This window comes from Molothrus aeneus, chromosome 4 (assembly GCF_037042795.1).
Source record: "Molothrus aeneus isolate 106 chromosome 4, BPBGC_Maene_1.0, whole genome shotgun sequence".
NCBI classification, from domain to species: domain Eukaryota; kingdom Metazoa; phylum Chordata; class Aves; order Passeriformes; family Icteridae; genus Molothrus; species Molothrus aeneus.
In genome coordinates this window covers 58,411,499-58,530,696 of record NC_089649.1, presented here as the reverse complement: position 1 = coordinate 58,530,696, position 119,198 = coordinate 58,411,499, and the positions used below count along the sequence as shown (strand labels likewise).

Here is a 119,198-nt window from a genome sequence, read left to right as displayed (position 1 = left end):
AGGACTACATTTCTTGATGGAAAAATAGGTGAAGTTCAGGCAAGGCCATGCACATTGGTCTTATGGCTTATTTCCCCAAAGGAAAATCGTGCTGCAACACATTTCTCTTTCCCCCTATCTTTATGGTTTTTATTGTAACAGGTTTCTGCTGTTACAAGCAAATAAAGTATTCAACATCCTCAGGTAGGATGAGAGCGCCTGTGCAGGGTGTGATGCAATATCCTGTTTCAGCTATCCCAGTCCCTCCCAGGTGTGCCAATACCTTCCCCCTCCCCCTTGCCCCCTTGCTAAGTGCTGTCTGTCAATCTTAACATTCCAGCAAGGGCATCTCTGATTGGCAAAAGTTCAGAAGATGCTTCTCAATCCTGGTGTCATTGGCCATCCAGGTGTCACTTGTCCCCTGAGCCTTCCTCCCTCCTACCTGGTTGGTGGCTCAGCTGTCCCTTCCCTCTCCCTCTCCCTGGGGCTTAAAAGACACGGGACCATGTAGTCAGGGATTTTGTTGGAGCTGTTACAAGAGTCAGAAACCTGTGACCCTGGAATAAAGCTCTGGATTAACCTTCCGGCAGAATCCGTCTCCTTTTCCCTTCGCCATCGCCTGAAGCCTTTCCACCAGAGGTAAAACTGAGTTCCTGCATGCCTGGGCCTGTTCCAAGTGCCAGCTGCAGCATCCAGCCAGCCAAAGGTGTCTCTGAGGTGAAACACCACAGCTGCCACCTTTGGTCCAGCAGCAAGGGTCAGAGGAGCCCAGGCACGTCCCACCCGGCAATATTGGGATCATATTCCAATAGCAGGGCTGCTGGTGAGCTGAGCCCATGTAACCTGTCCATTGCCTTCTGCAACACTGCTCGGCATAACCATTGCTGTTGCTCTGCTGCTGCTCATTATTTCCCATCTCATTCCTCTCCCAGGTCTTGCTCCTGCTGATCCAGAGCACCAACACTTTGCCCTGTTAGGGTACTCTGTACTGCTGCTGGAAACTAAGCACAGCAAATATTTGGTTACACGCAGTCAAACACGTCCCTCATGTCCTGAGGAACTTTCTTCATTAACAGATGCTAGAGAATGAAAGAGCAGTGAATAACTGTAGGCTTTTGACTAAACTGAACACTTAGGTGTGACTGAATATTTCATTATATATTTGGTTCACCTCTTCCTATGAATGGCCATTAAGCGAAATGTCTAGCACCAGGTACCACTGCTTGATTCTATTGTTATGCTATTACTGCTCTTTGATTTTTCCAAAAACTGGGGTGAAGGCCAATATTTCCAATATTTTATATGTACAAATTTGTGATAACTGTGGTGTATTCCAACAGCATTTAACTGGAATTCTCATCTTCTGTGCAGTGGAAGCACAAGTAAAGTTCGGCTGTAAGGTGTATGAAAGGGATCGACGTCTCTGGACCTTCCTTGGAATGTGGGGTTTTGCCTCCAAGGCAGGATGAATACTGCAGAGCTATCAGTGTAGTCTAGAAATCCAAAGAAACAGGGAGGTCAAGAACGTTATTTCTTGCAAGATACAGATTTCAGTAATTTAAATGTGGATGTAGAAGATATGAAACTTTTTAAATTGTGCAGAAAATTGTAGTTTTTGCACGAGCATTTTAAAAGTCAGCACACAGTGGTGACTGCGATCATTGGCTTATTTCATTTGTTGCATCCATTGGTCATGGATTTTGAGATGCTGACCACAAAAGAGTCACATGAATTTCCCAGTGAAATTTTTCCAAACTGAACTTTACCTACCAGTAATGGTATCTTCATCAGACAGACTTCACTTCCTATTAGCCTCACAGTGAGACATCTCCTTAAATCTCAGTAAAGCAAACTTGATTCTGGAAAGAGCAAAGAAAGCATTGCTCTTGTTGCCAGACAGATGCATGTCCAACGTGCAATAAATCAACTGGGCAAGAAAGGAGCATTGGTAATTGTTTTTCTACAATGATTTTCAAAAGAGATTTCATTATAACTCCAGTCTGGAGCCCCTGAAGCTCCTGAGTGGTCGGCCCTGTGATGCACTGCCCAGATTGTGCCTGTTATTTGTTGTTTTCTGTGCACCAGCAGTATGTCTGTTTGGTGATTTAGTACCATATGACTCAACAGAAAGAGAGCTAAACAGCCTCCATCAGAGCTCTGAAGCATAATACAGCTCCCTCCAACTCATCATCTGATGGATCAAACCCAGAGACTCCCAGATTTCATGAAAATATCTTTTCTTATGGCATTAAGAGTTCAGAGGTCAAGTTTTAGGGCATGTTGGTAGAATTCTGAGAACCAGAGGCATTTGGAAACACCACCACTCCAAACAAAGGAGAGAAAATAGACCATGAACTGGGCTAGTCTCAAAGATGTTTCTTACAAACATCAGACATGGTGTGGTCTCTTGCACACGTGCGATTGGTGGATGAAATCTGAGGTGACTGTGATGAGCAGTAACTTGTCATAGTTGGTTGCAGTAACAAGAACATTTAAACTAGTGAGAACATGCCTAAAGAAAGCAAATACTTCAAGTGTTGCTGCAAACAGTGAAGTTTGTTTCCTCCTCTATTTAAATTAGGAGGAATACTGTGACAGCAGCCACTGGATTAAACTACTGCTCACTGCCAGTGATCAGCTGAACTTTGGGCTGCAAGAGAGTTACACCCTTAAGAACACCCTGTGGCTGCAGCTCTCTTCACAGAGAGCAGCAGGCACAACTTCACAAGCAGTGAGAAAGCTCAGAGAAGAAGAAAAACTATTCTTATCTTCACTTACTGCATCGGTTGTTTGGCACATGAGGAATGTGTTATGAAAATTGTTTACCAAAAGGTAATTTCTTAATTAAGCACTGGTGATAGGTATTTTAGATTGATTGACCAATTAAGTCAAAACTGTATCGTGACTGTCTGAAAAGGTCACAGGTTTTTCTTTAGTATTAGTATAGTATAGTATGTATTACAATACAGTATAGCTTAATAAAACTTTTGTTCAGCCTTCTGAAATCATAGAGTCAAAGCCCTTTATTCCCCATTTGGGGTTCACCCTGCATCAATAATGTCCCATCGTCAGGAAACATCATGAGCCCCCAGCCTAAGAGTGGGAATAACACTCCACAATAGCTGGGTGTCCCAGTCACAAAACCAGCCAGAATGATCACTTTTGGATCCTTTTAGGCAGTCAATGGTTCCCTGTCCATCAGGTCAAGTACAGTACCTCTAGTGGGGTCATATGGGCTGGAGTGTGTGCTGAGCTCCTGCAGCAGCTGTGTCTTGTATTCATGAAGAAGCCTAAAAGACATGGCCTAAAATACGTGACACAGGAGAGTGTGAAAAGAGAGCTGTTGAGAGATAGACACTGATTGTGCCTCTGCTATTTTCTCCTTTAATCCTATTTTTAATTTCTCAATTAATTCTATTTGCAAGCACCTAATTATTTGGCCTCCTCTGACTTACTCATCCATAGTAAATTACAGTACTATTTCAAAAGATAAAATTAATTCTGATGATAGCCAAAGTTACTTCTGAGCTGTGCTTATGCAAGTCCAGAGGAGCTTCCTCAGCACTGAATAGACAAATGCCCTTGCAAACAGTGCTCTGGTAAATGGGTGGAGCTCAGCAGGAAAACACAAGGCCACTCAAGGAATACAAATGCAAAGAGAAATCAAACTCAGCATTCAGGAGATAGGAAGGGTGATATGTACACTGGTGCTATAAGGAAAGCAAGAGAGTTTTAATCTCCAGATACCTTTCTGTGCTTCCAGAGGGTGAAGCCAACACACAATGGAAATGTCAGCTGTACTCTTGCCAGACCTACAGGAGCAAGTATGGGGCAAATTCAGATGAGCCATGCAGGTGGGATCACAAACTCCTACATTTCCTACATTGGCAATCTCTGCTTTCTGTGAATTACACTTTTATTCTACTAAGAATCACCCCCACAGAATCTCATGTGATCATTTCTTAACATTTCTTTTGCAGGTACATTTTTGCTCCTTTATTTTGAAAAAGTCAACTTTACAAATGTCTACTAATTCTGTAATTTCTAGTAATACTGTTCACATTTGATTGCCTGGTATCTCTCTCCTCACAGTGTAAAGCCCTCAGAAGTGGTGGATCACCCTTATGAGATTAGGTTAGACAGCAATTTTTAAGGTAATAATAAATAGGAGGCTCTTTGTATTTGGAATTTGGCTTTTGAACTGCTAGCGCAGACTCAATTTATGTTTTTAAGCCTTACTGACACTGTGGGGGTAAAGATATTCACATTTTCATAGGATTCTGTGGATTGTAGTATAAATGAAACTTTTATATGAAAGAACGTTCAAGATAAAACCACTGGATAAGAAAACTATGTTTCTAATTGGTAATATTTAACCTGCCTCTCTGAAAACAACAATTTTTCTGCTCTTGTTTTTAAACCATCACTTTTAATTTTTTTTAATATCTTCTCTGTAAATAACTGTTGAAAATTGCCTTAATTACTGATCCTCCTTCAGACCTGGGGGACTTCTAAATATTCTCCCAGTCCCCTGCCTATGTGAGATCAGCCACACCAGAGCACTGACAGAGCACAAAGCAGTTTCAGACAGTGAAGGAAGCTGCATCTGACTGAAATTCTGAGAAGAGCTTGGGCAGCACAGTGTAATTCCTCTCTGGACCTTGGCTGGAGTCCTCCCTTGCAGTGAGAGTGGCCTGGCAGCTCTGGAGACCCTGCACAAGCAGCAGCAGCTGATCCCTAACCCAGCTGGGGGCTGTGCACCCCAACACCCCTTCTGCACCAGCACGTGCAGCCCAAGTGTCACTGTTTCTTTGGAGACAAAATTTCCTCTGGAATTGCACAATATCCAGCTTCCCAAGTGTTCCAACTGCTGTCTGTCCCTGAGCTTACTCCTTAGCTCTCTTCTGTGCCATTTGCACGTGTAAGTGAGGAATATTCTGCATTTCTGAGTTTAACACTTACCTGGAGTCCTCCCTGCCAGACACTGGGGACTGCAGGCTTTGAGCAAGCAGTGGGAACAGAGCTGCCATGGCATGCACACCTGTAGGAATTCAGCTGCTGTGGAATAGCCCAAAAGCAGTGCAAGATCTTTCAGGGAACCACACCACCTCTAGAGTGACTCTAGAGACCACAGCACCTTCAGGCAAAAGATGTAAAGGTAATTTAAATTATTTAAATAATATTCTATTATCTAAGCACACCTATTACATATAATTAGTGCACATATTATGGATGTACAGAACACATTGCTGTTACAGATAATATTGTAATTCTTTCATTTTAAGACTAATTTTAACATCAAAGGCTCTGGCTGGCTGGAACAACTCTCTTCCTTGGCATACACAAAACACCACAGAGTACTTGTATGTGCACACTGGTGGATGGTTTGAACATGTCACAGGCTCCCATTATATAACAAAGTCCCTTTGATGTGTCTGTTTGTTGCCTGGAAATCAGTGTGAGACTTACACATTCCACTGGCAGCTTTGGGTTAATTAAGTTTATCATTTCCATGTGGGGCCTGGTATGACCTGGGGCCAAGGCAGGCAGGTAACTTTGGCTTGATGGGAGCATTTCACTGTTCTTCCACTTACTCTCTATCACTTTAAAAACCAGGTATTTCCAGGGGGGTTGATGAGCAAGTTTGGAAGAAACTCTGGTGGCTAAATAAAGCACATAGTTTACATGGATAAAAGTATGTTTCCAAAGAAATCCCTTATGTATAAATCCTTGTTAAAGAGATAAACTGGGCCCTAATACATCCTTTCCTGCTACAAAGCTCTGCAAACAGGTAAAAGCTGTATGACATGGCCAGTCTCCTCTCTTTATCTGTGACCATCTATTGTCTCTCTGTAGTAACAGCAGTGGAAGGAGCAGGAGAGACACACGGGTACAGTCTGAGCCCTCCAGGTGTCCAGTGTCTGATAACCCTAACCCTCCTAGGAGCCTTGCATTCTGCCTTCTCCTCTCTGGCTCTGTGAAGAGAAGGGATGACTGCAGCCAGGGTTCAGAGTTCCCCTGCTCGGTCGAGGAGGGAGCAGAAAGAAGCTCCAGGATGTTAGAACACAGAAATGCCCTAGGATTTGCAGCATTTATGGTGATAACAGGCAGAGGACATGTATGCTCCTGTCAGGAGCATCATCCAAGTGACAAGACTGCAAGGAACGCCTGCAGGCTGGAACCTGCTGAATTTCCCATCCTTGAAGCTGGATTTTCCCTTTAATCAGTTCCTGTTATGGTATCATTGTTGGAATAGCCTGGAGGAACACCCTATATAAAATATTGAATTGGAATGCAAACCCAGCAAAGGCACGAGTGAGGTGCAGCAGCAGCCAACAAGTGTTGAGCTGCCTTGCTCAAGGCAGCATCATAAAAAAACAAGGCAAAAGTGGAAAAGGGAGGGGAATTTATTATCCAGGTTCAGCTCTGTCTGCACAGGGAGCATGGCAGTGTGAAATGTGTCTTGTCTGAGCACAGTCTCCACTAGGGTTGGCCAGGTCCAGGTGAGGCGAGATCAGGTGGAAATACCCATTGGCCCCCTGGGGGAAGAGGAGGGTGGGGAACTCCTGGAAGCAGGAAGGCTGAGTCACTCAGTTCCATTCTCCTTTAAGCAGTCAAGCAGCTTTGGAGATCAGATACACAATCTGTCCTGTTGCCAAAGTGGTAAATGAATAAAGGAGCTTGCAAAAGGATCGGAAACTCATTCCAATGAAATCTTGTATGAAAGTGGGCATAAAATACACTGCAGTAAATAGTAATGAATAAAACTTTGAAGGAGCTGTAATTTTACAATTTCTTAAGTAATGCCAGAGCTATTTTCTTGGCATTAGCAATGTCTTCCCATTTCCTAGTGAATACAAAAAAATATATAACTTTTTCCAGATAAAACCATCATATGTTAGGAGATAACTATTGGAAAAATTCCAAATTTGCCTCTTCTCTTTTTAAAATAAAATTGATCTTTTGACTCTCCTAAGTTTGAGGAGAGTTTAAGAATTTGCAGGAGTATGTGGGGGTTGGGTCTATCTAAAAAGATCATGCATCATCTAGAAGGGAAATTCCCTGAAGCTCCATCTCTGAAGTTAAAGTGAGTTTCCTCTCTTCAAAAGCTCTATCTTTCTTCCCAAGTAAATATTCAAATTATAACACCCAGGGTTGTCTGGAAAACAAACTATATTGCAGAGAAAGTAATCTAATTTTTCACCAAGATACTCCTAATGACTTTAAAATGCCTAGAAGTTAGCTGGATATCGTCAAGAACAAATCCATGCAGTTCTTTTGCAGAAAGGTCTAATCATGAGGCATGGGAGAAGGAAACCACAGGAACTCCAGACCTCTGTCTGGTAGCTGATCCAGCCTCTGATATTCTTCCCATGATTGTCAAGGTCATCCAGCCTTCCTGTACTTCGTTTCCCCAGGTGTGAAATAGGGATGATTTTTCCATGACTCACATTAACATAAGAAGGCTGAGACTGTAGGTTTTCAATGTGAGGACTTGGACCACGCACTCAGAATTCAAACCCATTCATTATTCTCCTTCCCTGCAGTCCTGCCTGCCCTGCTAGAAAAGGTGTTAGAAAAGTCACTACCACCAAGTCCTTCAAACATGAAGTTCTGACACGAGGACAACTGGTGCACCTGGGACAAAGAGTCAGAGAATTGAGCTCAGCTGTGAACTTTTTCATAACAAGCAGAGGTCCTAAGGTGAACAATACCAGGAAATGTTTTATTGATGTTAACTGGCTTGACTCCACAATCTCCAAAGTCATACTGATTTCAGTGACTCTCTAAATGCCCCAAAGAAAGACTCATATGTGATTGCTGTCAAGTGATTGCCTTGTGGATGTTGGCTGAAAAAACACAGGGCTTGGAGGGTGCAATGAGACCTCAGACCCTCTTAGCCAAAGAGTTGGGATCAGTACAATTATAGAACAGGCTGTAATGAAGTTAGACTCCAGATATATTTGCCTCAGACCCTGCTATTCTGAAATGCACCCTTCTGAAAAACACTCAAAACTACACTCTCATTGAGGCAAAAAATTCCATACTGAGACAGTTTTGAGATGTTCACTCTCACAATAGCCCACCTTCTGAGGAAAAAGGCTGCACAGAGATCTCCTTTTTCTGCTGGTGCTCCACACTGTCCTTGCACAACTGCTGGAAGGTTTCATTGAAGGTGAAATGCACCCATGAACTGCTGAGAATGAGCATGATGTTTTCCTCCTGCAAAGAGCTGCACGTGGAGATAAAAGTCAGCCCTGAATGGAATCAAGAAGATGAGGCAGAAGAAATGTAACGCATCCCTGGGGAGGAACGTGCAACTCCAGCACGTGGCTCCAGGTGCTGACAGTCCTGCACACGGAGATGGAGCTCACAGCTCTGGAATCCCTGGCTGGAATTTGCTCTGGGATATGTCAGTGGCCCAGTGTGCCTGGCTGGCTGGCAGCCACAGGGAGAGCAACCCAGAGCAGAGTGATCTGCTTCAGAAAACAAAGTCCTCACCTCAGTGCTCCCCAGAGTAACAGAAGCTAAGGGGAGGTAGGATTGGATGTTTTCCAAAATAGCTGGAGCAAGTAAGCCTCTTAAGTCAGGCCTGCCCAGTGCTCTGGTTATAATCTGGAACTAATAGAAAGGTGTCTGTATACCACAGTAGACATTAATAATTAATTACTGTAGTGTCTGATTGCTTGGGCCAAATAAAGCTCTAATACTTCCTCTGCATTTTTGACTTTCTAATCTCAATCATCTCCTCATGTGAAGGCACAAAGTGTCTAGCAGCTGCAATTTGCCTGCCCTTTCAGCATTTATGTAGCTCCCTTAGTCATAAAGAGCTGGTAGCTGTTTTCACACCCTACTTGGCACCGAAATGGATGTGTCTTCCAGCCTCACAGGTATTAGTGTTGATGCCCCTTTTTACTGGAATTGTGCTCTGCCGTGGGCACCAGTCCAACCAAATTTATCCTGCATGGCCTGGTAACAGCCAGTGTTTCCACAGGGCACGCAGAGACTACAACTTCAGTAAGAAGAATCTCTTTTTTTTGCCATTTTTACTTGGTGAAATACATCTGAATCCTTCTCAAACACACTTTGACTGACTAATGGCAGCATCCCACATTCAACTCCTAGCTACCCATCTTAAAAATATTCTAGCAATGACATATTAACAGAAGGAAACAGGCTATATTTTCTCAAGAGATAGAAATACTAGTCTAATTTGCTAGACATTATCAGGGAAACTGTTTTTCATTAAATTTCAAGTTTTCTCAAGTGGATCACTAGCAGAAGACCATACTTCTGTGCTCAGATCCACAAGAAAAGTGTAAGCTGTATTTAAGAAAAGTGTAAGTTGTATTCTACAGTTCTTCCAGCTGAATTTTCAAAAATTAGCAAAGATCAGTTGTCATTATTTAGCTTTACATTTTCCAAAATCTTTGTTCTTGGAATTTTGCGAGGGGTTTTTATGTTGTGGGTTTTTGTTTGTGTTTTTTAACACAGATGAAATTTAATGAACAGAAAAATATTAGTATCCTCCATACAGAAAAATAAAAGAATGTGGAATTTCAAAAAATCCTGCAGGCAGTGTTGAATATGAGTTCTTTATTTGTTGAGTAAGGGATCCAGTCCTGGGCCTGTGTACAAACCTGTATAACTCATTCTAGCCCTGTGTCTCTGTTTACCTACCAGAAAGTTGGCACAATGTGTTTCAGACTGCAGGAAAAAAGAGGAATTGGTATTGTCAAAGCGTTTTGACATCCTTTGGTGGGATTAAAAACTGCAGATTTGCAGACTTATTGACAAATCAGAAAATTTTGTTGCCCTTCATAACTACAGTGATGAAAACCTAATGATAATGTAGCTCACTATCAAAAGCTGAAGTCTGCAAAGCTGCAGAAGTATTTTTAAAACTACTTCATAAACAACACTTCACCTAGATATTGTGGAAGATTCTCCTTTGACTAAGATACATTTCACTTATAGACAAACCTAGTAAAACACAGAGAGAGAAAATACTTTTAATGTATTTTGAAGTTTATTTTTCTTAACAATTTTTAGGTCAAAAGCATGGTACATAACCAAGAAGTGCATGGCACTGAATTCATCACTTTGGCTAGCACAGCTCAAAGAGGGCCAAGGAGATGACTGATACACTTCTGCACAGAATATGTAACATCCACTGGTAACACATCCATTGGGAAGCAATCTGTGGGCACATAGCATCTAGAACATCTTCAAATGTGTTAGTCTGTTGTGTATATACAAAATCAGAAAAATATATTCCTTCTTGCTTATATACACTATAAAACATGAGAATAAAATCTGGAATGGTTTGCAGTAACTTAAAAGAGACCAGGCTTTCATGATTCAGAGCTTTAGAAACACCTCCTCAGCATCGTTTGTCTTGGACCATTGTGATAAAGAAGTTGCAGAAGGAAAGCAAACCTTCTGGACAGTATTCCTCAGCCACCTTTTTCTGGTCAATGTAATCTACATCTTCCACACAGTCTTGAGGACTTTGTTCTAGCCTTTTTTCAGTCACAGAGGCATCTGCTGGAGTCTGAACAACTTCTTTTGTGTGAGGCATTGTGTTCTCTTTGGCAGGACCCTCTGCTGTTAGTAGGCTTGAGTGAGTCAACCTGAGGTGAGCACTTTGTGGGCCTTTCCTGCATAATTTAGATTTTAGTACACTTTTGGGGTCTTGACAAATCTGCTTCTGCTTCTTTAGAGATCTGGAGACTTGCTTCCAGTAGGATTTCTGGTTTGCTGCATACTGTGCACAGCTGGAAGGGTCTCCAGAGAACTCACACCAGAACTCACTGTCCCCTTGCTTGCACTGCACGTGCACAGTAACAGCATTTGTGTCCATCACTGACCAGGTGCACTCAGCATTTTCCTTGGTTTCAAACTTGCCTTTAGGAGATGATTTTCCTCCTTTTGACTTCTGCCCCTTTTCATTTCCTTGTTTAAATTCCTTTTGTTTTTTCCCACCATGTTCTATGCCTTGTCTTCCCTTTTTTCTCTCCTTCTGTCTCTCACAGTTGGCTAGGAGCATCTGGGAGACCAGCATCAACACACAAAGGAGTCCAAAGCTCTTGATCCTCATGGTCTCTGTCCTGCTTGGTATCTGCCTTCAAAAAGAAACAAAACAATAAAAAACCTTTTCACTTAATGCTGTGTTACATTTGACAGTTAAAGTTTTTCAGACATGGCATCGTACTGCACTTTGGTACCTACTAAAGTGATGTTCTCAGCAAAATGATCTGTCCTTTGTGTGAATAATTCCTGGTCTAAATACCATTATGAATTACCCTTGTAAGAGGTTGTGGAGTAACTTTCAGTTACTTTGTTATCTATGCAATGAGGAACAGAAGAATCACTGCCCGGACACGTTACTGCCCAGTGATTGAATTACCTTAATTAAAATCTCTCCTGCAGTCAGAGAAGAAATTTAGACCTTGGATTTGTCAATCTCAGATGGAGATCTTAAATTATAACAATAAAGCAGTTCCCACAATCTCCCATTTTGTAAAATGACTCATAAGCATTTTTGACTCCAACCTCCGGCTATTCTTCAAAAATATGCCAGACAGAAAGGAAACTGTTTGGTTCAAGTTGAGGAAAAGTATTTCGTAGACATCCTGAAAATCCTTGTAATTCACTGGTTATGGCAATATTTCAAATTTGCTCTGAAACAAATGGTTGTCTTTGTTGGTAATGGTTGTCTTTCCAGACAGCAAAAACTATTAATGCATTCTTTTCCACCTTGACTGCTAGACAAACAGAACTGCCTTTTTGATGTTGAAGATAACCTGCAGTGTACTGTGCTGTGTTTAAAGCCACTAAATTCCAGGGATAAATGTGCAACTTCAGTTCTGAAATGCAGCTAGATAGCCAATTATTATCAAGGTGATCCCTGCACCTGCACAGAGCATGCTTATTTCTGTAGGTGGTTGCCTTTATAAAGCTGCTTTCAGGATCAAAGAGGGGTTTAAACCTGGCATTTTGATGGTTAAAACCCTAAATGTATTTTTTAGATGTTTCCATCATAGTTATCGCTGTAGGCAAGTTTTTGTGTTAGAAAGCAGAAATGAATGTGCAGCCAGGCTTATAAAGAATCTATTTCAACATTCAGTTATCTGCAAATATCTAAATAATCTAAATTCATGTAAATGAAATTAGAAAGTAGAACACACAGGTAGCAGCTTCTATGAGCAGGCTGTGTACTTAGTCCTTACTAAACTTGCTCCATGCCTTGTACTATGCACAAATCTTCATTCCATGAACCCCTCTTTAGGAAACCTCACGTGGCATTCACAGTTCTGTTGCAAGCATAGCAAACAACAACATTAGAACGGATAAGGATTTCACAGTAACCTTCTGCTGCAAGGGGGACAGTGCAAAAGGAAGATAAGCGAAGGGCATACCTGGCAGAGGGCTGGGGACACCCAAACACAGCTCCTGGTGCAATTCCCTCCTCCAGAAGAGCCGGAGCTCCTGCAAGAGCAGCGCGGTGTTTATAAAGGCAGGGACACGCCTTCGGGGCTCCAGAAAGATTGTTACAACACAATAGGACACTTCAGGGCCGTGTTCACCTACCTCTGACACACCTTCCTGGAGAAGTGCCAGTTCTCATTCCCAGCACAAAAAAAGTGCCTGGCTATGGGGGTGGCAAGGTGAGCTTGCGTAATTTGGGTGTTCCTTTAGCCAAGTTCTTCCCTGTCTTGAACAATGATAAGAACTTTATCAGATCATGAGCTTCTCTAAAATGTCTTTTACCAGCTATTGAGGGATGCATCCTGCAATGCCCTCAACATGTTGCACTATCATTGTGTTTAGCAGAATTTGAGAATGATAATGAAAACAATTCCACCAAGGATTTCAAAGTTACCTTTTGAACTTCTTGTTGCCCTGTATCACAAAAAATGGTAGCGAAGAACTTCAAACACCCAAAATAAGGAACTATTTGAGTAGCAAGGAATACCAGTCCAAAGGAGGGCCACTAAGTTTATCAGAGGGCCCCTCTCCTGTGAGTATAGGCTGAGGCAGGAGAGTCAGCCTGGAGAAGGGAAGGCTCCAGTGAGATTTTCCAGCAGCCCTTCAGTGCTTAGAGGGGGTCTACAAGAGAGCCAGAGAGGGACTTTGCATAGAGCATGCAATAATAGGACAAGGGGTGATGGCTTTAAACTGAAAGAGATTAGGATTAGAGAAAATAGGAGGAAGGAAGCTTTTTATAAGGGTGGTAAGCAACTGGATAGGTTAACCTAAGAGTTTGTAGACTTCCCATCCCTGGGAATGTTCAAGGCCAGGCTGGAGGGGGCTCTGAGCAAACTGGTCTAGTGGAAGGTTCCCTGTCCGTAGCAGAGGGTTGGAGCTAGATGGTATTTAAAGGTCCCTTCCAATCCAAACCATTCTAGGCTTCTCTGATTATATGACTGCATTTAGGACAGTGTCCCTAAGTGCTGTCTTATTTATCAAGAGTTCTATTATCTTTATAGTGCAAGGATTCCATATCACCAGAGTTTCATACCTCCTCAATGTTTCTCACAGGCAGCTCCTCTAAGCACTGACTGTTCCTGGTCCTTGTAGCAGCCATCTGACTCCAGAGCCCACCAATCCACTCTTTTATACCACTGTTCTTATTGGCTACAGGTGTGGCCTGTTAACATCAGGCCTGCTCCTAATCTTTAGTAATTGGTGCAGCTGCCACTCTTTAGGGGATAAGATTACATTCTATACCACCTTCATTTATACCCATACTGTATCCCCCAACACATAAGCATGAAACTCAGAAACAAATTCAAGCTCCTGCAGAATTAGTGACAGAGAGGTCTAAGGTTCAGCTGCACTGCAATGATCTATGTTCCCCCCTCCCTGCCAACTTTTGTATGTGTAAAAGTGTGGGTTACATCATTATGGGACCAGATTGAAAGAAAAAGCATTAGATAAATCTAAAGACACATTCAGAGCTGGGATAGGCATCGCTCTTTGTAGCTTCGTTGCTTCAGGTGGTTTTACTGAAGAAATGTGAGGCATTTGTTGTACGTGCTTGGGGAACATCAGAATAAAAGAAGGATGCAAGAAGAGAGAAAAGCAGAAACTGGTGTAAGATATAGACAGGTATTCCTCTTTGGTTCTTTCCCTTCCACTGTAAATGGAATGATATGGAGGGACAGAGCAAGGCTAGACATAGCCTGTAGGCAAGGCTTGCCTATGGGCAAGGCATTGTCTAGACTGGTTTGGCAATGAGGAGACTGTTAGCTTTCTTTTAAAAAATCACAAACAAAACTTAGGAAGAAAAAGTGCAATTCTGCAACTTGTGCAGGACAAAAATGCAGAGAATGGGATGCATTTACTTGAAATCCCAAGGGTTTGATCTGTATATCAGGACTATCTCCCAAGATATGTCTGCTTTTTGATTGAGTTCAGCCATCAGATGTGCCCTGTGCACTTTTGATTGGCATGAGTATGTATGAAACTACTTGCAAGAGTCCACTAAATGTGAAAGATTTGTAGTTAAACTGGCATGGGATGATGAATTAGGGGCAGGGATGACTCAGGGATCAGAAAATAAATAATAATGTGTAGTGGAATGGAGTCAGAGAAGTAGGACAATGCAAGAGGCAAGTAAGGCAGAATTGTCATGCCCAGGAATCCTAAACTAATATAAATATATATAAATATAAATACTGTGACATAGTAGTCACAGTACCATCTGAAGCATTTAGTGTTTAGTGGGATCCTCAAAGCTGTGCAGCTGCATTAGTGTGGCTGTGTGCTGTAGCTAATGAGCCTCTCATCAGGGTTAATTACTCTGGGGACAACATAAAATCAAAGGGCCATGCTAACCTCCTGTTCTGGTACTAATTTAGGTACAGTTTTAACATGCCTGATTACTTGGGTAAACATACTATAAATTGAAATATTTTGACAGATGAGGGTATAGGTTCAGCTATGAGAACTTTGAGCAAGTTGCTGTTTTGGCAAGGAACTGCTGAAGCTAAAAACCTCACCAAATTGCCAAAGCCAAAAAACTCAGCAAGCCAAAAACCTCACCAAACCACCTTCCTACTGCAGCTAAACTGTGTGTCCAGACAGGTAAGAGAGGAAGGTTACAAGTATTGAAGAACATGGGAAATGTGACCAAGCACTGATTTACAGGAAGGAGCTATGGGTTCCTGTTCCAGCTCTGTCACATACTTTCTCAGAGATATTCACTAGGAGATGCCAGATATTCTTTACCTGAAAGGAAATTTTCTTGTAGATGGTGTTGCAACATTTTTTTGTCTGCATTTACAAAATGCCATTTATTGGTGAAACTAGCCACAAGGTATTGAAAATATTTAAGCACTCCACCATTTATCACTTTCAAAATTCCCTGTTTTGATGGCTTTGACAAGCAAAATAAGTTTCAATGTCAGTGTTAGTTCAGCTGCTCCATTGTCAATAGGACATATCAGCCAACTTCACAAAAATGGGGGAGGACAGGCAGAGAAAAGGCTGCAAAAGTGAAAATCTGCTTTCTGCTCCTTTGGTTCTCCCTCCCCGAGGTTGTGGCAAGCTGGACATGTCAGCTCTTCCTGTCTGTAGGGTGCAGAAGCCTCTGTAGAGTTCTGCAGTCAGGTGTTTGTTGGCATGGGCACTGTCATCTTTGAGACAATCTGTCTTGAGCCAGCTGGAGCTCTTGCCTGACCTGCTTAGATGATTTCAAAATCTCAGTAAACCAAGATTTACATATTTAGGTGCATAAAAACCAGCCTCAGCCTATGGAGCTTGGTCTGGACATCAGGGAGTTTCATTGCTATGCCCTCAGAATATCTTTTTGGTTTGTTTGGTTATTATTAGATATGAACTGCTGTTTTGTGGATGTCTCCTGCCTACTTGGGCATATGGTACATATTCATCCTGTACCTCAGAAATCCTTCTGGGAGCTGTGCTATCAGGTGACCAGAACAGTCACTTCCTTCAATTTTCATCTTTAAAAGAAAGTACAGAAAATTAAAGTATGAGCTCAATTTCAATAAGCATCAATAAGTATGATGCTTAATTAGTACCTAATTGCCAACAAAAAAGTTGATGCAAAAAGCTGTTTATAATATCATTTCCAAAAAAGCATTTTTTCCTTTCTGTCATGCACATTTTGAAATACACCTTAGTTGTGCCCTTTGCTGAGCTGAAATGCTGTTTTCTTGTAAACTGCATGCACAGATTTGCCCCAGAACAAACAGTGCAGACAATTCATCAAAACACAATTTGATCTATGCAACAAATGGCAAACCTGAACAGCTAATTTGGCAAGGTAAAACTTATGGAGAGCTGTTTAGTTATTAAAATAAAAAGGCATAGAAAAAAATTGGCAACACTAGCAAATAAATGTAGTCATTGAGAATTACAAACATAGATACCCAAATCCCAATGTAAATTCCGTATGGAAAATCTCAGACCAGAGATACTCCTGTGCCTTTTGTCTCAAACTTCAGACAGGTAATTAGCATCTTTAGTTTTTCATCAGAACTGTTACAATTAAATCAATAATTAAATTCTGCTGTTTAATCAAAGAGAAGAAGAGCTTTTATGCTTATTCCTAGCTATGATTCATTGGTGTGGAAGAAGCATAGTATTTTGTCAGTTAGTTCTTATTGCTGCTTAAATCTTATTCACATATATTTTTTTAATATAGGAAATTATTATTATTTATACTATTAGTTGCAGTGGTGCATTATTTGCAAACTGCAGTTTCTTGTGGTGTTGTCTCTGTGACATCAAGAGGCTCCTGTTCATTCATAGCTTTTTCCACACAGAATAAAAACTAAGTTTTATATACAAACAAACAGTAAAACTTTAATTTAATTTGTGAATAGTAAGTGGTAGATTGAACTCCTTTGACCACCTAAAAATAAAGTTCCATAGAATATCAGCCATTTGTCAGTCATAAGTGTGGCAACAAGATGTTTTTCTCTGTGCAAATGCTCAGGCAGAGTGAATTGAAACAGACCCAGCATCAGTGATGTGAAGAGCTTCTTACATTTCATATTAAGGTCCATCAGTACTGTCCTGCAGCATTCAAGCAATTTGAGGTGCATAGGCACACACATCACCAACATGGAATTCTTGCTGTAATTAAAACCAAGTAGCCAGTTCTGGTGCTGTTCACTGACCAAATACAACGAGGCCCAGGCTGTAGGTGCCATCATTTCTCTGGGAACACCTGCTGAAGGACCAAGTGTGTTCATGAGCAGAAGTGGCAGCCCCAGCTCTGCCTCCCAGTGCAGTCACCTTTGCAGGGACTGTGGGCTGTTCTCTGGCACAGCATTCCCATCCCTGGGTAAACAAGCTTCAGGCAAGGAACTGGAACTCGATTTCCTGCTTGATTGTGTGAGTTGAGGATTAACAAAAGGCAGTAAGCTAACAGCCCTGAGTGCTGCAGCCCTTTTACACAGCAATAAAATACTTGTCTCACAGGCAGTGACACCTTCACCAGCTCTTCTGCATCTCCCTGCCTGTGCCCAACACTTCAGAAAATTATTCCCTAGCCTACTGGCCTTTCTCTGGAAGTGGCTGTTTAATTTAAAATGTAGTGATAGTTTCAGTGCACTGAGCTCTGCTAATTAATTATTCTACACGGAGGCACAATTACTTGAAAGTGGAAGCAAACTCATCAGTTAACAATTTTCAGTTACTTCTGAGCTGGGATTAAATTCATATTAGTTAAATAAATATGAAGAAAGGCATCATTGAAATGCCTCTCTTCACTGAGACTTTAACACTATCCAATTATTTCACAAGCTGGCCAAAACTGACAATTGAATTTGGCAGAACAGCACCCAAATGAAAACTAATATCATGAAACCCAAATAAAAAGAAACAAACACTAGTTAATTCAAACAAGTATTAACTGTAAGTTAATCAAAGAACAACAGAAATCAAATGACTGCTTTATATTTTAAGCTAATTAAAAAAGAGCAATTTACAAGCTTAAATAGTAAGGTTATTTTATAGCAAACCCCAGTTCATGAAGAGGTTCACATTTACATTTAAGAACTAAATTCCTCCAATATTAGTAAATTGAGTGAAAGCTGCTGCTTCATATAGTGGTTTATCTCTATGTGAAACTAGCAGCTTAATAATTTTTTCCATCATTTTTAAGTCTAGTATTACTGTTTACCTTCTTCATCTATGAAGTCAGTAGCTTTTACTTGTGGTGTTTCTCTATTTCTGTGATGCATTATTCTGGCAACATTCTGATTAAAAGGTCCTGACATTCATTTACCACCAAGGTCCTGCCCAGCAGAGCCCTCCTGGCTCCCAGCTCCTGTGTGGCAGTCAGCAGTGGTTGATCTGTCACTGAGCTGCTCTCTGCCCACGCTGCCATGGGCAGCTGGAGCAGGCAGAGCTCACTCCCAGACCTGCAGAGCACTGCTCTGTCTCTGTAGGCAAGGACAGCAGGGTTTCCACTAAAACACAACTGGTTTTGACTAATTCAAGCAGATCCAACCCTTGATGGAGCATGGTCATTAGGAATGTTCCTGAAATAGTGAGGAAATTCCTCTTGTTTAATGAGATAATACTGAGAAAAACCTTGCATATTAAACAGAAGACCCAAAATTTTGATGCTAAATGGAGTTTACAAAGGGTTTTGTCTTGGCAGGAGGAGGCCTTCTGAATTCAAACAAGGGAAATTTGAGATGTCTTCTCTCCCTTAATTTTATTGTGGAAGTATGTCAGACCGACCTTAAAGAAAGTTTGCCTTGATGTTGAAACAATTCAAAGAGGTATAAATATTTGCCATTAAATAAACATGATTATCCTCTTCTATACAGGACCTTAAATGCTGATGCCATGATAAGAATGATTGTTGGTATACAAGACACAAGAGTTGGTGGTAAATATATCCAAATCTAAGCAGACCCCAAGAATTTGATTGTTTCTGGTAATGCTGCAGTATCACCAAATAAGAGATGGTATTTGATAGATAAAAACCTCACAGCTGTTTTTTCTTCTTCTGCAGGATTTATCTTTCACAGAATACAGGGGATACAATTTATACAGAAAGAAAAAAAATCTCAGAATAAAAAAACCATGAAATCAAGGGCTACTAGACTGAAATGTGTTTCATAGTGATCTTTCCAATATCCTGAAGAACTTATCCTCAAAACCTGAATTTGTATATTTTCATTTACTTTTGGCTCTAATACAAGTTAATCACTTCTCAACCTTAAGCAGAGCTGAAGATACTCCAGGAACAGTCATTTCAAAGCCTGTGGATTTATTTGAGCAGGCTGGCTGCTAGATACATTAGCACAGATTCATGATATTCAGGACAGGCTCAAGTTGGTTTGGCAGTCAGGGAAAAAGCTATTGACTGATTGCTGTCTTGGTCTGCTAAGAGTTCCACAGCTTAGAGCAATGCAAGAGCCTCTCTGTCTGACCAGAAAAACTTCAGAAATACAATCAGACAAAGGATGGGTCTCTTACAGAGAGATAAAGTGAGTAAAATGGCAAAAAGATGCCATTGTAAATTACTGACTGACTTTAGTCCGCTTGGTCATGTAATCATGAGAAGGCAGAAACGGACACATTGCATGAAATCATCAGACAGTATCAGTAGAGCACAAGGGATTGTCCTGCTTGCCATAAGCCCTGAGCCTGGTGCTGCAAGGCTTTATTTCAGTGGTCATGAATGCCTGAGCTCTCTGCAAAGCACTGCAGTGGAAAGGTATCCATATGCTTCCAGCTGAAAAGCAGAAAAACATTTTTGCATTAAGGCAATACTTGCAGAGTTACTTCAGGAGGATGAAGGTAAGAAATGAGATTCATTCCTCTTCTAGTTATAATCCAGCTTCTCATAAAGGTAAGATCTATTTTTCTTAGTGGGATTTTTAGATTACTTAGGTATTTGTTTTAGGATTTTTTGATGCACGCACTGGTCAGTACTGAATTACTTTGTGTAGACACGGTAGGAATACGAATTGATCCTGCCTAGGTGAAGGGAACCAAGATCAGCAAAGGAAGTATGGAGCATTTCAAATACTGACTAGATCAGTGGTGAAATTCTTCCACCCTGTGAAGTTGTTGCAAAGTGACACAAGGATCAACGTAAATGGAGATGAAGACAGAGTGTGTACAGGCCAAGATGTGGTAAAATAGAGAGACATTCTTCCCTACTGCTGACAACTTCTTCTGAGGTTGTGTCTGATCTCTAAACCACATGTGATCTGAACCTTTTACTTTCAGAAATCAAAGACACTTGGATTTCCTTTCTAGTTTTTCTCTAATGCAGTCCTGGTCAGAATACATGGACTTTCAAAAGTCTGGTAATTATATCAATGATAACTCTGGTCTTCATCTACTCTCATGACCCTTTCTATAAAGCTTAAGTCTGTAAATAAATTAAGCTGTGCCAATAAATATATATGTGCACATATACATAGAATATAACATAATATAACCTAATATAATGTAATATAACATAACAACATAACACAATATAACATAACATAATGTATATGCATTGAATAATTTCTTTCCTTCTGTTATGGTCATTAATATTAGTGGTTTTATTTGTATATTCATTGAAAAGACTGCTGCATATTCTGTGTGGAGAGAGAAGAATGGATGGTTCCACCATGACTAAGAAACCATACTGCATAAAATCTCTTGAGTTCATCACTGCTTTATCATTTTAGCATTGGTTCCAAGCACAGCAAGATGTTTCTAGCACTTGCTATGGAATAAACATTCATGCACACTTTTTAAGTACAGTGGGAAAATGGAAACAGGAATCAAGAAATTGTTCCAGGAAAAGGAAACCAGGAAAGAGGAAAGGAAAACCAGGGACTTTGTGGTGTGGTGGAGACTGTGCTGGGTCTGGCTGGGATGGATGTAGCTTTTTATAGCAGCCCATATGTGCTGTGATTCGATTTGTGACTAGAGCAGTGCTAGCAACATGCCCATGTTTTAGCTGACACTGAGCAGCACAAGGGCCTCCTCTGTGTCTCACTGTGCCCCCTTCCAGCAAGGGGGTGTGCCAGGGACAGGGGAGCTGACCCCGGGGATATTCCATGCTGCAGGACACTGCCCACAGCAGTAAAACTGGGGCTTGTCCTTCTAGAGTAACCCAGCTTGGAGACCCAGTGGGCACCAGCCTGCTTGGGGGAGGTGTAAAGAAAATGTCTTTGCCTCACTTGCTGTTGTTTCTCCCCTTTTCCCTTCACTTATTATAATGTATTTATCTCCACCCACATTCCTCCCTCTCTATTTCTCTCCCAGTTCTCTCCTCTATCCCACTGGAGAGAGAGAGTGAGTGGCTGTAGGAGGCTTCACTGATGCCTGGGGTCAGCCATCACACAGACATAAATCCTGCAAATAAATAACAGGAATTTTTATTTCAGTGGATTCCAGGTGAAAAGGAACCAACACAGTGTTCACTCCTGGAGCTTTTCTGTCACTAAAACTGCTGATGTCCAAGCTGCATTGACACTACCTTGGCTCCTAAACAACAACATTATCCCAGCAAAGACAACAGGAAGGTGCAGTCACAGTTGTGACAACTCTTTGACTGAGTTAGATTATTCTTTTGAAGAAGCTATTTCAGCTAAAAGTGGCCTTGGGCTAACACAAGCTCTGCCTCCCCAAGGCATGTCAGCCCCAAAATGTGACCTGACCACTGGCAGGATTAGCCATAAAGTTTATCCTCCATGATCCCTGGGTTATCCTTGAAACACAGGATAGGCTGTAAGGCTCCAGAGCTCACATCTGGAAGGGGCTCTGAAAACTCCTGCTGAAAGCTCAGCAAGGCAGAATAATGACCACAGAGTCTGCATTTCCCAGCTGCTGTGTGGGCTGGCAGCTCTCAGCACTTCCACATCTGACACAACCCTCTGAGAGCACAAAGAAAGGACAAGGAAATGGGAAAATCTTATTTGCCATTCTCATTTTAGTGATCTCAGCAGGTTCGGGTATGTAGTGAATAGAAGCCAAAGAAAAAAAGTAAATAAGTTTCCCAATCCATCTTTCTGAGTTTTAGTGCAACTTGCTATGGTCAGCAAAAGCTGAAAGGATGCACATACCTCAACATTTATGATAGATCTGGGGGTTGCTCAGTTAACCTAGAGAAGACATGACATCTCTGAAGTGTTTTTTCTTGGATCATTTCTAACTCTGCAGCTCCTCCACGTGGAGACCATCAACAAAGAAGAAATTATAATCCTAAACATTAGGTATTAATACATTTTTAATGATTTTGCAGAGAGGTAGCAATATTCTAAACATTTAGGACTTTTTTTAGAATAATTCAGTCCTTTTCAGCCAGAACTTTTTTGAAAATGGGTAAAAAGCAGTGCATCAGAATATCACTGCTGAAGGTGCAGCATTACAATTCCAATTCCAGTTCAAATTACCACTTTCCCCTCTGATATCATATGAATGCACCAAGTATCCTTTTACTCATTTTTAATTCTATTTGTTCCTCTGTGCCCGTAGAGGAATCTCACATCTATGTCCTACTTCATGCCATCAGGGAATTCAGGGACTTTTCTCCTGTATGTGGGTAAAGAGGATCTAAATCCTTGTCAACAAACCTGCTGGTTGGGAACAGGGCTGAAAGCTGCATCTGTTAAAGAACAGCCTTCCCATAACCACTTCCCACTTTGCCCATCCACAGCCTTCAGAACCTGAGTCCTAGACTGTTTAAAACAATCTTTCATTACTCCATAGTGAGTATTATATGTGTGCTATTGATGACACAGCCCAAATGACTTCAGGTTCTGCAGAGGGATCTGGACAGGCTGGATCAGGGGGCTGAGTCAAATTTTATGGGGTTCAATAAGGCCAAATGCCAGGTCCTGCACTTGGGTCACAACAACCCCAGGCAGTGCTACAGGTTGGGGCAGAGTGGCTGGAAAGCAGCCTGGTGGAAAAGGATCTGGGGGTGCTGGTGACAGTGACTGAACCAGCCACACTGAGCCAGCTGTGCCCAGGTGGCCAAGAAGGCCAGTGGCACCTGGTTTGTTTCAGAAATAGTCTGGCCAACAGGACCAGGGCAGGGACTGTCCCCCTGTGCTGGGCACTGGTGAGGCCACACCTCGAGTCCTGTGTTCAGTCTTGGGCCCCTCACTACAAGGAAGGCACTGAGGTGCTGAAGCCTGTCCAGAGATGAGCAGTGGAGCTGGGGAAGGGTCTGGAGCAGAAGTTCCATGAGGAGCAGCTGGGGAAGGTGGGAGTGTTTAGTCTGGAGGAAAAGGAGGCTCAGGGGAGACCTTATCACTCTTTAGAACTATCTGAAAGGAGGTGGTAGCCAGGTGAGGGTGGCCTCTGCTTCCAGGTAACAAGACAGAACAGGAGGTCATAGCCACAAATTCTGCCAGAGGTTTAGGTTGGATATTAGGAAAAATTTCTTCACTGAAAGGTTGGTCAGGTACAGGTACAGACTGTACAGGTACAGACTGCCCAGGGAAGTGGGGGAATCCCCACCCCTGGAAGTGTTCAAAAGCCATGTGGATGTGGCACTTGGGGATATGGTTTAGTGGTGAACAGTGGTGCTAGGTCAGGATTTGACCCCAGATCTGAAAATAAATGGAGCTACCCTATTCCCTTTGACAATGGTATTTTACAGTGTATTTGAGCTTAGCAAAGTACTTAGACCTGTCTCATTTCAGCACCACTAAAAGTCTAAAACTGCTCCAAACTAGGACAAGCTGCTGACTGAAGTGCTCTGTATAGCTATGGTCTACACCAGAACAGGGCTCAATGGCTGACCCACTGCTGTGTGAGATGGGGTACACCAGACAGGATCAAGAATAAAAACTGCAACATTTGCACAGCTTCTGAAAAGACAAAAAGACATTTTTGAAGGTCAACAAAACTCATGAAATTATCTCACAAAATAATTTAAACCGTAATTTATTTAAGCATTACATAAAGGGCAAAAGCCACTTTATTCATTGCTGTCTTCTTGCCATATAGACATTTGTAAATTTTAGTTTTGGAATAATCAGTGAAATCTTGGCATCATCAAAGGCCCTTTCCTGTTAACCCATCAATGTGTTCTCTGTTGAGCCAGCTACTCCAGACTAGCTGCTTAGCATTTGTACAAAGCTTTTTTAAAATATAAACCCACTACGTTTTAAATATTATTTTTGTTCCTCTCCTTATCAGCTTTTTGTTCCTTCTCCAAATCATTATATTCAAGGTAATGAACAGAAAGAAGTGAAGAGTAATGGTTTTAATTAAGTATAAGCTTAACTAAACCAGAGAAACACTGCTGCATTCAGATGGGAGATTTGTATTAAAGCCATTGTAAATCTCTGGAGTATCAGAAACAGGGAGTCATCCCAGCACCTTGCTGAGAGCACCCACGTTGGAGTGGAGTGAGAGGGGAGGATGGGGGCAGCACTCCTGCCCTCCTGCTGGGCTGTTTGGCAGAGGAAATGGAGAGGTCAGAGCTTGAATTTTGCTCACTATTTCCTTCATTGTGGAGCTTCTAGCCTAGTCCCTAGGCACATTCTTCACTTCATTACAGCCCCATTTGTTGGAGTGCCCTCATGTTACACCAGTAAGACAAATAAAGGGGCAACCAATGTCAGCACCAGCACATTAATTTTTACGGGCCACAGCAGCAGTGACAGAGCAATGGCAGGGTTTTTACATCTGCAGCCAGCAGAATCTACAAGGACACCTCTGTTTCCCTTCCTGACTACAGCCATTGTGAGCCCTGGGGCAGCAGGAGCCACCCTGGGAGGGGGCCTGTGGTGAGCAGGGGTTACACAAACAGTTCCATAACCTGCTGAGGAGGGCAGGGAGGGGAACACCAACTTCTGCTCCACATCACACATCTGCCTAATTTTATTCTTGCTCTGCACATACAGCAGCATAGCTGCTCTGGAAATCCAGACCTGGCCTCCTGCCTGTCATTCAAGCAGTTTAATTTGTATTCAAGATGGGAAAGTAAACAACATATCTGTGAGATAACATCAATGTCCTGTCATTTACTGACTGCACCTCCTCCACTCTGAGTTCTTACTCCTGTTCTTGTATATACCACTTCTATGTATGCACCACATACTTTTTGTCACTATGAAATGGTCTGTGAAGTTTGATTAGAACAATTCTTATTTGTAAGAGGAAAAGCAGGGAACTCCAAAAAAATTTCCTGTGATGTGACTGACTCCTTTTCCAAGAAGAAAGCAGAGACTGGGAAAAGCAACAGCAAGAGAAACAGAAGAGACAAACACAAAGCTTCTACAGAAGTAGGAACAGCAGTGGGAAACTTTGGGGAAATTTTAATTTTTCCTTTGTCCTTTTGTGAGAGGTATTTGTCCCTAAAATCCATGCTATATTTACTATGACATCTACTGAAAAATCAAGAACGCAAAACGTAATGCTGCATAAAATGCAAGAATGACCAGAGAACACATCTAAACAATGCTCTCAGAAAACACCAGAGTGCACTACTGCATAGCTGTCATCAACTCAGAGTATGCTGCTTTGAACTTCAGCCAGTTGGTCTTGAAAAGCTCCACAGATGGAGATTCCAGAGCAGCTCTGAGGAATCCATTCCTGCATTTATCCTCCTTATGTTGTCCCTTTCACTTAATCAGAACCTCACCTCTAAGAATTTTTGACTGGCATCTCATATGGATTGAGGGTTGGCTATTAAGTTCCTCCCCAAGTCTTCAGGCTGAACAAAACCCATTCCCTTGGCCTTTTCTCACAGGAGGGTGCTCCAGTCCTGACCATCTTGACAGTTCTCCATTAGACTCACCCCAGTCTTTTTTGGATCTTAACTAAGTGTGTCAAATACACATCCTTTGATACACAGGTTCTCCAAATGCTTGACTTTGCTATTTTTTTGGAGGCCTCCATTATCAAAGTAGCAAGTACATGGGATGCTTCCCTGGAAACCTAAACATGAGGATTCTGAGGCAGGTGGATACCTCACACTGCACTGAATTAACAGCAGAAATAGCAGGCCTGGGTATCAATGGTGTCCCCGCCTGCAGGAATCCAGACAAACTTTTTTGCCTGCTGCTCCTCTGTCAGGAAAATAAAGGCAAATTCCACCTCTACTTGGATGGATTTCCTGAGGTACTTACATATACAGGACTAACTAGTTCACCTAAAAGGAATGAAATAGAAGTTTCATTCTTTCATGAGGTACCCAAAGATTGCACTAAACTCACCACAAACACTTTTCAATTCATCCTTTCATTAATGAATAGAACTTTCATACTCAGAAGGCAACTGAAACGTCATGACTGTACATTTCTGGTGCTAAACACAATTACATGGTAATGTAGACAATACAGTCACAGTGCTGTTACACTGAAGTGGGGTATTTCAGTTAACATCCAATTTTTAAACATTTTGAAACAAGATCATTATATTTAAATGACTTGCTGAGGGTTGCATAGTGTTGCCTAATGAAATGCAATCCATGGCATGCATCACCTTCACCTCTTTCTAAAATGTGGTGCTTAACCACGGTGCTGAGTATGTTACAAAAAGCATTTGTTAAAGGGGGGCCTTTGGTGCAAGACTTGAATTTCTGCTTTCAACAGTGAAATTTCAGGTGGTCATTCCAGGCAGCACAGTACAGGAGCCCTTTGCAGCAGAGCCCTGCTGTACTGAAATGAGACACAAGCTCCCTGGGAAACGGCGTGCTGGTGTGTGACGTTGTCCTCTGCTGAGCACAATTAGTGATGGCCACAAATTTTAGATTATATCAACAGTTCTACAAAGTGACAGACAACTCTGCTGCCTCCTGAGCTCACTGTGTACAGAAAGAGAAGATGGCACGAAGGGGAAAATGTTCTTTTAGTGAACAGATGAACCCTCTTCTTTTCTCCCACTAACAGTATGGGTGACCAATTGTCCCAGATTTCTCCCAATGCAAGTCACTCTCTCATTTATGAGATCATTAGTGCTGTGGATACTACTGCAAAATACTCACTCTACAGAGTGGATTTTACATCATATGTAACAGGAGTTTAAAAATATTTAAAAGCACACCTCAAGAAAACCCTCAACCTCCCCTTAACATTGCAAACATTTCCCTAATATCACTTTGATGCACCGTGCATGTTTGCAAATCAGACAATTACTTAATTTCTATGACAGAATTAGGTGAGTAGGTGCACTACTACATTTTTTACTCACAGCACAACAGCCTGGCAATAGTAATTGAGATCACAAAAGAAAATGAACCACATTGCATTCATGGCAGAGAAAAATACAGCTTGCACATTTTATCTGCATTCAAATGCTATTTCTGCCTTGTAAATACATCTTCCTGCTCTGATCCTGTGTTCATGACTTGATAAATATGGAAAAGAATAGCAAGAGGTTAGGCAAAAAAAAATTATTTCAAGTTTTTGGTACAAGGCATAAAGTTTAATGATGACAATCATGATCTGGAATTATGTAATGAAAATTACAAACCTGTGAGTAAAGCTGCAGAAGGTACTTCAGTCAACAATACCTTGCAGAAACATTGCAAGGCAAACACAGAGAACTATTAAATTCTACAGTACAAAGAATTTCCAGTTACACCCCTGCTGTGAAACTCACTTGGGAACAAAAGGGATCATTGTTAAATAATAATCTGAACATGACTGTGTTGTAATATGACAACAGGCCATTAGATCTTGTTTTGTTTTTTGAGGAGATTTAGACAAGTGCCCAAGCTGCCAGGTAAGTTACTTTTCAGAATATCTACTGAAGCCAAACATTAATAGTACCACTAACAGATCCTGGTAACACTGAACCTGCAGATTCATCACTGGTGAACACTTTTCATCTGCTATGTTCAAAAATATATTCTTACATTACTCTCTTATTTCTACAGGTCTTTTTTCCTGCTGGCTGAAACTCATTATTGTAATATAAGCCTCATAACATTGAAAGTATTAATATTCATGCAAACTTGTTCACAGTGGGAAAGCAGTGACTCAGACCCCTAATTTCTCTTACACATTCTACCAACAATCTCCTAAGAAATTCTGTCAAATACTGTGACTTTATACAAACAGCTCCAGTTAAAATTTCAAGAAAGCACACCAAGTACCGTTTCAAAAAAATCTTATTTTTATTTTTTGCAGTAACTGTATCATCATTAACAGCTTTCATCTCTAACAAACTGAAGCAAGTCAGTACACACAAAAATCTATGCAAGGTCCTAAATTGTAGAACAAGTTACAGAAATGCAGTACATCTAGGTGTGTAACAAGCCTAAGGGTAGTTAGTTCACCCTAACACTTTAGGCACAGTCACTCAAGTTTTGTGAATTTTTCAGAACTGCTAAAAAGTTTTATATTTTCTTTAAAAAGGAAACAGCTAAAAGATTTATAGAAATTACTGATTTTTAACCAAAATTCTTATGTCTAAATTATTACAATGCAGCGAGGACCCTTCTTCAGCTGTAATACCACTGCTCTGCAAAACAAAACAAAAAAAAAAAGAAAATTAGTCACTTTGCTGTATTAGGCATAAATTATCATTAGCAGCCTAAACACTTGCCAGCTCACACTGCATATATTCCCATTTCTTTCAAGTTTGCCAAGTCCACTTATCAACTCCTGGCTTTCTCTCTGAGCTGGAACAGAAGTGGATATAAAACCAATCACTTCTGCAATAAAGGGCTTTGCCTTTTTAAATGCTGGCTGAAAACCTGAGACTTACCAAACAAGAGCCTGCATGTGATCCCCTATTGCTCTACAGTAACAGAGTCACAAACCAAGACAGTCCACTTGGGTTTTCTGCAAGGGATTTATGAACTAATTTTTTAGATTAAAATATTTCATTATTAATCAGCAGTTTTGATGAATAAGCTTTATTCCCTCAGTCTCTGAATGCAGTTTGTTCTAACTGATGCATTTGGCTGGATCTGATGCATTTGTTATTTATTGTACTTTCCTGGTGTAAATCCAGAAGGCAGCACAAGAGGAAAGGAGTGACAGAAGGCAAAAATTAGCCCAATTCAGTTAGAACTGAAGTACCATAGGATTAACAACAGATAGGGCAAACATCTCAGTATGTACTAAAGACCTCACAGGAGGCTGTACAGGAGTCCTGAACTAATATGGATCACTGGAAATTTAAGCTGCCCAGCCCCTCAAAAGCCTTGTCATGTTGGATTTTAGCAAGAAAGCTTAGCACCTCCCTGTCCACATCCTGGAGACCCTCAAAATAAGAAAAATTGTAGAAGAGAATTACTCTTAGGTATATTCTGCTGTGCTTCCAGATTAGTTTTACCTGAAGCAAATCCTTAACCCCTAAGGATGCCAATGATGTAGGAGCAGACACCATGCAGAGATTCCCAGCAGTGTTCCCGTGCCAGTTTCATTGCTTCTGTTTCATTTTCAGACCCTTGACCATGTTGGGTTGGGTCAGAGTTTTGCCCCTCTTCTCTCAGAGGAATGGCAGCTTTCTGGACCGATTTTTCCTGGTTTGCTAGATCTTCTGCCTCCATACCAGCAGCTATTTGCCTCATGAGAGCCTCTGGGGGAGCCTTTTGGCACATGGTGGTCTTCAACACTTCCATGGATTCGCAAGCATGCGAGACCTTTCTGAGCTCTGCAGCGATCTGATTCCAGTAAATCTTTGGGTTATTTCTGAAAGCACGACAGACTGATGGCTTGCCAGTGAATTCACACCAGTAGGACAAACCTTGGCTTTTGCATTCAATTCTAAGTTTCATATCCTCGTCATCGCCACTTGTGGTTATTGTGCAAACATCTTTGGTTTTAGTTCGAAATTTGATTTCTTCACCATTGCTTCTCTTCTTTGGCTTCAGCTTCTGTGCCAGTCCTCCCATGCCACAGATCACAACTAGGAAAAGGAGAGCAAAACTCTTCATGATGAGAGGAGTGAACCAAGATCCTTGAACAACACAATCCAAAGAAGTAAAAGCAGTGAGTAAATGGCTGCTCACAATTTAAAGTCTTGGGGCACAAAGAAGCTTCTTTCCAGCTAAACACGAGATGTAAGGGTTGGGCATTTTTATGAAAATAATAAATCACACTTCAGTAGGCAAATGCCCATAATTTATGGCCTGAGGGAGTGTCAAATTATCTTGGGAGTGTGAAGTCCCAAGAAGATAACAAGACAAGTCTTGTAAATGCAGTTAAAATACAGAACAACAGTTGTATAACAGAGAAGCACATTCCTATCCAGGATGAACATGTCATATTTGATCTTTAACACATATTTTCCATTCTCCAGCTGCTTTATAGCTCTATCTTCATGCTAGAGCTTGTAAGATGATATCAAAGTAAAAAAAGATAGAATTACCAAAGCAATCTCTGCATCTGGATGATTATAAATGTCCTGGTAGTATAAGTGTCCTGATAAAAAGCTGATTTATGGAATGGGCTTTCTGTGGATTTTCACCGTAAGGATGCAACTTTAGCTCTTCCTTTTTTCCACACATGACATGCACTGGGGATGCATGGAAGGATCAACTGTACATTCTTTGAGCCATGTGTGTACACAAGAAATAAAGCTTAAGCAAAATAAGGTATTACAGATCCAAAAACATACCAAACATCTGGACGTTTTATCATCATTTTCACATCACCAGTCACTTTCAGCCAACAGAGCAAGACAGTAGAACTAACTTATCACAGTTCTCAGCAGCAGGTAACAGACCACAGAGCATGTCAGACAGGTATTTGCACTTCACCACTTTCTTTTTTAAATAGATATTTTCCTGTTTGTATCAAGTGAGCTGTAAAAATGCCATAAAACAAAGGCAGGAGAACAGAAATATTGTAGTGCTGAATCCTGTCCTAGCAGTTTCTGCTACACTAACTAAAAACAGAGCTAAGGAAAAAACACTGTAACTTCCTTAGCATTCAGAAGGACATGAGGATAAATCCCTCCCCTGCTGTGGCAATCCACAGCACTTTTCTGGGTAGTGAGACCCTCACCAGGCACTTCTTCCAAAGACATCTCTGCTACAGCCAGCCTGACCTGAGCAGCTCCTGGAAAGGGCTATTGGATTGTTTAGGTATGCTGCAGTAACTGTGGGGTGATGGAAACCCTGGGTTTAAGACTGGCCATACCTAATGGAACAGAACAGCAGTTTGTGTATTTAGTCACTCACTAGGTAGTGCTAAACAAAATACTAAGGCAAACCCATTCCTTTTAACACAGATGGCAAAGCAAAACATCATCAACAGCAACATAAGCTTCATTAATAGAAGAGGGACAAGAGTCCCTTGCTGCTGTGGCAGCCCAGATAACCTGAAAGCTGCCTGCTTGAAGAAGCAGCCACCTGAACAGCCATTCTGGGTATCCTAACCTTGTTCTTCCAGTGTGCCATCAGGTTCCCATGACTAAATACCATTTGACAGAGAGAACAACCTTGTCCTCTTTTCATTTGCTCTCCACGGCTATTTTAATAACATTTTTAGCAGAAACCTCACCTCTAGCTTCTTTCCATTAGTTCCTCCTCTCTCTTTCTAGGCACAGTGTGTGGCTCCAGCTAAGTCTTAGGACAATAATGGCATAAGCCTACTTAAGACTCATCATTCACTCTTCCATTGTTTTCTGGGGAGTCTTCTCATCCTACAGCCAGCCAGAAGAATCTTGTTGCCCACCTCAAATCCCTACTGCAAGCACTTGAATACCTCCTAATATTTGACAAAAAAATGTATTGTTCACACTTTGTTATGCACAACAGCACCGAGAATTTTTATATTTGCTGATGAGTTCAAAGCAATTCAAAAGTTAATTTATACCAGTTTCAGATCTCTTGTTCTCAAAGTTTTTCAAGCATAATAATGAAAACAAATAAACCACAAGGATAAGGAGAAATATCAAAGCTTGGACTCAAATATATTTATGTGTTACAGCTGCTATGTTCCCATCAAGTGTTTGGCTCATTCTAATCTGACATTTCAGTCCTGTCTGCCTGTGCTTCAGATTAAACAGTTTGTGGTCTCTTGTATCAGTAGAAAATAATTGTCCTTTTACAAGGTAAGCTAGGATGCCAGCAGTGAACTGTGGGAGCTGAGGAACTAGCAAATATTTAATTCTGCTGCCAGTGCCATACAGAAACAGGTACCCTGCACAGCTCATAGCTTGAATCCTACCATCTTTGCATAGTTCACATTCTTGGTAGAAGTTGGAAGCTCCCACACCCAGAGTCAAAGTCCTTTCAGTCCTCCCTGCTGCAAAAGTAAAAGTCAGATGTAGCAAAGATTTTTAATCAGGGTAAAGAAATTCACTCTGTGCAGCTCTTCTGAGAGATGTCTCTGCAACAAAACAAGGGAGAACCAAACATAAGGTAGTTAAGCAAGATCTTTTTTATTTAAATGAACTGGGAATATTTTCTCAAATTAAAAATAGAAACTTTTAAAAATCTGCAATTCTGAACATTACATATACACATATGCTACATACTGTCAATTAGACATAAAAATGAAAAATTTAAGGTTATTCCGGATTAGAGACTGGTATCATTTTTCAGCATTTCTTTAAAATTATAATAATGATGTACAGGATTATCACTACTTCAAGACAATGAACCCTGTTTGAAACTAAGTTAACAATACTGATAGATGAAGAGATACTATTTTAGATTGAAATATTGACTACTTCACCTGCCAGAAGGTTTTATACTGGTAACAGTTTTGGCCTTGTTGATAAAGTCTACTGTTAACTAATTCAGCAATTCAACCATATGCCTAAATTCAGTGAAATAACTCTAACAGTACAAATGTTAACTCCAATTGCTAAACAGATTTGAATTTCAATGTTGTAAATCACAGCATAGTATTATTTAGCAAAAATACTACCACTGCCTCCAAAAGAGCCACAGTCATACTATTAAGGACATTACAGAAATGGGTGTGAAAGAAGAAAAGGAAGATAGAGAATGTAAAGCATTCCAAAAATCGCCAACATAGGACATCCCTCATGCTCTTTTTGAGTACTACTGAACTCTAGAAAGCTTAGCTTTTTCACTATATTATGCATCCCACACATCCCCAACCCTCCCACCCAAAGTTTAAAATCAAACTTCTCCAAAAAGTCCCTCCTTTCAGGTCTATACAGCAAAACCCACTAAATATTAAATAATTAAGAAAAGAAAAAAAAAAGAAAAGAGAGAGAAAACAAAACTGACAAAACTGTAACTGAGCTTTTCAGACACACAAAGAGACACTGTGGACCCCATTACAATCCAAATTTAGTCCAATGTAGTCATTCAAGAGCACCAAATAGCAACACTGATCATGCTGGTAAATTCATTTGTGAAGACTATTATACAATATTAAAATCTTAACTAAACACTTAGAAGTTTTAAGAAAAATGTATATACAAAAGTCTCTGGTATACAAAATGTATTTTTATGTAAACGTGTATGTACTGTATTTAACACAAATCAACAATTTAAGATAAGAACTTGAACAATTTTAAGAGAATTGCTAGGCAAAGGCTGTTAATCTAATTAATTTATATACTGTGATGTAAGGTAGAAAGCCCAGTGTAAAAAAGTAAAAAACCAAAAAAACGTTTTAATCCAAGCCTTGAACAGTGGTATTTGAGAGGCAGTGCCCTGATCACAAAATAGTCTGTACAGTAGTTTATGGCATAACATTCAATAGTACATTTGGGATTTACAGTACAGCTGACATAAAACAAGTGGCTCAGGATCTGTCAGATGAATGGAAACACCAACACCCTTGGAAGAACAATGATGTACTACTCCCATAGAAGAGTCTTGAGCCTCATTTATATAGCCTGGAAATAATAACAAAAAAAACAATTCAGGAAAAAATGTATAAAGACTGAATTTCTAACTAATTTAAACACAATGAAGGGATAGATTTTAATACAAACATCAATATGACTGAATAACTTTTCTTGGTTTTAGACCTCACAGCATACTCCTGTTGCAGCAATCAGAGCAGCCTTCCTAAAATAGTAAAGTAGTACTAGGTCTAGAATTGAGTTTATTACTTACCCCTCAACATTTCCAGTATGTGTTACCACTGTTCCACAGAGCTACACGAGAAAAAGAAGAAAAAAAAGCATAAAATAAACCCATTATTTTGTTTTGTCCACAAATGCAACAGAAATACTGTGTCTAACTTAGGTGAGACCAGCTCAGTTGGCCTAAGATAGTCTCAATGTTTTACTCATTTAATCAAGTATTTTTCAAACAAGAGGAAACAGATTCATGGTTTTGTCCACCAACCTTTCAGGTTATTTTTGTTTCATTGTAGAAATAAATACTTGGATTGCCTATTCAACACCCCTCTTTTGTGAATTTAATCCAGCCCCACATTTTGCTCTCACAAAAATGGTGGCCGCATTTGAGGTTATTTGTGTCTTTGACATGTGTATAAAAATACCTGTGTGAGACACATATACCTCATGTAGCTCTTACTTGTACTTAGATATCTTACTGTTATAAAAATATTTGCATCTCTTTTCAGCAAAATTATCCAGCTAATTTTGAAGGATCAAAAAGCCCAAGCCCAACCCTATGGCATTCCTTAAACCTGCAAAAGTATAGGTGGTGTACAGAGATCTAATCAAAGTAATGTCTTTCAAAGTATATCCAAAAATAATTTGTAGGAAATGAGAAAAATCAAGGATAGCATAAAAGCAAAGAGTATGCTCAAATTTGATTTTATTCATATGGGAATGCCACGCTGAGAAATTCAAAGCATGTATGCCATAATTAGGAGTTTTTCAAATTACCTCAAATTAGCACATCAGAAGACAGCACTGCGTCAAACTAAATCTTTAAATTTTATCATTTTATCAAAATAAGTCAGGACTGAACTAGTGGATCTTTGTGTAAAAGATTATTTTATGCTAGTAATTTTTAGGTTGTTCAGCAACGCTGAATTAAACTATTTATCAAGGACTGAAATATTGTAAGAAAACATGCTATGAACCTCAAGAATATTAAAAGTCATATTAAAGATTGAAAGATCAGAAAAGGAATTCTAAGGCCTGGGAAATTATTAATTTTTTCTTGTGTAAAATCCTCAAAGTCCTTAAAACTGAGAGTCCTTAGAAATGCCAGTGGAGAGTTTTTTGGACTTAAAACTCCTCATCAGTTAATCTGGGGAGTAAGAATCCTTAAGCTGCAGAACAGACCACAACAATTGTGATCATAAATATCAATAAAAATATCGTTATAGAAAGACTTCTTTCAGAAGGAGACATGAATGAAGATTTGGTCAGTAAGTAATTATTGTAAAATACACTCCTAAATAATAATAATAATAGCCATCCTCATTATCATAATCATCATTAGATGTAACCATGAACTCTGTCAAGACCCAAACTTCGAGCTCTCTCTATTCACCTGTTATTTAAAGCATAGTGGTATCTTCTCTATAAATACTCAACCTATACATTCAGTCATGAAGTTGCAAAGGCAGGCACAGTGAGCTACAGATTTCAATCATAAATTTAAACTGTTCTTAAGCAACTTGCAAATTTTGCAAAACCAAATAAGGAAGTTGTGGGATATAGAGTATTACCCCCTGGAAACTGAGTCTTACAACTAGCTCATGTTTTACAGCACAGAAGCTGCAGAGGCAGAAAATAACCCCAACATCCTCCTTTTTTTGAACATAACCTGAGCTTCTTCTACATTCTAGTCCTATCCATGCACAAACACCCATTTTCTATGTTCATGCTTCCTGCATACCTGGAACACTTGCCTTTTACACAGGAAATCTCACCATTTAAAAATAAAACTACTCAGGATGCATTTCCATCCTATCACTTTCATATGCTATCAGAGCATTTTAATAGGTTTGTCAATTTAGGACCAACCACTGTGCTGACTAAATACCTGATTACATGGATTTTAAGATCAAATTTACCAATTACTTCGTTAAATTGCAGGAAAGTACTTCTATACCTGGTGTTATGTAAAGAATATTTGAGAAATATACATTATACAGCATTTGCTATAGTGAAAAATCATGCAAAAAAAACCCCAGAGAATTAAGAGATTCACTTTAAAGCATGGAGAAAATTGGAAATGTGATTAAAAGAGAAACTGAAGTAAGGAGAAACTGAAGTAAGGACACACGAAGGCATGCAGTTTCAGACTTGGTTTACCTTGTAAAAACAGGATTGTGTATACCATATAAATGCTCTTTATGATAACCATTTTTACCATTTTCCGTACTGTAATAAAATAAATACACCAAGAAAGACCATGTTAACTATAAGATGCACTATGTACAATATGGCTTCTGAGACATGTACATGGATGATGGTATTATATGCAAAGATAAACTGTGTCTGTACAATAGAATATAACTTTTTCTTTGTAACATTCAATAGTTGTGGTATTATTATAACTTTAGAGTTTATAGTATTTTTATATTCTCCAAAAATCAATTAATAATTTTTCTATTCTTGTTGAGTGCGAGACTCTAATATAATCTATCAAGTCTGGAGAAACAGAACACGTTACCTCTTTTGAAGTAACAAGTTACATTAAAAATATAAACCCTCCCATATTAATAAAATAATTTCAATAAATATCAGCAAAAGTCTTACATTTTCATGGGTATATTTTTGAAACTAAAAAACACAGAAAAGGAGGAGTAATTAACTAGACTCTAATAAGTGAGTAATTTCAGCTGTACATGCCTGTTTTCTGCTCTACTGACTCGTGAATGTGCAATGAAAAACAACCACTGTGAAATGGGAGAAATGCAGTGCACAGGCTAACTGAACAATGAGCAAAACAAGGAGTAGAAAAGAAAACAGTAAAAAAACTGACAGGAAAATACGTAAGAATAGTTATCATAAAGTAAAATGCCAAGTCCCTGAGACAGAGGAACTGCAATTGAAAAAGGAAAGACTGGTTAGGAATAACTAAGACAGCAAGAAAGCAAATAATTAATTAAAGGAGACTACAAATCAGGCACAATTCACTTTAACAGGTTACTTAGCAAAGCTAATAACTTGCATGTTTGGAACTTATTTATATAAATGCTGCTCAGAAAGCTCTAAAGACCCCATTCTGGCATAAGATTCTCAAAGTCAGAGCCAGCACTATCTGCATTCATGGCAAGTCAAGGCTACCAAAGGCCACCTGCAGGAAGCACTTTGCAGGCACTGACCCAAACCTGCAGCATCACACATGAACGTGCAGTTCTAATCTGGCAGCACACGTTTAAGAATTACACAGCCTTCAACATGAAATACTAGAAAAAGCATTTTAATCCATTTGCCATTTAGTTTATTTTGGAATATATACTTACTCATCATAAACATCCTCTGTATCCATCCTACGATAGTATTTAGAGAGTTTTACAGCAAAAATTATGGCAGGAATTAGAAACATTGAAGAGCCTCCCAAACCAAACCAGAAGGTATTCTGAAATAAAAGCAATAGAAAAATCAAGGAAAAAAGGTCAAGGAGAAAACTAATCAGTAAAGCACTGAACCCTTGCTTGATATTCTAACCATTGTTACCAAAAGAACACAGTAGACATTAGTTCTTGCAGTTTTTGTCAAAATATGAGTTTCCAGCACTTTCTTAAAGCACTCTATAACTTGCAAACTGCAGCCCAGTTTGTGTAACTAATTTCATTATTATACAGTTGAACTGAGTTATCACCTGGTGTTAAAATGATGATTTTTCAAATTTGATTTGTATTGGCTGGAGGCATTTTGACTTCCAAGTGACTCAGCTAATTTTTATTATCGGGGAAATCATGGTCCATCTCTCTCCAGAGGGGTAATGGCTCCACAAAAGAGAACAGAAGCTCTGTAATGTCTGAGCTAATCAATGAGTATAACATAGACTGGGAGGTTTTCATGGTTAAGCATTACCAAAATTAAACATTTCACAGTTGAGCATTATCAAGGCCAGAGCATGTTGGCTTGACTGATTAGATGTATTACTGGTAGTAATACATGTTTAGGATATATATATTATATACATATAATATTAGGATATACAGATTAGGATCTGATTAAAGTGCCATAAAGCTAAGTAGTTTAGGAGGCCTTTTAGGTACCTTCCAGGCACAAGGTGTCTTCTTTCCAAGTCCTTTTGGCAAGATGAAAAAGCCAGGATTTCCCTTCTATCTGCTACAAGTCATGCTCAATGTCTCCAACATGCAGAAATTAATCAAGATCTGTCTGCTACAAATCTAGTAATAAAAACTAATTCAGGTTTTCTAGATTTCAGGCAAGATACCTGAAAAAGTTTTCCCTTGCTATTTTCTACTTACTTCTTGCCCACACCTTACCCTTGTAAATTAGCAACGGTTCCAAATGAAGCATCCTATCTTTATGCTTTTCCATTTTCCATTTCAATGTGTTTCAGAAGCAATTAATTTTACAGAATTCTTGCTAATAGAAGCTTAAGTTTACTGAAAATCCAGAAAGTCCAGCACTGGTTTGTCTTTGGACTTGATCCAGATCAGAACATTCTCCTTGTATAACTTTTTGTGTGATACTTTATTATCTTACTTTGGAATAGTCGAGCCAGAATAATTAAACACAGATGTATGTTGAAAGAATTTTCCCCTTGATGCCCCATTCTGAGTAAAAAATGTTTCTTACCACAGAATCAGCTATATAGCTGCATAAAAAAATATCAACTGCTGTATCTATCACATTGGCAATAGGCTTGCATGCTGCTACTTCCATTGATATCTGAAAAAAAATTAAATTACAGTTTTAAATATCTAACAGAATAAAATAATCTCTAAAGTTTCTTAAGTTATAGCGTACTAAATTGTTATGTTTTACCCTATTGAAATTCAAAATAAATAACAGTAGGATACGCTATCAACTGAAAGTCTTTTAAACATCAGCTAACTTTCTCAAGGGCTGCAGCTGAAGAGAGAAAAATAAAACAAGATGCTAACAACATCAATTTGAACTATGCAGGGTCAGGTTGAGCAAAGTACTGGCAAAAATGGTAGATGATTTCAGGCTAGCCCTGAAAATGATACTGTTAAATTTTCACTTCATTCCAACCAACACAACTCATCATTTCCATTCTGTAATGCAACAAAACTATAGGAAACTGATTTTCCCATTCACAGTAAGTACAAATGTATTAAAACCTGAAACGATAAAACACACTATCAAAATAACATCATTATTATTGATTTTATTACTAATACTGTTTAGCTTTCTTATTTTTAAACACAGCTTCTCTCAATAAAGTAAATGCTCCTTACCGACTCCTTGACCCACTCAGTGTACTGCTCAAAGTAGCCAATTATGGTATCCATGTACTTTTTTGTCTCCTAGGACCAGATCAAAGAGAACAAAAGCAAATTAACCTCTATCTCTGTGACATCATAAATGAATATACTTTCATTAAATAGAGCTTACCTGGACAATAACTTGAGAAGCATTGTTATTTATGAGATCCTGGGCAGCATTAACAGCGCTAATGACATTTTTCACCTTAACCTGGACAGGAAGAGATGGTGTTTAATATAAACAAATCCCCTTCAGGCTGTTGCAATGGCTCTATGGCCACTGCCAGGAACCTACTCTCTTGACAAACCAGTGCCACTGTCTTGTCAAAACCTGACCAAAAAATGCAATTACAGACAGAACATGAGCCTGCCTAAGGATTCATGATCATCTCAATTTGCCTTGTTCTGGAAAAGGATGAGCCAGTGGTTATGATGTGGTATCTTTTCCTGGAACCTACATAACTAATTTAAATACTAGGATAGGTTTTATCTTCCACTCTCCTTCCTTAAATCAATGTCTGTATATACAGTACAGACACACAAAGAGCACAGGAAGAAAACAGTGGGCCATGTACCATCACAACAACTCTTGAAGACTGAAGTAGGATTCTGTACAGCCAGAATATACCTCTAATCAACTACCTGAAGGACTGAGATATTTTTTCACTCTCATAAATTCTCTCACAGAACACACACAAAGGACAGTGTGTGTTACAGAGCCTGAAAATGTAGAGATGTTTCTTAAATATACTTATACTTACTTATACTTAAATAAACATCATCCCTTTCTTATAAATACCTTACATCATGGCTTCTTCCCTCCTCACCCAGTTTCAAATGACAGATTCTAACAGATACCTAGCTGCTCTGCTGCTGTGGATGGGTGAAAACTGTAAAGAGAAGCACTAAAGTGGGTATGGCCCATAAAGCTGTTGAGGCTATGACTGTACTACTAGGATGGCTGTATTCTTGCTACCAGAGCCAAGGCAGGCTGGTGGCTGAAAGCTTTCCTTCCAGGAGAGCAATCATCCTGCTGCTCACTCTGGCAGAGTGAAGCCAGCTGGTCTCACTGTGGTGCAGGCACTACTGAGAGGTGAGCTGCCCTGGAAAAGCCTCTCTACAGATCCAGGATCTCAGAGCAAGGCTGGTGGTGCAGAAGCAGGAACATAACGAGTAAAAGCTAAAGAAACAGACCCCAGTGGGAGCTGGGCATGGAACAAAAGCTGGTTAAGGATGTGAATCACATAGCTCTCTTATGTCAGTTGTACTTTTGCATTGTGTTTTGTGGTTGTTCCCCCAGGTTTTTCTTTCGAGGATTCCAGAAAAGAAATCCCTACATTCTGAGGAAAACAAATAACACACTATACAGACTGGCACTGAAGCCTATTTCATCACCTGACAGTTCAGATTACAATGCATACTCCCAAAACAATCCCAATTTTTTTTTTTCCTTTACACAGGAGAGAGATCCAAATCCTTATTACTTCCTCATTGCATTACAATCTCTTGCAATACTGAAACAGCTAGAAATAGAAGAAAACTGTGATGAAAATATATGCCCCGCATATGCAGCAGAAAGATTTAAAACATAAAAACATTCCTGTTGCCATGAAGAAAAGCTTACCATAAGTTCAGATGATGTCCTCTTCAGTAACCTAATGCTCTGATTTAAAGTGCTCTATTGGAAAGGAGGGAAGAAAAAAGCTTCAAGTACTTATTACAGGTAAGAGCCCACCTGTTTTAACCTTATGTTCATGCTTTGATCTTCTACAGATTATTTTGTTATTAGTATTACATATCCCATTGTATACAACAGTAACAACAGCTGCATTAAAATGAATACATTGTGGGTTTAATCATTGAATCAGTACTTCACCAACACCAACTTCACCAACTGATTTAACTAAAGTTAGACGCAATAAATTAGGACTGGAGGGAAGATGGAACAGTTAAACTCAGACCCAAATGGTCAGAGAATTTTATATTGTGCAATTTCTGGAAAAAGCACTTACCCTAGCTTTAACATATTTCTTGACAGTCAGTTTTGTAAAAGAAAAAAGAGATGAGAATAATTAGGAGTTAATTAGGAAAGAACAGCATAGAATCAGCGTGGACCAGAAGATCTAGTATTTTTCTGTAAGTGATACACACAATATCAGATGTTACAATAAACTAAAAGTCTTCATGATATGTGGAAGAAAAAGCAACACCTAACATGCAGGAGAGTGACAGCTTGACACTTCACAAGACTGTGTCAAAATCAGGCAGAAGCAGCTCTTTTGCATCTTTCACAGCATCAATAAAAGACTTTGGCTCTACATACTACTCCCAGGAGTTTCCAATTCCAATACTGTTTGGCAATTGCTAACTCCAAGAAATAAAGTGTCAAAGTGATAATGGCTTTTATTACTGAAGACCACTGACAAGCAAAAAGGAAAACAAGTGATTATGGGGGTTTTAGGGTTAAGAGTTTTGTAAGGTTCTCCCCCGCTTCTTCTTCTATTCATATATAATCACAAATAGCTATAGAAAAAAGTGGGAAAAAGGCCATTATTTTAGACAGCATTATAAAACAGCAGCCTTTTAAGAAAAAAAAACTTACTAACTTATTAAACACATACTTTAGCCAGATTACACCTCACTGACACAACCTGTGCTTACAGAAGTCTAGCTTTCTAACCTCTTGAAGATATTTAGAGATTTGCATTTTCTACAAGTATGTTTCAGTATTGCTTTAATGATTTACCATAGCTTGCTCCAGTGGAACAACTTGCTGGTTATGAATCATTCGAATGTTGTTTGCATGTCCTTTTAAGGCGTTTTCCAGGGCTCCTTTTGGCTGCAAAAAATGCAATTATGCACTATTGTTCAATAATCTCAAAGCTTTCCAACAAAGCAAAAAACAATGAAAGTTACACATCCACTCCAGAACAGCTCATGCTAAAAATGGGGTATGACAAACTGAGTTCCTCAACACAAGGAGGGTGGAAAAAAAAAATAAATCACTGTATTAATAATTCAAACCTCAGCAACCAAACCAGATATACTACCTTGCTTATCTGGATATAACATTATCAAGACAGATTTAACTGAAGAGAATTTTCACATGATGCACTAAGTAATTTTAAATGCAGAAGAGTGAGTACATCTCCCTTGCACTCACCACAGACTTGACTGCAAGAACCCCACAGCACTGCACCCCAGCTGGGACAAGCATCTCCCAGTCATGGGTACTTGCTTTTGGTTTGGAAATGTGGACATCACCCTGAGGCACCCTCTGCTTTGACAGGGGCACAGAATTTAAAGTATTTTCAGCCAGTCACTTGGAAAGGCACCTGTGAAGGGTATTTCCTATTTTTGTGGCTCCTACCTTTCTTTCAGTCAGATGTGAGTTTCTGCTCTGATTTTCATGTCCAAATGCTTGTCTGGAGCTCATGCCCGTTACCAAATACTGTAAAATTTGGTTTTACTCTCAGATATAAATTTATTTTCCATTTCCTTTTGGTGGCAAAACCATTTGGTTCCCTGCATACACACTGCTAACTCCATTTTGGATGGGTAACAATGGCAGACCTCAGTCCCCAGAGATGTGTTTGCTTCCTGTGAAGTGTTCATGTGAGCACTCAGCTGGGTCACTGAGCAGTTTCAGGATGCTTCATCTCCTGTACTGAGTGAATTCATTTACCTAACACCACATATTAGTTCTGTTGCTTCCTCCTCCATACCCTGACCCCTTGGCTCAATCCAGGTTTTATTCCATTTGCTACTTTCAGTCTAAAAAGCTACGTTCAATTTTGTGTCAGGTGCCAAAAGATGCAAACTAGACACTCAAAGTCAATTAATTCCTTAAGTTTTTAGGGGTTTTTTGATTGGTTCTAAGAGCTATCACTAGTAACAAATTAAGAACATAAAATATTGGAAACCAGTACAATTTTTTAAAATAACCAAACTTTTATAATACATTGTATTATTGGAGTTTTGGCCTCTTTTTAAAAAACATCTCAGAGATTACACGAAATAGCAGCTAAAGGAAGAAATAAAAACATCCACTGTAACAGTGAACACATTTACTTATTTACACAATTCTTTCTTTTATATGAAGAAATTACTCTGTCTGATCTATTCTTAATTCTGATGCTTCCTTAAGACTCTTCTACAAAAAACAGTGAAAGCAACCTACCAGCACAATACGCTTTCCTTTATGGAACTATGTTTGAAGAACCTCAGCTCTCACTTAAACCCAGAGCTGTCTAACCTTGACATGAGTGTATGTATGTGTGGCAGGAAAACCCTTCACCCAACAAAAAAAACAGCAACAAGTATGACTGAATGATGCAAGACAGAGCAAACACACCAGAGCCTCCCCTAGTGCCATGCTCCTTGAGGAGGGGTGGATATCTGACATATTCCAAACAAGGTGGTCTCAACTCTGATCATCCCTCAGTGATCCAAGAAATTGCACATGTGCAACATAACTCTTCCTCCTGCACTGAAGTGCAGGAAATCTGTCTTGGGCTCATCCAAACCATGACCCTCATTCTGAAAAGTGAGTATGACCTGACGTGGACATGCATAACAAACAGATCAACTGAACAGTCACTGTCAACATGGATCTGTGCCACTTGCAGATTCATTTGTGGGCAATGTTGTAGCAATACCCTCTGACCATTGTCCTGCATTCAAAAGCCCTTCAGATAAGGCAGTTTCTTTTGTGCAATTGCCCTCCACAATGGAGCTCCAGTTCTCATTACAAACTGCCACAGTATTAATTTTGCATCTAACCAATTTTTCCTCCAACTGGGAATCTAAAATGTAATAGGAAATACTGAAATGAAGCATTCCCCTCACTGCTCAAGCAAAGAGTGGAATTTAAGAAAATACATTTACAAAGCATAAAAGAATACACAAAAATCAATAATTAGCAACATGTAAAATACAGCTCATAGGCAACACTGCTCTTCAATATTTTTCCTTACGTGACATTGCACCACGTGAGTAAATGTTTGAAGTACAAAAATTCTCCCATGTAAAGTTTACCTTGCTATGTATTTATACTTACTTGGTATATAAATTATATATTTTATGTGTTATTATATTGCTGAATTGGACTTACCAGCTGGTCTGCTCTCGCTTCTAAATCATTAGCAAATGACAGAAGATCAACCTTGGTAACACTTTTATTGATCTGAAACAAGATGTGAGCAGTAAGAAAAGGAGTATGGTGTTATTGTATTTACAGACAGTTTGCATTTAACTATATCACCTATTCTGTCTACTCTATTTTTTACTTTATTAACTTCTTAAGTGCTTTTTTCCTCAACTTGTATGAACTCCCAAAACATGGTGTTTCACACATAAGCAGACTTTGCTGTGTTGCCCACTGGTAAACAAACATTTTATTGTATGTCTTGTCCCAGTCATGTCTGTAGTTGAATACAGTCTCACCTCTGTCAAATATGCTGAAAAGTCTATCCCATCTATTCCTGAAGAGCTGAAATTCAGAAGATTCTCCTTCCCAATTTCATCCAGCAGAATGATTTTGCTGAGGTTTATCTGAATGTGTTCAATTTTAAGTGCTACATCTTCTGTATACTGAAAGAGAAACAAAAGAAAGTACAAAAGTAGTTTGCAACCAGAACATATTTTTTATAGCCCCCATCCAGAGTATCCTGTGCTTTTGCTGACTCCTCATTTTCATGAAGAAGCACACATTGATTTTTTGCTCACATCAGTTTAATTCAATGAAATTGAATAGAATCTACTAGGCCATGTTCTAACCTGCCTTTGTCTCTTTCATACCAACAGATTACTTGCCTTCCATTCTGTTTTAACTAACATCCCTCCAGGAAATGTTATCCTTTAAGAATGTTAAGTTCTACCCCTGAGCCTCAGTAAGGAAACCTAGAGAAGTCAGTATATCTCAGTTGTGGCCAGGACAGACACACTTTGCCACAAGACTGGATGAGACTCCTCTAAATACTATTTTACCCCAACTACTTCCAACCCAACCAGAATAATTCTTAGAACCAAGATATATATAATATCCTGGATCAACATAAACCTGACTGGAATCAGAGACTAACACACCCACACAGGTGTTTATATAAAAAGAAAACTGTCACTGAACACCATAAGCAGTCTTTGGAAGATAGACTTCAACCTTCCACACAAATTTCAAAATTAAACCAAACATTGTTATCAGCACATTAAAAAAAGCACATCAGAAAATCTTCCCTGGCCCACTGAGACTAGTAAAAAATATCTTTATTTGTAAATCAACTTCTTTCCTTCAGATTAGCTTGGGCAGCTCTTGCCTCCCTGTAGGATGTTCTGTTTGTAAAAACCAAAATCCCATAAAAAACCCAGACATGGTATATGGTGTTTCAAGAGTCAATATCCTTCAGAATCATGCACTCATTCAGAGTTTCTTTACTTACCATACTAATATTTAAAAGCTCATTGATATTAAACAGATGTTCTAGGTGAAGGGAAGTATAAATTCCTTTGTTTTCCTTGCAATCACTGAAAGAGTACAAATACACAGATCAGTCTAAAAACCACATTGAGGACCAAGTATTAACAGAATGATTAACAATGTCTTCTTATTCTAAGAAAATCAGCCCTTTAGAAAACAAAATACTGATTATATTTTTTGAAGCTCAGTCAGTAGGAGAAGTGATTAACAATTTCTGAAAGATACAAAGTATTTTATCAATTAGCTTGATTAATATTGTCATACAGTAGTATGCTGACTAATCTCTAGTAACTCGTACATAGGAAAAATGGGTTTTGCTTGAGAATCACTAGAATGTTTCTGGAATCACTAGAATGTTTCTGGAACACGTGCAATATTTTGATGTGCCCGAAATAGAAAGCATAAAAGATACCACAAAACCAGTATGTATAAATTGAATTAAATAAAAAGAAATTAAATATTAACTGAATTAAATCTTAATCATAACTCTAATACCTGTACACTTTCTCAAAAGTCAAGTTAACATTCGGATTTTTAAAGATGATGCCAGCAAGATAGTTTTTCCAGTGCTTATTTAGTAAGTAAGGTGTATCCAAAACCTAGAAGACAAAATTCAGTAATGTTACTATAATTCCAAGTTTCTTTATGTATTTATTCATATGTGGTCTTTTAACACATAATCACATCTAAGCATATCACCCACTAAGGAAAACACAAGCAAAACCAGTGAATTCAAACTCTTTGGAGTATAAAGTGAATATTAAAGCTCCCCATTACCAAGGAACAACTGAATCAGAAAAATCTGTCTCCAAAGGAAGACAAGCATGCAGTATTAACACTGCAAAGCAAATTAAACCAAGAAAGGATGAATGACTCTATTTGGTTTGTAAGGAGGAAGTAAAACCAGATCCAAATTCACTTGAAGTGTCCTATCAAAATTATATGCCCTACAGAACAAGGACAAGAACTCTGGGATTCATGGGGATTAATTGTTTAATAACATGAATAACCTCACCTTGAATAAATTTTTATCTTCAAAGGGCTCACAGACCAATTTTTCTACATTTCCACCCGTGACAAAAGTGAGCACCACTACAATCATCAGCACCCAGGAGAAAAGAAAACTGAATCCAACACCACTGAAAAAGAAGTTTAATAAGTTTTTGCTTTATAAGAATACATTGTGTATACATATATATATACATACTTGGGGCAACAGTGAAGCTAACACTTAGCACCTATAAAAGAAATATGAAACCTGATTGATGGTTGAAATAGTTCTGTTTTCCAAATATGTTCTTGCCCTCTGAAACATCTTAAATGTTTCAGCCCTGTAAAGTCTTCAGCTAAAATGCATTTGAAACCTAACATTAGCATTGAGCATGCAAACTGTTTTAAAAATTACATTTAAGGGAAAAAATACCATACAATTTTCCTTTTTAAATTCAACTCTCTTGTGCTCTCAAAAAAGTTTTAGACTTTCAGATGCAATCTTCTCCTGCACCCAGTAGAAATGACGTTAAACCATTCCTAGGCACTTTTCAACCTAAAACCTCCAGAAACACTCTCAGAAGGGCAAGTGTTTCTTGTCTCCTTACATGGCTTTTTTTGAAACTTTGAACAAATGTTCCAAGTTTACTAGAAAGTCATGAATTCCCTCAGTTTTTGCATTTTCCAAAGGGACTTGCACAGAAATTCACTGGCCACAGCACTTGCCTTATAATGGTAAATTCAGAGGTTTTATCCTTCAGCTGTGATCCTCAATGAAAGAAAAACTCCAAATCCCCAAGTCCCTCAATCTAAGTGTGTGAGATCAATATTTATTTCTATTCTCAGCACATGCACCTAAGTAACAAACCAAATTTTTTTCATATCTACATCTTTCAAAAACTCAACCAAACCAACTTTCTACCCTTACTTTCTTTTTCCCTGGTAAGTAAAACTTACGCCATAAGAAAGTTTCCTCCAGTGTTGGAGATACAGCCTCTGGTTGTTGGAGAAGCATGTTTATCATACCCACACGTGCCACACAGCAATCCAAGGTAGTAAAAGACCAGAATCAGGACCAACATGCAGCACAGAATGAGACAACCCAGCCACCTAAGGAATAAAAGATAAAGTTCTGTTGTCATCTTATTGTAGGGGTTCCATACTGTTATCTCCTTATCGCAAAAGTTTCAGACCTTGTTGGTGTTTCTCATAGGCAGCTCCTCAGAGCACTGCCTCTTTCTTCTTCACAAAGCAGCCAACTGACTCCAGCTCCCTTCTCAACCAGCCACCCCACTCTTTTATAGCACTCTTCTTCTCATTGGATACAGCTGTGGCCTGTTAAAAGTCAGGCCTGCTCCTAATCTTTGATAATTGGCACAGCTGCAACTCCTTACAGGTAAGATTACTTTTTACACTATCTTTATTTTCTTATATTCTATCCTTCTACAAAGTTTTTGGTTATTTTCACATGAAGAACACATTGGAGACCTTCAGGAGACATGATGCAATACTATATTTGCAAATGTCCCATTCATGATTCTGTTTGAGCAACCAGTGTCAGCAAAGATACACAGATTTGCTACACTAGCATGTATTTGGGGCCAGCCTGTTTTGACAGGCACTGGATTGCAGTCAGCTGCTACTGAAGGACTGGGGAACACAGCACAGGAACAAGGTGTTCCCCAGGTAATGCAGGTGAACTGGACTGAAGCGTCAAAGTGCTCCAAGTGGAGCAAACAATTACTCAAAGCAGATGTTCATCAGCAATTTATTAATGAATAAATGGAGAAATTTATGAATGTGGACTGGCCATTGGTCATGAAGTACATAGTTGCTCTTATTGTGAGGCTTACTAACAATTTTGCACACTGTGTTAGATTGTAGTTGTAAATAAATATATTTAAGGCTGTAAAAACCTAGGCTTTATGTTTCTGTCTGGACTGCTTTCAATGTATGGAACAGCTAATGGAACTTGACCAGGAGAAAAATCTTGGATAAGAAATGAACTTTCATTTTTATTAATTACATCACATAACAATTCTATGTGTCCAGGTATTTGGAGCATATCCATTTATTCACACATTACATATCTACCCTTTCATACTCTCCCAGTGCCCTCTGCACTTCTTTTTCCCTTCTGTTGTCACTTCTTCAGCTTTTATTTTTTAAGTTCCCTTTTCTCTTCCCTGTATTTTTGTAGAGAAAAATCTGTAGAAGAATTATTGCAATGAACATGCACAGCCAATAAAAAGAAAACTATGAATGCTGACAGGCATATTTATAAAAGGATACCTATTAAGAACTACAAATAATGCACCTGTAATTAAGAAAAGAATAGATAGAAAGTAATTTGGGCAGCTACAGGCTTATTGGTTTCATTTGTAATTGAAGTACTGTTAGGTTAGGTTTAACAAACCAGGTATTTAAGTGCCATATAGATGAGATCTATTCTCCTGTAGCAGAATAAAACAATATATTTGATTAAATGTAGTATGAGCTTCAATGAAACTATCAATAAATTTGTCAAATTAAGGCTCACCACAAAAGCTGTCAGATAAGAAATGGGCTAAAGCTAAGATTCTAAGCAAGGTTCTAAAAGTTCAGTTTTCTGTTCACTTTTATTTATCAATGCATTAAACCCAGCAACACACATTCTGTAGCATTGAAACCAATTATGGCACAAACACAGAAACAAATATTGATTAGAAAGTCAAGCAAAGTATCAAACAAAATGTAGGGAGAATTTAATGAGCTAAAATGGACAGAAATGGCTAAATCTGGACAAAGACAGATAGTATGAAAATGAAAAGTTTTACAAGTCAAAATATGAAGTTACTCAACTGTAAGAAACACAAAAGTCTCAAGAAGTATGTTTTTCTCAAGGTAAAATCAACCACAAAGACCACTAGGGACAAGCACAGGTGTGAAGCAGAATCCTTCCTACTCCTGCTCTGCAGTACAAAAGGTGCAGTAACAATGGATTGGCTCCAAGGCCTCTCTGGTCCTCTGCCCTCAGAATTCACTCATTCATTCCAACTCAATGGAAACAAGACCTAGATAAAAGGTCACCCTGGCATTATGAAATAATCAGTTCCTTTGGGAGTTGCGTCTTTGACATCCGCCTGTATCTATCCTTCCTGAAAAAGACCTGAAGGTCTACAGAGCAGAAACCACCTCTTGCTCTGTGGTGAAACAAGAGGTGGTTATTGATCCAGTTATTGATTATACAATCCAGTTATTGATTTTTGCTTTTATCAAAATGCCAGTACCAAACAACTGATTTATACATCTTTCTTTCACTGTGTTCATCATTACCCATTTACTTTCCTTTACAGAACATTAAAATAATACAAAGTATTAACAACAGCTAGCACTTCATTCCTGCCTTACTTTTTGCACATACCTGTAAAAATCATACTGCTCCACTAGTGGAAAATAATCTTGAACATATGCCTCACTCTGTGTAAGATGCACCATCAAATCTGCCAAAATCTTCTGAACAGGGAGCGCTCTTGTGAAGGTAGTAATATTTGAACCAATGGATTCCAGCACACTTTTGATGTCTAAAAGAACAAACATATTTCACTGTTACACATCCTTAGAGGAAATTCACATTCCATTTATGCATTATAAAATGTTATTAAGCCATTTGCCACATGAAACAAGCAAGCCATGAAGACAAGTGTGAGGAAAACACAAGCAGGCAACAGAAGCATAAAGCTTTGAAATAGCACAATGGCATTTCAAAATGCACACTTTGCTTTAGCATTCAGTTTAATGGTTCAAGATGCAGACATTGAGCCAGAGATCTTCCTCCTTCCTCTCATTATAATTAACGTGTCACTTTTTATCTAGCCAACCTAAATCTTGCTTTTCATGCAATATTGCAAATGTCAACACTGAGCAAGACAATTAGCCACCAAGTTTACAAAGGAGAAGAACAGAATCTATTTAAACTCCATGTCTTGGGAATACAACACTGTGACAGAAATTGGACTGCCTATATTGAGAATCTATACTAGTTATTTTCAATCTTATTAAAAGAGATTACTCAAATGAACTCATTCCAATTAGTTAGCAACACTCCTGAGGTAACAATCCATTAAGCCATTTTCCCCTCAGATTATGACCTAAGATGCTACCCTCTACTTACAGTTTAGATAGACACTATTTAGATATACAAAGACATGAATAATTCACTTATTATATATATTGTCTCTGTGTAAAATGCAGTTTCTCTATGCTCTTCCCTTCCTTCAACTGGAAATGTACTTGAAAAAGCAGGATGTGTAACTACAGGTTGTGATTTTGTGGTAGGCAATACTTCCTTCTTTCTCAAAACACAACTGGACAAGCCTCTGTCTGTTTTGATGATTACTCCTCAAATTCAATCATGTAATAAATCAGGTTTTTTAGAAGTTTACAGATAAATTCAATTTTTTCCTAGTAAACCTATTTATTTGCTTTTGTAACTCAAATTCAGTTTTTATACAAACAAAGCCCCAACAATTTATAAATAGATAAATTATGATGTTTTCTCTGTGTTTACACATCCCAGATATGGAAAATGAGTAAGTCTGCCCTAGATTTCCTAACAAAAAAATATAATATCAGTTTTAGAAAACTGGCTCATTACAGGCTCATTACAAGTTCACACAGTACACTATGCTAAAATGTATACTGTGCTACATTTTGCCCTGGAGGGGAAGAAAACAAAACAAACCAGAAAAACTTACAAGGAACAGCTGTTTATATATAATGCAGAACAGGTCCACAATGCAAGAATAAAAATTAGAACAGATTAGTATACATTTGCTATACTGCCATACAGGTACAGGAAAAGAGCAAAAGTATAAAGCCTAAGTAACAAAACAACTGAGACACTATTTATAAATACGCCATCCTAAAGGCGTATTTGACTTTCACTTCACCATCTACCACATTTTAATTCAGCAGCAGGAGGGGGTCAGCTTTCCTAACATTACACTCCTAAATATGTCACAAACACATTGGTCAAGGAAAATTAGTTTTTCAACCAAATAAAGCATCAGTGTGAAGTGAGGATCGCAAGACTTCTCATTACTTGATCAGTAAAAAGCCTAACAGATAAAACTCCTCAATAAAATACCACTAAAATATATTTTTAGATTTAATTTAGAGTCCTCATCATAACACAGTTGCTTTCTATGTTTTTTTCCTCTGGCACCAAATTTTAAAAAATTGCTAAATTTCACATTTTAATTTTTAATGATATTTGGCAAAAAAATCTATTACCAATAAAAGGAAACAAAAACATTAAACAAAGCGAAAAGATAGTTTGGCCTCACCTGATAATATGTTCCTGGTTTGATTCACTACCAAGTCTGGAGTATCATTAAATGCTGCATAACCCTAAGAAAAACAGGTGAAAAAATTATGCCATGTTTCTCCTTGTCAAATTTTTTGCAGGTTATTTTCCTTTTATTTAAGGATCAAAAGTATACACATACTAAAATGTATATGGTAATACTAGGAAAAATACGGTTTTATCACTGCATATTTGAAAAGGTAAAAGCAAAACTCTAAATATATTTCAGATATAGTGCGGTCTCCACAATATTCCTTAGGGGGAAAAAATCTGTATTTAAATACACATGAATCAGTCACAGATCTCAAACTTTTCTGCCTGTCAGATCTTATAGCTCATCTAAAAGCCACAAACACAAACATATGAAGATTCACAAAGTGAAAGGAGTTAGTCTGTACCAGCTTGACACCTCCTGTTTCCAATCTGTGCCTTCCAAACACGAAATCCATATTGCAAGCAATGAAATCCAATTGCCTCTAAAGACATGGCAATGTCTTCTTGAGTGAGAAGGGGAGAGAAGGGTCCACACTTTGGGGACCAAGCTCAGCAGCTCAATTGGGCAGAAAGGAGAAACCACTGCAGTGGATACTTGAAGCCTTACTCCCTGGTAAGCCTGACCATGCAGAAGCAGGAAGGGGTCTCAACCCTACACACAGCCTTTGGTTTCACAAAGTGCCTTCTAGTCCTAGCACATGTTTCCAGATTCCTAGATTTTTCAACCTCTCAAACTAAGCCATTCTTTCCCTAGGTGAAAATCATAGGTTTTTTGTGTAAAGTCTTGCAAAATTACTAATAGCCATTATATTTGGTCCATTGCACCAGATGTTAAATATGCACATAAGAATTTGAAATAAATATTTCAAGATAGCTGGAATACAATAAAACAATGGATTTTTTTTTATTTCTTTAGTTTGAACCAAAAAGTAGAGAGCATTCTACAGGATCCACGTTTCTGTCTTTTCATTTTTTAAGGACTGTTCTTTCAAGCAGACAACTTGAGTAACATTTTAGATTTGTGTTATCCTGGAGATAAAAAGGACTGCATTCAAACTTTCAAGCATTAAATCCTGGCCAAACAATGAGAGATATTCAACCATGAAGCAGGTTGAGGTGGCAACAAAAGAATTCTGCTTGAGACACCAAGGGGAGTCAAGTGATACACATATCCCAGTTTATTCATTAAGATTTTAAAAATCTGTCAAGAAACATACCTTTTGAACCAGACTAGAAAGGTCTATTTTAAGGACATCATTGATCTTTGCAAGTTGCAAGCTCACACCTGGCAACTGGGAAGGAAAAACATGTCTGAGTCATATTGAAGTAGCAGTTTTGCTAATTCAGTAAATACTTCAAAGTTAGGAGAGAGGGTAAAGAAACTAAAGTGATCTTCAGGAGAATCTTCCTAAACACTTGTGAAACTTTTGCTGTAGCAAAGCTTAACCCTCAGCATTTTTGGAAGGGCAGATTATTTCACTGCCCAGAGCACACTTTAACATAGCTGCTTGACACACATTTTATCCTTTTCTACACAGAAGATGAAAAGAGTGACTGGAATTACCTAGAAACACAGAAAAAGGGAAGGTCACTTATCACAAGTGACAGCACACACCAAGCCACTGAATGGCAGACATACTACTGGGCTTATTCAATGTCAGACATACTACTGGGCTTATTGTCACTTTGAGAGTCTGAAAAATATTATTAAAAGATCTTACCCCACTAAAATTGGCATTGATGTTCAGCTGAGCTAATGAATTCCTGATGATGTTGCAAGTTGAGGCAGCCTGAGCTGCATTGCACGCAGAGTCATTGAGGGTGTTGCTCAGGTGCATTTTAACATCTGTCAGGTTTGCATGAAGTCTCTCTGTTCCCTCCTGCAAAACCTCTACAGACACACTCACATTTTCTAGTGCTTCCTTTGTTTCTCTGATGGCTGCAAAGATGTGAATTTAAAAAAAAAAACCACTTGTTAGAAAGCAGCCTATAGGTACAGACATGAAGAGAAAGTGTACATGCATAAATCATATCATCATCTTAAAAATACTGATTTAATTACTGCCTCCTTCCCAGAAAAACCCTAGCACAGAAAATTCTAGCACAGAATATGTACTTATTGCATATAAAAATAAACCACTTATGCTTTTCTACAGAGAAAGTAATGTGCTCAGGTTACTTTTATTGGTATTTCATCCACTTCCCACTTTCCTACTGTTTCCCTACCTCTCCTTCCTCAGTGGTATCAGTAAAGAACTTTAACACGTGGTCATTAGAAACTAAAAGCCCATATCAATCAAATTGTATTCTCAGTATTTTCCTTATAATCCAACTCACAAATCATATGCCTGCAAGATGAAAGGTAAGGAGATCATGTTCCATCAGCCAAGCATTGGTGAGTGTTCCACAATGCCTGGCTTTAGATTCCATCCCAATCACACCAAACAAAAGAAAATGAAAAGAACCCCAAACACTGAGCAGGTGTTCAGTAAACAAAGAACCACACAGACACAACTAAGAATACACAAAGTTACAAAAACAAAGTGCACTTCACACCACGCAAGGTTTTATTGTGGTTTTTACCTTTGATAGCCCTTTCCACTTTGACTTCAAGAAAAATAAGAGAAATAAAGCAAAAAAAAAAAAGGAGAATGATGACAAGTGAATGAGAAAGAATTCATGGGTTAAAAAAAACCAAAACCAAAGTGACTCAAGCTCATGGATGCCCTTTGCTCTGTAAGCTGCATCTGATTCATGAAAAAAGAAGCCTTAAATGGAAAAATAATAAAGGAATATTTTCTCTAAAAAGGGAGAGAACTAAGAATGAGCAACACCAAACTCAAAGATATAATGAAGAAATGTTGGCTAACACTCTCATAATAATCTTGGCAGTGTACAGGAAAAAAATCCCTAATCTGCAAATACTTTCGGCTATAGTAATTATGCAACTCTGAAAGGACAGTTTTCCTAGTTTCCCTTATATTCAACAGAAAGAGACAGCAACTTGCAGCAGGAAATTCAGATTTCACCCCTATTCACTGACTCCCAAAACTAAGTCAACAATAGCACATAAATTTTGATTTAGGTTTTAAATATATTTATCTATCTTAAGATGTGTGAAATCCTCTGTTTAAAATAAATATCCAGGCATGTAGAAAAATGGTAAGTTGAGTCATGGTATTGCACAAAGCTATCCCATGCTGTGCCTGTTTTACCATGGCAACAGAATATTATACAACAACATGTACATCTTTACCTCCTGCCATTGTCAGAGCTGCATCAAGTGCAGGACGCACTTCTTTTCCCAGCTGTTCTTGAACTCTGATTCCAAGCACAGGTCCAACATCTGTAGTATGGAGAGATAAAAATAACCAACACATGATACACTAGCTCAATTTAAACTGTCTCTTAAACTAGCTGCTATCAGACTCTTTACTTAACAAACACATGTATTATGTATATACATATATGTATGCTTATATATATATGTGTGTGTGTACAATTTCATTCATACATACATATACATATGAATAAATATACATAAATTATTGAATTCTTTTTAAGGCCTGACAGTCAGAAATTAAGTGACAGAAGGTAATGCAGAGACACAGTTCTGCTTTAGCTAGCTATAGGTTTATAAATGAAAGAAGTAAATCAAAATATGGTGAAAAATATTCATTAACACTTGACCACATGGGTAAAGACAAACAAGAGTTTCAACAAACTCCACAATATGTATTTCATTGCATTTACTACTTTTTTGGGAACAGGATTTTTTCCACAATTTATCTTCAAGTGGTCCAGCATCTGAACAGCAATGTTGTGGCATAGTCTTTCACTACACACTATGTTTTCATATTGCAAGAGAAACTAAGAAGTGGATTCTTTTCCTTTCTCCTGTTCCTCACGTGTCCAGCAACACCAAGGTCACCCCCAAGCCAGCCCTGCTGAAATCCCTTAAGCTCATTAAGCCCCTGTACCCTCATGCAGAACATCCAGCACAGACACCACAGCCCCAGCTCCCCCCATCTCCAAACCCTCCAGTCTCCCTGCCCACAAACAAATGAACCTTGGTTCAGCAAAGCAGCAGAGGAACACTGAGCAGAGCTGGGTGAAACATTCTGATGTGACACATCCTTTAGGTAATCACTAGGTCCTCTCCATTATCAGATCACAGTAAACTGATTTTTCAGTTGTTTTCCTTTTGATGAGTTGGGAATACTGCCTGGTACAGAAGCATCCCTTACTGTCAGCACCATCATGTTTGGCTTGAGTTGAGAACTTCTACCAAGTATTAAACACTTTTCCACATTTCCTTAAGGTAGGCAAACTGAACTCATCTACAGTTCTCTAGAGATTCCTAATACTGTTGATTCCCTTAGGAAAAAACCTTTCTGTACCCAGGTGTCACACACTTAATTCTGATATTTCAAGAAAATAAAAGCTATCTTTATTTTATGATTCTCTCATCACAGACCCATTAGGATCTGTTAACTAACATTATAAATTTGCCTTGAGAACAAATAAACATTTAATTTGAAATTTCAGTTTGGAGTGGCTGGGAAGCCTCAAGCTAATACTTGAAATACAAACATCAATTTTTTATTATAACTGTTGTTATTATTACCATAGACTTAAAGATTACATCTACTTTTTAGACCAGAGTGTTCCTGTTGAGAATTAAGTAGGAAGACTACTTACCTACTGCTACTACTACTTTCACAGGCATATTCAATGTGCAATAAAGCCTCACATAGACAAGACACATTAACCTCAGGGTATGCCAAGTTGGCTGAATTGAAAACTACTTTTAATATACATTTTAAACCTACACAGAAGCAGAGATTCTGGACATGAGAATCAATTTATTATAAGTGGCACAATGCCACAGCTGCACAGTTTGATCCCAGCAATAATCCCTCGATCCAACAATGAAACCTGTATGCATTTATAAACACCTGGCATACAATGCACCTTGAATTATTGCGTGTACTGATTACGGTCAGCTCTTTCTATTAGGAATTTTGGACAATGAATCTTAAATTACAAAAAAACCCCAGTCAGTTTTCTGGTTGTTTTTGTTTACTGAGAGCTTGAAATATGATGCCTCATATTGTAACTGTGCTGAAGGGGAAAATGCAGCAGTTCTAATTCAAATTTTATCTCCTGCTCTTCAACTGCTTGTTCTGAAATGGCAAATACATTAAGCAGCTTTAGAAAGAAGATAAGCTTATAACTCAACTCCTAGCTGAAGAGAGGACAAAGGTAGAACAAGAAAACTAAACAGAGATCTCTCACTGGAAGTATCACAACTGCTAGTCGCTCTGTTCCTTGATATTTGGCTCAAATATTAAGACGTGAGGACAAATATTCCAAAATATTACAAAACTGAAAAGGAAAATAAAATATTAGCCTGACTTACTGGATAACAATTTAATAAAATACTTTTATTTTGGGAAATACTATGCATTATACAGCTCTGAAACATTTTGTGAAACATCCTGTAAAAAGGATTTTAGTCTCATTTACCACTGAGAACAGAACTTCTATTTGAAAACCATATTCTGATAAATGAAATTTCACTTTGCACTATGAGCTAATTACATTATCTTATTGAAGCTTTTAAATATACATTGCTAATCCCCTTTAAATAAAATTACTTACTATTTAGGTCAGACAATGCTTTATCCTTAGTTGTGTTGTACTGGTTCACCAAGTAGTCAATTTGCTGAGAAGAAAACGATTTAAAAAACTATTAAAAGAACTGAAAAAAATAACCCTTTTGAATGTGTCAAATAATCATTCTGAAACAATCAAAATATGTGTGCAAATCACTGGTCTTCTACTGTTATCAACTAGCCAAGTATTTTATTTGCTTAACAGAACAGCACATAAAGACAGTGTTTGATTGGGATATCTACTTAATTGGAACAGCCCTGTGGTCAATGATTCAGCTCAAAAATATTAACTAGCAGGCACTGTGGCCTTAGGGAGGCTTCAAGTCAGTCAGGCCAATAAGGTTTTCCATGTCTTCAACTCTGTTACTTGATTTTCCCTGGCACGAGTTCCTCCTTCATGGAAAGGCATGGCATTGATGTGGTGGCAATTTTGAAACAATTCACCAAGCCAACAGATTTGTATTTGGGCAGCCCCTCAGAGCTTCTCTTGTGGAAAGGAGTCGGCTGCTCTATCTTAACACAAGCAGTTTTCCTTACTCCCAGGTGGATTTGGCCCAGTCTCAACTTGAGCTCCACCAAACACCGTAACAATGTAGACCAGCAACTCAGTTACCACCAAATCCTGGGTTTGGAGAAAAGGCTAATAAAGAACCATCCCAAGTGGAAAAATTACACTAACTTTGAAAAGAAATTATTGATATCTGCATGCTTAAAATAATGAATTCTACCCCAATCAAGCTAAAATGGTGTAATGGTTAAAACACTTGAGAAATGGATTTCCAATTTTAAGCATGATTCAAATGTGTACAAAAGTATATCTGGCTTGCAGTCTCAAACTTTCTGTGAAATGAAAAAAGGAAAAAATCCACCCTCGAAACAACCTATTGATTAGTGAGTCTAATTAAATGACAAAGTATGGAGTGGATCTCCCTCTTCTAACACAGGAGAAAAAAAAAATTGAGAGTTTCTTACTGAGAAGGCCTGTAGGCATATTTTTGCTTATTTATTATTTTGGTCTACCTAGGTTAACCAAAGGACTAAAATTTAGCAGGGATACAGGTTTCAAAGGTTTTGCATTGTCTCCAGCAATGTCCCAGACAAAAGGTGAATCTGTATGACTAATAGTGTTATTGCTCAATACTCACAGTCTGCAAATCTCCTGTGACATGAACTCTTAACACAGGACTTCTTTTACAAATCCTCTTATATCCTGTACACACCTCATACTGATGAGTCAAGGACATCAGTTCAAATTTCTGAGCTTTACAGACAATTAGTTGGATACTAGAACTTTTTAAAAAAACTGTAGCTCTTGTCCTTTCCTCAAGAAGTTCTTACAAATGTGTGTGTATACATGATACTCATGCACCTCGTCTGACAAAATGACTCATGAGATACAGCTGATGACTGCATTAACACCAAGTCTAAAAAAGAAAAGGTAATAATACCACACTGAAACTAAAAAACTACCGAGATTTTGACTAACCTCTGGCAGAAGTGTTCAAGTCCTGACACTTTTAAATTTAATTATAAAGTGTTTTTATTAACATTTTAGCTAGTGTGTATTTTTTCCCTCTATTCAAGTAGTTACTTTTACATAACAGATTTTCTCCTCTGAAGTTCCTGATTGCCAGAACACAGTCAAGGGGACTCTGGTGGTTTCTGATGTGACTGTATTGATCCTTCTGTGCCCAGCATCAGCTCCAGACTGACCAAAAGCACTCTGTTTCAAGAGGGATTATTGGCATGACCTCCACTTCTTCCCATATACCTCCAGCACCCATCTGTCACAACAGCACACACAGAAAAGTCTGGGGAACAACTCCAGATAGGAAAACATTTGAGGCCCCTCCCAAGGCCTCTCCTGTTCTCACACAGCCCTGGTGAGCAGAAAAGCACCCCAGAATTACTGTGACTGGGATGCTACCACACTTGTGGATTCCACATAACTGCATGAATTCCACCTATTTCTAATTTATCAGTCACATGGAAGTAAAACAGATTAATAAAATTGAATTCAAATAATTAAAATTAATGAAAGCCAAGGTAATATAAATGTCAGACTTTTTTGCCCCCTATAAATTCACTAAGAACTGAAATTGCACATTGTCTACAAGTCTTCCTAACTAGCTTTTTCTTTTTTTTCCAACACAAAACAAGATATGCAGAGGACTGCTTATGGAACTCTAAGGAAAATTTGAAAGAAAATAATCTTTCCTCTTAAGTATGGTAAAGTGTGACTTTAGTTTACAGAAAAAACAGTCCAAAATATTCCTGGAAAAGAAGTTATTGTGGCTCTGTCCTAAAGCCCATAGAACTATGCCCAAAATACAAGGAAACAAGAAAGAGCAACAAGGAATCCAAGTTTCATGTCATACTTTTTTTTTTAATGCTTTCCTTTTAAAATCTTTTTTTTCCAAATTATTTATCTTCTGCATGTGATCTACACGAGTTCAGTAGGAGGAAAAGGGCCTACAAGCATCACAGCAACTAACTCCCAAAGTGCAGCTCAGAAGTTGTTCAAGCAATGCTGATCCATCAGGGTAACTCCTAAGCCCTTACTGCTATGTGAAAACATCTTACCTTGCACCATTTATTCTACTTAGTGAGATGGATATACAAAAAAATATAGAAAATACTGCAGGTATACAGAAAGAAAGAATGAATTATTTTCTGCAGTATTTCTTATTTATACCTCTTCCCTCCCACCATCATTCCCCATAAAGAAAAAGTTCTTTACCGCTGGAGTGTCGTTAAGGAAAATTTTCAGATCTTTAAAATTACTGTTAACCAGTTTCTTTGCTCCTCGGACTTGGTTAGTTAAATGCTGGTTGGCAGCATATGCACAGAGCACTCCAACACTACAAAAAATATAGATAACAGATATTTTGTTAGTGTAAGTGCATATTCTAACATAAGACAGAATCAAAAAATTATAGCCAAAAAAAAGTCAATATTATCAAAAGAAAGAAAGATCTCCATAAATTACTACAGGTGCTCACATACACCAGGAAGCAGACTGTAAGACTGAGCCAAAAGGGCCAATATCATAATACTAATTCAAAAAAAAGAAAGGAAAAGCAATGTTACCCCAAACTCTTCTGAAGTTATTAATGTACAACTACTACTGCATTTGCATGGGTACTGTCAGAAAATGTGTATATAGCCTAAGTAAGTTGTATGAGACTTAGAAACATTAGGGTCTTTTACAAGTAGCATGAACCTTGACACAGCTATAAACAAATGTTTGCCAGTTAACTGTGAAAAGCAGTATTTTTCATTTGATAACTTCAGCAAGGTTTATTCATAATAACACAATGTATTTACATAATTGCATGGATCATTCAAAAGCACACAAATAGTCCATATTAATGCTAAAATAATACGCATTTCCTGATACTGAAACAAAAGGTGGAAAGTGAGCTAGACTTCTTGTGAGCACTGCTGATGACTATTTTCTATTTGATCACTCTTAATTGTAAAGTTCTCATTATGGCATGGCACATCTGCACAAACAGTAAGTTAAAAGGCAATTAAAGGTCCCATGAGAGACTTTAAGGATCTCTTATCATACATGAACCTTAGTTTTTTGTTTAGCTTAGGTGTAAAACAGACTTAAAGAGAAGGATGACTTTTAGACATCTCATATTCACAGCTAGCCTTGCAGACAAGTACCAGAAAAGTCAAGAGTAACCACCAGAGTGGTAATAGCCCCAAAACCAGGCTGCCTACAAACCCATCTGATGGGCTAAGCACTAACTCTGAGATTGAACCAGCAGAAGGCTGAGATGCACTCACCACAGGCAGGATATATCCCCAAAGGGCAGGCACTGCCTTGAGGCTGCAGTCAGGTGTGCTACAGGCAATTCCTGGTTGGCACATTCGGTAAGTCTCTTACTTTATACTGCAATTCAACAGAGAGGCAGTACCCTGAAAGGCCATTATGGACACCCCAACACATGGGAAGGGAATTCCTAACACAAATGGTACTGTACTCCTGCTCAACTGTCAAACATCCTAAGCTGGGGTGTCCAGAAGACTTAGACACTAGTATTTTCAAATCAGACTTACAGAAACTAATCCAGGCTCTCTACAGGGAAAAAGATACATGCTAAGTCTAACTCTTGCTCCAAAGAATATGCATTCAAAGGCAGCCATAATACAGCCACATAAATGAAATGATGGAGAGCTAACAGATACCTAAAATAACATGACCTGTGTATCCTGGCAAGACAGGAGCAAACACCCTGATTAAAGATGCTCATCTCCTTCTTCAGTGAATCAATACCAAACCTTCATCTTTATTTTGCTTTTCCTACTTTAGCTTTTCCAAACAATGTAAAGGCTTGTTCTTCTCATAAAACTGGTCATATGTGCAAGAACTTCCACTGTTTTCAACTAACCAAGTATTTTATTCGCTTAATAGAACTGCACATAAAGAAAGTGTTTGATTGGGATATCTACTTAATTGGAACAGCTCTGTGGTCAATGATTCAGCTCAAAAAATATTAACTAGAAGGCACTGTGGGCTTAGGGAGGCTTCAAGTCAGTCAGGCCAATAAGGTTTTCCATGTCTTCAACTCCATTGCTCTTGCTCTGAAAAATACTTTCTGAAGGAAAATTCTAATTTCAATTTCAAAGCAGCTCACAGGGAGAAAGGGAAGGACTATATGCTACAGGTCAGATCTATTAGGATTCCTATGTAAACATTTCTTTCAATATCCAAAAATATTCATTACAGGATGACAGAGGCTGACATAAAGTGGTTGCTTCTCTACTCAAAATTTCACAGTTATGTCTTCAAACCTGGCTGTTAATTAACCTTCCAGAAGTCACTAAGGAACAAAGGGACACAGACATCTATCCTCCTCCTTAACCTACAGCAAATGGCATAGTTTCATTGCCACTATGAACCAACACTCAAGCAGACACTATGATCGCCATTCTCAAGGACTGAGAACTCAGAATGCCTAAATACCAAAGAACTGAGTAACTTTCACTTGAAACCATTCTATAATTCTATGACAAGCACAGTAAACTGTTTAATTTTGAATACAGGCAATATACTATTTCTTTTCACTCTACTGTGATGGCAATTGCTATCAAAATGTTTTTTGCTTTTCTTTGTTAATGAGAAGACAAACAATCTCAAGCTATCAGGAAAAGCAAACATGTATATTGCTCTGAGGCTCAGAGTTTATGACCACATCCTCATTCTTTAGACAGACAGCATTTTTATCCTTTGGATTCTATGCTCAGAGATCAGAAAGGTCAATTGGAGTTAACAAAACAGTACTTTGTAAGATCTCAGCACAACATCTTTCTCTTCAGCTTCCTAAATAGAAAGAGTGGGAAGAAACAAGATAATGGAGATACTTCAAGCAGCCAAGGTACTCTGACTATACTCTGACTGTAACTAAACAAACACACAACATGAGAGGAAAAATCTATTTATTATGTAACTGAGCCTTCAGTCAACATTCAATAAGCAGCTATGAGGAGAAAGTCATAAAGCAGGAATAAAAAGGACATGCCACTTCTGTGACAGGTTAAGAAAATTCTTTTAACAATTCTTCAGGAGTCCAATATTCCACACTCAAGTTTCTTGCCAGGTTTCACAGATGCATATAAATGTTACTAAACCAGGTGCAGGGGTTAATAGAAACCTTGAGCTCATTTACATATTAGAAGAATAGCCCCTTCCTCGCTACCAGATAAATAATTTTTAAAAATTATGGAATAGAGATTTCTGTATCAACTTTTCCACCAATTCTTTCACATACTATTGATTTCCAGGTTCTGAACAATGTGTATTACCAATCCTACAAAGCCAAGAGGACAAATGTGAAGCCTGATGAGGTACTTGCCAAGATGCCAAATACCTTTTCCTTCCTCCAGACTTGACTTTCCTGAACATCCATTACTTCAAAAAAAAAAGAGGTTATAACACAAGCTCTCTTGTTGCCTCTCTTGGAGGCACAGAAAACTGACTATGTGTTTTCCTATGCAATAACCAAAACATTTTCTATCACTAGCAAATTTGGTATTGCAATATATGCTTTCTTAAAAATCAAATGTTCCTCCCTTGCCTTTATAATGTACAAGAATTAATGAAATTCTATTTCTTTCCCAGAGAAAACATGCTTGCCTAAGCTTGCAGATGACTAGTGAGTAAGATATAATAGCAGGTCTCTGTCCCTAAACTTTCAGTTAACATTTGAAGAAAATAATATAATTGTTTACTTAAGTCTGGAATATCAAATCTACTTAGCTATGTATTTGACAGATTATTCCTACATCCTCTGCTCTTTAGCAATAGAATCCTACTTTGTAGGGATACTCTCATGTATAAAAGCAGTGAACTACCAAGACACTGCATGTGTCTTGGTAGGGATACTCTCATGTATAAAAGCAGTGAACTACCAAAACACTGCATGTATTTTTGACTCAATCTATAAAGAAATATTTCAAACAGAAAGTGTATGTACTGAAAATGACACCCTAAAGGCCTATTAAGATAAACAACTGCATATATAATCACAGATTTTCCAACTTCTTTCTTATACCCCTCCTTGAGGAAAGCGTAGTTCTCACTTAAGCACCACCTGCAGAAAGCAGATCTAGTTGAATCCTATTTTTAAATTGAAAGAAAAACCCCCAAACTTACACTTCCTGTACACACCACTCCAATAAGCAGAGTCTAAAATCTCATTCCAATTACAGAGCACTACATCAGTGGAAAAGTGAGAAGAAATGTTCCTCATTAGTAAAATCTACTGGCTGAGACATTCTAAAATCCTGCATTAACAGCACGTGTATGTCAGTGTGAACTTGCATCCTGACACACATGAAAACCCATCCCCACGTTACTAGAGTTTTCTAGAGCTGTTGCCTAGATACACAGTTCATTGCAAGCTCCACTATCAGAGTCTTTCCCCTACCAATACTCTTCACTGTGCATTTAACCTGTCTTTCCCAGCCAATGAAAGAAACCAATTTGAAGCCATTTTTCCATATCTAGGACAGGGAAAAAAAAAAAAAAAAAGGAAAAAAATGGCTCAATGAGAGAATCCCAGAATATCTAGCACTGTAAGAGACAGGGAGAAGATAGAGAACACACACTTAGATGGTAATCCTGAAGAAATCCACCCCCTAGAAACCTTCCCAGGCCTTCCAGCAGCTGTCTATGTGTAGGTTCCACAGGAGTGCCTTCAAAGCAAAGCTCCACTGGCAGAGGTGTGGGTTCAGGGTACTCTGTGGGATGCCAATCTTGCCTTGCCTTGCATCTTCTGAAGCAGCACAGCTCAGGGTAAAGGAGTCTGTAGCATTCCAGTCTCCTGGCAGGGGTTTGGGAGCTCTACTCCCAAAGAAGGCCTCTCGTGCTTCATGAACTTAAATTATACCAAAACAATGACAGGGCTTCCTTAGTAATTTCATTGCATGTCTCAATGTAACCCTGTATTGATAGAGATCATTCAAGTTTGCATTCTTTTGCCTCTGTCTGCAAGTATCCATAAGCATTTTACTCACACAGGACTAAATTCTTCTGGTTATTGTTATTATTACATTATTATCTGGTTATTATTATTATTACATATTCAGCTGTGGCACAGTCCTTGAAAAGCCTGATTTTGGGAAGAATTACAGGTAAACCTTCCACCTAGGCTGAAACTGCATAGAAACTTCAGGGAAAAGCAGGTAATAAAGTTTCCACAAAAAAATCACCACAAGGATACTTTCTGAGTACAGTACAAGACACCTAGAAACAGTTTTAAGTAAACCTCAGTTTTAAGTAAATTCCTCCAGTATTTTTTGTTGGGGCCATGGCTACCAGTATGAGTGTCCTTTTATGCTACAGCACAGCAGTAAGCAACCTGACATGGGCTTAAAGGGATAGAGGCACAGCATCTCCTTGTCACTTGTTGAAGAAGATCCAGGAAGGGCAGGAGAACCTCTCTTTGTACAGAGCACACTGGAGACTTGAGCCCTCAGTCAGTCTGGGATCAGTAATATTAGCCTTATAAAGTTCTATCTTGCCTTGCACATCACTCACAGCATTAGAGACTTAACCAGGGAGTCCTCATATGGGATCATCTCTACTCAACCTTCAGAGTGATTTCAGGCAACACCCCCCACTTAGGGTAAGCATCTGATACATCATGATGTCTCATAAAAAAAGGGGAGGGAAAGGAGACACTAAAGAGGCAATTTCCTTAGTTCTGGAAAGCATATTACTAGGGATCACTGATCTGCCAGTCATGACCTGGGAAGAATCACTTGCCTGTGCTGGCTGTGCTTAATCCCACAAGGACAGCTGGCAGCAAAGGCACAGGTTAAACAGACCAACAAGGGGGACAATCTTAAGTTTTCTACTAACAGGCAACATTCCCCAGTCATTACAGCCAGAAAGTAGCATGCTGCAACACAGCATCCTGCAATGTGGTGGAAAGACAGCTGGCAAGCTCTGTGACCTACCTCCAGTTTCAACATGTTGAATGGTAATTTAATAACTTACTGTCTTCAAGGCACACTTGAACCATAAAGGACTTTTGTCCTGTCATCATGGCAGGGATGCACATATCACCCTACACCATTCAGTTTACGAGTTTTCAAATTCCTGAGGGTCACGTTTGTTAGTGATGTTTGGGAGAAAAGAGCATTTTCCCATATCTGATATCAGCCTGTCCCCTGTTTGAGCGTAAGCAAGGTCACCATTTGTCATGACACATGGTAATAGAAAAAAAAGAACAATTTAGATTACAGCAAAGTGACAAAGTACATCCCATATGACTGAACAGTCACACTGTATAGATCAAAACACTTTTTTTCTTCTTTAATATAATCACAAAATAAGGATAGTAGGCAGGTGAAAACATGAAGAAGTTAAAGGAAAACAGAAAGCCTGAAGACAAACAATGTATTTTGAAAGTAGGAAGAAATCTTGATTGTACTTCCTCATCACCCATTACATACCCAGCACAGGAGTACAGTCCTAACACCAACAGTGCAAAAATGTCTCCAAACTCCAGGATTTACAAGGAGTGCATGCATGGTTTAAACAACACAGGACCCAGAAGAAAACCCATTGTTTTGAACTAGTATAAATATCTGGAGTACAGCAACTACTGGAGGAAATCACTTACTTGCTTTTTTCACCACCCCAGCACTCCCAAGAACAAAGCAGTATGTGATATCTCAGGTTCTCTATGGGATGGGGGCTGAACACAGGGTACAGTCTCTCGTGCTCAGAAGTGTAATGCAACATTCTGCAACTACTGTTTTGAGACTGGCAAAAGTGTCATTTGTCCAATACATACATAATTTTTTGTTTGTTTCACACCTATATTCTGCTCAATTAAGTACCAACAATAGCAACAGTGGCAGCATTTTTCATAATGCAGTTACATTTTCTTTAATAAGCAATAATTTCTGCACCTGTAGGCTAACACAGTAATATGATTTGTCATATGACACTGCAAAATAAGTGCTAAACCAAGGTTCATATTGTTCTCTTTATCACACTTGCCTTATTATTAAAGAAGCAACAAAAAGAAATGTTGCAAAACAGCTCCTCTGACAGTCAGCATTTTTCTTCTGTCTCTGATGCATTTCCCCACCACAGTTGTCACAGCAACGACACATACAGAAGCAAAGTCCCACAAGAGGCAGTAACAAAATAAATAGCAATCCCAAGGCTGCGGAGACTATAAAACCGATTTCATAGTAGATGGCCTGTAATTCAGACAAAAATAGTGGTAACAGCAAGTAGGTATCACACAGTAACTGCAATCAACATAGAGCAAAGAATTCAAAATCAAACTACAGACTAAACCATCTACTGAGTTACTGAGGTTATGGAATTGGTGTATTTTGTCAATTATTGACAACTTTTCTAACAAAAAGATACATAATGTTGTAGATACTGATAGCTAATAATTATTTTCCTAGAGTATTAGCTAGGCAAACTACGAGAGTGAGTGCTAAGAGAGAAGTAGGCTCACAAAAAATAAATGTCAATCAGTGCAATGGAAACAGGTTAAAAATGAACACATCTGAATTCCCAGACCACGAATGTACTGTTTATCACATCTGTTTCCAAAAAGGCTCCACAAATGTCAGCAAGGCTAACTAGAGCAACACCTCATCGGGGAAAAGGAGGCTTCACTTTTTCTCCATTTCATTCAATTAGAGTAGAAAAAGTCATCTAAACCCCAGAGGGAAGTATTTCACTGGATGATTGATTACAATGGCAGGGGTTACTCCAAAGGTCTGGATTTAATCCTGCTTAGGGACTGGAAAACATGAAGAAGCAGACAGATTTTAAGATCTCTCAGGTAAAGACATTTATTCTGCTGCCAAACAGCAAGGCAGCAGCAGCTAAAAGGATGCTTTCCAAAGCTGCCAGGAGTGAAAGGGAACGATGCAATGCAATACCCTGACTTGCTTTCACACTGCAAGAGCCCCAGGACCAAGAAGCTGGGCCAGGCAGCCCTGGCAGGGCCCTGCACGAGGCAATGTGGCTCCCAGGGGACACACTGTGAGCTGGCCATGCTGCTTCCCTCTGCTCAAAACACAACCCAGCTGAAACCAGGCCAGGGAGGTGAATGTGCACAGAGATAGCACAGTGTGGGCATGCCTCAGGAGTCCTTCTCCCCTGGGAAATGTGTCTTCTCCTTTCCTTTCCCAGTCTAAGGAGAACTAATTCTCACACTAGTACTTTGAGTCCTTTGCTGTTTTACAGATCCACCAGCACAAGGGCAACTTGGCAGCAAAAGGATGAAACTGAGGCTACATAACTGTCCTGTAAAATAAGTTACATTTTCTCACAAGGTATCAATCATGCTCTAGTTCCAGCTTTGCTGATGCCCTTCCTCACAATCCCTAATTACCAACTGAGCCAAATACAGCAATTACCACCATAAGCAGAGTTGCAAATTTCTGCCCTAATTAACAATTCTAGGATGAAAACTACTCTTTTAATTATTATTATTAACTGCTTGTTAAAACCTGTGCTTCCTTCTGAAGACTATGAACTGCATGTTTGAAAAAAGAATTTGGCTGGATTTTGCTAAAGAATCACTGTTTTCTTTTCTATGTAGCTGAACGCTTCAAAAATTAAATGACAGCATGTTATTTTAAGATAGGTTAGATGGAAAAACAGTATTTAAAGTAACATTAAAAATGACTGTGGATGTTTTAACAGCAGTGCAGACAAGGTTAGTTTCTTTTCACAACTGTACATCTACCATAAGACATTACCTGAAGAGTAAGGACAATATTTTCTGGCTGTGGAAGTCAAAACAAATGGAGAATGTGTATAACACACAGGCAGCATGCGCAAAAAACAAATCCCATGAATAATGAATAAATAACCATGACTAGATCATAACAGTTAACAACAGAGAAACAATAACAAACAAGCCACTAAAGTAAAATAATTCACAGAAGCACTATTAAATAATTATGGAAAAATATTTACAATAAAATACATGGCAGCTCTTTTCTGGTTTCCTTGGTGAATGAAAGGAATCTAGGAGTTGTCCAACAAATTCTTTCATCTTCAAACAATGACAGAGCTGTTACTTCCACACTGAGCATCTATTTCATATAATTCCCAATATACCTCACAGATGGCCAGAGATGGCATTATTTTGTGGTTTGGTGATTTCTTCATGAATTCCACCTGTCATAACTGATATGATATTCTTGACTAACTTTTTCTTCTCAGTGCTTATTTTATTTTAGTAGCTCCAGTAGCAGTTTGGGATCTTAACACATTACACACAAAATTCATTCTATTCACTTTCAATTAACCATGTAGAGGTTCAATTTAAATTATTCAAAAGAAAAAAAGAAAAGACATTCAAGAATGACTGAACTATTTAACAGTGCTTACCTATTTTCTAATCTGTAGAACCAGAAAAACACTGAAAACTAAATATTCAATGACAGAATTTCAGAAAAACTGAATTTCCCTTATCTCCACAATTATAATATAATAAAACATAATTTATATTATTTCCCCCTTCATTATATTATAAATATAATAAAATACAATTTATATTTTATTTTCCCCTTTATCTCTGCCTGCCAAATTCACAGCTGACAGTGCTTTCCCCTTTCTCTTAACTGGAAGAAAAGCGGACAAGCTAGAGATGGCAAGACCCCTCAGCCCAAAGTCTGATGTGTGAGAATCAGAAATGTTCAAGTTTTAGCAATTTTTTAATCAGCATCACACACATCCTTTTGAAACCTCTACTGTACAGTACTACTTAAAATATTCAAAATCATATTTTGAACATATTACCGTATTTTCTCCTGTATCAATGGGAGGATGACTAGTGCTTCCCCCCCCTTATTAATCTGGTACCAAGTATGATTTTGAACATCTCAAGCATGCAGCTCCCAGCAGAAGCAAAGCAGTGGCAGCAGCAGTGAGCTGGCTCCCCTGAGCAGGCACGGCTCAGCTGCTGGGCTGACCTGGCAGATTGCTGCCCCTGGCAGGGCATGGGGAGTGCTCATGGTTGGAGTCCAGCTGGGAACACTAGGACACACAGCACAAAAGAGGGAAGGGTCTCCTGGGTCACTAATACATTCTATAAATAGGTTAAAAAAATGATACAAAGGAACAACAGCAGAAATTTAACAGGATAAACAGGGGAAGCAGAATTCCTGTTCCTGCTACTGAAGGGCTGTTCTCAGTTCTTGGTGAGCAAGTCTTCTCACACATCCACTTCAGGCCTCATGCCTCAGTGCTAGCCCTATATTTTGCCCAAGAAGCAGAACCTTCTTCCTCGTGCTTCCTCTCCATATATATTTCAACAGAGTAAACACATCCCTTATCAACTCTTTTCCTAAGCTAAGCAAACTCTTCCAGTTTCACTTGAAGGTCCACAAGTTTCCCAGATCACCCTAACAGACACTTCCTGAACTCATCCTAGTCTGAATCCATTCTTCCTGAATTTGAGTGATCAGAACCACAGGCAAACATTTCTAACTACTTATTCACATTCTTCAGCAACATTCACACTTCCCTGTCTCCATTGGAAATTCTTCCAGGGGCACATCTACAGCCATGCTGGCTGCTTCACACTGATGCTTCTGTCTTCTGAAGCACACTCTTACTTGTTCTGATATATTTTCATTTTCCAAATCTGTTTCAAGGTTTTGCACTGTATTCAGATCAGAATTTGTACAGATGAATGTCCTGTATCTGTTCTGCTTCTTAAGCACTCCTGTATTTTAACTGCCACACTTTAATCACATCCCCTACACAGGACTAGTCTCAGGTTTCTCATGACTTGCATACTGGTTACTAAATACTCTGCTTGTGGTCAGGGATACCACCTACAGTCTAAAGGTCTTGTCCTGAGACTCTCCCCTCCAAGCCCTACCCTTATATTCTTCCCTGGGGATGCAGGAACAATCTATGCTGCACCACTCTCTAGAGTCCCACCAAGCAAGCAGGTGGGATCAGAAAGAGTCACTTGATGCAGCACAACAACAAAACCCACACACCAGGATGTCATGCAGAGCTTATCAAGCTACTGGAGAAACAGGCTCGCTGCTGGGAAGACAAAGAAGCACCAGTAAGGCCATCCTGGTCACAGCAACAGCTCAGTGTCTGTGTGCAAACACCACACCCACCCTCCTGAAGGGCACACCTGCACCAAGTCACGTATATGAAGTAACTTGGCCATTGCCTGGGCACAGTTAAATTTCTACTGCAGAAACTCAGCTCCTGATTCAGAAGTGGAACACTGCTCCAGAACAGCCCAAAACTTAGATGCAGATTCCATTCCATCTTCTTGCTAATATATAAATAGTATATTTATAATACAAATTCAGCTTTTTGAAAACAATAGGTGAAGCTTACATGAGAGCTAAGCAGTAATGGTTTTCCCTAAGGTTTTGGAAATAAAACCTGATTTTTCAATACAAAGAGCCATCAATCTTTGTGCAACAATCCCATTACAGCTGGAATTTTTAAGCCATCTTTAACTACGAGTAGTCTCTTTACAGTGGCTTGTGGAATTTTCTTTATAACTGGTCTCACATTTTTCAGGAAAACATCATACTTATTATTAAAAAACATCCATATTTGTATTCTGTTAATATACTTTTAAAATACTAACTCCTGGTTTAGAAAAAAACCTGAATTTCAAAGTCATAATTTTTATTATTTTATGCAGATACACACAGACAATTTACCTTTTGATAATCGCCCTGTGTATTTCCAAACTGCTGCTGTGCTAGTTTTCTGATGAGATCTGAAAATAAGCAAGAATATTCCACAGTTTTAAACAACATATTTTATAAAAGCAGAGGAAAGAGAATAATATGAATTCTACTGTTAGGTTGGCAAGATGAAATTAGGAACAGCAATCAACAGCATAGGCAAGCATGTAAGTGTTCTCATAAATCTGTATAGTAACAACATTTCTAATCAACTGAGTGTTTTATGAGCTCACAGGAATATAGCCAGGTTCTCTATCTATTAATCAGTTGCTACTAAAATACAGTGAAGGTTTGTCTGAGGTCTTTTCTCTGTACCATAAAATCATTACAAGTTTATCACATATGTAGCAATTACCTGGACAATGTTTTGGGCATCAGTTTTGCTTCATGTTTATGCCAAGTACATACATGCATAAATATACATACACATATGATATACACAGCATTAGATACATAATGTGCAAAACAAGCATGCTAATGATGACTTCTTGACTGAAGGGTACAAAGAAGATCCTTATCTTGCCAATGTTATCCCAATCCTTTTTCCACTTTTCATTTCTGTATTTTCTTCTTTGATCTCTGGATCTCTGGTATGTAACACCACCAAAACAAATGAGAAAGCCTAACATGTGACTATTTGCTGTGCATCAATCCAACACTCACTCTAACTTACTCACAATATACAAAATTACAGCAATCACAAAACAGGCAGGAATTTAACACAACTAGTGCCACCTTCAGTAAACCCTGGCAGCTGCAACAAACAGATCCCCTTTTTGGGACATCACCAGCCTACTGTTATCAAGGTGTTGACAACCCTATGGAAACTAAGTTGGGAACTGTGGCTCCCAGCCACTTCTGTGACCCCCTGCACTCGAAGGAGAGGGGCAGCACCCGCTCTGCAGACCCTCTGCCTCACAGAAGCACCAGTGGCCCTGGGCGTGCTGCATGCTACGCAGTGTAAAAGCAATAGTGTTTGCATGCTCAGGAGAAATAAACTGACCAAACTTCTGGTCTCTGATGAGGAGGAAGCACATCAGGAAGGCAAACACTACACCTCAAACAGCTCAAGGAAGAACTCTACACCCTATGCTCATACTGAGCTGGACTTCATCCTACTGTTGCCTTGTTTTTAGTCTCACCATTATTTATACTTAATAAACAACCTCCAGTTAGAGGATAAAAACCTCCAGAAAGTTACCTAACCTGGGGATCCATAAAGGACCTGAAGGTGTAAAACTGACTGTTCACCTCCCAAAAATACAAGGCCTCTCAGACGTTACTGTAGCACTCAAAGTATGTTCAGGGAACACACAGGGGCTGTGATCTCACTCCTCTCTCACCCCACCCATGGCTCAGGAAAACAAATCCCTAAGCAAGCAGTGTCCATAGCTCTCCCTCCTCAACACCCCACAGTGGGAACATGGACTCGACTGATGGAAGAGATCCTGAAGACTTCCTCACAGAAAACTGTCCAAGGAAAGAGAACACACGACAGCAAAGCACCAACTCCTGCTTTAAGGCAGGTAGTCCCAGCACCACTGCCAACTAAAAATTAACAATCTGTTAATGCATCAGTGAAGTACCAAGCCACAAATCACCCCTTGCATAGGGAGTAGATTCCAAAACACTCAGAGAGTGATGGTGGTATATAAGCAAGGACTCTATTCTGAGGCAACCTCAGTTTGGAAAGATCACAGATAAAGTACAAGATAAGGCTGAATCCCACAGTAAGAGAAATGGAAATCAAACATACATGGAATAAGCACCTGGGAAGCACAAAAGAGTTATGACCCCTGCAATTCCTTTCACAATGCATCTTGGGAGTCATGAGACTGCTGAAAGAAAAGGCACACACCACTGCATGGGCAACACACAACTGATCACTGCTGCAACTCTGAAACATCTCTCACACTGGGACCAGCAGAGTCCTCCCTGCATGGAGACCATCCCAGGCAGCATCTGTGCTTCTCTGAAAGTTTCAGTAACAGGAGATACAAATCTAAGTGAGGCAAAACTTCACAAACCCCAAAGATGTAATTCACACTGGTTGTTAGACATTTTTTTCTTCTTCAGCAGAGGTAACATTTCTTTCTTCCTGCTGATTTCTATGCCACGTAAATAAATTTAAGAAATATGGCTGCATGAAATAATAAATGCAATTTTTTTTTTTTTTTGCAGCTAGATGGCTTTCAGCAAACAGGAAAAGGGGTAAAACAACTCTCTTTTTAACATATTGATTCAACTATTTAGCATTGTAGAAAACCACTAATGAGAAAGTGACCAGCTTAAATTAGAATGTGATAGGAAGGAATAAAAAAGGAAAAGGTTTTGTGATCCTCTGTGCATGAAGCAGCACAGACTGTGTGCAGGTGATCAGATGCAGGAGCCAAGTGCCCAAGATTCTGTGGCATCACTCTCCCTTAAGCTACTCTGAAGGCAACCTGAAGACTCCCCAGCAACCTGCTCTCATTTCCAGGCTACCCCTAACTTTGACATTCATCTTGGTTTGTAAAACAGTTGAACTTGATTATGTCTGAAGGTCCCCTCCAGTGCGAAATATTCCAAAGTTATCCTGCAATCATGACTTTCCATTATAAATTATTTAGTGCAGTAGTGAAAATACTGCCAGGAAGCATGAAAGAAAGCAAGATTTTACTATTGACAAAAATGTCCTTCGATACATTTCCTACTATTGAGAATTGGTACAAGAAAATCTTAAAAATACTAGCTTTTCCCATTAAATAAAAATTGAAGGCATTTATCCATTCTCCTAGTTGAATGTCTGTCCCCATAGTAAGTTAAACATTAAAAAAACCCAAACCCCCAAACATGTTACATGAAGTTTTACATACTTGTATAAACACACAGCCACACTCACACAGATTTATGGACCTTTGCTGGTACACATTATGCACATGAAAGCAACTACTCAAGAGAAACAGAAATAGCTGAGAACAGAAGGGACCCCTCAAGATCATCCAGTCCAGCCTCCCAGCTCAGGCCAGAGTGACCCCCCACAGGTTACCCAGGGCCATGTCCAGTCAGGTTTGCAGTATCTCCACATAGAAGAGACAATACTTAAAAAACTCAAACCAAAACAACCCAAAACTTGCTCTCATTTCTTGTGATATGCTTAAATTGCTCAGAGTGTTCCTGATTCACAGTTTTATTTATACTGTTTCTGTATTTTATAGCCTGTGAGCAAAAAAAATGACAGAAGTCAACATGAATACACTATAACAAACTCATGCAGAAAATAGCACTTCATACCTTATTTTGAAATTTAGAGATTCTAAAGCTTATTCATCAGAAAGTAAAACATCTTTAGGTTAATAAACAAGAAAGCCTGAAAATTGGTACAAAAGGTTCCCATGTGGTTTGAATAAATTTAATAGTAAGAACAGTACAGGTTTCATGCACAACTCAAGGGCTGCTACACAGACTTTTTTCCCCTTAATTTTACAGAATGTGAGACTGCTCTGCTGAATAAAGATTCATTACTTTGATTACTTTGCAATGATTTTTCAGAAGTAACATGATGCTCCAGGGTGTTTTTCTAACCAGGCAGCACACAGTGATTGACCAGTCTTTACCATGAATTTATTATTTCTATAGCTTTCAATATCAACATGGTTAGACATATTCCCATTTGATTAATTTCAAATGAAAAGTGGAAGTTATATTCCCATAAAAATATTTTTGGCTAGAACTGAATGTGAGATTACCTGCAGCTACTCACATAGCTGTAGGCACAAACAGGCCTTGGTGAATTCACAGCACCAAAATCCTCCCTGCTCAGATGATCTTTAAAGGTCCCCTGCAGCCCAAACCATTGTGATTCTGCAGGTTTTACTGCACATTGATGATAATCACAGTTACTACTGCAGAGCTCAAGGGTAAACTGGGGGAACATCCTGTGCCAGGTACTGTGTAAACAGGAGCTACATAAGGCTACACTGCTCACTGCAGCACAGTGAAAAGACAGCTCAACTCTCATTTTATTCAGCCTGAGATTTTGGCCTGCTTTTATGAAGCATCTTTCCTCCCTAGCTGGAGCATCTCATCTCCAGCATTCAAATAAGCTTTTATTTACAACTGAATTCAGGTAACTCCACACAACTCTCTCTTGTGTTATGGCAGAGTACCATCCTGAGGCCTATTTCTGTTTCAAACAGAAAAGTGTTAGGAAGGTGTGATAACAAGTGGTGTCCTGTATTTCCAAATTAACTGGATTACTCCTGAAATCTTGGCTTGACTAGCTGTCCACATTGTTTCACAGGACCAGTAATCCACAGCTCTAGCACAAAACACATTTTATCATTGGGGTTAAAGAGATTTACCTTGTGAGGCTCATTTACACAGCTAATTACATTATTGCTTTGCTGAATCCTTCCTGCTCTCATCACACATGCAAAATGCCATCTGCCCTACTAAATCTAACTAGCCAGATGAACTCTTAATTTACCAATGCAATTTGTGAAGAAATATTAAGTACCTCTGAGGATCTCCAGTTAAGAAAACATAATCACTAACTCCTGCATTGCAGGAGTACTGTGTCTATAGACCGAATATCTCATTACTCTCACAGGAAAATGAGGTTATCACTAAGTATGCTTCTGAGAACTGCTCTACAGAAAGAGATAGCAAAAATAATAGAGATTTAAAAATTATCTGTCTGGCAATTAAGTACCAACAGAAGTTAATTACAAATTCTTCTGCCAAGGAAGCTTTTCATATCTAGGTGACAGGAAAATAGCTGGAGTAAAACCTTTGGGAATGCTATGCTTTCATTTCACTCAAAAAATTCCACTGAGCCAGTTCAGCTGTAGTGCAACTCCAACATTAATCAAATTATGCCAGAAATCAATGTCTTTTTATGCATAAATATAATATATTATGGAATTATACATAATATAATATATTAGGTTTCTATTCTGAAAGGTCCTCAAACAAGCCAATAAGAACCATGACTGAAGCATTCATATTGCACTAAAATAAGATTTTTTCCAAACAACAGGGGAGAATTACGTAGATAATACAAATGATCAATTAGTAACTACTTTATTCATATCTCATTCTCTTTCATAAAACAATATTTCAGTCCATTCCTGTCTATCTATAGATAGAGTCAATGGACTCCATATACATTGAACAGTTCAGAACCTCTCTGAATATAGGTCAATTAGCCTGACATTAATGAACTAAAATGACTTCAAACTAGGGGTTTTTTTCCTAATTATGAGTCACACTAATGAGTATCTCCTGCAAAGCCAATAAAACCAGGAAAGCCTTTCAGACTTATCAGAGACAAAAACCTTCTAGGTATCTTAAAGCAAGTTTTACAGCAAGTTCAGTTTACTGACATTTTAAAATACTTGCTTTGACTTGAATGGGGCTTTGGTTGCTTCCCCAAAGCCTCTACCATGGTCAGATTTGGCTCCCACTGAAGAGATATTCCTTTTAGGGTAACCCAAGATTACCTTTGGTCCCCTTTACTGTCCCTGCCTCCATGAGGGCTCTGCTCACTCCTGCTGGCCCTAATCCCACAGCATCACTTCCCTCAGGTTCCACTGCAGAGCAAGGTGAGAGCTCAGCCCTGCTGATGGCTGTGCAGAATCCATCATGCATGGCTGTTGACTGCACAGAGGGAGGTGCTGACACACTCACTCTGCTCACCCCATGTGCTCTGTCCTCTCTGTGCACAGCAGGAAGAAAACTCACTGTGTAGGACAAGGGGGAAGTCTCACAGACAAGGAGATCTTCCCAATTCCCACACAGCAGATATCACTGTGGTGCACAGATAAGGAATCTAATCCAGGCATTCACTCATATAGTCCAGACTATTCCTTTCCAACTTCAGATTGAAAAGCTTCACTCCCCTCTTCACAGTATTTTCCTAGACAGACCTGGAACATAGCCCCTGTCCTTAGAAGAGAACTAAGAAAAAAACCTCAGCCTCCTTAGACAATTTCTGCCCCATCTTTTTAGGCAAAGTCTCTCTATATACAATTCACTTTTTTCTTTCCATTGAGTTACTGGGAGCATCAGGTTGATTCAGCTTCCACCCTCTTGATCCTTTCAAGAGGCAATTCTGACCCTCTTCTCTTTGAGCACAACTCCTGAACAACACACACATCTTCCCTTGCTTCAGTAGCCCACACACAACATCACCCATTTCCATTACAGAGGTGGTGAAAGGAAATTCTCTGTTCAACCACCCATTCACGTGCACTAAAGAAATAATGAGCAAAAAAATCACCATGCCTTTTGGACAAGAGAAAAACACAATTAAGAAAGGAACTTCACTGCTGTACTTCATCACTAACGTGCAAAATAAAGCCCTATAACCTGTTATTACACCATGCCCAGAAAAACTTGTTTGAATGGAGGTCAAAATCCAACAAGTACATACTAAATTGTTGAAGTATTTTAACCTCTCATCTGCTATGGCAATCTGCCGAGTCACCCTCTTCATGCCTTCAGCGTGCAGTTTCCTCTCATCAACATGATCCCTGTCCATTCCCATTCTCTTACTCTGCATTCTTTAATTACATATTGTTATCCTACCGCACTCTGGCTGTCACAAAATTCAACAACACACAGTATGACACAAGCAAAAACACAATAAATACATTTTTAAGGTCTCGGCAGATTTGTAAAGCATATGCTGCTTTAGTCATAACTGCAAAGACAAGCTACCAGATGGTAGAAGGGCACCTTAGATTATACTGCATGCAGTGCAAGGATATGAGAGACAGCAAGGGAGCAGAGATGCAATATTAAGTAGGTAATGAGGAGATGAAAAGCTATGAGCAGGGTTGAAACCTTAGAAATGGCCTAACAGGGAGAGCTTTAGCCAGAGCACAGGTAGGACTAAGCATGGTAGAACTGCTGAAAACAAGGAACTGCATGGCAGCAACAGCTTCCAAAGTAACTGGAATGTGAAATTAAGGAGACTCCCTTTACACCCTTCCTAACAGAAAACAACATTGGTCTACTGAAGAAATAAATTATACAGCAGTGGATCAGATAAAAGTAACAGCCCATGAACTTAGTTCACGCACACAAAAAACACTCCCCATTTCCCAAAAATGGAAGTTAGTAGTTAGGAGGACCAAACTGGTACTTCAAGACCTCCACAGGAAATCCTCACACCACACAGCTGCCCCAAACTTGAGGCTATTAACTTGAGGTTCCTCTTCAGCACAGTCACATTTTCTCCTTAGGCACATTCTGCTTTCCACTGACACGCACAGACAACGTTAAAGAGCCTGCCAAGGAAAAGGTTTGAAGAAAAAAGAAACAGCCACAATATCAACCGTTACAGGATGCATGGAATGAAAGATTTCTCCTTTGAAAATAACCTTTACAGGGGCCTTCTAGTTGTTCCTTGCTACAAAGGAAGTTCTGTTCTTGCTGAAGTTTTGGAAGAAGAAAAAAGAAATAGAAGCCTTTAGAAAAATCCTTCCTTAGGAGGCTGCAATGAATTTGCATGCATCACGCAGACACAAAATGGAGTTGAAAGCTTTGAAGAAGTATTCCACACAGAAAGTACATTCTCTCTTTTTCTGAAGGCAACAAAACTTCAGTAGCACACTGTTTGTGCCATGACAGCTATTTTTTGCCACTTGCTTTGCTTGCAGTAGCTACCTCAAGTTCTCCCTAGGCCGCCATCTGGTAAGGATTTACAGCAGATTACAGGCAGAGATTTACTTGGTGCACTCTATGTCTGTCTGGTTTAGCACACTGCACAGGCTCAGCAACTTCTTGACTGGTTGGGTTGTGTGGACATAATGGACTTGTTGATCAAAGTAGTAAATATTTGGACTGTATGAACAACATTTTTTCTCTTCCTTTATCTCCTCAGGAGTTGCTGTAAACTGAGGAAAGCACAGAAAATCCTCTCTTGCATAACTTGGATTATTGGAAATATGAACACAGATAATTAATTGAGAATGACATGCTGGAGACCTGCTGACCAGATTACCTCAGTGACTGGCATCCTGGCAGCTTCCCTGAGACTCCTCAGAATTCCCTTTCTCCACTTCCCCATTTTCGCAGGAGCCACAACTTTCCACATATGTTTGATAACTGGGGCATACATATCGCTTCAAAGCATTACAGAGACCACTACTTCACTCAAAAATCAAAGCAAGAGTAAAGATTGCTACTCTGAAGAGAGCTCATTAGGCCTGATGCTTGGATTTATTTGGTACAAGTGCAGGCACCTTCCAGCTGAGTTAAACTGCCAAAGCAATACTTGATAGTAGTAGCAATATTCACATTCACAGCTCTAATCACATTTTGAAGTTCACCAAAATAAAGTAATTTTGTACGTTTTCTGTCAAAAGAAAGAATCTGACTATGTTATGATGCAATACAAGTCATAATTTAATCACACAATTGTTTCAAGTTAAGAAATTTATGTGCTTATTGAAAAAGGTATCAAAGTAGGTTTGTGGGGCTTTTTTATGCCTGGCAGGCTTACACTAAAACTTATTTACTGATAGATTAGTCAGCTTAAACTACACTGACTGACATTTGTGGCACCTGGTTTCTCTTCTAACATGAAGATAACTCACTTTTGGAAAAAGGAAGAAATATACTCAAAAGCTTTAATACATATATGGAAAATTTCAATACTGTTAAAAGTATAATTAACATTTACACATTTGTTTTGCTCCAGCAACTTTTGAATGTTGCACATTCACTTGGAAAAGGCACCACTGTGGTTACAATCTGAAAGTTACACAGACCATCTTGAGAAAAGATGAGAAAAAACAATAGTGAGAAGAAGGGAGAGGAAAAAATACTGATTGTCATTTTCAATGTAAAGAAAATTGACTAGCAGGACTGTGGAAAGATTTCTTGCAAAGATCCATCAAGGTGTCCTTACTTCAGCTGACATCATTCAAGAAAAAGCCATCATTGAGCAAGACTTAGGGGTTTATTTTTCTGTGAACAACCACCTAAGCAAATCACCAGAGAAATTTAATAGTGCTAGGCTGTGCTATCTTATTATGATGCTCTGTAACAAAGAAAAGAGAGCTCAAATGACTGTCTTTCCAATAATGGGCAGTCTCTGTACAGTATTTCATACGATTAACTCAAAATGCTTCATAGCAGCCAAAATGATAAAAAAGAACTGAGAAGTCCCTTGGAAGCTTGTGCAAACATAATTCCAATAAATTCAGTGATATTCCCCCCCACCCCCATCAGTTCCAGAGCTGTAAGTTAGAAATGAGAATGAGGTTCAGCACTATGTGCACAGCTGTAAAAATTAAATGAAGGGGCAGGACAAACAGCACAGTAGTAGCCACTGCTAAGCTGAGAAAAACCATGGTGCCTCAGTAGAGCTGCCTGAAAACCCAAAAGATGTCTGCAGCTGCTGGTAATTTTCCAAGAGGTTCATCCATGGTGCCAGACACTGTGGCTGATTCAAAACCTGTTCTGTCCCACTTCACACTATAGGAGGTGCTGCAGGTATGCTCTGCAAGTCTGACATAAGCTATCATGCTTTTAGTGGTACTAAAAGTACAATGGAGCTAATTATCTAAATAAATGCATTTCCAGAACATAGTACTTCAGCTTTAAAAAAAAAATATGCAAACCCCACCAATGAAGACTCTATTTAGTATGACAAAGAAGGCCATGTCCATTCACAATACCATTCTGTACTCACACCCTTCCCTTCCTTGTAGTCAGCACCCCTGGATTTAGTTGCATCCAGAACTTATCCCCTGTATACTGAAGCAGGGAATGCTGCTGATCAGCCCTCTGGCTACACCTTGTGTCTCCCACTAACATCCACAGACAAACAGACCAGGGTCAGGACAGTTTTAAGGATTGTCCATGCTGTAACTATCAGCAGGCTTCCTGAGTTCCTCAGTACTCCACACAGAACGTGTCCAACCCACTGGCCAGAGATGTTCCCACAGACAGAAAGCATGTAGCTGCCTCATCTGGAATGGGGAGAAGGCAGTTTAGATTGGGGAAATAGGAGCTGAGTAGCACACAATAAGCCTCTTTAATTTTGATTATTATTGAACTCCAAGAGGCATGGCTGTTTGAGGTACCCTGCAGGAATTACCACAGCCATCTGTGCTAATGCCACTTTCAAGTACCCTTCCCATGGAAAGTAACCCAGTGCCCTCAAGCTCTGCCTGAGGTTTGTTTTTTTTCTAGTTTCTCCCTTCTGTCCTAAGTGTTAAAATTGTAAAGTTGAACTGATGTTTTCCAATTGCTGTCAAAGCATGTTTTTTCTCCTAGGCAGAGCTGGCAGGCAGAATTACAACAGATCAGGGCAAGCACTGAGGATACTGTAAAGAAAGAATTCCAGCTGGGCATAAAGAGCAAGAATTTCACATTATCAACTATGCTATACTGATTAAAAAATTACTTCCATATTTTCCCTAAAATGCCTCTCTTCAAAAGAGGTTCCTTGTTTACATAATCCTAAAGAAGTCAGCAGGAAGGCATCAGAGAAGCCTTAACCTTTGCAACTGCAGTTTTCTGTGGTAACCTCCAGCAGATCATCTATATAAACCTCCCCTCCCTAAAACCCCTGTCTCCTCCCTGCCCACAGAAAGTCCTTTTGACAAGCAATCTGTTACTCTGCCATTCTGAATAAATCAGGGGAAAAAGAATTACTCTTCTGATGCCTAAGAAAATTAAAAAGCCAGCCTTAAATCTGCTTCAGAAATGTTCTCAGACTGCTCCTCACTTACATGGGCCCATCACCAAGCAGAGCAGCTCTTAACTTCCCAACACAAAATGAGCAGTGATTTTTTTTTTTTAACACTATTTCCTGAAATGTATATGAGTGGGCAGAGAAAAGAAGAGGCTAAATTATCTCCTATCTTCCTGCTGCTCCATCTTCCCCAGTATTTCCAACACTGCATACAAGAAATTTCTTTCAATATATACCTGTATTTCCAAAAAAAGGAGCACTGTTATCCCAAATCCCCACCAACACTGTATATAACACCTGTCACTGCATTTTGCAGTGCACCTGTCACACCTGCATTTTTGATATTCACATTTAAGCCATTATTCTAAATTCACACCACAGCTCTACTCACAGCTGTGGAAAAACACCAGAGGGATGGAGGGAAGGCACTGACTGTCACTTGACAACAGAACTGAGCCAATCCAACAGCTAACTTACTAATGGGCAGATTGCTCTTCCCCTCTTCTCTGTTCCTGCACCAGTTCCACCTGTGCTCCCAACCCAGCTCCAGGATGTAAGCTTTAGGAAAACTAACCCACCAGCACAAGGGGGTTGTTATCAAACACTAGCTCAAAAAAAGTAGTATACCATATCCTAACTAAAACTGAAACTTCACACAACTGGAAAAAAGGATATCCTAAATAATGTTTTTATGAAACATTATAATGGCTGTAGGTACCTGTGCAAAATTTTGTGGTGCTGGACTGTAGCACCTGCAGAGTCAGAGCCAGAGCACAATCCTCTCTCACAATCCTCTCAAATTCCTCTCACCTTGTGCAGACATGCTCAACATTCCTGGGAAAAAATCTTAAGTTTAAAAGGGCACTACCAACTACAAATAACTGGGCTTAGCTCCAACATCCAGACATACACATTTGTTCTTGTAGGGGAGCTGTGGAAGACTTATTATTAACAGGAAGCAAACTTGAAGTAAAAATGAGCACTGAAGAATTACAGAAGGCAGAGAAGCGAGCTTGACACAGGCACACACAAAGTAATTCTGCCTTACTAAGTTTAAGTGAGGGGGTGATAAAGTGTTTTGATTACTTGCTTTAGAGCCTCAATACAGCCAATAGATTTACAAAGTCAGTATCCTAGGTTCTCATCAAACCTACCCAAAACAAAAGGGTTTTGCATATCCATTTTCTATTACAGCTATACTAGCTACAAATACAGTTTATTTTCACATCAAGTTACAGGTTTCTTCTTTAAAATATCTGGAAATAATTTAATTACTGAATACACTCATATGATTTATTACTGAGATAACACAAGACTAACCTGCTGAACTTCACAATCTGCAGCTGCTTTAAAGGCTGAATAGATAAGGAGAAAAAGACCAAAAGGGGTCAAACACAGGACTTGACATTAAAATATTCAAGTTCTGATCCTCAGTCTGATAAAACTGTTCAGCAAGCAAGATTCTGCAGTCAGAAAGAACTGAGAGGTTTAGTCCAGGTCTAAAAATCATCTTGTTTTTGTTCCCCACAGCAAACAGTACATTTAACTCTTCACACTATCTTTTGCCCAGAATGTATCTGCATTCAACAGTTGACTTTTACATTTAAGTTGAACTCCTACTTCAGCAGAAATGCTTATCTAGAGCAAAAGTCAGAAGCTGGAGAAAAGCAGTTGTAACTTAACTGGTAAAATTGTTCTGCAGTATGTTCTGCTACAGTAGGGTAAGGTAAACAGGCTCATAAGTTTTTGTCATATTTCTCCTAAAAATAGGAGCAGGAGCTTTATTCCCTGCTTCTTTCCTTTGTGAAGGCTTCATATTTTTATTACAAGACACAAATTGTGAAGCCAAAGATTTGTTGGGCACAGCCTGCTGGCAACTGGAAACTCAGATTAACATTCTCTTATTGCAACTAACAACTATTTCCATGGGAACAAAGACAAAACTATGGTAATTCACAGCAGCCACAGCATCATACTGACCATGCCCTGTCCATACCAAGTTCATATCTGGTGGCTTCCAGCACAACAGATGACATGCACCATCTCACAACCATGAAGTGACAACTTTATCAATAAATCAATGCTACAGTTTATGAGAATTTTTATATAAGAAAAACGGATTATTTGTTTTGTTAGATGTCCTCCTTCTTAGCTAAGTGATAGAAGGAACTTGTAATTTTCCTATTATCATGTCTTTAAGTGGTGTTATTAACAAGAAGGAAAATGATGCCTCTATCCTAAACAGTCCTCAACAAAAGGAGTAGCAGCACAATCATTACCATGGAGGAACAAAGGCACACTGGGATTAAAGTCACCTACTGAGCCTCAGGTAGCAAACCAGTGACCAGTCTTTTCCACTCTTGTGTATCATTAACTCAAAGTGGAGGCTGCTTCCCTGAATAAGAGCTAACTCACTCCCATTTACAGCACTACATCATCTGGTAATGAGTACAAAAATATTTGACTGGTGGAATTGAAAGCAGAATCTATTTAGACTCACTGAAGCACTGCAATCAGATATCCTAATTCACCTCTTCTGAGCTAGGTTCTTGCCATATCCAAAGAGCACAGCGCTGGTCTTAAAGATTCAGCAATTTAAAAAATCTTAAAGGCGTTACAGTTCCTTGCCCTGGTTCTGTTACTGTATTTTACATGAGAACTATATTTAATCTGATTAATAACTTACTTATTAAATCTAAACTTAGATTAAAGTTATATTTCCATAAACTTGACGGCATGAACAAATTTAGACGAGAATAAATAATTACTTAGATGTAATAAATAATTACTCTTAGATGTAACTAGAAAAGAACCATCTCACAAAATATTTCTTGACTGATTTTTTCCTTTAAGTGATTCCTTTCAACTGTTGAGTCTTAGCAGCATGCAATTAAGAATAACACTTCCCAAAGACTCTCAGCTACTTAATATCTTTTTTTATCATAGCATAATAATATAGCATAAAGGTGTATAGTATATGTATAAATATATAGTATATATTTATACAATATAAAGCATAAAAGTATGAAGTATAAAGGCATACTTTGGACTGAAGGACTATGAATGTTATCCATCAGAGCACTATCAGAAGATGACTTACAAAGGCAGGAGTATCTACATGCAATTAGACAATCCTATGACTTCTCCTCCCAGGTAAGAGTACTAATACATTGGAAAATTGAACATTGAGTACTCCCAAATATTAGGAAAAAATGTAAGCCTACCAAGATCAGAGGTCTAAGTGATTGCTGCCAAGGCTTACATACAAATGATACTTCTCTATGTTGTGGTTATATGCAATAGATTGGGGCATCAACCTGGAGCTAACTGTTCTGAAGCACCAGTCCCATCAGAACCATGAAGTCTGAAATAGAAACATCAAAAGGCTTGATTTCTGTGCCCATTTGTCATCATGTTTATTTTCATCTCTGAATCAGAATTAACTCTATTTCAATTTTAAAAAACCAAAACAAAACACCCATTTTAAATATGTAACTGCACCATTAATACAGTGAATGTGAAAATAGAACAGCATATGGCAAAAGAGATTATGGGGATTAGCCAATTAAATGGTATGACTCAAACCAACATGATCTGCCAAATCTGTGCTTTGCAGTGCAGTATGTGGGGCCATGGGAACATGACTTCACTTAATGCAAACAGCAAAGGCAAAGTTCTGAAAGCACCTGATTTGGCAAAAAGTATCTTCGAGGAAGTAGGGAGAAGTATGAGATGTTCAAAGCTTACAAGCTAAGAACAAATTCTTGACTTCTTTAATGCTGGAGTTCACAATACCAACTTGATGTAAAACTTATTACGAGCAGTCCCACCAGAAAACAACCTTGACCATAAAGTCTATACTCACTAGTTATTCACATGCTTAGGACATAAGATATTAATTTTGACATACAAGACTACGGACCAAATTCTTAGTAATATAAAAAGACAGTAAATGTCTCAGTGAAATCAAGTTTCCACAAGCGTAAGAGAACAAAACATTCAAGCAGAGCTTCAGGCAGGGTGGAGGCCTGCTTCTAGGAGCTGAATGCAGATGGCAATCCTCACCATCAGGTCTCACAGAGACACAAATAGCTCACCTGATCATTTAACAGAAGGAAAGAGGCAAAAGAAGCAGAGGTATCTGGAAACAGTGCCTCCTAAAAGTGAGATTACTGTCACCTTCATGCAACTGCCCTCATTACACCTTGTGCAAGATCTGCTCAAAACACACATCCTGCAGGAAAACAGGCCATTTTTCTGGCCTGTTTTCAGAAAGGCTATTTTTTCTGGCCCATTGCAGAATAATTATTCTGTTGGTTAACCCCTGGGATGCTGAGTGCTTGCCCAAATAGAATTTATTCATTCAAGTTCAGCTGAGCTCAATCTTCTACAGTTACGTCAGAGATGCAGGAAGAAATGTCAAAAATCCCAGCAAACAGCAGTTCACAGATATTATATAGATATGTGACCCATTACACTAATGAATTTAAGGCTTTATATTATTAAAAGTTTAAATGTATAAATTGAAAACTGTATTACAAAATAATATAAACATCTTTTATACACAGTTGCAGCTAAACCACCAAAAGGAATCAGTTTCAAACCAAAGCCATTCTTCTATTTAATTACAGGTTCACCTTGATACAATTTTAAATGCCAGTATTATACAGAAGCATTAACACTTTTAAGAGCTAAGTGAAACAAAAAGCATGTTGAAAGTTCAGTTGATAAAACTACCAAATCCACAGTTTCCAAAAGCAACTTTTGATCAATGCAACCTCAATAAGGTTGCACACACTTCTCCAACATCTTAAGTTTTCCTTTAGAAGGAACAGATTAGTAAGAAACAAAGGGAAAAAAAAGTCTCATTAAAACAAGTGCAGTTTCAAGTTTTAACCTGACAGCTTTCAAAGGAACAAGAAACTACACATGGCTATGTAGTGGACCTGCTCTTACATAAAACTTGACCATGGATGCCCATATATAGAAACATATGAAATTTATTTCAAATTTCCTGAGCTAAATCTTATAGTATTATAATCATCTGACTGTTTATCACAGTGTGAAAAATTCAGCTGTCTCTTATGTATTTAATGGTAAATACAAAGCAGCTTATCCTCTAGTTCTATCTCATGCTGCTTCAGTTAAGAAAACAAGCCTCAAATCCATCAGTGACAGCCCTGAGATTTGTAAGCAAAGTTCTGTGAAAGGTCACCAACATTTCATTTTCATTAACAACCTCCTCCCCATTATGCTTAGCAGAAAAATATTCTCTTATACACAACTGTACAGATTTCCAAGCCATAGCATATGCTACTTACAAAGCCCTTCATAGATTTTACTTCCTGATTATGGCCTTGGTATCAACGACAGGGTGTTTCAATATAACAAATCAATATTACAACATCAATAGCAAATCTGTATTTTAAACAGAAATAGTTTATCCGCTTACCTTGAGGAAAAGTATTTGGCTGCACTAAGTACAGGAATGCATGTACTATTTTAAACAAAATTCCTATTGCCCCAGGTTCATGGTATGCACCTGTATCATAGGTCTTGGCTGGTACAAATCCAAAATCCAAAGTTCCAGGAGGTGGTTTGTATATAGGCTGTACCTCTGAAATTGTACTTCCACAAAACAGCAGCAGCAGCAAACAGAGTTCCACAGCCATAGCGAGCAGTATTCATAAAACTGGAGGTAGAGGTATTTGTCCAACCAAGTCTAGAAATCTTCAATACATTCACTTGAGTAGCAGCTTTCTAGCCAGGACAATGCTGGTGCACTCTCACACCAATTCTTCAATGTATTTTTACTTCAGAGTGGAACAGCAGCCTCTTGTGAAAATGACTCAGCGCACCATCTCTGGCAAAAAGAAGAAACAGCTCATTAGCACATGTGCAAGCAAATAGCAAAGTGCAAGACAACCTGCAATCTTCTGTGGAAATTGAACGTATCAACAGCTGCAAAAGTGAGCCTGACAGGACAGGGAAGAAAAACATTTTGAGGCTTGTGAATAATATCTTATACTACATACATTGTACTTGAAAGAGGTGGAAAAAGAATTATGCACAGTTCCAGGTCAGTGAGTTTTCAAAAACAAAGAGAACGTTGATACAGCTCCAAGGGAAACAAAACTAAAGGAGCATTGCATGAATTGCGCTTCTGACTAAGTGCAATATGTCATGTCACAACAATTACACAATGCATTTAATTACCACCTGATGGTTCTGTAGTTGATGACACTTATTACAAGTCATACCCTGTACTTCTTTAATTTACACCTTTTAGCAAAACCTTCAATCCTAGATACTCTTAACTGTTTTCCAAGATTGAAGAAAAAAATTATACATCACTGAAAAGTTACCAAAACAAAAATAAAATCCAAAGCCAATGAGACATCACCCTCTTGACAGATGACAATGGGCATCAGCAATTACTTTTCATTAATTCAAGCTATCCCAAAGCTCTCCTTAGGAACTGGAGAAGTCAACAATTTTTATTTACAGCTTGCTAAAGCTGAGTGTCATTAAGATGACTTTGGATGGTTAAAAATGTTTAAGAATATTCTGAATCTACAAAATCACATCAGCTTAATCTACCACTACTTAAGTAACGTAAACAGAAACACTCCTGGCTTTCCAACAAATTAAGTGACCATGTCTTGATCTACAAGAAGCCAGGTAAGACTCCTTCACTTCAGTGTGCAACAGCAGCCTCTGAGGAAACAGACCAAAACTGACCAAATAAAAGGCAACAGAGGAGCTGCTGCCATTCTCTGGTTCTGGAGGCTGCATATACCTGATGGGTGTGCCAGTGAGCACAGCACTGACCTTCCCACCCATCAGCCCAGCTTCTCTTTGGGATGCCTTTGTTGATTCCCAGAGTGCCGTGGCAGGGCCATGTGGGAGCACACTGCTCATGACAGGACATCACTTCCACCCAGAGAGCACCAGCTGCCTTCCCCAAGCACAGCTGGGCCTCTGCTGCCCCTTCCAGCAGCACTGCCCAAGAGAAAACCTTTCCATCTCCACCTTGGTGTTCAGACCATTCACCAGCAAGAATGACAGCAAAATAACACAAACACCTCATGGCTTCAGTCAGCCCAATGCTACGCCAACATCTTCACTTCCAAGGTACTTCCAGGTCAAAGAGATACTAAAGACAGAGACTTCAAACCTGTAGTAAGGTGAGACTTAAATCTCTCCATGCTCTACAGTCTCTCTGGTTAAACACCAGCTACCTTTCTGAAAACCAGTACTTTGCAAGAATTCAAAACCACATTGCAAGCTTGTTCAGTAGTCAGTGCTGCCTGAGCTCAAAGGATAGGTCAAGAAAAATGTGGAACAAAGAAATACAAGATCAGACCAAAGACCTGGAGACTGTTTTGTTTCTACAATGCTCAAATGAGTTAAGAGGGAACACTCAAACCTATCTTTCTTCCTCATGGCTTATGAAAACCAAGAAGAATGAACAGTAACAATGCTATGATTAGCACAATTATCCAACCCTGATTCGGAAACGTGATGTTAACAACCCCTCTGAAATATGCTCAACACAAGCACACAGTAATTTAGAACACATAATACCATGGAAAAGAATGTTCTGTTAAAGATTAATGAAAGAAAAAAATAGTTCAAATCCAAAATATTCATTTTCCTCCTTTAATTTTTTATTGAGACTAGTTTTCTTCAGCCTAGAAGATACTTTTTAGTGAAGTTTTATCATATGCACATCTTGCTCTAAGGCCGAACATGGAATTGGTCAAAAAGTGAAAACTGCTTAGGCTGCAGTTTACTATCAAATCTCAGGAAACCTACAGTACAAAATATCACAAGACCACAACTAGACAAAAAAATCATTTTGCCTTTGTGGCAGAACAGTGAAAATTGTGCAAGTTTGATACACTACTGTTCTGATGCCAAAATTACCTTTGTTTTTACATATATTCCTCATATATATTCATAGCTCTGGACTATTATTGTATAGCTATATAGTTTCCTAGCTAACTCTAGTACTTGTCCTCTTACACAAATTCCTGAAGGCCTGGTCTGATCTTGCTTCTTCTGGGAATCAAGGGCCAAGCCACCCTCTCAAGACAATTTCTCATGTGTTAGACATAAACAAGGTACACCTAGTAGCAAGGAAGGGGAGGGCTTCAGAAGGGGTCAAACCAAGAGGGGAATTACTTCATCAACTGTACTTCTGTTTGGGGATTCTTGTCAATTATGCTAATTTGCTAAACTTATAGAAGTTTAAAAGCCCTATAGCTCATAAAAGCCCTATATCACATGTACATTTTCAATGTAATTTCAGCATGCATGTCAGTGTGTTGTGCATCTGGAGAGACCTTCATTACATGGTAACCACTTTTTATCACCTTAACCTTGTTTGGCTCTTGATTTTAGGGACTCAAAGGCAACAGTTCTTTTTTTTCCCTTAAAAATAGATTTCAACATTTTTTCTAAGTCAGGTTGAGTTTTCTGGAGATTTCTGAAGTACTGAAGTTGCAGCACTTCAGTGAGTCAGGAGAAAAAGCTCACACATGGTAACTGAGCCTTGATTCCAAAAGTTTAGGAAACAGATGCAAAAGCATCCCTTTCAGTGAAATGTTAGGTGTGGTTGAGAAAGATGAAAGTGATAAGATGATGTCTTCTCTAACTGGTGCCTTAAGGCAAAGCTCTCTGTAGTGCCCTGTTATATTAGAGAGAGGGCAGAAGAAGATAAAGTACACACACAGCTTTTTTTTTTTTTAATTTTAGATTAAAGACAATTTAAAGTCTATCTAATTACACAAACAGGCAAATAAAACAGTTAAAATGTTCTCCCAATACAGGAAAACAATGACTACACCTTCTAGAAGTAAGTAGTCATGTATTAACCAAGTGGGCATTTTTAAGACAAGGACAATCCCTGTACTGAGAAAACTAACAATGTTTAGTGGAAAAACCTAAGTTTCCAATTCTACACAGTCTTCAGTCAAGCTTTTATAAAATTCAAGTGAATTTCCTGCAAATCAACAAATCTGCAGACTTATAACCATATTCTCTTCCTCTCCCTTTGCTGGCAAATATATCACAGTAAACATGGTATAGACAATCTATACTGGGCAATTCCTTCAGACTGACACCAGTTCTTCTCTATGCTACATAAAACACTCATATTTTCAAGGTTACATTAATAATAATAACCAGGAACTTGCAGAAACACTACAAAACCTGTAACTTAAGATGCCTCTGAGCATCTAATAAGTATTCAACCCACCAAAAAATAACTCAGATGTAAAAAGCTCCCAGCAGTTCTCCTTTTCTTGATATCTAAAAGAAACTTAGCTGGGAGCTTATTAGTAAATATGCTAGACAAACAGCATTAAAGAGGAAAAATCTGTCCCTGAAATCTGTAATTCTGAGAACCTCAGAAATTACATACACAGGAGTGACACAAATAAAGAGAACTGAATAGCAGTTTATGCTAATCTTCTTTGCAGCATGTGGGCATCTCATTTCCTCAGACACAGTGTGGCATCACTACAGTCAATGAGTTACAGGAACTGCCAGTACAACTCTCCCCAAGTTCAAGTAAACAGTGAATGAAGAGAAGCTGTGTGAAATTCAGCAATGCTACAGTAATTATCAAATAAGCTACCAATTTCATTACTGCACACTCTGTGAAGTACTTAACAAGTTAAAATAAATTAAAGATTTTCATTATTATGTGTGGTTTGCAAATGTCCATTTGGAACAGACTCAAGCTTTTGCATTTTATTCTGTGGCTGACACTAATATTCTATATGTACAAGTCACTAAGCATAACTCCTGGGCTTTTAAACACTACCTGTGGAGAACACCATCACTCAAATACGCAGCAGCACTATCATCTCAGATATATCCTATCCTGTTACTAAAAGTATTTTCCAAAACCAACCTCTGCTTTAAGTTAAACAAGGGAAGAGGAGCTGGAGTTTAGTTCAGCAACTTCCATGATACGCCAAGTGTGAATAACAGAGCTCAGAGGCAGCATGATGTGCAGCTCTTTGTTCCAATGGCACTGGCCTCCTTCTGTTTAACACCACAATCCAGGCAAACACAGCACTGCAGTGCAGCGATGCAACCATGATTAACCCCGTGAACTGAAATTCAATCAGCCAGGGGCTACACTGCTAAAGCTCAATGGGGATGCCTGCTGGCAGTGAACCAGGCTGGGCTGTGATGGTGGTAGGTGCAGTTGTCCATAGGAAGCCCACACAAGGTTTCTGAGTACATTTGTTACATTTTTTTCAATCACACATTTGAAAATCCAAGTCCATAATCCCTGTCCACCATACCAGCAACCACCAGAAGTGAAATTAAAACAGCCACAAAACAGAGTTACAGGCAGACTGAAACTCCTAAGTAGGAAACAAAAACCCCAAAAAACAACCAAACCCACACCACCACCTTCCCATTCAAGAGACCCACAAGCAAGCCCAAGTTAAGATACTGGCAGGATAAAAATATATTGTTTTCTGTTACAAAATCTGCCTAGGCCTACCAACAATTACAACCTGTTGCCATAGGACGACTGAGAAGCAGATAAACACTAAACACCAGGGACTGCAGAATAGAACTTGGCAGCACTAAGAAAAACTAAACAAATAGCATCTTCCACACAAGGCAGCCTTGGTACCCATCTGACTTGCCTGCTATATGTTCAAATCAAGTAAGCGAAATATTGGATTGGGTCAGGAAAAATTGAATATTCAGAATCCAGTTTGCTTTGAACAGCTTCTTACTAATTTCAAAATCAATAAACTAAAAAAAGCAACATCAAAAAATTCTTCTGTTTTACAAGTCACAGCCATCTGCAAGCAGAAGCACACCTGTAAAAATTCCAGGTGAGATACCTTCTCCCAAGTATAAGCATGTCTGATTTGCAGCTGACTGCCTAAATATTTAAAGTACATTTTCACTAACCAAATAATTTATTTAACTTGTGGATAAAGTGGTGCATTTACCCCAGTATTCATAGATCATTCTTTGTTAAATTACTTTCCAGCATCACATAGAAAACTTACTGTAAAACACAGTAAGTCCAGCCCATAAACAGGCAGTTTTTGGGAAGTGTGAACTGATAAGGGCTGTGTACGTGTCCCAACACCAAGGTACGGCAACACGACGCACGTTTCTCACTAGCAGCTGAAACCAAACCTTTCCTTCACGTTCTTTCCAATTACTTACACAGCAGAGACCTCTTCCTCTAACAGGCTGCCTCGTCCTTATCTGCAAACTGCAGAGGAGCGCGGGTACCGCAGCTCTGCCTCTGCTGGAATACCGACCGATGTGGTAGTTTCTTTACCGGCTGGCTCCTCTGCATCTGTGTGCAGAAGACACAGCCCATGTTTACTACCACACTGCCCCTTCTCCCCAGCTCTCGGATCAGGTCCCCGGCTCACTGCAGAGCTCACCTCGGCCGAGGAGACGCTTGGCCAGCCGGGGCGGGCAGGCGCGATCTGCCCAGGTGCACAGCGGGCAGCAGCGGCAGCACCGCCTCAGGGAACTCCTCCGAGGCGGGCGGCACCGCCGCAGCGCTGCCGTGCCGAGCGGGGAGCCCGCAGGAGCTCACGGGCCCTCTCCCCGCTCGCATCCACCGCAGAGCCCAGGCTGGGGGTCACCTCCCTGCTCCCCCAGCCCCCCGCCCCTGACGAGCCAATTTCGAGGACAGCACAGCCCCGTCCGCCTCCCCGAGGCGGCTCAGACAACCCCCCCCGCCCGCCTCGCCCCGAGCAGGTGCCCTCAGCGGCCGCCCTTTTCCCCCTCCTCCTTCCCGCGGAGCGGCTTTCCCTGTCCCCGGAGACCTCCGGGGCTCTCCCCGCCCAGCTCCCGCCACTCTTCTCCGTTCATCTGCCGGTGGCTCACAGCTGACCTCTCCCCAGCCGCCACCACACACGACCCCCGGGAGCGAATGTGCACCCCGTGCCCGCCGCCCCGCTCTGCTCGGCGAGCGGACCCGCCCTGGCTCCCCGCGGACCGGCCGCGTCCCCCCGCCGTGCCGCAGCCCCCTCCTCGCGGCCAAACCCGTCTCTCCCGCCAGCCGCTCCCCAGCCCCCTGCAGCACTGACCTGCCCGCCGGCCGTCCCTCTGTCCCCGCCTCACCCCGCGCTCTCAGGGCACCTCCATCCCGCCGCTCCCACAGGTCGCTCTCCCAGCCTCTGCTGAGCCCCCTGGGATCCCTTCCCACCACCAACCCCATTCCCTCGGGCACCCGCCTCCCTCGACGGCCACCCGGCACCCCCTCACTCGGCTTCACGGAGCTCCCCCGCCCGCCGCTGCTCTCCCGCGAGGGAAGGAGCCGCGCTCTCCCGGCCACGACCTCCCGCCCGCAGCGAGAGAAGGCGGAGGAGCCTCATCCCCGCCTGCTGCCCCCCACAGCCCCGCCGGAGCTGCCCGGGACCCCTCCTCACGTACGCCCCCGCCCCCAGCTCTCACCGGTCGAAAGGGGACAGCGAGCCGGAGACGGCGGGGCACGGCCAGCACAGCACAGCGCAGCCCGCTCCGCCTCAGAGCGCCGCAGCAGCCGTGGTGGCGGTGCCGCCCGCGCATGGATTACGGAGGGCGGGCTCTGCCCCGGGCCGGGGCTGCAGGACCACCCCGACAGGCCGGGATGGATGGTGGGGGGAGGAAGAGGAGGAGCGTCAGGGGTTTAACCCCGGCGGGATGTGCTGGGCGAGCGGGGCTGGAGATCGGGATAGGCTGCGTGCTGCTGCAGCGGAGCCGAGCGGGTCGGGCTGAGCCCGCAGCCTGCGGTCGCGGACCTGTTGCAGCCCGGGCAGGCTCCCGCCCTGTTCCCGGCCCCCGAGGTGCTCCGCCACGCCCGGACCCCCGGCCGGCTCCGCCGAGGCACATCCCGCCTCACCGCCCCACGGGGGCATGGCCGTGCCGTCTCCCCTTGGCCAGTGCCTCTGGGGCTGGTTCGAGATCTTCGCATCAAGATGACTTACTCCGTTAGCTTTTGAAAAAAAAATAAATCTTGTTTTACTCCTCTCGAGTTGTGTCCTTATTTCCTGATGGGTTTAGCATTTCCTTTAGGACTGTTATCTATGTTCCTAAGTGTTCTCTGTTCCCGAAGGCCAGTGATTTACTGGTAAAATGAGAAGTGTTTTTCTTACAGGTTGCAATACAGTAACATACGCTTTCAAAGGCCGTTGTGCTTTCCTTCTTCCTTGTGCAGATTTGTTTGTGTTTTTGATTTGTATTTGCAACTTTGGTGTATTAAAGTGGTTCCTCTATTGCAACAGTAAAATATGAACACGATTCTTTCCTCTGTTACTACACCCTCTGTTATTCAGCATCACAAATGCATTGCAAGACAAAGCAAGAATTTTTGCTGGACATCCAAGGTTATGCTGGTTCCTTGGAAATCAGTAAAAAAAAACTGATGGAGAAGGCAGTTAGTCTCCTTTTTGCAGGCAGAAACAAATCAAGGCTATAGCTATGGCACCACTCTGCATTGCTAATTGAAGCCTGGCCAAACATCGAACAGTTTTCCCACAGGCAGTATTCGGCGTTGCTGAAACCTACCTGTATTTCAGCTCAGGGCATTTGCCAGCAATGCACATCAAAGAACAAGTTGCTACACTGGCTGCACACAGAACAGTTATCCCAAACAGAGTTAATCTTAGCTTGTTCAGCAGGAGGATGTGTAAAGGCACAACCCAAAATGGAGTGGTACAGAGCTCAGAGAAACGCTCTTTTCCAAGTTCTTGTTGTAGTTGTCATAGGCACCCTAAGCCAGGTGTCAAAGAGGAACTACAAGAGTCTTGGGGAAAACAGAACACCTTAGCCAATGGACAAATGTGTTAAATTAGTGAGTCTGACAAAGAGAATTACAGTGCCTGTCTTAAGCTTTGCATGAACCTTGCTCTAAATAGAAGAAAGTATTCCCTCCAGATAAAAGGCTGTGAGTGCCCAACACTGTTAATGAGACAATATGGTGATTTTGATTCCCTTGCTTCCATTCAGAGTTAAACCAGAAAGGCCAAGTCCTACTGACCTCAGTGACTCACTGCTTGATTTTAAAATGCAGAGTGAAGGCATATGGCTATAGTGATAGATATCTGCAAGGATGGAATAGTCTGTAGGAGCTCAAAGAGAATGTGGGAATGCAGAGGAGAAGAGTGTGGAATGAAGCTGCAAAAAATCTTGACTTGCTGGAGCCAAAGATATTTAGATTTTCTCTTGGGTTACTAATTTATACAAGTGATGTGATACAAGTGATAAAAGTGATTTCTACCATTTATGGTAGGCTACCACAGTACTTCTGGATGAGAAATGTCTGTAGTGTGCATTAACAAGAACATGAAACTAGAGTAACAGGAAAAAGATACTGGCTTTCAGACAAAAATTGAACCTGAATCAAGACAAATGCTACTATTGGAGGCATTTCTTCAGCAGACTAAGCCAACACCTATTTTATGATTAGTATTATCAATGTATGACATATCTGTTTATTTTCATGGATGTTGCTATCAATATAAGAAAGCTTTCCAGTCATTTCTGAGTTTCTCTGTACTATTGGGATCTAGCCTGAAATAAAGGACTTGCCTAAGGTGCCTGGAAGTGATTGGGTTAAGGTAATTTATGTTGTACTGGACACTGCAAATGTGTTGTCTGAGTAGCACCCAGTTAGGATGTCAGAGCTTGTCACTGTGAGATGGTAAATGGAAGCATGACCTCTTCAGCTGCCTCCTGTTACATTGCTGGCAACCCCAAGCATTTGTCTGACCTGAAACTGCTCTGAGCAGCTGGTGACCTTTCCTTGATGTTTCTTCTCTGCTATCTGCACATCAGGTAGAGGCAGACAGCTGTAAAGAGGGAAATATTGCATCAGTCTGCAGCCCTTTCCCTCTTGAGTCCCTGCCATCCAAATGCCAGCTGTGCCTGGGCTGGCTTAGCCCACGCTCCTGTGGGCACGGTGAGGGATGTGCTGGTCTGTGTGCTGCCTGCATGTGGAACACAGTCACATTCAGGAGTGTGTGAAAACAGGATGGAGTCTTAGCAAGCTCAGAGACATCAAGAAAACTTGTCCTTGAGGGAATGCATCATCTTCTATCTGTGGTCCTTTGTGCCTTTTTAGGGTGATTGGGCTAAATTTAATCAGGATGCCTTCCAGCTCTGTTCTTTGTGGCCAAAACTTTTAAATTATGTCAGCGCTCAGAGCTGTGGTCAGGTTCCCGAGGCAGCTGAACCCTTATTGCTCACATAAATAGGAAGCAGTCTATCAAACCACAGCAGAGTAGGTGATAAGGCCTCTGGAAACCTGCTGTATAAGCTTCCAAAACAGTAACAGCTGGAAGAAAAAAACCTGACCCATACGCTGTGGTGAGCATTTGAAAATCTGGCTGCGTATCAATCATCTCTGTTATCTCAGAGGAAAATCCTCAGATAACAGGAAGATACATGAGATTTAGAGCTTAACTATAATGGTTGTATCATGTAATTGATTTTTAAGTAGAGCTTGTGATTAAAGGTCTATTAGATAAATAGCCTTTTTCATTAGTTGGAGTCCAGCTAGGTATAGTATTCCCTGAAGAGACTTAAATCATAACTCCAAACTTTCCACCTCCCAAAAAAGTAAAAGGACAAAGTACAAAGAATAAGGACCTCTTATATTGTGTTTAGTCTTCATCTGGATGTTTGTTTAGGGAGAGAAGGGTGCATGGAAGTGTGGGAGAGGAGCAGCATGCCTTCTCTGCACCAGGGCTGAGGAGAAAAGTGATTTACATACACCCTTTGCCAAGAACTTGTCAGAGTGACAGCATCCAGCATTCTGCCAGCATCCCAAAATTGAACCAGCTCTGCCCTTTAGCCCAATGCCTGCCCACTTTGCTGTGCTTTCTGTGGGTTACAACCCCTGAGTCCTTCCCTGTCCTCTGTGCACTCTGCCTAGCTCTGCCCTTCCTCTTGCCACTCAATACCACACTTTGGATTCTGCCAGCCCTCCCAATTAGCAAATGCTGCCCAGCAGCACTCACCAGCTACCTGCATGGCCATGGCCTCCTTCTGCTCAGCTCCCCACACTCACTCTTTCTCCCCTCTCTGACATCCACAGCTGCAGCCTTCCTCATCCTTAATTCTTCTGTGGGATGCAAGGCTTAAAGGATTACAGGCTGGATGAGTTCACAACCCGAACTCCAAGCTGTGAGCTCTTCAAGGCTGGAGCCAGCCTCACCCAGGCTCTGCAGGCTCTGTGAGAGAAGAGAAATGGAGTTAGAGCAAGCAGGAGGAACATCTTGCTGTATTAGACACAAAGCATGCAAAATTTGAAAGAATTATTGGAATCCATAAAAATGGTGGGAAACACTACAATTGCTGTGTGCTATACTCTGCCATGTATTTGCTTAATTTCTTACTCCCAAGGAAAAATAAAAAAAAAAGAATGAAAAGGACAATGTTACTCACATTAATTCTCAAGCTTAGAAAACAGTGTGATGTTTCATGGTAGACCTTTGATTCATGTCAGTTTAGGGTATGATTTCAGTAAGAATTGCCTTCATTTGAATGGAAGATTTATATCACTTTAGGATGCCTTCAGAGAGTTGATGTTTTGTCAGCTACACATCCTGCCATTACTCTCTGTTGTGCCCCTTTCTTGTGACTGTGATAAATCTGCATGTCAACTCGTCAGGGAACTTAAAAATTATATTTGTTGTTTTTCATCTGAGGAAACAAGCCAGTAGTAGTTGCTATAACAGATTTCACAGCTAAACAAAGATACAAAATGACAGGGATTATATGATGCATGTACTTGAAGCTTGTATCTTCTTTTATGAGCTCCCCCACCCCCCCATACAGACTCATTCTGTTTTTCCATCATTGCTATGTTTTATTTCTGCTTGCAAGCTTTGCCTCTTGGCATCCTGATAAACTACAAAGTCAGGAATGCTTGAAACAAAAATGGGAAAGGCACATGTCTTTTTGACACTAGAACAAAATCAGTAACCCGAAAGAAAACCCAAATGTCTTTGGCTCCAGCAAGTGAAGATTTTCTGCAGCTTCATTCCACGCTCTTCTCCTCTTCATTTTCACATTCTTTTCAAGATCCTGACTTGGTTCTGATGCTGTTTGGTAAACAGATTGGGGTGAAATGGCCAACTACCACTCCAGGTTTTGGTTCCAGCTCCAGCACCTTACACTTCTCAGGTGACAAAAAGGTCCTGGTCAGCATCTCCAAGGTTCTTGCTGTGGGAGCTGGATGTAATGAGTTGTCTGATAGAGGACAACATGGCAATATCAGCAAGGGCATTTCTGTTTGTTAGAAAGCAACTTATGACTTTGGATGAATGCTTTCAGATGAAGTCCTTAAAACCTCCTGCACGTGTGTAATTTCACCTGATAGAGAGATTTTAAATGAGGATGCTCCTGTTTACCAAATTTGAACACACAAGTTTGGTGCCTTCCCCTTCAGAAGTCAGGGTACTGCCATGGGACATAGGACTGTTCTCAATGCTGGTATTTCCTTGTTTGTTAAGCATTGCTACCAGTACAGCTCTTTCTTGTGATATACTAAAATCTTGTGTGGGATATACAGGCTTCAGCAGGGCTGGGTCCCACAGGCACAGTCACAAAGCTCAGTCCTGGCTAACAAATCCATCTGTGCAGATGATGCAAGTGGCTAGAGCTGTATGTGGGGCAGCATGAGCCTAGACAGTGGCCTCACCTCAGGCTAATGTCATGGACACCTGGAGATTAGAAGTGATAGATTCTTCTTCTCTCTTATGGCTTACATATTTTGGGATTTTTATAATGAATGCATATATAAATTTCTTCTGAAAGCCAGGATCTGAGATGGACTGCTTGGGCAAAAGCCAGAAAGGCTGTTTACACAAACTATGAATCCAATAAAAGTATCTGTGTATAAGTAAGAACAGAACAGTACAAAAATATTTAATCAGCTAAACCAAGTACATATGTGAATGCTATCACAGAAGCAAAGTCATTGATCTGGATAGTCACTTTTCAGGAAAAAGATGATTGGTTTTCATCTCCATTTGTGACTCTCTGACAAGCAGAAGCCCCCTCAGCACAGGGTGACTATCCCATGCTTTCCACAAAATGTAATCCTACCTCAGGAGCTTAGCTACTGCAGTGACCTTCTTTTGTCTGCTTGCTCTGTAGTAAATGCTGTCTGACGTGAGTAAAGAAGATTGGAAGAAGGTTATTTTTAATATCAGTATTAAATAATCTGTAGCACAACAAAACACAAGAAAGGAAGGCATCCATTTATTGTTTTCAGGGAGAATGACACCACCACCTACAACATGTTGTAGGGAGCTCATAAACAACACACTTCATAGGATTAACCTGACAGGGCCCCTTCGCTCCAGTTTCTATTATTAACTTTACACCTACTGCAAGTCTCCTCAAATGAACTATATGAGGTGTAACGATTTATCCAATATAGACTATACCTCAGCTGTAAATTATTACCAGGATAGTAAAGAAAGTAAAGGCTTTTGAAAGCCCTTCACAGAGTTGTGATGAACACCTGATCCCCTAAGGTTCTTTCAGCGTGAGTAGAGAGCAATTTTTATCATTGTCCAGGTTTTATGATCTAGGTGATGAACTTTTCCCTCCCTCTCCTCGTGTTCAGCTCCACACTTAAAAATTCCCCCAACATTTTTGTCCCCATCCCAAGATCCCAGTTCCCACTGAACCTCTGGGATAGCAGCCTACTACCCACAAGCTGTAATCACACAAAACAGGAATGCAACCTCTCCCCTCTGCCACCTCACAGCTCCATCTCCTTCCTTGGGCTTCTCAAGTTTGATACAAAACCATTCATTATGGCTGAGACAAATACTGCTGCCCTGATGATAACAAGACCCAAGCAAAATGGCATTTTTTCCTATAAATTAATGAATTTTTTTTCCTAGGAAGGTATTTTCAGAATTTTGTGAAGATTGGCTCTTTCTTTCCCTAATGCTCACATTAATTTATTTCCTGTATTTTACCTTCTTGCTGCTAAGCTATAGACCAAGAAATTGTCAAGAAATAAGCCAAGAAATAAGCTATAGACCAAGAAATTGTCAAGTATTTCTAATGTTGAAGCATGTAAGATATGAAAGAGAAAAGCTGCCCTTTATCCCTGTTTCTTTGTCTTTTTGCATGTCAGAACATCAAATGATTTTCATTTTGTAAGTATTTCATGGCAACATTAAACCTTTGAGAACAGAGAACATGTATGTTGGAGGACACCTGAGGTTTTTTGCTTTAAAGTTAATCTGTAATCTTAAAATGTGGCCTGAGTTGAGGTAGCATACAGCTGTATTTGTGCAGGCAGCAGAGCAAGAATCAGCCTCATGCTCCCAGAGGCACAGAGTTCTGCCTCTTGGTTGTGCCCTGCTGCAGGCTGCAGCTTCCCTCCCTGCCTGAGCTCCCAGTGGGGCTGATGGGTGCAGCAGGGGTGATGCACACTGTTGTCTTGTTTGATCTGTGCTCAAGTGTCTGGTCTCTGGCTCCATAAGTCCACATGAGTCTCCAGACTGGTACAGTTCAAGGAATAGTGAAGTCTGGGGGTGCAGGATGTTCACCTGAGCACACCCTGCAGTCTGCACCCTTTGGCCTGGGAATAGAGGCCCCCACATCCACAGAAAACAGACATTGCACACATAATCCATAACCTGAGCAAAACAGAGACTGACTTTCATCAAGTTTGCTCATCACCTGCTTTCATAAAAGGAACTGCAGTAAGTCTGGCACTCTTTGGTCTGTACTGCATCTTGTGAAGAAAGGAATGGTCAGGTGCTGTTTCATAAGCTCCTTGATTTATATTTTTTTCCTTTAAGCCAGGAGGACTGTTCTGATTACCTTGCATGTGATTCATATGTACAACATACACAAATCCATGAAGATTTATACTGGTTTCAATACTAAGCTAGCAGGTGTGGCAGACTCCTGGGAAGAGGTACCTGGGTGTCACATGAGAGTAGACTTTGGTGTACTGTGAAATGTCTGAACAGACATCTTCTCTCATCATTAAAGACTAAAATTTTAGCCTTCACCTCAGTAGTCTAGTTTAATTTTCCAGTTTCTTTTTCACTCTTTTGAACAGCCTCACAATAGTGATGACCAGTGTAGAGGGTCCACAATACCAAGCAATACCAAAGAATTAGGTGTGGTACCACTCGGTGGTGATTGTAAGTCTTCAAGTCTGACCTCTACATCTTGGCCCAACACTGTTTGGTGCCATTTGACCTTTATGAGGTTATTTTAGTCCTGTCATTTGACAAACTGAAGATATTATGATAGTGTAGCACCATTCTTGAATCTTGCCAGGTAGAATTTCTATGTTTTTCTCTTTTTTTTTTCTTAATAATGTATTGGGAAAAAACATGTTAAATAATGAAACAAGTTTTTAAAAAGAGGGTCTGTTCTTGGAACAGTCAGTGGTCCAAAGTGGACATGACAGATAAAATATTAGGATTTTGGTGCCAATTCCAACTAGAAAGCAACAGTATTCCCTTCAACATATGAAGCCTGAAAATCTTCCACAGCTGCTAATGTAGAAAAGGCCTTTTGACAAACCTGGAAGCCATTATTTATTATTCTAATGCTTTATCTATAACTCTGAGCCTCACTGATATTGGGGCAGTCTTTCTGCTCTTTAATTCCTTGTACATTGAATTACAGATACTTGGGTCTAATAGCTTAGAGCTTAGATTGCACACTTCTGTTCCCATTTCTCTCTCTACATGGACACCCCATTAAATTCCTCTGCATTTCATTCTGCCCATTTGATGAGGCAACCACAGAACGGCCTTACAAGGGAATTAGAGGCATAGTCCAAATAGTAGTAATTTTCACCATGTTTTGGTTAAGCTTTTTCTGCTTCTGTTGCACCTTGCTCATCCTAGCATTTGCCTCTGTACAGGCTTGAATGTTTGCTTTTTCAGATTTGTAGCTGTTACCCTCTGCTATTTGTAGTATGGAAATAAATAAATTCCCAATTTGTGCTGTAGTTGTAGAAGCAATCATCCTATAAAAAGTAATCCACAATTCACTGCAGTAAAATGTATTAGTTTATATATTCTGTATGAGCTGAGAGTTGGTACAGTAAAGGCATGTAATTAAAAAGTGCACATGAGATGTATTTTGAGCTTTCCTTAGCAGCTGTTTCATATTATGAAACATGCACAGTGCAGTGGTTTTGTAATTGGATTTAAGTAGTTTGCAGAATATCTCAATACACAGAGCAAAACCCAGCAAAATGTCATTAAAAAGTGTGCATAGTAATTCTGCCCAAGAGTTGCCAAAGAAAGAGCAGAGAGATCACATCAAAAATATTTCCTGCCTATGTGAATTTATGAAAATTCCAAGAAATACTAGGAAACATTCCCTTGGATGGGACTGAATACACTTTACACTGAACTCAACAAGAAGAGATAAATGTGTGTTCAGCTGTTGGCCAAGTTTGAATTCTGGTATACATCAAATGTTATTAGTTTGTGACACAGTTAATGTTAATGTTAATAGTTATTGGCACAGAATACCACATACACTTAAAAAATTCTTCCAGTTGAATTTCCAGCCTAAGTTAGTTTATATTATAGCCATTTTGATATTTATTTTCTGTAAGTAGCTTGTATTTTGATTTTTTCTGAGAAGTTCAATTTCTTTTTTAACATTGAGGTTCTTCTGTGATGAAGGAGGGGAGATGGTATTTCATAACTGGAAGCCTAAATCACAGAATCCTAGAATACCAGATTGGAAGGAACCTCAAGGATCATCTGGTCTAAAGTTCTTGGCAGAGACACTTAAAGATTTAAAGTATATTATTTCCTCTCTTTCTTTAAGAGGGGGAAAAAATCTAAGATATTTTTTGCTGCTGAAGCAGGATTTGCAATACTTCCAGGGACTGCTGTTCTATTTGTGAGCTAAGATTATTCTCAGTGAAATGGCTCAGCTCCCTGAGGTTCTCAAAATTCCTCTTATGCCTTTGCCAGATTCACAATAGTTTCACATTTGTTATTTAACTAAAAAGAAAAAAAAGAGAGAAGAGAAAATTATGTGTTTGGCTGAAATAAAAAGGAGAAATGTGCATGGCTGAAAAGCTTCAAAAGCAACTCCATAGAGCACCTGTGTGCTGAAGAGCACTGAGGACCATTTACTGCTTAACCAGGAGCTGCCCACCCCAGGGTGTGCAACAGGCATGGGGATGGACATTGAGAATCTGAAGCCCCTCGCTAGGAATGTCTGTCCACTCATTCTCACCTTGAGGAAACAATTCACTTTACTGACAGGCAAAATGGTTAAAATAAAATTTGCTTTTTCCACAGCTTTTTGCCAACATATATTTCAGCAGTGCTTCTGGAGCCCTGTTTGAAGAGCAGGGTATGGTACAGTACAGTGTCTTGGGAAATCAGACAGATAAATGCCATGTTTAGAAATGAATTTTCTGTTAAATGAGATCATAATTGGTTAAATTGCAGGGTAGTTAAGGAATTCTTGCTCTTCTTGTAAGATAAACAGTCTTTATTGCAAACAATTCTTGTATTTCTAAATCAGTTCCAGGAAACCCTATAATGTCAGTCACTATTAGCATTTGGAATAGCATTAAGAGCTTTATACAAGCTCATATTAATCTGTCCAGGTTAACCTTTGTATCCAGGCTGCCTCAGTTGCTGTATTTCAAATCTGCAAAATGTCAGTTCTTTTTGGTGGGCAGGAGGAGGTTTAGCACAGATTTAGCAGTGCTTTGATCATAGTATGAAGTCATTTTGAACTTATTTGTGACCAAAATAATTTATCTGGAACACTTTTATTCAGCCTTATTAACTGAGTTGTTTAATCAGTTGGAGCAAACTTGTAGCCTCTCTCTTTTGCTCCACAAGCTGCTATGAAGACCAGATGGCTATTAGGACAGATAGTGGTGTCAAGAATATTACATTTCTTTGGGTCAGTGGATCTCACAACAGGAGAAATACCACATGTGTCGAGAAACAGAGTGGGAAGGGTCCCCAGTTCCCCCTCCCAGCTGCAAACTCTTCCCAGAACATCCTGAGGCATTGTCCAACTTGCACTCCATTGAAGGCAGTGCCTCACACCATGTCCCTCAGGCAGTCTGGTCTAACACTTAATTATGCTCATAATAAGAAAATTTTCCTAATATTTAACCTAAATATTCTTTGCTGAAAATTAGGTTAATTTCTGCTCATCCTTCCCTCGGTGGACATGGGGAATAATTGATTGTCCTTTTTCTAACAGTGTTTGGAATACTGAAACATGCAGTGGAACATGCATGTCCTTTGGCATGTCCTTTCTCTGGTCTTCTGGTTTCTGGATCAAAGCCCAGTTCTTCAAAGCTATCCTAAGAGTCATGTTGTCATTTCTGTCTTCTGTCTTTCCAATTTGCATGTGTCCTTTAAAACATATAGTTCTCCTGTGTAAACATGCTACTCCAGCTGAGAGCTCCTTTCCTTAGGAAAGCAACCTAACATCCCACATCATGAAGAGCCTTTTCTTCATGCACTGATGAGTCTGCCTTCTTGGTAGGCACATACTCAGTGTGTGTGTTCCTGCAATATCCAGAATCTCTTATGCAATACTGCTGGTAATGCATGTATTTTCAGGGTTGGGGGTTTTTTGGCTGTGTGTTTGATTTTTTTTCCTCCTTTTCACTTTGCATTATTTGATTTTATATATTTGATTTAGAACTTCCCCAGTTTCTAAGGACTAATTTGAATAGTTCTGTCTCCAAAATGCTTGCTGTTGTCTCTCAAATTGGCATCAGTTGCATATTTTATAAGGACACCCTCCACTCCTTTATCTGTATCATTAAGGAAAGTTTTGGAAGGTACAGAATTGGGCCCCCAAAAACTCTACTTGAAACAACTTCAAATATTGTCACTGAACCATTGATACTAAATGTCCTATTGTGTACAATGAAAAGAATAATGCACCATCAGTGTTCTTGGCTGCACATGGAGCAGGGTTAAATGTGATTTTATGGGAATAGCACAAAACTAGGAGTCAGAGAGGTTTGATTTGATTTTGTTGGTTCATCAGCTGTTAATACATATGGCAGAAAGTTATTGTAACCTCTTTTTCACTGATTTTCTTGTCTGTAAAAGGGAAGCAAAGATGCTTTGTGAAGTGCATGGCTCCTCAGAGGGAGATGCTATTGGAGTGAAGGATGTCCTGGCTGTGCTCTGGCCCTGTCATCACTCAGGCAGCTGAAAAAAACCATGCTGAGCCCAAGGAACTTGTAGGACATCCAGTGCTGGTGTCAGAACCCAGGGCTGTACCATGCCCTGGTCTGCCCAGGACCCTTTGCTTCCATTTCTCCTTCTAGCACCCAGCAGTGGAATGCATGTTTGTGCTGGGCTGGCACTGGTGCTGTGTGGCGGGAAACGTGGCTGGAAGCAAATTCTAATTGCAATTCCTTTCATGCACCTGGCACAAACATCAGCACTGCTGAAATGTACCAGTCACCAGTGAAATAGGGGGTGGGATCAGATTGTCTCACGGTTGTTGCTATGATTTTGTAATTCACATTAAAATAGTTCTCTTCTTTCCCTTCTGCTTTTAAGCTTCCTGATAGTGATGCAAACCAGGTTTTTAATGCTTATTTGCAGAAAAAGGTTGTGATTATACAACAGCTTGAAGCCAGAGTGAGATTTGGGATCATGGGGGTAAACAAAACTTGTTCTGAATGAAAATGTGCTGAAATGCTTCCTTGGTGCCCCACAGAGCAGCAGGAACTGTGCAGGGGCTGAGCACAGCCCCAGCCCTGCAGCCCCACAGAGCAGTGGGGATCTGTGCAGGGGCTGAGCACAGCCCCACAGAGCAGTGGGGATCTGTGCAGGGGCTGAGCACAGCCCCACAGAGCAGCGGGAACTGTGCAGGGCTGAGCACAGCCCCACAGAACAGCAGGAACTGTGCAGGGCTGAGCACAGCCCCACAGAGCAGTGGGGATCTGTGCAGGGGCTGAGCACAGCCCCACAGAGCAGCAGGAATTGAGCAAGGGGCTGAGCACAGCCCCACAGAGCAGCGGGAACTGTGCAGGGCTGAGCACAGCCCCACAGAGCAGCGGGAACTGTGCAGGGCTGAGCACAGCCCCACAGAGCAGCAGGAACTGTGCAGGGGCTGAGCACAGCCCCACAGAGCAGCAGGAACTGTGCAGGGCTGAGCACAGCCCCACAGAGCAGCGGGAACTGTGCAGGGGCTGAGCACAGCCCCACAGAGCAGCGGGAACTGTGCAGGGGCTGAGCACAGCCCCACAGAGCAGCAGGAACTGTGCAGGGGCTGAGCACAGCCCCACAGAACAGCAGGAATTGAGCAAGGGGCTGAGCACAGCCCCACAGAGCAGCAGGAATTGAGCAAGGGGCTGAGCACAGCCCCACAGAGCAGCAGGAATTGAGCAAGGGGCTGAGCACAGCCCCACAGAGCAGCGGGAACTGTGCAGGGCTGAGCACAGCCCCACAGAGCAGCAGGAACTGTGCAGGGGCTGAGCACAGCCCCACAGAGCAGCAGGAACTGTGCAGGGCTGAGCACAGCCCCACAGAACAGCAGGAACTGTGCAGGGGCTGAGCACAGCCCCACAGAGCAGCAGGAATTGAGCAAGGGGCTGAGCACAGCCCCACAGAGCAGCAGGAATTGAGCAAGGGGCTGAGCACAGCCCCACAGAGCAGCAGGATCTGTGCAGGGGCTGAGCACAGCCCCACAGAACAGCAGGAATTGAGCAAGGGGCTGAGCACAGCCCCGCAGAGCAGCAGGAATTGAGCAAGGGGCTGAGCACAGCCCCACAGAGCAGCAGGAATTGAGCAAGGGGCTGAGCACAGCCCCACAGAGCAGCAGGAATTGAGCAAGGGGCTGAGCACAGCCCCAGCCCTGCAGCCCCAGGCAGGGACTGCGCTGCTTGCCAGGGACCCAGGGCTCAGCCCCGAGGGGCTTGCAGGCTCTGCTCCCACCCCTCTGGCACAGCCTGTCAGACCCTGCCCGCCTTCTCCCTGCTCTGTGGCACTGGCTGATGCTGAGCCTTTGAGGGGCAAAGAAGAAATGTAGGTGATCCTGGAGGAATGATAAAAAAAATGTTGATGTTTATGACCGGCTGCCTGCTTGCTCTTTAAACATGCAGGGAGACATTTGATAAATATTTAAGCAGCACCAAATTTTCTAGTGCTGTACATGTTTAACAAGATGAATACTAAAGAGGATAAATAGATTAAGATTTCCAAAATGATTATGCCAAATGTGTTTTTTTACTTTGGGCCTCTGTGTACCAAGGATGTTTGCACCAGTGTAACTATCTCTTAATATATTAATAAACCATGGGCTTTGAAACCCCAACAAGCATATCCTGCTCCAAGGTAGCAATGCTGAACTAAGCAGTATTTTGTGCCACTGCAATACTTCCATGGTGTATCAACAAAACATCTTCAGGTCAGACCAGGCTGGGGATTCTGTGCCTCTGGCTGACCTTGAACATCTTTATTCTCACCTTGAAATGCTTTGCTTTGAAATGAAGATGGTTTTAATGTTTAATATTTCCCTTGCACACATGCACACTTGTCTCAGCAAGCTCACATGTAAATACATGTGTATATACATGAAATGTGTGACCTCTGTGGGTTTTTCTCTCAGTCACGTGTGGTGAGGAGTAAGTTTGAGTGTGGAAGATTAGCTTGAGTACTTTGTATGACACATAAAGCCTCTGTGAATCTCTCTTGATTAGTTCTCCTATCCTGACCCTAATACAGAGGTAAAAATATTTAATGGCCTGTACTAAATTAAGTAACACAAGACTGTGACTCAAGTATGCATGACTAAATCTAGTTTAGTGATTCTTATGCTGGAAATGTGTCATCAAGCTACCCCCAGAAGAGAATGGCTTAGGTAAATACACGCTGGGATCAGCTTGCAAAGGAAGAATCACATCTGAATACTTGTTTATATTAGTCAAAACCATTCAAGAGCCCTCTGGCAGTGCTGGGCTTTCACTTCAAATAGTAGGAAAGCCATTAGAAATGAAATTACAGAACCAACATTGAGAATTGTTCCCTTTTGTTATGTTTTGATTGAGGAAAAGGCTGCCTTCAGCATGGCACCTGTGCAGCTATCCTGGCCACTGACATCAGGGAAGAGAATTCCAAATATATTTTGGCCCCTTTTCCATTTATTTGCTTTTATTTGCTTCACCCCCACAGCAGAGAAGCTCAGCTGAGATCAGAGTGTTGTGTTAGAGCACAGACTCATCCTCCACAGAGGTTCAGTGTTACATGGGTCAGGACAGGACAGGACTGGAGCAAGTTTTCTTGAGAGAGCAGAAAGAGCTGAACTTCTGTTTGCTCACAGTGAACACCCCCTGGTGCAGCCCCACTGAAGGATGGGGTAGAGCTGCCTCTGCCCCCCCCAGAGCAGCCCTGCCCCACACAGCCAAACCCACCAAGCCCCTCACCACCAGCAGCAATTCCTCTTCTTGTAGGCAAAGCAGGCAGGGGCTGCCTCATGTGGGGCTTTTGCTGACACTGTCAGGCTTCTGCCTTCAGCAGCTGCTTCTTTTGCCCATGTATTAAACTTCTTAAAGGAAGGGGAGGGTTTCCATATGGTCTGGTGAGTTCTCTTTTGGGCAGAACTGGGGTTATAAAGTCCTTAAAAACACTTTAGAAAATACATCACCATGTATAAGAAATATAGCCTATATGTCCATATATAAACAAGGATTTCATATTAAATGCATTTATCCTCATTCTGTCACCCATGGAAAGTTATTTCCACCATTAAAATTATGCATGACAACTTGTTTATCCATTCTGAATGCACTGGACAGGAGTTAGTTTTCCATATTCAGAGACAAACATACATCACCTTCAAGCACAAATATCACAAATATTTAAGATGTTTCCTGAAAGATTTAATTCCTTTATCGATTTTTTTAGACAGCATGTCAGACAGGGGCAAAGCTCTGGGTTCTGTACTGTGGAAAGACCTTCCTTTGGTCTCATTAACAAGCAGTAAGAGAGGCTGTTGGGGCTCCCCAAGCAAGGAAAGGACACTTCACAGTGGGGCAATCAAAAGCCCAATGGGAAGCTACCAAAGCCACAACATTATTTTGTTTTGGAGTGACTTGCCAGGACAGCAGGAGTCCTGGTGCCTCAGAGGCCAGGGGCTGAAAGAAAGGCCAAAACACTGCTGCCAAGTGGAGAAACACCCAGGCCTTCAACTTGGTCCTTTCCAGTTAATTTGTGGAAACCAAAGAGAAGGTAAAGGGGTTTTCTTGTCCTCTGTAATTGGAAAAATACTTAGAGGATTTATTTCCTCCAGATTTTAAAAGATCTGGTTACTTTTACTTACCAAAACAAGAGGTCTGAAGGACTCCCCAGCATGTGGCCCCTCTTGGAGACAACACAATTTTTCATGTTCCTGCTGGGCAGAGTTACCTGGGGGTCCCTGCACTGCCAACACCAAGGCAATTGCCAGAGCAGAGAGGCAGTAGATAAAATGTCAGGATAGAGAAAACACTAGTTTCTTACTGGCTTCTGTATTTACAATTGTTTTGCTCCAAATACAAACACTGTGGTCTATTGCAAAGAGCCACTTTGGGATGTGGAAGCAGAGGAAGAGCTCAGGGTAAATTTGTGCTGCTTTTGAGTGAAGTTTCAATAGCTTATAAACACTGGCACTGCTCAGCCTCTTGCTGTGAATATCTTTTTCCCTAGTCCTGGGGTGAATTGCAGTATGAGATACAGCCTTTAGAAAAACATTAATTAGTATTTCAATCCACAGCATCTAGCTTGAGCCAGCTGTTCTTTTAGATTCATCTACAGTAGCACATGCCCATTTCTGAAATTTTATAAATAAATTAGACTGTGCATGTACTTGTTTTCAGTTGCATGTAGAGAGGACACACATTTTAGGTGAATTTTCCCTCCAGCAGCTGAAAAGTTCAGTATTTGAACGTCCTGCAAAGGAAGCCCTCATCCATGGAATTGCAAGAAACCCCTTGTGATGAGTGAGGGCAGGAGAGGTGAAGGAATCATCAAAATACCATTCCCAAATTGTCATTCTGCCTTTGTAATGGCTGCTGGGAGCTGTGCATGTTCCTGCAGAGACTTATTTTGAGCATTATTGTCGGGCTCTTCCTGGTGCATTCTCCTCTGTTCCATCAGTAACAGGTCAGAGTTACTAAGGGATTGTGCATTATTTACACATCAGTGCTGTGCAATTTCCATCATCCACCTACAGAAACTATCCAAATTCAGAAGCACACTTACCTATTCATTATGCATAACTTCCCAAATCTCACATACACACTTCAGGCCATGCTTTCTCACATCATTTTTTTCCTATTTACTAATTTACAGCTCCTTTGCCCCACAAATATAAGTAATTCATTCTGAATATTTTATGCAAAATGTAATACTAATGGGATTTGAGTCTTGCTGATAAGGACTCAGGTTCTCTAAATGAGATTCAGACAAAACTTAGTCTCTAGGTTTCAAAATTGATGTGATCCACAGTGCAAAACTGCTTAAAGACACAGAAATAACAATGCTTAAAAGAGAGAAAAGAAAAAAAAAAAGAATACGTGTCACTCATGCAATTCCTCAGGATTTCTTCCTGAGCAGGAAGAACTACTTCTTCCCCAAGAAAATGACAATGCTGAAGCCTCTGCCATTACCTGTTTGGAGAAGGATTTAAAAAAGGAAAAGTCCATCCTCAAGCTGACAACTGCTTCATACTGCCATAGTGTTGTTTTTCAGTGTTCATTGTACTCACCATCAGGGCAGCCAGCTTAAAGGCAGATGACACCCCCCTCCTCTGTTTTGGAGTAACAGGAGCACTGAAGTCATATTAAAAAAAAAAAAAACCAACAAAAAACAAACCCCACAAAACAGATATTTCAATTTCCAGTTGAAAAGAAACAGATATTTTTGTTCAGCCTGCAGCCTTTTCCCAGTATTTTCTGGGTGCATACAGTTATATTTATGCCATGAAAAAAAAACCCCAAAAAACCAAACCAAACCAAAACCACCAAAAAAAAAAAAACCCCAAAAAACCAAAAAAAAACAAAAACAAAAAAAAAAATACCCAATCAACCAACCAACCAAACAAACAAACAAACAAAAAAAAAAAACCAAAAAAAAACCCAACCCAAAATTTAGTTATTTGGTGTTTCATCTCCTGTGGCCACTACTTTCTTACTACCTCAGTTTGGCTGACTGGAGAAATTTGAGTTTTATTTGCACTCATGTGATATTTCTACTCAATGTTATAGTCCATATCACGCTGTGCCTTCATCACTCAGCATCCCTCTATTCCCCCTGCTGGGTGAATATTGCCTCCCTTGGGGCATTCCTTGATCAGGGAGATCTCCTCCATGCTCTCAGAATCAAACCAACCATTTCTATTTACACAATTATGTTCTACATAATGGTGTTTTTTCAGACAATGGGACCATAATGGTATCTTTTCATACAGTGGAACAAGAACTCCAAGCCTCTGATGCCAATAGCCAAAGCAAAAGTATGGACACCTCTAAAAAAGAAGGAAGCAGGTGCTGCCCTTTATTTGCCACCTTTATGGCATCATAAAGAAGATCCACAGGAAGAAAGGATGTCTGATATCCAAAAATTGCACGCCAAATAATCCACCTGTGCCTCTGTCAAGCATCTAAGACAGGCAGAGCTGGTGCTGCCTTCACTTGTGCAGGACTGCAGTCCCTGTTACAGAAGGAATCCAAGACTCTAATTCAGGCACTTGTGGCTGTGCAGTTACACTGAAATCACCTGTAGAGGAAATCTCCTGTACTGTAGCTTGAAAACAGACCAGTTACCTGCCAGGAAATTATATATCCCAGATGCAAAGAGTATTTTTTTCAGAACAGAATTATATATAAACAGTTATTATATATAAACTTATATAAACAGTGGGAGTTGACTGGGCTTCTTGTCAAAATAATATACAAGAAGTTTAATTTGTTTTCTGAGTAACTTTCCTTAATTTTTTTTTTTTTTTTAATAGAGACATCAGAGGAAATAGTGATCCTGCTAGAAGTATTTTTCAGATATTCATCAAAAGAATTTCTAGTGACAATGGTGTTTTTTATTTCTGAGTTGGACATCAAAAAACTGCTGGACAGAGCAGCACATAAACCTGGAAAATTTCTCACTGGAGTCTTTTACAGATATCAAATTCCAGCTCAGTCTCTCAATTGTTGACAATCCAAGGGGATTATAGGAACTGCTCCTGCTTGTGTTTGTGCAAGTGTTTTCCCTGATCACTGGAGCTATCAGGAATATTACTGAATCTGGGAAGCAGGCAGCAGCAAGTGCAGCAGGATGGGTCCAGAGGAACCTCCCCTGGCAGAGCTCCAGCAGCTCCACTCAAACACTGCAACAGCTTGTGCTGCTCTGAGTCTGCCTTCAGAGCTCTGATTTCCAACATATGGTGGCCATAAAAGGGGACAAACAACTTGCATTAATTGTGCAAGAGATAGTAGTAAAACAGTAAAATGTATTGGAAAATCAAAGATGGAAAACTGATTAGTATCAATACCAGATGTTCTGGAAAAAGTGGTCCTGACTGGAAATGAGAAATTGTTGACAGCCCAGTCTGTACACTAATTCGCAGCTGCCTTTATCTCCATCTCTTCACTGGTGCCAGTTCTTTGGAAAAGCAGCTGCTCCTTGGTGTTCCAGGGCTCTGTCCTTGTCTCTGATGGCCTCGCTCTTCCATGTGGGTCCTTCTGTTAACCCACAGGTTAAACAGGACCCCGTTAGGTTAAATGAGATTATTCAGGTGTAAGAAGGGTCTTGTAGCAGGAAATAAACAAACTGAGAGGAGGGGCTGGATGTTAAAAAGAGGATCACAGGCTAGGGAGGAGAATGTGTGTGAAGCCCCACAGCAAGCATTGGCAGTCCAACCCAAACTCCCTTGTTTCCATCAGCTACCAGCATTGAAACCTTGCCCAGCAAGGGAAGAGGACTGCTGTAGTAAAGTGGCTGCAGTAAAGTGGATGTGTGCCCCCGTTTCGGCCAGGGCAGGGTTAATTTTTTACGGCGACCGATTCGGTACCATCTCACATCACTGAAAGGTACAGGAGTAAGGGATGCCTCACTCTTTAAGGGGAGGGAAAAATGGTGTGGTGGGAAGAGCTGGCTGATACTTTGTCCTGGTTTTTTCTGTGTAAATAGTCTCTTTGTCTTATACCTTTTATTATTAATATGGCTGCTGTTAGTTTCGTTTTCTTATCTCATTGTCCTTTGCAGTAACTTGTTCTTATCTCGCCCTGTAATCTCTGCCTTGAGTCCCCCACCGGACGGGGAGGAAGGGGGACACCATCTGCCCTGGGAGACCCAGAGGAGTCTCAGCGAGGTCACAAACCCAGGGACGCTGAGGTTCCCAACCCACGGCACCGTGTTTGCAGCAGTGGCACCGACTGCAGGAGGAAAGCTTTGAATCTTATTAACGACGAGGCTTAGCCACAAAGCTCGCTTGGGTATTGCTTAAGTAGGTGCAGGTATGAGCACAGGAGAAAAAAGGAGAACGGAGAGGGGCCAGTGGGGACTGCCGTGGGTACAGCTGCAAAAGCACACATAGCAGGACCCTGGAAGAGAGTCTTTAAAGACAGGACTCAGGTACTGGCTGTAAGGCTGATGAGATGTTAGAAAGGACACCATCCTGTTTGGTCCCTTTCAGGCTCTGCTGAGCAATGCCAGTCTTTGCCAGCATCCCGTTAAAGATGTTCGGTTCCCTCCTGCAGTTAAAACAGCCTGAGACACCTTCCTGAGCTTTCACTGTCTTGGTTCAGTAGTGCAGCAATCCAGAGTGAAACTTTTGAAGATGTTAAGAAATTCCCTGAGTTACAAATTAAATCTGCACAACAATCTGCATGGCTTTAGGGCTTGTCTGTGTGTTACCATGAACATGAAAACAAAGATGAGAATTATATTTCTTTCTGACTCTTGTAAGAAAGCCTCCTAATAAAGCTCTCTGAAATTAAGGGAATGTTTAGTGTTTGCACTGAGGAATATGTGCAAAACAGCATTTTTTTCATACGTTAGTACATCTTTGATCAGTTCTATAAGCTAGAGATATATTATGTTTGGATTTTGAGACAGAAGCATTTGATTTGCTTGTGTTTTTCTTGAAAACAAATAAATTTGAACTACAACTTAGAGTTTATGGAAGAAAGTTGGTCTATTGAAACACCTGGACAGCCAAAAACTGCCTTATTTAGCGCAAGAGAATCACTGTGCTGTTATTTTTTCATGCTCTCATTCAACTTCTGCAGGTGAATACTGCTAGAAGCAAATGGTGCTCACCCAAGCCAAGTTTTCAGATCATCAGTTACTGTCCTTAAGTGTTCCCTGAAATTGTAGCACAGTGTTGGCCTCTACTCAGCACAGTTGTAGTCACCAGATAAGAAATGCCCCTGCTAGAGAGGGAAATGCCTTCAGTGCTCATCCCCGAGCATGGGACCAGAGCTGAATTTCATTAACGCTAAAGAACCATTTCTAGGATGGCAGAGACATACACATTGATGTGTTTTGGAGAATGTTGTTCAAATGAAATGAAAATAGAGGAGAAGATGCTTTTTCAGTAGTTACCCAACCTGAATGTTACTGTTTGCTTTCTACCACAGCCAATGACACCTGCCAGATGAACAGAGGAGCTGCAGGAGAGCACAGCTGCCAGTCAGAACTCAACTGGTAGGTATGAATAATGTGTACTTTACCTCACCAAAGTGGCACAATCATTTTAATATTGCTATACTAAATTTGGTCTAATTGTACATCAGACCTGGAGCAGAGCTGCCTTCTCACTGCTAATTGTACCATTCAAAGCCACAGAGAAACCATAAGGTCAGGACAGAGGAAGATTATTCTTTAGATTTCTGAATCCTCAGATATGTATTAAGGAAGGAAAGAGAAAAAATGTTCTCTGTGTTATCAGATTATTATTAGCTCTAGAGAATTGCATGTGACTGTAAACTCAACAACTTGTGACAACAGTTCAGTCAAAGTAGATTGTTCTGCAAGCCCCACGTCAGCTAACCTGCTCCCAGTCGGGTCTGCTCTAATTGCTGCCTTGAAAGAAAGCTGTGCACAGCCCAGGCAACTCTGTAACCTGCTCATTACAGACTTGGGAATTAGAAGGTATTCAGTTCTTACCATGATTGCTCTTAATAAGCCCATATAATTATATGATAATATCATGCAAAATTTCTTCTGTGGGTTCTCTGCACTAAAGGAGCATTTCACCCTGGGAGAAAATGTTTAGTTAAGGTGGCAAGGATTGTTTTGGCACTGCAGTCTCTCAACACTTGTGCTTGCTGTATTTCCTAAGGCTGGAACTCCTGGGGTCAGCTGATTATACAGCAATCTGCAATTTATGTATTTATTTTAGAGAAAAAATCTCATCTTAGGATGAGATGAGACATCATCAGACAAAAGCCTCCAAGTAATTACCACTAATAAAAAAGATGTCCTGGAGGTCCCAGAAAAGAAAGTGGCATTCAAAGCTTTTTGTTTTTCAAATCTCACAGTGTGCATCAATCATGGTGCTTCAGACAGGGGTGAACCTGCCCTGAAGTTTATCCCCAGAGAATGGGTAATCCTGAAACCTGGTCTGAAACTGCCCTGCACATTCCCTTGGGGAAGCCTAACACAGTGAGTAAATCTAAAGTAAATCAATGAGTTTCTTTGCCTCAGGCAAGTGCTGTTCTTTAGGATGGACCAGCACTATAAGTCCTTCTGGCCTTGCTCCTTACTCTGAGTCAGATTTTGGGTCAGTGAGCTAGATTCCCTGTTAGCATTTCATGGATTTCTTAAGCAGAAATAGTCTCCCATGTCCCACTGTGGGAGAACGTGCTGCTGTGAGGCTTAATTGAGATTTGTTGGGTTTGAGATTATTGACTGAAATGTGAAAGCATGATATTACATTTGCACAGGGATTTATTGCACATTTCAGAAAGCAGAAAGGACTGTGGCTTAGGTGAAAGCTATTATAGAATTTCAGGTGTAGGTTTTCATAAGTGTATCAATTTCAAGCAGACACAAACTTTTAAGCAGTGACAGTTGTTTGCTAGAGGAGTGTCCCAGGATGATCTGTAGTGTATTTCCTAAATAATTACTTCAGATTAAAGGGATTTTTAAATGTTACTGCACTGAAGGGAAAGCTATAATGGTGCTTTCAACTTGCAACCTAGAAATTACTAATTGAATTTGTTTTAATTAGGAAAAGTCAGCTACAATTGAGGAGCTGTCCCACATAATTTGGAAGATTTTTGTAAATTGCAATGCCCTAGAAATTGCTACCATTTGCCTGATAGCAATAGTGTGGGATGGGTTTTGTGGAGTTTTGTGTTTGTTCTGGCTTTTGCTGTTTGTGGGTTTTTGTTTGCTTTTTTTGGTTATCATTTTCTTTTTTGTTTGTTTTTGTGGAATTTTTTCCTGTTTGTTTTGTTTTTTCTTTAACAAGTATTTGCCTTTAGGTTTTTTCATTAGGTTTTATTTTTTATTTTCTTTTTTCCATTTTATTTTATTCACAAGATTGGGGTCTTTACACTAAATTAGCACTGTATAAAAATACATTAAATGCACAGAAAACCTGTCAGGGTGAAGTATGTCACTGATTCTTTGTGGTCTGCTGGTATTTCACTGAGAATTCAGGCTCAAGGACTTAACTTCATGCCTGAAGTATTTTATTTCAATTCTCATCCAAAAATATAACATCCAGATCTTTGACACCTTGCTGGAAGTGTAAATGTAAAGATTGTTGAAGTGCAAAGGAAACTGGGCAAAGCTTGCAGCTTTCCTCTCCCCTTCACAGCACTACATCAAGGATTTCATGTCAAGACAGTGGCATTGTAAGTGGAGCTGATATTGTGTTTCAGCTGCCTGCTTCAGGTCTTGGAATAAAGTGATGTTTGATTATCTGTAATCAAGGTGTCAGGGTCCCAAAGCCAAACCATTAATCCATATTTATAGCTATTACACCTTCATAATAAGAAGTGCCAATCTCAACAGAATATACAGGAGATCAGTTTCATGAAACTATTCAGGTGTTTAAATAAAATTAATTACCATCTAAATCTTTTTAAAGTCCAGCCCAGACTTGGTGCAATTTGGCCATGCTGCTACATGAGAAACATCCAAACTTTATGCTGACAGAGACAACTTGATGATAGATTTGCTTTATCAACTATAAGGTACTTCAATAGGAGCATAACATGGAAAGGAAGAATCACACTGTTGGTTTTGTTCAACAGAAGGTTTTTGTGAAGCCTTGGCAGGAGGATGGTCTCCAGTCTTGGGACCAGTGCAGACAAAGTAGGGAGAGTCTAGAGGAAAGAACTTTAAACTATTTCATCTAGGAAAAGAGGTGATCAAGTAGAGTTATTATAACAGTTCTCCACTAAAAATGTAATTTGGAAGAAAGTGATTTGTTGTTCACTCTGCCTGTTAGGGTAAGGAGAAAGGAAATTAATGTATCACAGGCTTCCTCTGCTTCCGCTCCTAGCAGGTAGCACCACAATAAAGATGGTTTGTTATGCTGCTCCAGTATCCTGCCAGCAAGTAAGAATTCATTCTTTGTTGTAGAAAAGAACAAATGTCTT

At 40.0% G+C, this 119,198-nt stretch overlaps 3 protein-coding genes across 10 annotated transcripts; all 3 read right to left on the bottom strand.

Moving 5' to 3' along the window:
* Positions 1-10,363: 10,363 nt before the first annotated feature.
* FGFBP1 (fibroblast growth factor binding protein 1) lies at positions 10,364-11,080 on the bottom strand. The gene has a single exon (XM_066549187.1). The coding sequence runs from the start codon at positions 11,078-11,080 to the stop codon at positions 10,364-10,366; it is 717 nt and encodes a 238-aa protein (XP_066405284.1).
* Positions 11,081-28,033: 16,953 nt separating this feature from the next.
* FGFBP2 (fibroblast growth factor binding protein 2) lies at positions 28,034-31,150 on the bottom strand. The gene is made up of 2 exons (XM_066549186.1): positions 29,224-31,150; positions 28,034-28,404 (listed from the first exon to the last, which is right to left on the bottom strand). Exon 1 carries the CDS (start codon positions 29,825-29,827, stop codon positions 29,237-29,239), a length of 591 nt encoding a protein of 196 aa, XP_066405283.1. The 5' UTR covers positions 29,828-31,150; the 3' UTR covers positions 28,034-28,404; positions 29,224-29,236.
* Positions 31,151-32,256: 1,106 nt separating this feature from the next.
* Positions 32,257-95,268, bottom strand: PROM1 (prominin 1). 8 transcript variants are annotated; one of them, XR_010783522.1, is made up of 28 exons: positions 95,066-95,268; positions 88,056-88,466; positions 71,884-71,942; positions 68,932-68,958; positions 67,199-67,404; positions 60,413-60,533; positions 57,659-57,722; positions 55,251-55,340; positions 53,716-53,933; positions 53,212-53,286; positions 51,981-52,044; positions 50,057-50,216; positions 47,611-47,763; positions 46,679-46,802; positions 46,159-46,262; positions 45,626-45,710; positions 44,634-44,780; positions 44,302-44,373; positions 41,935-42,027; positions 41,201-41,218; positions 40,813-40,866; positions 39,319-39,399; positions 39,162-39,230; positions 38,536-38,628; positions 37,224-37,339; positions 36,067-36,799; positions 33,941-33,981; positions 32,257-33,717 (listed from the first exon to the last, which is right to left on the bottom strand). XR_010783522.1 is itself a non-coding variant. In XM_066548601.1 (27 exons), exons 2-26 carry the CDS (start codon positions 88,273-88,275, stop codon positions 33,963-33,965), a joined length of 2,583 nt encoding a protein of 860 aa, XP_066404698.1. In that variant the 5' UTR covers positions 88,276-88,466; positions 95,066-95,266; the 3' UTR covers positions 32,257-33,717; positions 33,941-33,962. The 8 variants fall into 8 exon arrangements, 4 of the variants coding, with proteins under 4 accessions (XP_066404698.1, XP_066404694.1, XP_066404696.1 ...); XR_010783524.1 differs by lacking the exon at positions 68,932-68,958; XR_010783523.1 differs by lacking the exon at positions 41,201-41,218 and having other exon boundaries at positions 95,066-95,265.
* Between the last annotated feature and the right edge of the window lie 23,930 nt (positions 95,269-119,198).

Coding starts and splice junctions, on each gene's coding strand:
- FGFBP1 (XM_066549187.1), bottom strand. CDS start 11,080: ATGAGGATCAAGAGCTTTGGACTCCTTTGTGTGTTGATGCTGGTCTCC.
- FGFBP2 (XM_066549186.1), bottom strand. CDS start 29,827: ATGAAGAGTTTTGCTCTCCTTTTCCTAGTTGTGATCTGTGGCATGGGA.
- PROM1 (XM_066548601.1), bottom strand. CDS start 88,275: ATGGCTGTGGAACTCTGTTTGCTGCTGCTGCTGTTTTGTGGAAGTACA. Junction 53,934..55,250: donor AGCTCTGACAATGGCAGGAG/GTAAAGATGTAC, acceptor ACATCTTTGCAG/CCATCAGAGAAACAAAGGAA. Junction 52,045..53,211: donor TTTCTAGTCTGGTTCAAAAG/GTATGTTTCTTG, acceptor TGTTTTTCTTAG/GGTTATGCAGCATTTAATGA.